Source organism: Solea solea, chromosome 8, assembly GCF_958295425.1.
Source record: "Solea solea chromosome 8, fSolSol10.1, whole genome shotgun sequence".
In the NCBI taxonomy this organism is placed as follows: domain Eukaryota; kingdom Metazoa; phylum Chordata; class Actinopteri; order Pleuronectiformes; family Soleidae; genus Solea; species Solea solea.
This window is the reverse complement of record NC_081141.1, coordinates 12,204,872-12,311,064: the sequence shown is the minus strand read 5'-3', so window position 1 is coordinate 12,311,064 and position 106,193 is coordinate 12,204,872. Positions and strand designations below refer to the sequence as shown.

General features: G+C 40.3%; 3 protein-coding genes across 3 annotated transcripts; 1 reads left to right on the top strand and 2 right to left on the bottom strand.

Moving 5' to 3' along the window:
• The first annotated feature begins 27,523 nt into the window (after window positions 1-27,523).
• si:dkey-1k23.3 (heat shock protein beta-1) lies at window positions 27,524-30,158 on the top strand. The gene is made up of 4 exons (XM_058636394.1): window positions 27,524-28,022; window positions 28,311-28,374; window positions 28,569-28,689; window positions 29,456-30,158. The coding sequence occupies exons 1-4, from the start codon at window positions 27,656-27,658 to the stop codon at window positions 29,993-29,995; spliced, it is 1,092 nt and encodes a 363-aa protein (XP_058492377.1). The 5' UTR covers window positions 27,524-27,655; the 3' UTR covers window positions 29,996-30,158.
• A 678-nt stretch (window positions 30,159-30,836) lies between these two features.
• Window positions 30,837-42,185, bottom strand: hspb8 (heat shock protein b8). The gene is made up of 3 exons (XM_058637023.1): window positions 41,512-42,185; window positions 38,403-38,466; window positions 30,837-32,209 (listed from the first exon to the last, which is right to left on the bottom strand). Exons 1-3 carry the CDS (start codon window positions 41,972-41,974, stop codon window positions 32,035-32,037), a joined length of 702 nt encoding a protein of 233 aa, XP_058493006.1. The 5' UTR covers window positions 41,975-42,185; the 3' UTR covers window positions 30,837-32,034.
• Window positions 42,186-43,928: 1,743 nt separating this feature from the next.
• On the bottom strand, window positions 43,929-99,240 carry srrm4 (serine/arginine repetitive matrix 4). Its single transcript, XM_058636792.1, has 13 exons — window positions 98,457-99,240; window positions 62,873-63,007; window positions 56,324-56,407; window positions 56,160-56,240; window positions 56,040-56,066; window positions 55,834-55,884; window positions 52,831-52,914; window positions 51,944-52,112; window positions 48,985-49,292; window positions 48,709-48,897; window positions 47,812-47,907; window positions 47,528-47,683; window positions 43,929-46,415 (listed from the first exon to the last, which is right to left on the bottom strand). Exons 1-13 carry the CDS (start codon window positions 98,648-98,650, stop codon window positions 46,130-46,132), a joined length of 1,860 nt encoding a protein of 619 aa, XP_058492775.1. The 5' UTR covers window positions 98,651-99,240; the 3' UTR covers window positions 43,929-46,129.
• Window positions 99,241-106,193: the final 6,953 nt, after the last annotated feature.

Genomic DNA, 106,193 nt, shown 5'->3' with positions numbered 1-106,193 from the left:
AAGTTGACATCATTTAGATACCGTCTGTGCTGTGGCTTGCACAATATCTCTCCAGCAGCACTTATAGAATTTGAGAAGCTCTTGCTTGTAAATTGTAGAGCAAATATTTACTTTTTCCTGTGGGCGGCTTGGTTGTTGTGCCTCTGCTCTGATGTGGTGAGATGTGCCGACGTGACGGGGGCAACTACACTTCCCCATGCTCGTGTGAGACCTGAGGCTAGAGAAACAGTCGGTACGTTCTCATGCGCAGTTAGTTTGTTGTCTCAGCATACAAGAATTAGAGGAAATTAAATGTACTGTGTCAACCTGCGCTACACGAGGTGACAATATGCCCCCTTTCAGCTTGTTAGGCAGTTTCCTGTTTAGCTGTCATATTTACTTCATCATATTCCGTGGTAGTTAATGGTGCCTCACAGCAAGAAGGTTGAGAAGAGTTTGGATGTCACTGTGTTATTTATGTGAGTGTATGTTGGTCCTGTGATTGGCTCTTACTCGCTGTCACAGTTTCTTGACTCAGCAACAACGCGGATAGTATCTGCTAATGACAACAGCATGGCCACAACCTGACTCCACTGTTCCATTAGCAGACCTTGCCTTGCACTAGAAGCTTTTTAAATGACCCGCGCTGTTGACTCAGTGTCCTCCTAATTGTTGCTCACGTCTTTCATCATTCACAGCGGTGCCTTACAACATGGAATCAGCATGAACTTGTTGACGAAGAAGCAGAAAAAAAGAAGAATCAAACAGTGACGCTGTAGCGACCTGGTGTTACTGAATGTGAGGGATAGCAACTCTCGGCCTGCATACAGGAAACTTGAAGCTGTGTGGCGCAGGAACAGCAGCAGCTGGGATTGCACATGCAGGCTTTGGTTAAGGGAGTGCTGGATTTGCTAAGCATTCTTTTGGCAGAGCACCCATTTTCAATATTGTATGATCACATGCACGAGAAACCACCAGTGTTTCTATTTGTACCCTCTTTTTTAGGCTCAAATCGTACCCATAAATAAATCCACTGCCTTGCAGCTATTGTATTTACGTCCACTTGATTTGGTCCAGACTGAGGAATGAGCTCGTGCTTGTCTCTGCTGCCCTGCACCCCACCATTACACACCCTGTGGTGGTGGTGCAATTGAGTTGAGCTGCAGTTCCCAGACTGTGTGGCATTCTTGCAATGTGTGCTTGCTCCGGGTTCCTGATCCCACCCTCCTCTTCCAGGCAAGAGTCTACCCACTTGCATTCTGTGCTGCTCCACCACCAGTGAACACAAACCCACACACCGGCCACAGTAAACCTGCCCCATCACAAATGGGAAAAGTACATCTTATCATAAATGGATAAGCAAAAGACTAAACGTCCTTCACTAAAACACCTTTGTACATGTGTGCCAACACGTGTGCCCCCAATTGAAAGTTTGAATAGTCACGAGAATTTCAGGCAAAGTTGTTTTCAGTCCCACAAATGCTGATATAATAAAACTTAAATGTACTTTTTTATTCATAACCTTATTAAGGGTTGAATCAAGGTTAACACACATGTTTAGGTATTGTATTGGTTGGCCATAATAAGAATGTCTGCAAACTTTGCTTTGAATCCCCAATTCCTGACACAACTTCCCCCGAAACACACTCATATACCAGTAATTCTGGAAACAGCCTTCCCTTGTCCTGCAGTAGTAGAAAGACGTTTAGCCAAAGAGTTGAGGAGAAGTAATGGGTGATTAAATAAAGGCAGTAAAAGAAAGTGTGTTTCGATCTTGGGGGTTAAATTATGGAACAGACGGTCTAAAAGATGAATTAAAACAAAGTAAAAACACAAGTCAGTTCAAAATACACATTTTAAATGAATGTAAGGATGAAGAGCATCACTTTAATCCGGCACGGTTATGGAAATGACAGTGTTTAAAGCCAGAAATATTGTTGTGTTGTATTGAGTACATTAAGAACATTGCATAAACTGTGTATTGAGCAAATATTTGGAGAGAGAGGGTAGGAACATCTATGTTTACACTTCTGCCTACTCCTTTTCAAACATGTGACGAGAAGGAAATGTAAATATTTGAATAGAAAAAAATTGTGAATGCTGAACATGTTTGAAATAAAGTGTGTAAACTAAAAACTAATGCAGTAATGCAAACATCATGGATGCCAACTGACAGCAACCACTAACTGTCTTGTTAAGAAACAGAGAGAAAATGTCCAATTCTGACCCTTTAAATCAGGGAGCCATTTTCTCTGTCCTCAAGGGTTATTCATCATTTGGTTCCCTGTCATTACACCTTCAGTTATCTGCTTGAGTCAAGGAAGGATGGATTGCCCCTCATTTCTGAACGGCAGGGGTGTTTTTAGAGGGCGTGGCGTCTGGCTAGGGGAATTGTGTGAAATGTGTTGTCGTTTTACAAAAATCCCATGTGTCCCTGCTAATTACAGTGTGAAAGAAGCTTGATAAAAAAAAACAACCCTAGTTTGCATGTATTCAATGCAGCGAATCCCTGATTAAATGTGTATCACCTTCCATTAATGTGGTGATGTGCTTTGTGTACTTAAATGGCCCCACACAGCTCAGGCAGACAGAGCTGAGGCTCTAAACTCTGACCTGAACTCTGCAGCCCCCAGTTCACCGCTCACGCCTTACACACCGTGCACAGTCAGTGGACAGCACAAATAAAAAAGGCTTGAAAAATGTTCAGATCCACATGTGTATGCATGCAAACACAAATCTGTCCTCACTTCTGCCCCAATAAACCCTCCCATCCAGTGAAGTCCACATTCCAGACAGGATAATGTCTTCACCAGGCTGCATACCACAGTCGCTGTGCTTGTCGTTATTGTTGCTGTTTGGAGCCTCTGTCTCTCGGGGTCTGTGGATCACATGATGGGGGGAGTGGTGGGGTCGGGTCATGTGACCCGGAGTTATAGGTACGGACTATGGAGACCTGGAGGGGAGAGGGAAAAACTAAACAAGGAAAAGAAGAAGTGCGTGCTCATGTTCGGCACATTGTTGTGTACAGAAACTCATATAACAAGTTGTATCAGTCAGGAGGTGGCGTTTAAGTCTATTTGCCTTAAACAAAGTGTTTCCTTCATCTTTTTTTTATTTTTTTATAAGGAAACACTTTCATCCCAATCAATTTAAAGTCAAACCATAAACCACAGAATGTGCATAAGATCAACTTTAACTGATGAAAACAGTGACACAATGTTGGTTTATGAACTGTCTACAGGACAAAGATGATTATGGACATTAAACTGGAACATTGGACAGTTATTACAGGTACGACCCGTTTAAAGAAGCTAAAACAGGGATGGGTCCAATGGAAAAGTGTCAAGCCTAATAAAACGAGATTGGCTGGTTGGTGACGTAGGGCCCATATTTGTTGTATTAGTATTTTGAAAGAGTTCTAATGACATGTTTTGTTTGTCTTCTGTTGTATAATGCAGCAATACAAATACATCGGATATGTGCTTACATGAATTTGTCCCAAAATGTTCATCCAAGTCAAGTTTTAGGTTAAACACTTGATCAACGTTGATGCCGACTGCTGGGCTTAAACACATACTTTCTGAAAGCACTAGTCAATAAGAGAAAACAGTCATCTGGCACCTGTAATTAGTGACTGAATGGAGGTGAACATGTAATCACCCCTTTAACAGCGGAGATAAACATCCGGCTGTAGAGCACATCACTGAAACACTCACGACAACGTTACTGCAACCTCCACTAACACGGCACAACGAATTCCTGACATAGTCTTTGACATCACTGACGGTAAAGCTATGAATAGGCCAGCAGAGGAATGAAGAAGAAGAAAGACTAAAATAGAAACACAAACTGAAAGGTTCTCATCACAAAGGGTGTGAAAAAAACAAAATACAGGTTGAGCTTCCTCTGCTGCTTACACTTCTCTGCTCTTTTAACACATTCAATCAATCAATTGATTGATCAATCAGTCAATCAATTGTTCTGGTGGTGATAGCTGTTATACCTCTGTCCTCTGAATGATTGGCTGCTGTTGATCAGTGACATAAATGTTGCAGAATTGGATCATTTATGTATTAGCTGATACTGGGTGATACACAGAACTGCTCATCAGGTTCAGACTGCAGAATTAACTTAACCCTTAGAACACAGAGCATTTTGGCTGCTTTTTTCCATGACTATGTTAAAACACACAGTATATGCAGAGGGTATAACAATATGAGCTATAGCGTCCCTTTTCTAAATGTTTGAAATTGGATTGAATTTGTGAAATTTGGAAATACGTCACAGTTCAAAGTTCACTTGGCTCGTTTTATGAACAAAAAGAAAAAACTATTTTGTGACTTCGGCACAATTGCCGCTACTTTATATCACTTTATATCACTATTAAAAGTGAATCATAACTTTGACTCAACAACACATAAGAAGACGAAAAAACCCCACATTTTTTAAAGCCTGAATATAATATTAATAATAATAATAATAATAATAATAATAATAATAATAATAATAATAATAATAATAATAATAATAATAATAATAATGCATTTTATTTAAAGGCGCCTTTCAGGACTCTCAAGGTCACCTTACAAAAAATAATAATAATTAAAGAAAGACAACAATAAAACATTTTCAAAAAAACATTGTGACCTATAAACAGCTTTTTCAGCTTCCAACTTGAAATTGAATCAAGAAATAAGTCATAGCACATAATCAAATATTTTTTAAATATTTCCTGCCAAGGCAAAAACTCTTGTGTTTTGCTAAAACAAAAGTGAAACATGGAGACAGTGGCACTGTCTTTGGTGTCAGAGCTGAAGATGCTGACATTTTCATTGGGAGTGACCAGGATGGACAGGATTGGAAATGTGCACATTCGAGGGACAGCTCAGGTTGAATCAATTTGGAAATAGACTAAGAAGAGGCAAGGTTTAGATGGTCTGCTCACGTGCAGAGGATGATGAAGATGGAGCTGCTGGGCAGGAGGCAAAGAGGAAGACCACAGAGAAGGTTCATGGATGTTGTGAAGGAGGACATGAGGACAGTTGGTGTAACAGAAGAGGACACAAGACACAAGACCCATGTGACTGAAAGTTGTTCTTGTATATTAACAAGCAGCTATTTATCAACATGAAATAGTAGCACAAACCCAGGTTTTGTCAGTTAATTAGGGTTCAACTCCAGTTTTAAAAAGAGCTTTTCTTGATGTGTTCCACTAAAGTGACTAAGAAATAATTACACTCTATGGTCAATATAGCATTGCTAAGATGATGCTTTCTATACTTCCACAATGTGAAAGGTCTCATTACACTGTTTTCAAATACATGATCTCATAGCTCCCTCTTATGGTCAGATGTTGTTACTACACCTACAAAAACGACTGAGTATAGTTGCTCTCCATACATATCCCACTGATGTCACACATGACACAGTTAATCTTCAAGACGCTTGCAGAGAGTATAAAGCCACTATTAAAATGTTAAATACCGGCCTAAATGATTCAACTTCTCCACAAGCTGTGACAAAACTAATCACAGTGTGACAAATCAGCACAATTAGGCACTTAAAATGTATAGTGAATTCTCATGAGTATAAATGAGCACAGCCAGAAATGTAAAAGCCAATAACTTTTGCAAATTGACAGGCTTTAGATTTTATAAACAGAGGTCTTATTTTAATTATCCCAAATAAATTGATTGGGCTAACTATGTGAGCCATTTCAATGCAAAGATAATACCAAATTGTTCACAGTTTTCCCCTTTTTCATCAAGAAGTTTGAAGAATGACTTGTCTTATTCCCTTCAACTCAAAAGAAAAATAAACTTCAACTCATTTAAGATGCAAAACACTATTGTATGTGCAGAGCAGCTCAACTCCAGTAGCCGGATTTGAGACTTAACTTTGGGGATTAGCTGGAAGAGTTAATTGCTTTAAACCAATGACGCTGAATTAATCCTTTGATTTTTGGACTCATTTTTATGATTAGAGGGAGAGAGGAGGGAGGGAGGACAAAGGAATGGGAGAAAGAGAGCTGCAGAGTCTTTCATGAAGGCAGGGGTGCTGGTGAAGATCAGATGACTAATTATACTCCGCTCTTTGGCCTGAAGCAGTGCACTCTGGGAGGCGGTGCAGGGTGCAGGACTGGTGAGCCTTGGCACAAAAGCACTGACCTCCGAGCTGAGTACAGTGAATCAAACAGATCCAATTCATATTTGAGTTTCCATTCCTGACTCATCAGTGTGTACATGTGTGCTGTGTGTGCTGGCGTCAGGTAGAAAAGGCAATTGAGGCGCCATCATGTCTTATTGTCTTCACATAAAGCTGTCTCTGTCTCCATCCATAGAATAAAGTGACTCTTTAAGGCTTTGTGATCGTCAGTGCACCTCAAAGTGTTGTTGCTGTGGCAACAGAAATGACTTTCCAGTTTCCTCGCAGTCAGTCAGTGTTTTTGCAAAGAGAGATTGTTTTGCCTCGTTCTTCTTTCTCCTCTAGGCCCAGTTTGTGTTTCAGTTGGTTTCAGCCGAGATAAATGCAGCCGTTACAAGAAAACAAGACTGTGAAGTATATTTTATTTGACTGTTTTGTATTGCATGCGAGTAACATGTTGCCACAACACTGCTCTTTTGACAATGGTTTGAATGTAACGGACATTTGTTGATATTTAAAAGTAACGCACTACAGCTTTAATTCAATTTGGCAGTCAGCGTGCCATGCGATGACATGCACGCTATTGAAATAAATGTGTATCATTAACAAGGCATTTACATAAAGATACAGGTAACTCAACACTTGCACCATACATTGTAAAAAAAATCAATACAGTTCTTGTTGTTTGGCACAACAATCTCGACTACAGTGACTTTACAAGAGCTAATGGCTCAAAATAAGTTCTAAAACTAGAAAAAAAAAAAATAACCAAACCAAACCAAACTACACCAATCTACATGTAGTCTTCAAAAGTATATATTTATTATAATGTCGACAACAAAGCGAGACAAACTGTGACGATGTCACATAATGACACAACTTAAAAATACATTCAAATTATAAATTGGAACTAAATGTAGGCCTTTAAAGAAAATAAGCATGAATAAGGTCCAGCACTTAGATAGGATGATAAAGCCCGGTTCACAGTCAGGATTGCACTACACTGTAAACAGGTACAGCAGGTACAGCATGAGACCAGTGGAGTGTCTCTCTATATTGATATGATATTTTCTTTAACAGCTGATCTTTGGATAAACACATATCTACATTTACAGCCCAATGATCTGCATAGGATTTTAATCAAATGAAGGACAGTGTGGACATGGAATACAATGCACTATGTTATTATATTTCAGGTTTGAAGAAATAGACAGTACTTGTTGTTGTTTATTGTTTATCATTTATAGAAATTATTCCTTTAAAGATGCCAGTGAGGAAACATCTACTTTTCCTCCGTCATATGTTGTGTCTTAATCATAGACCAAATAAAAAAATAATAATTTACACCCCCACTGGCTGATTGCTATTCTCTGCAGTGTTTTGTTGTTGTTTTTTTGGAATAACACAGTTCCTTAGTGTGGTAAACTTTGTTGATTTTCTGTGAAAGCAAGGACTTTATGGGGTCAATACAAACCGCGTGCAATCGGTTTTGACATCATAATGACAAATAGGAACTAAAGGCAGTAGCTGAAAAAAACAAACAACCCGAAAACACACAAGATAAGAATACGAATGAGTAAATAAGATCAGAGAATGACTTTGTTGAAACAAAGTGCTCCCATTTTTGTTCTCAGTGTCTCTTCTTTAGCGTCTTTATCTCGGCTCGAGCTCCGGTCAGGATCTCTGCAAATGGAAAGTAATGGCCTCTGATGTGAAACACCGCTCGCTCCGGTGACCTTCTGGGACTCACCTCTAGCCCAGGCTGGCCTTGGAGGCAGTGGCAGCTCGAGAGTGGCTCCCGCCATTATCAGAATCATAATTCATCTTATCGTTCACACCGCGCCGTGTTTCAGATTGATGCTGTCTGCCTGGTGGAAGGCCCGGCAGTGGCTCAACCTTGTGATAATGTTTCATTTCATCCTCTCCTTGTCTTCCTGTACAGTAATACCTCCGCTAGATCATGTGGACCATAAAACTTAAGACGTTCTGGAAAATTGGATTTAAAGCTGAGTGAAGGCCCTGGAGGCTGTAGCATAATGACATTTGGTAGAGAACAAAATCTTTTTTGTAGCTCTTTTCCTACCTTTTCCTTCCTTTCTTCACTTTTTTTTTTATTATTTTGCTATCAATTATTTAAAGCGTGCTATGGTGTGCAGTAATATTTCCGTTCTGCACTTTACAAGAAGCCACCATGAATGAATACCCGCAGTTGCCTTTAAACTTTATGAATTCATTTATTCTACCGATCCAGGTTTCCTGTGACACTCCAACCTGCAGCATTAAAATCACAATAATCCCTCTCACTTTCTATTACCATAGAAAGTGATATAAAAGGGAACGCGACAAAGGGAGAGAGAGAGATCATGAAAATCAGCAGATCAATATCAATGCAAGAGAAATATATTCAGAGATGTGAAGTGCATTGGGTGCATTATAAAAGCAGTGAGTACATCACTGCTGCTTCTGCACTCTTCCTCCTGTTCCTCCCTCTTGACTCCCTGTGGAGGGTCAATAACACGGGAGGCTGGATTGTGAGAGTGGGAGCCAAGATGGGAGAATGCAATCTCATCGCTAAGCCTGGATTCCCCTCTGGAACTTTGGACTTTATCTTTCCTCCAGCTCTGTCAGCTGCCGCCTGCAGCTCCCGATCACCTTCCGCCCTGCGTCACCGGCACTCTCCTCGCACAGATACGACGTCTCTTCAGGTGGCTCGCCGACGATTGGACGCAAGTTCACTGCAGAGCATGCAGAGGTCAGCGCCGTAATGAGCCAATCGTTGATGGATGTGTTGTAGCCTCTGGGCTGAGGCCCTCAGGCGGCGGAATCACACTTTAATGAGACATTACACTTCATGGATTATGTTTGGCGCATTTTGAGAGTATATGTTAATCATACCCTGCCATATTTCTTACTCTGGAATCAAAGGGTCAACAGTTCAAAAGCCTATACAACATAAACTACACTGAAAACTATTTTTTGAGATAAGATTGTGAGAGAACATTTTAACCTTCAGCCAACCTTGAGTTTAATCACTATACTAGTACTATACTGTAGGCGACTTTCTTTCAAGGTTCCCTCCCTAGATAACAAGGCACCAGACATCTGGAGCGGATACACTATCTCAAGGCTTACTAACTTTATGAATCAGATATATTACTGTGAAGATGTCAGGCACTGTCTCACTTCTCCTCGGATATGAGATGCTTTAATAAAATCTTCCAACTGAACTCATCACCGGAGGTTCCATCATTGGTCATAAGCCTTTGTTGTCGTTGTACAGAAACCCAAACAACAAAATGCTACAGCTGAACGTGCATTTGAATAAAAAAAAACATTTAGATAACATGATAAGTAAATAAAATAAATACATGTATGGTGCACATACAACACATTATTGTCTGAACAGTCCAAGGAAAGAAATCGTTTTTCAGTCTGTTGGTTCTGCTTTTCCGTTCTTCCAGAGCGGAGCAGGCTGAGCAGGTGGTGTCCGGGATAGACACCCTGAGTTGTCATCCAGGGAGGGCAAAGCACCGACTTCATCACCCTCTGCTGCTGTTTCTTGTCAGAAAAAAAACACACACACACACACAGCGACGGAGTTCTCAGGTCTTGACTTTCAGTGAAATCCTCTGATTAAAACACTAAGTCAGGTTGATGTTGGGCCTAACTCTTCCACATAGCCAGAACAAAAATGCAAAACATGCCATCGCTCTTGAGCACTCTCTTTGGAGTCAAGCAGTGTCGCCCATCATCTCCCCACTTTCATGCTCCAGGGCTTTATGTCCATATCCATTCCCGTGATCTTTCCCAACACATCAAATGCAATATGAACCCTGCATCCTGTGTCTGCCTCACTCTCACCTGCGCACAAATGTTGCCTCCCGTGGACGTGCTCCAAGGTCTTTTCATTAGCGATGAGGCCATTTGTCTGCCAGGTGGATCGTTCCCTGGATTAGGTCCTGACAATTGTAAGGTAAGAGCTTTCAAATGGGGGGTTGTTATTTCCCTCCGGTCTTACCAGAGAATCAGGACTGTGTCGTGTTAGTGGCAGTGACACAGCGCCACAGGACGGGTATGATGAGTTATAGTTTATCGCCAACAAATAAAGGCTTTAGAGTGGAAGTGTGTGGAATAGTCCACAGACGAATGCTATACTGTAGGTGAAATGGAGCTTGAATCGTCGCTTATATGAAGTAGTTGTCATTGGTTTATAAATTATTAATAAATTGCTTACAAAGGCACTCTAAGTATATTTATTTAGTAACATTTTATAAATGTTATTGTACAACAGTAGTACAGAACCCTAACAAGTGCTGCTTCAAGTAAAATTGTACAGATGTGATAGAAGCATAATCCATTTTTTGTTGATTTATTGATTATATTTTTGAATCTTGCCATGTTTATCCACTAGTTTTGTTTGTTTGTTTGTTAAGTTTTTGGTCGTATTTGTTGCTCAAAGAGTAAAGAATGGATTTTGATGACATTTTCTTGGATATGCTGTCAGTTATCACCCAAAGAGTAGATCTTATTATGAGTCTGTAGCATCTTTTATTTAAGTCTTAACTGTTTATTCTTTACTTCATTTTATTTGATATTTTATGATGTTTTATTATGTCTATCTAGTTTGTTCTGTTTGTAAGAAAGTTTTTATCTTTGTCTTAAGACTGCAAAACAAAGAACAAGTCATTTGAGGTGATTTCTGAAGAGTTAGCCTTTAGCAGAAAATATAAAATATGTGCTATCATTTTTTTCTGAACATAAAAAACTGGGTAAAATCCAATCTGCTGATTGGACGTCAATTACAAAATGGACTACATATGTACAGATCGTCCACAGACCAGTTAAAAGTTAAAAAAAATAAAACACCACTCAATTATTTCACATTAAGGATTCAAATAATAGTTTGGGCATATTGAACACAATTACTTTGACTATAAAGTAACTATTAACTATAGTTTCTTCATCATCCACTCAGAGTTATCATTATTTAATGGTTTATTTTCCCACGGTAAATATATCTTCAGCAGACGACACTACAGGCATTTCCTAATCAAACATGTTTCGCTTTGTGTGACTTCAGAGAAACTTCTGCCTCTAACAAGACAGATTTGTTGAAGAAAACTTTTTTTCTTTTTTCCTGACATCACATCAAAGAGAGACTGCTGTATGAAAGAAACACAAAAGGAAAGTACTGACAGTATCTGTGCTGCGTGAAATATGTATCAATCTGCCTGTTTGTTTGATGAAACACGTCTGTTTGACACGAATAAAGCAACAACAATGACAGAAAAAGGCTGGATGACACTTCAAATCAACAACAGATGAGATGGAACTGGCAACTGACAAGGTTTCTACAGAACAGGTGAGTGTAGTTAACAAGTGACAGGTGTGATCAGGCAGTGAGATAGACAGGAAACAAGACTGACTGCCAGTGAATGCCAAAATAAAACAGGAAATGATAATGGACTAAAATAAAATTACATAAGAAAAACAAAAATCTGAATGAAATCTAAATGGATGCACTATAATAGGTTTCATGTAGATGTTCTTATCTAATTTTCTAAGAAGAGACAACACTCATCTGCAGCTTCTACAATAAACATTCCACCTTGATACACAATAGAGCATCAGGATGTTATTTTTTGTTGATTTTTTTTTCTTCACATTTTTATATGATCCAGCTTCTCTATATGTTATGTTAAAATGTATATATTTTTATTTTAGAATTTCACATTTTTCTTCTTTCAAAACAACACATTAAAAATCCTGCACACCGTATAACTTGCACTGACACATTTATTGCAATGTTTCAGTACTTATGTTGTTTTCATTTAATTCTGTTATTTGTTTTATTTGATCTGTTTTTGTTTTTTGGGTTTTATGTCTTTTAATGTATTGCAGTTGTTTTAGATGCATCTTATTGCCTCTTGTGAGTTATTACGCCTTTTATTTCCTGTGTCTTTTGTTTATTCTTCTGTACAGCACTTTGGTTCAGTGTTGTTTTAAAGTGCTTTACAAATAAAGTTGGATTGGATACTTAGACCTTCATCAGGCAAATGTGTTTATATATGTATGTATACACATGTATACACACACACACACACACACACATATATATATATGTATGTATGTGTATATATATATGTATGTATATATATATATATATACATATATATATATGAGACATACAAATTCTCCACTTCAATAAACAAAAAAGTAACAAAGTTATTATACATAATCCTATTTTCTATCCCATCGCCTATATTTCTGTATAATATATATATATATATATATATATATATATATATACATACATACATACATATATATATATATATTATATATATATATGTATGTATGTATATATATATATATATATACATATATACATATATATATATGAGACATACAAATTCTCCACTTCAATAAACAAAAAAGTAACAAAGTTATTATACATAATCCTATTTTCTATCCCATCGCCTATATTTCTGTATTTCAGATACAATAAAAAGGAAATATAAAATATTTCTTTTTTCTCTAATTCAGTATATATTTTTGTATTTTTGCATGGAGCAATGTTAATAAAACCACATTTCACCCTGGGATCAATGAAAAGTTTTTGAAGAATGCAACTTTTAGGACAGAAATGTAGCAGCAGCAGGACTTCAAGACTATTATTGTTTTTATTGGACAAATACAGTGATGACAGGGCCTGGGAGATAAATAGGGAACACAAAACAAAAAAGTACAATAATTTGAACTTTATCTTTGCAATATTACAAAAAGTAAGTAGAGCACATAAAGAAAACTATCTTGCAGGAAACTGCAATTATGTTTGGATTGATGACTAGCAGCGTTAAAGCAATATAGAACCAGAAAGTGTGGAGAATACACACACACACACACACAACACCATTTATCAAGAGACACTGCAGATGATGTGAATCTGGGCTGATATGAGTCACCGTTCCTGACCTTTTGTCTAAGTCAAACTGGGAAGTCATGGGTCTGCTCTTATCTGCTTCTCCCTCCGTCACCATCTGTTGCCTCTCCTCTTCCTCCAGCTCCCACTGTTCCTCTTTCTGAAGGAGGTGGAAGTAGCTTAGTCAACACTTCATTTCTGATGCCAGATATCTGCAAAGCAGTGCTGAGAGTCGCAGATAGACGGTGCTGCTGTGCTTTAATAACGATATATGGTCACTTTCCAATAAGCCAAATGACAAAAGTATCGACATGTCTCTAAAATAAAGCCTCACAGTGACACATAAAACTCTAAGTCATCCATATCATAGGACAGCAAAGCAGCAGGAGGGAACAAATGACACCTACCAAGAGCATTATGGGAGAAACACATGCCACATGAGGCCAAATTATAATGACTTCATCGTTGCCATTTTGTTTACGACCATAACCTTTTCCCCACTTCCATGCTTTTTTGTTTTCCTCATAGTGAACACGCATTTAAAAGATGCACAACAAAAGCAACGGTTGAGGTGAATTTGCAAGAGACTGGCTGACGGCAACAGATCTCCGTCCTGTGACGGGAGGAGGCTGAGGAAAGCAGGTCACACTAGCTGCTGTGACGCTACAGGCAATTTCAATAGTGGGTGAGTGAAAAACAGAGCCTGACCACATGAGCGGCAGAGTGGACTGCTCTTTGTGGGCGTCTGGCTCCTGATTAGACAAAGTGTTGTGGGTTATTTGATTTACTGACCGTGAAATATGTCAGAATTTTAAAAAGTATTTCAACTATTTTAACCGAAGTATTTGGTTTTGTAATAGCTGTAGTTGTTTTGGTGCTGAACTGGATGTGAGCTTATTTTTCTCTCTTCTCATTTCAACATAACTTCCACTGACTATGATGTCATTTATGCAGATCTTTCACTTTACATCAGTATATCCATATACTACTTATCCTTTGAGTATTTGTGGGGGGAGATGGAGCTAATCCCAGATGACCTTGAGCTATACATCCTGAAGGTTCTCCAGACAGTTACTGGGTCAATGACAACCATTCACACTCATGTTGATATCTATGGTCAATTTAGAGTCAGAGACCAAGTCAATGTGCATCATATTTCAAGGAAGTAATGTGCACATGGCAGTGCTACTTCACAAATCAACAGCATGTGGCAGTAATGAGTCAAGGAATGAGGTTGTGTGCCAGAGGAAACCAAATAGACAGATAACTAGGAAAAATGAACGTGATCAGCACTGATTTTCAAGTCCTTTTACTCAAATTCTGAATTTGATTCAACACTCTTTCCTTTGATTAAATCAGATAATAATACAGTGCAATCATGCAGGTTAAATGCAGCTTTATAAATACTTTTTGTGGAGTTAAAAACATTCAGCAGGTTTGATAAACCTCGTCCCACTATCCTTAGATTTCCTTAGAGTGATTTTTGAAATGTAAAAGGTGGAAAAAAGGTTTGGCTTTCGCGATTGTAAACATTAACTGAAAACCGACAAGGGTCAGAGTCAAGGTGACCTCTCGACCTTCTCTTCACAGCTAAATAAGACTGTGCCAGGGTTGAGACCAGACAAGCAAAAGGCACAAATGCCTGCATATGTTCCGACCCTCTGCTGCTCCAGTTCTTATTTGTTATCTAGCGAGCAGCTGGCTGGTAATGTTTTGCCCACAAGTGGAGCCAAGCACCTCAGCCTTGGAGAGGGCAACGAGCACTTGTGTTCCAGCATGCTAATTTGGCTCTGTCTGGCGATACACAGACTGGACAGAGTTAAGCTCAGAGGCATGTCTGTTATTTGCGTGCCGCCACACAGGTGCGATTACTTATTCATCTTTAGATGTGATATCAAAGGCCAAAAAGCGGCTGTTTTAATTTATGAGTGTTTCTATCAGCATTGCTAATAAGTTCTAGCTAGAAATGTGACACATATTTCCTTTCTCAAGTAGCAGCTGGCTGTGTGAGAGGTGGATCAGTGATCTTGATTCCGACATGACTGATTCCAATTGCTCTTTGTGTCAAAGTGCTCCTTTCACACGAATCCAGCGAATGTTTTAAAACGAAATATATGTCTTTAAAAGTGAAGTGGAGGACATGTTGCCGTTCCTGTTTAATGTGCCTGCAGCACAAATATTGGTGTGCAACAGACAAAAGCTGCAGAATGAGACAGGCTGCAGCATTTGCTGTGACAATAATGTAAAGACACAATGAAAGTTTTGTGTTTGAAAGACAAGAAGCTCTGAAGTGAAACTCCATTGTGCCTTTTCACGTCACCACCACAGTATTCTTCCAGTCAATAACACATTATTTTTCTTTGTGAGAGTGAAATTACAGGTTGGGCTTAGAACGCTCATTAAACATGACAATGAAGGAGCATTTGATATAAGAAAAAAAAAAGATATTTCTGCACAGAGGAACAGTGGTGGAGCAGAGGAACACTTTCTAACAGGAGGTGTTGGTTGGCAGCTTGTTGCCAGGCAGCAATCATGCTCGGAATGTCACCATTAATGTCTTATAACATGTCTTCTTTGAATAATAACAAATTGTTTCTATTATAATGTGATCATAAATGCTTATTTAGTCCTCAATCGGAAATCAGAATCAGAAATACTTTATTGATCCCTGGGGGGGCAATTGCTGAAACAGCCCAGTTTCAATAAAAGGCAACAGCACGGTGAATTTTACAAGTATATGATGTTCAAGCCACTGCGGTGTGACATAAACAAGTTCAAAGACATTATCATAGACGATAATTAAGATGATAGAGAGGTGATAATTAAATCTAAATCTATAAATCTAGAGGAATCACATAACTTTGTACATATCATTTAGCTTCAAGGCCAGAGATAGTGGTGTTTGCTTGTTGCCGTGAACAAATGGCAGAGCGAGACGACACAAGCTGCTGGAGTCATAAATGACAAGAGTTACAATCGGCAGGGGTAAGGACCAAAAGTCTCTCATTAGGCTCTGCAGCATCTACTAAGACGAAACAGGGAGGAAACAGCAGGACATATGAAACCCAAATAGACTCTTGAGGTGGTTGAAACCAGGTCGTTCCACTGAGCATCACAGTTTGACTCCGGAATTACAGGATTTGACATCATGCAACATATATTACATAATTATTTTTATTATTATTATTTTAACACAGCAAAATTAAGAATTGCAGTAAGTACTTTGCATTTTGTATAGAATCATGCACATAAAACATATCTCACATATCTACACAGGTTTCTTTGCTGCTCTTATTGTACCCAGTTGTTTGTTGTTTTGGTGTGTCATGGTTATCTGTGCAGGTTACTGAAGTGGAAGCAGACCTTTTATCCACTGCTATCCTCCAAGTATGTTGTAACCACAAGCTTATGTAAGCAAAACTAAAATGACCAGCATTATGAATACACAATATACACATTTTTTTGGTTGGATCACATTCCCATTTCAACATCCATTATGACAATTGGTATGGAAACAAAACTCATGTCAAATGTTTTTTTTACTCCACCAACAAAAGCTAAAAAACACAAGAGTTTCGCTCAGACCAAAGAAGATGTACGAGTCTACATGTGAACTGACAGAGAATGGGTTGCCATTTGGTCTAAAAGTCACCACGGCCCCAACTCATTTCTCCTGTATCCACTTGCAGGCTACAAACAGCCACAATCTTTTCTGGGGGTCAGTTTCTCCCGTGAAAATGGCAACCTTTCGCAATAACACCTGTATGAATAATTCAGCACTCTGGGCTCTATCAGAGGCTGTCAGAAATGTCAGTGACTACGAAGTACCCTTGGCTGCCCCCAAAGGAAGTTGTCTCCACACCCTGTGGTGGGGTTACAGGGTGGTGCGCACACACACACACACACACACACACACACTCAACACACCTACACATATGCACACTCACTGGACCCAAATGCCACAGCTTATTCAGTGCCAGGACTGCACTGCCTGCAGGACGCAGAGGCAATGAAAGCTGACCAAACCTGCAGTGAGTAAACTGTGACAGTTCCCCTTTTCGGTGAATAACAATGTATATAGCTGTAGATATTTATGCATATTTTTATATTCTCTATTTTTATTCTTCCCCTTGCACAAAATGGAATAGTTTTACTTGTACAGTCAAGCATAAAATAAATGAATCTTCTTGAATCTTGAATCTTTTCTATGAGCAAAAAGTGACTTTTCCCATTTCATCTGTTTCAGGGGAAACGATGGCTTAACCTCACATATCCATTTCAAAACTCTACACAATGAAAGGAGATACGTTTTCCCCATGTTTGCTAAACACCAGCAGACAGATGTTTCCTCAAGGAAACAATATCTCCTTTTCTTCAAAGAACTGGCAGACTCTATAAGGAAGTGCAGGAAACCACAAAAAGAAACACAGTTATTAGCTTTGTCTAACTGAGGCAAGGAAAATAGGAAAAACAGTTTCTAATATGATATGCTTATGGAAATCTCTCTACATAATCAACTGCACTGAGTAACAAGCCTCTTTAAGCAAAATAAACAGATGTTTTGTACAGTGTTATTTATAACAGGGTGTGAGGAGCGGGCGTACACATGTGGGCGTCATGATTAACACCTTACTTTCTCCTGCGGAATCTGGAAGATTGCTGTAAGTGGACGAGTCACATGCTGTGTGATCGGGACTTGTCTTTAAATAGACATGACAGGACGATGCATCAGGTGGTTATTTAGAGGATTAAATGATCTTCGGATATTTTCTCACTGTCATTTGGATTTTAAGACCCTGAGAAACACTGTAGGACCCCCTAGATGGCACTAAATTCCACACAGTGGAGATTTAAATAATAAAACCCAATGATTATTTAATTGCATGTGTATGAATAATTAAAAATATAAAATCTGCTTCCAGAAATGTCCAAAAATGTATTTGGATCACAGTGTTCCCATGTCATAGCCACTGTGCATCGTTTCACCTCTACAATAGTGAGTTGCATGTCATTAGCTGCTCTTCTTAACTCCACTTTGGGGATATTTGAAGTTATTGCTCATAAATTAAACCTGAACATGGTTGGAACTTTCATCATTTTCAGTTTATTGGCTAAAACAATTTCATTTGTTGTTTCCAGTCTGGCTGTGCTTATCATTTTGTATCAAACCCTCAAATGATTCACATCAAGCTTCAGAGACCAGACTTTACTAGTTTGCATTTTGAGAGCCCAACTGCAAGCTGGAGTGCAAACACGGCTAACACTGGTTGAGAGGCCACTGTGGACAGGTCGCCATCCCAGTCCAAGTTCAACATTGCGCTCACATTCATGCCAACAAATCACCAATTAAAGCTGTAGTAGTTGTAATTGCTAGTTGCTGGAATAGCAACCCTCTTTATGGAGAGGATGTTTGTGTGTGAGTAGCTGTGAGGTACAACAACTAATAGGAGCGTTGTCTCTCTCTTTGACCTAATCCCATCATCCCAGTTGTAACCTAATCCCAGTCTGAATGTCTCTGGACTATAAAGCCAGATTACCAAGAGAGAAATCCACAGAAATGCTGCAGTTGAACAACAATTCAAGATGAAAACCTTCATGCTGTGTGGCACCAGAGCTAACCGTGGCCTAGAACTCAAGTCTTTAAGCTGAAACATCCAGAGGACAAGAGAAGGTCTTAGTGAAATGTCACAACCGTAATATTTCACGAGGAGACGTCTCGGAGCAGTCCTGCCCCTGCTCCACCCCACCGTCTCTCTTCATTCTCTTCCACACCCTCCCTCCCCTCATCATTCCCTTATGTCAACACGCTTCTGCTGATGGATGAGCTCATTTGCTGCAAATCTCTTTCAAGTCAAACGGGACCCTGCTGTTGCCTTTGTGCTACATCGTTAGACACAGCGAGGAGGGACCTCACAATATGGATACTGTAGGCGCTCACGCCGATGCACACAAGGAAGCGCATGTTGCATTCACACATGAAATGGAAGAAGTGATTGTTTCAGAAATGGCCTCTGAGCCTCTGTATTTCCTGCAACAAACACCCAGGAGTGACACACAAACACCAAAACAATGCTGTTAGCAGTGCATTTGTCTTGAGAGTGCCATAGAGAGCTGAACCAAAACCATTGCAAATGCAATAACATGGAGCAGGAAACTGCAGAGATGAGATTGCCTTGTTTCCCCTGCTTGGTGAGTTAGTGTATAGGCCTGTTGTTGTTCACTGTAGTCATAGAGACAATAGATTGGCACAAGCAAATCAAAACCCATCCAGCAAACAAACGTTAGCAGGCAATAGCATCGTTTAGATCGAAGTGGAAGTGCCACTGCTGTGTGGTTTGTTTCTGACTCTTGCCCTGCTGTAATAATATGGTCTTCAAAATATATTTTTCTTGATAAGCCACTCGACTCTGATGTGTCAGGTTTGATACAGACTACATCTTTGTTTGCCGGCCAGCTGGCCAGCCTCAGGGACCTGAGTCTGCCTCACAATAAATATGATGAATACAGTGTCCCCAAGAACAAACCAGCCATTTGACACTTCATCCCCCTTGATGCATTGCTAATATCCCGGAGATCCATGGCGGGCTGCTTGGGGCCTTGTGTTGTGCTGCGGCGTCGCCCTCCTCAGCTCAGGTGACTAATCATCTTACAAATGGCAATAGGGCAGACTTTAGGAGAATCACACATAACACCTTACTGATGAGGACAATTTGAATAACACTGACGAAATTGATTAAAACAGTATCAGGGATGCATTACCCATCCTTAGTCTAGAGTCTGGGCTAGAAAATATTTATTTGCAGCACAGTAGTGTTGTGCTAAAAGCAAAGGAGGATCAGTGCCCACGGAAGAGAGATAAAGTGAGTGGTCTTGGGCACTAAAGTGACTAATGAATGTGAGATTAGCCATGAAATGAGAGGGATTTTATGTAAGCACAGGAACACACAGGTTTGTGCAGCTATCTTTGTTAGGACACTGCACTGAGTTTCCTTCATTTGCACAGATTAACCAAAAGCCTGATCTTTACCGTCAACTATAACCAGTTAATACTTAACCAGGTATTTAGGTATTAGGTTAAGACTTTGGACCTATAGGACAGCTGACAAAGTCAATGTTTATGGTCCTAAATAGCAGTTCCAGGGAGGAAAAAGCAGGGGAGACTGTGCAGCCTTTTTGATCCTCAGCTGCCAGATGAGGCAGAGAATGACCTCCAGGGAAGTGTCTCTTTGGTGGCCATGATTCTTCCAGCAGTCCCACAGCTCTACCTCAAACATCTTGCTCCACACATAAAGTTTGCCAGATTTCACTGTGCCAAACTGTGGAGGATCTAGTGAAGTAATTTAATTAAATCATGCGTCTGTACAGAGATGACTAAAGTTGCACAAGCTCATAATCACTCAACTCTCAGATTGTGGCTGGAGAGTAATCCAAAATATTGTGGAAAAATCAAATGCCAAAGCTTAGTTAGTATCATTAACGCACTTAAAATGTATACACTGAGATCATTTTGCATGATCAATAACAATTTTCCCTGATTTCGTTCATTAATCCATTTTCATGCTCCAGCTCTTCACACCAGCATTGACAAAGCAAAGAGCCCAAGATAGCTCACCCCACCAAGCACAAGGGAAACGTGAGATAACAGAATCAAATAATGAAATACAGGTTGCTATAGTTTGACTGATATCTGGTGATATCAGCTTTACGAGATAAGCCGCAGCTTTCCCCATCATTTTTTTCAAACTTTGTTTTTCTGATATTAACCTTGATCAATATGTCATTCAACATTTATTTGTAGAACACTTCCCATTAAAACACAACGTATGTCGAGTTCTTTCGACACAGATGTAGACCAACTCGGTTTGTTCGCAGCTTAACATAAACTTCGATTTGTAGATTGACACAAATTGATATAAACTTAGCAGCTCTTCCCTCTTGCGTGCAGCACGTCAGTCTCTGCTGGAGCCACCGAGCTACTGAATATAAAGGGAGAGCATGATTGCAAAGCAGCCTCAGCTGTGCCAATTAGCTCACCTGTGACTGCTGTCATGAGCCATCTTCACACCTGCACTCCCTCATGCTGCTGAGCACCAGCCACGCCCACCTCCACAGGGTTTTATAAAATAAAACAATACAGCCAACCCATAAATCATGCAAGGAATCGTCAACCACTGTTATTTAAGGTGGAGAATTAGGCAGAGGTGGAAAGTAATGAATTACATTTACTCGCGTTACTGTAATTGAGTAGGTTTTTTTTGTGTACTTACTTAAGTATGTTTTTTTGGAAGTACTGTAATTCACTACATTTTAAATCACATTCGTTACTGAGTAAAACAATGTTGGCCTGAATTAAAAAAAAAAAACAAAAGGGGTAAAATATAAAGTAGTAATTATTATTCAAGCAAAATCTCAGATGATCAACTGCAACCTGCTGCAAATGTGGAGCATTTTCGTGAAGTTACATTTTGATTTGGGGCATCACAAATAAATAAATACTTAATATTTTTGGCACATCAGCTCCACATTATCTTTAGCATCAGGGCTTTGAAAAGATTGTGAAAGAAACTGAGTCTGTTTGGAAGAAAGAATCACACAGACTCAGAGGAAATCATCTCTTTTGTGGAGGAGGAAATGGCTGATAGTGGTCGACTGCAAGGATAACGCTGGTTACATCTGTGTGCTGCTGCTATTTAATAAGAATACATTAGATAATGATAAAAAAGAAACTTCACTCTCGTATTATGACTTTTTCTTGTAATATTCTGACTTTTTTTAATACTATAACTTTATTCTCATTATATTACGACTTCATTCTCAAAAGATTAATACTTTTCTCTTAAGTTTGTCTTATGCTTTTAGACACGAGACTGGAGGACTCAAATGCACGACTCAAAGTCAAGGTAAAGTTTAACAAAAAGTTTACTTAATAAGAATATAAACGAAAAACGCTCACAAGGAGAATCAAAAACATTAACAAAAAGCGCTCATCAGGAGGATCACACAAATCTTAACACGAGTAAACTAAACCAGGGGAAAGGAACAACTTGCTATGAACGAACTTGACGACGTAACTCATGGACCAAACAATACGAACTGGCGACATGACAGGGGAAGACAGGGACTATTTATACAGGAGGTAAGTGGTAACAGGTGAAAGAAATCAGGGGCAGGGCGGGAAATCACACAAGGGGAGGAAGTCTGGGTCTGAAATCAGAGGGAAAGTGAATACAAAATAAAAATAAAAAAAATAAAACAGAAAGTGCATAAGAAAACAAGACATGAGTGACTAAACTTAACAAACTTGACGTGATATTACAGTACCCCCCTCTAGGGCCGACTCCTGATGGCCCAGGAATCTCCGGGTGGTGGAGATAAAAGTCTTCAATCAGGTTTTTGTCCATGATGAAGTAGAAGGAATCCATGAGCGCTTCTCCGGACCGTAATCCTCCCAGTCCACCAAAAACTGAGTACCGCGGCCACGGCGGCGGGCAGCCAGAAGCTTCCTGACAGTATACACAGGACCGCCATCGACAAGCCAGGGGGTGGAGGGGGAGCACCAGAGTGCTGTCCTTGACTGGCTTGATCTTGCTGACATGGAATGTGGAGTGGACCTTTAGTGACCTGGGAAGGTGTAGACGACACAGAAACCAGGTTAATGACTTTTGATATGGGAAAAGGACCTACGAACCTCGGAGCCAACTTCCTGGAATGGACGTGAAGGGGCAAGTCCTTGGTGGCAAGCCACACCCTCTGGCCAGGCCTGTAGGGAGGAGCCGGTCGTCTGTGTCGGTCTGTCGGAGGAGTACCCGCCGAGCACTGTCCCAAATCCGGCGACAGACGAATCATGGCGTGAGCCGAAGGGAGCGTGACCTGTTTCTCATTGGCTGGGAACAGGGGAGGCTGAAAACCACTGGCACACTGGAAGGGTGAGAGGCCCGTGGCAGCCGAGGGAAGAGTATTGTGGGTGTATTCCACCCAGGTGAGATGGTCGCACCAGGTGACCTGGTTCTGGGAAATGAGATATTGGAGGCAGGTCTCAAGCTCCTGGTTGAGGCGTTCAGTCTGACCATTGGACTGTGGGTAATAGCCGGAGGACAGGCTGACGGTCGTGTCGAGAAGCTGGCAAAACTCCTTCCAGAAGGGTGAGATAAACTGTGGTCTTCAGTCAGAAACAATGTCGCTAGGGAAGCCATGATTCAACATGACCTTTGCTGTCTCCTTAGCAGAGGGTAACTTGGCAAGGGTAATGAAATGTGTAATTTTCGAGAACTGGTCCATCACCGTCAGGATGGTTGTGTTCCCCTTTGAAGGGGGTAATCCAGTCACAAAGTCCATAGAGATGAGGGACCATTTCCATTGAGGAACAGGCAGCGGTTGAAGCAGACCCATTTGGGCCCGAGTCAAGGTCTTATTCTGGGCACATATTGGACAGGCCGCCACGTACTCAGAGACAGCCTCTTCCATGTTTGGCCACCAGAACTGCTGCTTGATGACGTACATAGTACGTTTGTCACCAGGATGTCATGTGATTCTTGAAGTGTGAGCCCAGTGGATGACCTTGGAGCGCAATGACAGAGGGACAAACAAAAGGTTAGGAGGACACCCACTCAGAGTCGGAGTCTCAACATTGGCCCGCTTCACTTCTGATTCTATCTGCCATGACACCGCTCCAACCACACGGTTTCGTGGACTGAAAAACAGCTGGAGCATTACAAAGTCCAAACGGCATGACTAGGTACTCATAATGTCCATTTGGTGTGTTGAAACCTGTCTTCCATTCATTGCCTACTCTGATCCTGATGAGGTAATAGCATTTCTGAAGTCTAACTTTGTGAAGACTGTGGCTGTTTGGAGCAGTTCAAAAGCAGAGGATATTAAGGGGAGTGGGTAATGGTTCTTTACAGTAATGTCATTCAGAGAACTATAGTCAATGTAAGGTCTGAGAGAGCCGTCTTTCTTACCCACAAAAAAGAAATCTGTACCAGCTGGAGAGGATGACGGACGTATTACCCGGCCTTCAGGGTGGAGGTGACATACTCATCCATAGCTGCCTTCTCCGGTCCCGCAATGGAATACAGATGCCCCTTAGGGATGGGCACACCAGGTAACAAGTCAATAGCACAGTCAAAAGGTCGATGAGGAGGAAGTGACGTGGCTTTTGTTTTGTTAAAGACTTCCTTTATGTCATGGCAACATGAGGGTACCTTAGATAAGTCTGTATCGTCATATTCGTTGCCCAAGCTTACTTCAGTCTCTGGAGTCTCAGAAGTGCCAGGTCCCGTCCCATTGTGATCTTTACATGAGTGATCACACTCGTCTCCCCACCCCATTATTTTGCCTGAATTCTAATCAATGTTTGGGTTGTGCTTCTTTAGCCAGGGGAACCCTAAGATCAGTGGATGTTGTGCAGAGTCAAACAAATGAAATTGCATAATTTCAGTGTGGCCGTCATTAAATGTTATCCGGATAGGTTCAGTACAATGAGTCACGCAGAACAATAAACGACCATCCAAAACAGTCGCTTTAACAGTTTTAACTTGGTTCCGTCGTGCAAAATTCCAGTCCATGAGACTTTCATCTGCCCCAGAGTCAATTAACACCCCCTGAGTAACATTATGGTCATTTAATGAGAGTTTTACCTGAGTCAGAGGTCGAGGAGCAAAATCAGATGTAATCCCACTCACCAGCGAACTCCTCTTGGCTGGTGAGCTTGATCCTTTACCGGACATGTGGCGAGTCGGTGGCCCCATTGTCCACAATAGAAACAACAGCCCTCCTGCAGCCGGTGCTGTCTCTCCTCCAGAGTGATTTAGGTTCCCCCAGCTGCATTGGCTCCTCCCGAGGGGTGGCGCTGTAGTCCCGGAACTCGCCAACGTGAAGCTCGAAGGAGTCCTTGGAGGCTGGATCCCCGGCGAGTGCCCCTGGTGACTGGGAGGAGGAGCTGCAGTTCGCCGCTGCTCTCTCTCTCCCTCTCCCGTAGTCTGTTGTCCATTCGTCCAGATCCTGGGGAAGCCCGAATGGTGATAAATGATCCTTAATGGGTTCTGAGAGTCCATTCATAAACGCGTCTATTAAGGCTGGTGTGTTCCACCCACTATCTGAAACTCTATGGCGGCTCTGCCGGTTAAGTGGGACACCACAAACGCCACTTTAGCTTGGTCTGACACAAAGGCTGTCGGTTTATCTGAAATGCAGGTCGCACTGGACTAAAAAAGTTCTGCAGTCGCCCGAGTCTCCGGAAAACTTCTCCGGGGGGGCCAAAGCTAGAGACGTTATAGCTGCACGTCTCTCTGTTGATGCCACCGCAGCACTCTCAGTCGGTGGTGTATTCAACGTGGCAAGTTGTCCTGCCAGGTGGTTGATCCGAGTGGTGACGGTGGCTTGAAACTCCTCCTGGCACTCTGTGAGGTCCTTGACAACACAACTGATTGTGCCCAGTTGTGCCTCGTGCTGGTAAAGCTTAGTACCCTGAGCAGATAGGGCGGTTTGTAGTTTCGTCGAATTGGTTGAGTCCATTTTAAGGCCAGTTCGTTCTGTTATGCCTTTAGACACAAGTCTGGAGGACTCAAATGCACGACTCAAAGTCAAGGTAAAGTTTAACATTAACAAAAAGCACTCATCAGGAGGATCACACAAATCTTAACACGAGTAAACTAAACCAGGGGATAAAAAACAACTTGCTATGAACGAACTTGACAATGTAACTCATGGACCAAACAATACGAACTGGCGACATGACAGGGGAAGACAGGCACTATTTATACAGGAGGTAAGTGGTAACAGGTGAAAACAATCGTGCATAGAAGTGCATAAGAAAACAAGACATGAGTGACTAAACTTAACAAACTTGACGTGATATTACAGTTTGGCCCTAATACTCCATCGTAGTTATTAAAGAAGGACCAGATAAATAAAAAAACTCTGAAACTATCTTTTGTATGTATTTTTTAATTTATAAATGAAATAACAACTAATTCAAAAAGTAAACTTTTTATTACCGTCTTTTCTAAAAGACTGTTGGTTATTAAAATGAAAACTCGGGTTAAATTGTGAAATACTCAAGAGAAAGGATGCAATGAAGTGAATCAAACCAGATATAAAAAGTAGAGAATTAAAAGGAAAATAAAAGTGGAGAAAATAAAAATTGATACACGATGCAGTAAAGCAACAGTAAATAAACAGAATCAATGGAATCCAATTAAACACCAGACCGAAAAGGTCTTCCGAGAATATTAAAACTCTCTGCTCTCAGGCTTTCAGAGACGTGAACCCCGGTAATAAAAATGTTAAATGAGATGTAGAAGGTTCATAAGACAGAGAAAAGGTACAACCAAGACTATTACAAAACTTTAGAAGCCTATTAAAAGAATCTCAAATTCAATTCTCAAGCAGGTAGCTGGAGCAGAGCCTGGCAAAGTGTGCTCTCTTTCTTTTCACTGTCAACACATGAGCAAATAAGTTCTGAAGAATTTTTGATGGAGATTAATTTTTATTTTTGAGCAGAAAGTGATTACAGCAATCCAATGTAATAAATATGTGTGGCAATGTATTCTGATTGTGTCTGTGTTGGTTTTGATAGAAATAAATGAAGAAATGCTCTTCAGATATGAAACGTGATAAATAATTAAAGGTCCATTTATTAGCATAAATTGAAAATACTAAATTTATCACATACATTATGTTTGTGAACGTTTGGCCATATAACACTTTATGCAAGACCCATGCTTTATGGAGGTCGCCATCTTGCGCCTCCAACAGCAGCCAGAAAGAACATATCAGCATTTCAGCATTTTATATGTTAAAGCAGAAGGACACTATAAAAATGAATGCATATGCACGTTGGTTGAAACTGAGGCAACTCGAGGATCAGCAGTAGCAGAGAATCCCAAGTTAACCTCTCACAGGGCTGCATATCCTACAGACAGACTAAGTCTGTGGGTGAGGCATCACACAAAGTGTCAGAAACATCTGTTCAATCTGTTCATCTGTGCTCCAGTGGACAATCCGCCAAGATCTAAGGGCACTTTGCTCTAAAAATATAACACTGACTGCGAGGGAAGCTTGTAACTCAGTACAATGTCTTCGATAGCAACAAAGAGTGTATTTCTGCCCCTGCGGCCAGTGGCAGAAGTATTTAACGTTCCATATAAACTATTGCCACACTGTGGCCTCTGAGGGGTGACACACAGGGGGAGGAAACAATATCACCAGCTCATGACATGACTGAGAGGCCTAGTCACCACTGAGAGAATAGAGTTTGCCGGGATGTGAGAAGAGCAGCCTTTGGGCAACAGATGCAGCAGTTCAAACACAAACTGTAATCTCAGTCAACTGCTTGCTATTTACCATCGTGCCCTTAAAAGTTATAAATACAACAAATTAGTCTGCTGACCTCCCAGGACACACCCTTCTCGTGGGCTCGAGATGACTGCTTAATATGTGCTATAACAGACAGGAGCAATATATAAAGCCCCTCGGACATTCCTCTGCCTCGCCACACTTGGGTTGGTGAGTCTATCTTTTATCATTCCCTTGCTCACTAACTCAACTTTAAGTCCAAACGGCAGCTATTTTTCATCTTTTCCCAAGTTTCTGTTATTTTTCTGGAACATGAGTCAACAGGCAAAAACAGAGCCGTCACACGGGGGGTACAGCAGGTGTGGCCCCGGGTACCCGTTGAGAAAATGGTGGCTGTCCAGTCGGCTTTTCAATCAGGATGTTGGCCTGCCGCCTTTCCTGGAGCCTGGAGTTCCTTGGTGGAGGAATATAGACTGGTTCCAGAGGAGTTTGGCAACCTCGGCTTGGCCAGGGTACATACCTGCTCCACTGTATGTGCCCTACATCTCTGGGTCGACGCATCAGACCAGTCAGACGATTAGTAAGGAGCCGTGCAAGTGGAGGGTCATCCTGGACGTGGCTCACTTCTCCCCCTCTGAGATTTCTCTCAGTGTCAAAGATGGATTCCTGGTGGTTGGAGGTACAGAACATTGTACAGCTCTGTTAATGAAAAGTTCACTTTATTAACTAGTTAGTTGAACACACAAGATAGTTTGTACTATTAACAAATTGCTTATATATATAGCTCACAGAGTCTCTCACAGTTCACAGAATAAAACTCTAAAAACTTCACACTTATGGAAAGGAGACGCAATGTAAGAATAGCTCTGAGGCAGAAATTAATTTATGTGCTGATAGTTTCCCTGTGTTGTGCTTGATTCGTCTTGAGTCCTCACTTTCTTCTTCATAAATGGTAATTTCTCCCCAGGGAAGCATGAGGAGAGACAAGATGAGCACGGGTTTATTGCCAGATCTTTCACACGGAAGTACAGGTAAACATTGTTATTAACCTGCACTACTACAGTATATCTATTTACAGCAGCACCAGAGGTCTGTTTTCAGCAGTGCCCTGTGTCTCTGTGCTCACTGCGCTGAAAAATTACACATTGCCTACATTATTTTCAGTATTTGCAGCACTGGCACACTGTTTATAGTGGAACTCTTAATGTGATTCTGTCACTTCAAGGCTCCCTGATGAAATCGATGGCACCAAGATCACGTCCACACTTTCTGTTGATGGTATCCTGACCATGGAAGCTCCGGTTCCAGAGGCATCGGTTCCTGCTGCCACTATCATTCCCATTAAGGTGATTACTAATGGGAAGTTTGACCTTTCGAGAAATGCTTATTTACATTTAAAATAGAAGATCGATTCCTCCGTAATTTGTGCCCAGTAAATACGAGTCAACAAACAGCAGCTGTTCTTTTAGTTTATAGCATAAAAAGTGTAAACTGGGGGAAAACAGCGACAGATTTCAACAAAAATCTGTCTCACAGTTCAGCGTGCAAATTAACATATTATATCTCAATTTGTGATCTTTACTTTAAATTGGTTCAAAACTGCAATGTATTGTTGCATTGCAGCAGAATATGCAAAGCAGGCAATCGCCTGAAGCCTCAAGTTGAAAACAGCTGATTGATGATTCATACATAGCAATGACAATTTGCAAGAACCTAAATTTAATGATCTGCTAAGATGGAAATTTTGCAAAGACACCATAGTCACCAGGTTACTTTTGCCTGGGCCCCAAAAGTTTTTTTAAGAATACTTGCAATACTTGCAACTTGTAAAAAGTCTCATGTAGAGGCTATTTTTAGGGTTAAATTAAATATTATATGAGGTATAATGTGGGTAATACAGGTTAGCTATTTCCTCCTGCTCTTTCAGCTAAAAAAGTAAAAGGTGAAAAAAAAGTCATTTCTCTACACTGCATTTTTTTTAATGACAAGCTCTGAGCAATGACCCCTGAATGCACCTAGTTCCATATCTTGTTCTTATGACAGAAACTGACATTCAGATTCAGAAAGCCGAGCTTGCTCACCTTAATTGTGGCCACTCATTTCATTCTGCAGTTGGAGATGGAGGCAACGGGAGAACAGGAGGAGAAACGGGAGGAAGAAGAGACCCCTGAAAAAGACTCAGATAGTAGCAGAGGAGCAGAAGCCACAGATTGTGTATGTGCAGAGGATCATGAGGTGGAGTCTCCACTAGAGGCCCACAGTGATCAGGTCCAACCTGACAGTGCTACAGATGATCTCCAGCAACACGAGGAGAGGGGGGAGCAGGAGCAGCAGGAGGAGGAAATCCACGCAAAGATAGCCGGAGAAGCCCACCCTTCAGTGTCTGCAGAGATCCTTCAAGATTCCTCTAAGCAGCACGAAGACCTGGAAAACCAAGAAAACCCAGATACAGACGTGTCCAAACAGCCAGAACACAAAGAACCAGCCACAAATGGAGAGATCCAGGTGATGGATCCAGATCATGGATCAGCTGAGGCTGCTAAGGAGATCAACTTGCCTGAGGAGCAGGAGCTGGGCAAAGGTCCACTGAGTGAAGTCACGAGCCAGGAGCTGGAGACTCCAGACATAAAACAAGAAGAACACACTGAGTAGACAGAAACACAGTATCGCTCAAACGCTGCACACAATGCATACAGAAAAAACAGCCTGCACAGCTTTCCTTGCATCATGGTCTACAGATGCATTTTAATCAATAAGCAGCCAAATAACTATTCCTGCCTTTGGAGCTCCAATAAAGCAAAAAGCATGTAACAAATATTGTGTTGGTGTTATTATATTTTTCTCGATATTGCCCTAAATTGCAGGATAAATACATGAAAATGTGCAACTGAACATCATAGTCAGTGTTTCAGAGTTCAAAGTGATTAATTGCCATGCTGTTTTAGCTGAGAGGATTTGACATTAGTCGGATATCATAAGTTTGCACAGCTGTGCATTCATCACCTCACCTCTACAGAAACACGCCAAAGGAAAGTCTGGTGTGATTCCAATTATGCTGTTTCCATGGCAGCACAAGTCCACATTTATCAGCTATTACAGATATGATGTAAGCTGGAACAACACTTAAACTACTGAGGCCTTTTGTTGATTACGGTGGTTCAAGTTTGACATTTATTTTTTCCCCCAAATTTATATCAATCTTCCATTTTGAAAGAGACGATTACATCATTTTCGAATTCACAGCATGTCATGGAACTGTCAGTTTTTGCAACCGCATCCAAAGGCTCTGGCACTGCTGCCCGAGTGTTCGGTCCATTTTGCAGAACACAGCAGCGCCGCTCTCGCCCAGCATTAAGCTTGTGCCTAATCCACTGCCCAAATCCTTTTGTTATCCATCAATAAAAGCGCAGCCTCCCTGGATCCCTGGAACTGGGCCCATGAGTGGCACGACTATCAATACAAGACACATGTTAAGACACGCAGAGAGATTCACTAGTCTTATTTTTTTTTGTTTATTGCAACAGCCAATACAAAGACATCAACAGAATGTAAAGAATACAGGAAGCAAACGTCTTTGATTAACAAGTCAGGCCGTCCTCTCCAACATCCATGTGACATAATTTTGAATTCTCAATTTAAAAAAAAATTATAAATACATTCAAACCATATTGCAAACCCTTGAAGAGTTCAGTTTAATATGTATAATTAATCAAAAGTACAGTGTATGTACAAGACATTTTGCTAGAACACATTATGAATGCACATAGTTCACCCTCTACCCTCTAAGTGTGTTATCAGTTTAGGTGACATTCATTAACTAATATAAAAGCACATCTGATATTTTTGACCTCCAGCACACTGAAAGCATGACATCACTTGAATGCTGATGACACGATCATGTTCACCAAACCAGCTGGGCTGTAACCAAAAATCACACAATACAGATAAAAGATTAAGCCGCAATTATTATCCTAAATGTTTGCTTTCTATTTAAATTTAAGGGAACAGAAAGAACTTTTACTGGCAGCCGAGTTTACAGCAAAAATCACTTTTCATCAGTCGTTTTTTTTTTCATTAATCAGAGTAAACAAACCATGATGATGATGGCACTTTTCTACGTTCTATTCTATTCTATTCTATTCTATTCTATCCTGGTCACACGTATGTGCCCGTGGTTCCATACTTAACTTAACTAAAATGAGGGCTCACATTGATCTTGACCCAAACCTAATTCTACATGCTGTTCCATTTGTATAAATTGTCTTAACTGGAGCGTTCACAATCAATGTAAATAAGTCACATGGTCACAAATCCTGGACTGCAAGTGGACTCACAAACGTGGAAATTAGGTTTTGGCATTTACAGTTTTTTTTTGTATTATTTTTATGCAAAAAAACTCAGTCCAAGAAAATAGAATACAATAATTATTATTAGCTGCAGCCATAGAGAGAAGTGAAGGAGAATCAATATAGAGAGAAAACTGTTATTACCATCAATTGGAAGATGAGGAACTTCACTGTTGAAATGACATAAAATTCATGCCTGGCACATCTTGAAAACCTCCTAGAATATTTTACACATTTTATAATCCAGGTTTGTAACAACATGAAGCTGAAAGCCACAAATTTCACATCAAACTTGAACTTGACTGAGCAGGGTGATATGTCACGTTAGTCAAAGGGTTTCGGGGTTTAGGCCAAGGCTGCCTCTTGGGGCCTGGAGACTTCCACCTCCTGTGTTTCGTCAGCCTGAGAGCCCTCGTTACTGAAGAGGTGATACGGGGGCGTCTGTCGAGCTTCGATGATGAGGACACCCTCGGGGGACAAAGAGGCGAAGACTGCCAGAGGGTCCACATCTAATGGGATCCTGGTCAAACAGAGAAGACGGTGTGTGAGGGATAGTTTGCATGTATTTTACGCAAACACATACAGTATATGTTTGGTACCAGAAATGTGTTTATTGGTAAAATGGCTGTATGTAGACAGACTGTTTAAAGAACATGAGTGGGAGGAAGGAAATGAAGAAAAGCAAGAAAACAGCCCAGAGGAAATGGTTAAAATTCCTTCTTGGAGGACCTGTGACATTTATCTATAATAACTGTGTAAAAACAGTTAAATGCTGGGATTTTTTTTATTGATGCTCTGTCAATACACACAAACTGCCTGCAGTCAGATTATGTTTGCACCATATGTCTAGGAGAGGGAAAAACAAGGCTTAGTGCAGGAGTTAGACTGTTATTAAAAACATTCACCCTGTCATTATTTGCTGGCAAAAAAAGACACTATCTCACACACCAGAGCTGAACTGAAAGCCATCAGGATTAAAAAAAAAGGTTCTTTAATAAAGAGGAGGGACAGAAAACGAACAGTGGATCAAGGGGAGAGATTTATAAAATAAAAACCTGATTTCAACTAACGTGGGTCTGTCTGCAAAGTTTCACACTCTCACACAAATTTCCATCTGTTTATACTTTCCTAATGTGCTGCTCACAGAACAGATTTATTAACAAACAATTTATCACTGTGATGTTTTTTTTTTTTTAATTATTAAATAAAATATTACAATTATCCACAGGAAAGTCAGACAGTTGTTTCCCAAAAGTTAAAGGAAAATATTAAATGTAGATGGAAAGATTAGACACTCTCAGTTTAATCGACTGGCCGTAGTCTGACTAACACAGGCAATCGGACAACTTGCAGAGTCCAGGTATACATTCGGAGGAGGAGGACAGTTTTGGCCGTTGAACGCCTGACTCCGCCTCTGTAGGTGGCGCTGTATCTCTCAATAAGCTAGTGTGTATGTACTTCTAACTTGCTGTAAATGTTAATCATGAACGCAAAGGCCGATTCCAGTCCGACTAAGTGTATAAATGCAGGAGTAATCGGACTATGAATCGAATTATCCAAGTATGTTAGTCTGATTAAGACTTTTAGTTTTTGATAATCAAGTTAATTGTAGATATTGAACTTCAGATATTAAAAATATGATGCACACACACATTCTTTTCTTTTTATGTTTGTGAAGACAACCTAATGCCCCCAATAATCTTAATCTTAATCTTACCTAAACCTATATTTCTAACCATAAAAAAAGCAGCACTGCCAGAAAACATACTCGAGTCTCATCTCAAGGTTGTTAAAATCTTAACATTTTTGTATGAAGCCTCTCTGTCCTGAGCTCTCTCTACCAGAGCAGCACGGGCACTGTCGGCTGACGTGACAGATGAGCCAAGGCAATCCCATCTCTGAAATGCTCCACAACCTTTCCCTTCTGAAGTGACCTCTTTCTCTCTCTGGCTACTCTGTGATTGGTCGACTCCTCCTGTGACAGGCCAGATTTTTCCAAAACAGTGCCCCGAGGAGGTGCAGAAGTCTAATTTTCTCTCAGACCAATTTACTTGATTTGTGTTTAAAGGTGATTATGGAAATATTGGTCGATTATGACAAAAATATGTTGACTATCCAAGCTACCTATATGTGTATATGTATATATATATATATATATATATATACATACACACATACACATATATATATATATATATATATATACACATACATATATACATATATATGTATATATATATACTGTATATATACACACACACACAAGGGCCTGCAAGAAAGAGAACCCAGCATACTCTGTCTTTATCCGACACTGTGGCCAAATATGGGTATTGTGGGTTTTCTCTTCTGTGTGAGCAGCCAAGTGTCTCTGCGAGTTAATATAAACATTAGGCTGCCTGTTCACAGCAGAAGACTGTGGGGCGACTCTATATTTAATTAGAGAGTACTCTCCACAGGCTTCCCACTCCACTGAGAAATACAGCAAACAGGGCTGAAGACTTCACAGCACATATACTGTACAGTATGAAGGGGTCAAGACAGGTCTATTCTTGTGGTCATATGAAGTCAAAAGTCTCAGGTTTAAACCTCTCGACCTGTTCCAAAATCACAAAGTAAAGAGGGAAGATCTCTCCACAAAAATGCAAGGAAAAACATTACGGGAGAAAACGTGGATTCAATCAAATGAGATCCCCTAATCCTCAAATGGTTATTGATGCTATTGTAGCTGGAAAATAGGCCATAACATTTACTTTTAAATCCAACTGTAGGATTGTAGTTAATCACATTTGACATCAAAAGATTAATGTTATTATAGTAAAAAGGCCTAAAGAGTTATGTTACAGGTCAATGTTCAGTTGGGAGCAACGGTGAGTGGTCTGGGAGCTGCAGTTACACATTTACACGTTTTAGCATCTATCAGGGAGACAATTCCTGCAAAGCAAAGTCGCCCCTCCTGACAAAGTCAAATCACTCAGCCGCCCTATTACATGGGAGCAGAATCCTTATCTGTGCAGCTTGGGGAGTTTGTTTAACTATCGCAAGCTCACATTTTATCTCACACATCAATTTTGTATGGCTGCCAAAACACGGCCCAATATGTTTTTGCCTTGCAGAAATGGTGAGGCAGAGAACGACCTGGTGTTTGTACTGTGTGTGTGTGTGTGTCTGTGTATGCTCATAGAGAGTACACAATGTTATTACATCGTTTTAAAATGAATTATCTCTCCAAGAATCATGATATTTTTTATTTGATGAGCCGAAAGCGAACCACACGGCAGAGTAGCATTGGCAGCAAAATGACCCGGTTTCAGGACCTGGTCTGAACAAGGGCTTTTCTGCATGGAGTTTGCTCTCCCCATGTGTCCTTGGGTTTTCTCTGGATACTCCAGAGAAGAGATACTTTTAGCAGAAATGGCTAAAAGTATAGCAGCTGCCAATTTATCCACAACATTACTAGAAGCTGTGTTTATTAGTGTTAGTGTACTTGCATTGCAACGTGTTTATCATTTAGTAGATGAACGATAGATGCTCCTTCCTACATCACACACAAACACGTTAGCATCACACATCTCTTGAGAGTAGAAACAGAGGCAGAGCATCAGCTTCCTGAATATTAAACCACTGCAGATGTGTCACATGACCTGAGGTCAGAGCATATAGTTAATAAATTACACATTTCTCACTGATTTGGATCAGAGTTCAAGAGAAAAAAAAAAACACTCCTTCAACATGTCATCAGTTTATTATGATCCATGGTGATCTTGAATTCATGTTTGTGTTATTAACAATTTTCTCTTCACATACTTTCCCTTAATCTGCTGTTTTCTCGGCTCCCTGTTATACTGTTTCAGAGTCACTTGTAATTTTAGACTTCTACATGTGACTTTGGACTTCTACAGCGTTTGGACGGTTTACGCCAACTACAATTATTATTCACAATTTATGTTTAACTCATGAATTATAAATTACTGTGAATGTAAAAGGGATAAATTAGCTTAGGTTCTGCTTCAATCAGCTATAACATTAAAATGCAGCATATGCTCTTCAATACATCAGTGATAATAATCCAATGATATAATGACACAGTGATAGCGAACCATTCTGCACACCAAGTGCCTTTACATATATTATTAAAGAAAATATCACTGATAGTAATTTTATTTTCTGAATTTGAATTGCTTGTTCTATAACACATCAGGAAATAGTAAAAAAAATAACATTACTTTTTTTTTTTTTTTTAATCGCTTTAACTGCTTTATCCTTCACATGAGGGTCACGGGGAGCTGGAGCTAATCCCAGATGGCACAGGGCAAAGGCGGGATACACCGTGGACAGCTCACCAGTCCATCACAGGACACACATATAGAGACAAACAACCATTCACACCGACGTGTATTCAGTTTTTGGACAGTAGGAGGAACCTGGAGAACGCCTGCACAAACACGGGGCCAACATGCAAGCTCCATGCAGACAGGCCCATGTTTGGACATGGGTCCACGGCCTTTTTGCTGCAAGGCAACAGTGTTTGCCACTACTCCAACCCTACTGTGGCCCGACTTCAAAAATGTATTTTGCCAATTGTTCTTTGCCTGTGCACTAATCATTTTACACCTTATCATTCCAACAGTTTAAAAGGAACTGTACACAGGAATTATAACTAAACATGTCGAACTTGAGGGAATTGTTTTAAAACTTGTCATTTTATACAAAAAAACGCCCAGAATCTATTCAATGCAAAGCAATGCTTTATCTGCTCTCTCTTTCATTTTTGATTTGCGTATTGGGGGCAATTATTTATTTATTTATTTATTTATTTATATATCACACCTCCCTCCACCGCCACCCTATCCTGTCACCATGGTTGCAGGTTTTGCTTTGCTTGGGAGCACAAGTCTGATCTGGGGGGGGGGGGGTCCAATTAAAAGGATTGTGATGTGTCCAGTAGGGGCCTAGAGTGCAACTGCTTCTTCAATTACCCAGAAGGAAATTAGCAGAACTGGAGTGACGCACCAGCGAGACGGTGATTCGCACCAACGATTAAAGCTGCTGTTTGAAGTCCTCCTACTAATACTGTCCAATTAAAACAGGGGGAGGCAGAGAGCCAGACAGGTCGTGGAAACGTCTTCAGCCCATTGGGCTCGGCTTTATTATAACAGGAGAACTGCTTAATACTTATTCGTGTTGTGTGCACTTTAATATTAAGAGATGTCTTTTTTGTCAGTGGCAACTGTTTACAACTAATGGGCTTCGATTGTAGGATTGTTTGTCGACTCGGAGCAGGTATGAGACTGAAGCACAAAACTCTTCACAGTAAAAGACGTGGATACAAGAGACACATACATGTACTTGCTTCAAATACATTTGTATTTATATTCTATTTATCCACAGTAATAATAATAATAATAATAATAATAGAAAGAAGTAGGTGGAGTCAGTATCTATGGATGAAAAAGGAAAAGAAATAAAAACCTATAAATATTGAAGTAGAGAGGATGGTTGGTTCAGGGGCTAAAACTTTATCACTTCACTGTGTCAGGACAGACTTTATGAAGTCCTGTGTTTCTGCTTATTTGAATATTTTTAATCTCGCATCGTCGTCATTTTTCATGATTCTGAAAAAGCTGTCCTTATCCACAATTCAGTCACTTAGTTCAATTTCATCACTGATGTGAAAGCTCACATTGACAGGATATAGACGTGAAAAATATGTTTAACGTGCAAAAGAATCACATGAGGAAAAAAAAACGCTATTAGTGACAAGTATAATGTTTTGGCATTTTAGAAACTGTGATGAAAGAACTCCTCTAGAGTATTGTTGCCTTCATGAACTGTTTGGTGAAATATACACTATTACTAATAACAGTTTTCTTGACTCCTTGGATGGAAACAAGAATATTGTTAATTAATATTTTATAATAGTGATGCATAATTATCCATGTAATGTAATGCTGTCACCATAACGAATCTCAGCGAGCAGCTATTAGCTCTAAAAAAAATTTTCTTTACAATCTCAGATCCCATTGGCTGAAGATTGGCAGCCGATCTGTGGTGCTTTCAGTGTATACAGCGGGTTTATGGGCCAAACACACTGTTTACACTCCAACTAACAGTCAGAGGCAGGGATTGAGTTGGAGTCAAAGACATTACCTAGGGGCAGATTGTTTCACAATAAGCACATTTGTACTCGGCTAACAGTTCAGAACCGTGGCGGCAGCGTTGTTTAAAATATCTGCTTGACAAATGCAAACATAAGACCCGAGGACTCATTTTTCATTTCAAAGTTATAATCTGACTTTGAAATTATCACCGGCAGACTTTAAGGTTTCTCCACACAAAAAACACACAAACACTTTTTGTGGGTGTTCAAGGACTTGGTGACATTAAAGCTAATCTCTAAAAACAGGTACCTGCATATGAATGCAGATAAACTAAAATGCTGGGAAATGTTTCTTACCCAATAAAAAGGGTCAGCGGATGTTGCACCATGTACAGAATCTAAAGCTTTTGGACTTTGCAAATAAAATTGATCGAACCAAAGTCTCCTTAAACATGATCGGTCAAAGTCCCTAACCTCCACATTCTACATATTCACATACATAATCTGTCTATAGAAATACACAGTTGTCATGAATAAATGACATGATATGATTAATTGGCATAAGCAGGGAAAACATAGCGTGTGCTTCTAATAATTCACTTGAAATTGTACTCACTGTATCTTCTTTGTGAAATTCTTTGTCACTATCCCTCCTTCTTCCTGCTTCTCTTCATGTTTCCCTGTTTAAAAAAAAACAAAAAACACATGAGCAAAGAATCAAGTGAGGCCAAGTTCAATAGTTGTGTAATAGTTTGTAACGTAAATCATCAATGTATGGCCTTATCAACAGGACACTGATTATGTGGTCCACCCTTGAATCTATACCTAACAGATTTAGGAGGGATGTGACGTAGGGCTGAACAATTAATTGACATTTTATCAAAATCGCACGACGGCCTACTGCAGTTGCAGGAGGCGCAATAAAAACACGAAAACATCTTTGTTTCTCACAGATCTGCACAAATAATCCTTTTAGATTTAGAAGTTATTCAAATGAAACTGAGAATAATGACGTAAAAATGACCATTCCCTCTGACAGCACAAATCGTATCGCAATCACAGTTCCCATCAAAAATAATCGCACTTACACATTTATTGAGAATCGTTCAGCCCTAATGTGACGGGAAAAGGGTCTTGATGCAACACATGTCCCTGTTGCTCAGTTCCAGCAGTGACTTTACAGTGACTCCTCCAGGGTGGGTTGCAACAGACACGCTGAAATGATTAACACTCATTTATTCCCTCAAGTTGCTTATGACACACACTGGTCTGAAGTTGGGGAGAACAGGCTCGGCCTGGAATGCCCCCACCTCCCTTCCACCTCCCCTCTCCTCTCCTCCATGCTCTGTTTATGATTGCTCTATCTCTCAGGCCTGCCAGCAGCTGCTCTGAGGCTGCTAAATGTCAACGCCACTGCGAGCGCCGTGGCCAGCTCCACCCCTTGACCTCAGGGGCGGCTCGGCTATGCGCTACCTTATACCCCCACAGTGACATCTCTTCCAGTCGAAAGTGCTGGACTGTGCCAGAGTTTGAGGCTCCAGAGGGAAGTGAGCTACGATCGCCGGTGAAGTCATGGGACTATTGCGAAAACCTCATCTCGACTTCAGACGTCAAACTGGGCCCTTGATTACATCCCTCAGTTATTTGATGAATAACAGAGGTTTGGTTGGAGAGTGGTCCAACATGGCTGTCCTTCTTCTCAGATCCCTTACAGCTTAGATGCCAAATACCAGATGCTGTGCGTAATATTGTATGTTCTGGGAGGAGACGTGGCAGATGGTGCCTTATGGTTGTGGATGAGTTTTCATCAAGGAAAGACTTGTATGTTTCACAAATGAAGATGGGCGAGACAGCTTTGTTTGATGTGACATGGGGGAATCGTGCACTGTCTCCTCCCTTCCAATCAGTGCTGTATACCTCTGCATGGTCAGATTTTTTGAATTACTTACTCCTGAGTCAAAACATTCAACTTGAATTTGACGACTTGTGGTTTTGTAATACTGACCATACAATTCACAACTTCCCAGCATTCCTGACCAAGTAGTTTTGACAATAAAATGGTGAAAAATGTTGATCCATATTTGCAAAATCTCAAAATAACAACTCCCTGAATACCCTCAGCCCGGGTCATTTTAAGAATGTGAACAAATGATTTCAGCTTGTTGGTCCATCAGTCTTGTGTAACTGTTTCTACTCTGGATAATAAGAACTATAAATACCCCCACACCAATTGCCTGTTTATGTTCATCTGATCAACTGAGTTATAGCTCTGAGTGTTAACTGAACATTTTGTCTTGATGGGGCCTTCTACAGATATTATAAACACTAAAACAAACAGAGATCCTTAAAGAAGTTATTTGTATTTTAGCATTCAAGGGCCCACAGAAAATGTGTTTGCGAGTTAATCCGTTTAAAAACACTATATGGTGCGGCAGCTCTCCCACAGAGCTGCCGCACCATGCTCAGTGTTGATTTCACAATCTTCCGGTACAATTTCTAACAAGAGATGAACATGCTTAACCTCAGTGAAAGCTGATTTGTTAAAAGACCAGTTGGACAATCATTGTCCCACCTTTGGAACAAGGAGTTGGGTCATTGTGGCAGACACGCAGGCCCAACATGGCGCTGACTGAATGACACAACTGGCATACCAGCATTGTGTTTATAAAAAACTCAGCATATGAGGGGGGGGGCCTGCCGTCCTCTGTGTCCTCCACAACACCGGGTATCCCTGGAATTCATGTTCACCTTTTAAATCACCGAGGAATGTGAACTGAGGAAGCAATTCTTATAAGTTACTCCCATAATAAGTGACTGAGCTGGAACGTGATCCTGGCTCGGGTTTAAGAAGAGCAGGGTCCACTAGGTCAAAGCGATGCCCTATTTCTAGAACATTCTCTGTGGTGTTTAAGGGCAGTGAGTGACTTCTCTTAATGTAAACAGAGACTGTTGTCACGGGCCTTGCCTCAAATCTAAATCCAGCTCCTGAGTGGCCGAGGGAATGAATCTCCAGGAATTTGAAACAGGTGTCTAAGCTTGAGGATCTGCCTGCCAACGTCCGACCCAGACCATTTTACGGCCACAGGGGCCTTCATTCACTGGTTCCAGGCTGTTGCCTGAGTGAAAAAGATTTCATTATTATGTAGAACCTGACTTAGTTGTACGATAATAATCCTGAAACCTTTTCTCAGCTGCTAAAGACATATTGCCCAAGTGGACTATTTGATGAACGGTCAATAAAAAAAATATTCTGGGAGTCTAAATGCCTTTTACTTTAAACTGACTTATAATACAATGTAAACATTGGCAATTATTTAATTACATGGCTGAAATAAAATGACATTACTTAAACAAAATACCTACTATATACTATAGATGTAGGCCTTATGTGCTCTTTCACCTTGATTTAGAGATTTAAAAATGGGTGATATTCAAAGATCATGATCATTAATTGCCTTTTTTGTAAGGTTTTAATATGTAACTCCTCACATTCTCAAAATATTAATACTATTTAAGGACATGACCTGACCTTGGTGTCTCTGGTTTAAATGCACTTTGGAGAGCAGGTGTTGTTTTGAATGTGATCTATAAATAAAACGGAATCATTTCTCATATGATTGTGAACTGATGTCCTGCATTCATCCATCATCAGAGTTCACTTTTCCTTCTTAGCTCCCTGGTGAATAAATAATAAAGTCACTTTTCCGACGCATCGAACAACTCACCTGACACTTCTACAAACCCGTCTCGTGTTTTCACGTTTAATTCCTCTGGTTTGAAACTGTGGACGTTCACGCAAACTTTCCACGGTTCTCCCCCGGCGCTGCTGCAGCTGCTGCTGCTGCTGCTGGTGGCGATGGTGGTGGGGGAGCTCCGGGAAGAAGGCTCCCCGTACCTGCTGGTGTACAGCGCGGGGCCTCCCGTGGAATGGCGCGGGGGGAAACCTGTGCGTAAAGTGCTGCTGAAAGGCGACGGACTGAGGCGCGAGCTGAGCCGACCCGGTCGAGCCCAGCCCGGCCACTCCATCCCCAGTTCATCAGGGAAAGGTGGCATCCCAAACTCATCGTCCATAAACCGAGACGCGAGCTGATCCCGGAACGGAGACTGCTCCCTGAACGGTGACTCACAAAACGGATCTCTGGGAAACCTCTGTCGGTTTCCCATGGTGTAAAAGTCTCCCTCTGCCATGTCCAGGAAAGTTCAGCTTTCTTGTACCAAGTTAACCAAAGTTTTCCTTTCTCTTAAAGTCAGTAATTCCCTACGCCTGTGCCGCAAAACTTAGAATCTCTTTTGGATGACGCGCATCACCGTTACGCAATCAATCACTTGTTGATCCGACAGCGAGATCCAAAGAGAAGTTTCGTGAACCTTGAAGTAAACTAATGCGTTTCCTTTTTGCGCTGGGGTTTTTATACTGGGACCTTCCCAGATGGCGCGTGTGTGTGTGTGCTGGGAAAGTGCTGGGAGGATCCGGCAAGCGCGCACACTGTAAAATATTACCAAAGTAAAATTGAAGATTCAAACCTTTATTCTATATAACATATTGTGAAAGAATAACATGCTTTGAGTCCGAATATATCATTTGTATATTCAGGTCAACAATTTTTTTTTTAAAAAGCTTCAAAAAAAGGGATGACGTGTCTTTGTTGTGGATTTGTTTTGCAGTGTAGACGCCACAGCTGACCAGAGACCAGCCTCCCCTTTGACCATACTAAGGCACCGACTCCGTGTCACTCATGCTCAGCTGGAGCTCCCTGCACCTGGTGACTCACTGGCTTTTTAATAGAAAATAACGCAGCGCTTCGTGTGAGACTCCCTGATGTCACAGTGAGTGCGGATAAAACAAAGCAGCTACGGTGGAAGATATGCTCTCTGTTTACTGCAGGGAAAGCAGAAAAGAGACTTCACAGGCGTTTCACTCAGAACATGATTTTATTTCACTTATTCCCGAACACGCAGTGTTGTGGAAGGGGGATCAGCGGTTTATGGCGTTTCAATGTGACATATTATTACAGTGAACTTGACACTGACACAAGATAAAATGTGACAGCTTCAAAAAACAAACAAACAAAAATGCTTTCATATGGAAAAACAAGAGAATTGAAACACTAAAGCACTGGACCACTATTGCTGTATGACATTTTTAATTTAAATGAAGAGAGAGGTGTATACACAAAGACAGATTCCACTGACTGATGCCTATAATGACTACAATTACCTGGACACCAATAATCCGAATATTGATCTCATTCTGAATAAAACGGCAAATGGTTCCAATGATATGTAAATGAGTTGGTAGTGGAATATTTCATTCATATTCCCGTTTACATGACATCCACTGTTGTGAAAACTCCAGTAGAGTGTTAAAATCTGATTGGATACATAATGCAACCAAGATAAAAAAAATAAAAATAAAAAAAAATACTCCACACGTCTTAATCAGATAAGAATGTCCTGTCTGGGTTTAATCTGTATTTGACTTAAAGCTGCAGTATGCATGATTTGTAGTTCAGATAGACCAGGCACTGATCCCATTTCAACTGTGTCTATCAGTGCTGGATTACTGACCACTCTCTGCAAAGAAACATAACAAATCTGAAGCATCTAAAGGAGAAATGGACCATTACTACAACCTGGCAGAGAGTTTCCTTGAGTCGTCTGTCGTGTATGAGACGTGTGCGTTTGTCTGTGCCCTTCTCATGAGAGGAGCGCGGAACAATGAGCAATGATTCCACAACAAACCTGCGATTGAAACTCAACAATCAACCTTTTTTTTTCATGCCTACCACAGCCTTAATGTGGATGTAAGTCATAATCAGACTATGCTCCGTATAAACAGAAATATGGGTGAAATATCATGTAAACATCATCTATTTTTTTTTCATTCAGCATGTTGTTAATAGTCTGATTCATTGTGTTTACATACATTCATAATCGTGTTCACCTGTTCCGATTATGATTTATTTCCACATTTCACTTGGTCCAATTGCTTTGAAAACTCTGACAGGACATTATAATCTGAATAAAAGGTTATACATATCAACATGACTGAATCAGAATACTCAACACGTTTTAAGTAGATTTTTCCCTGACTATGACCATATTCAGATTAAGTTCATCTTAAACAACTGATTACACAGCATTTTCTTTTTATTCTGGCTATTGTATTCATGAGGTTAAAATCAGAACATTGCTGTCCAAGTGAACATAGTCATTGTCTCAGTTTTCAACTTCACTGGTCAACGTATCATATCCATAAAAAAAAACAGTTTAACATTCAACATTTTCCAGATCACATTCTGTAAATCAAATCATCACACCTTGTGTATAATTCTTATAATGCAGCTGCATATTTACACCATAGTAATTACATATTTAAAAGTTATTTTTGCACAAAGACTCACATGTGGTAGGGGTGTAGGGACATTGGTCCGGGTGCCCATCTGGACAGATTAACAACATGACTGCACAAATCATCTGCCGGCACCAACACCTGTTGACATGAGTCACCATCAGTCTATAGTTTGTGGAGGATTTTTGTGCCGACATCCTCCTTCCTCCTCCACAATCATATTTCCTCCCTTTGTTCTATTTTCTTGACATTCAGAAAATAAGATGAGAGTATTGAGTGCATAGAGAGCAGTCAGGCCTGGAGCAGTAACACAGAAACGATGATGGATTTTGGATGATTGAGAAATACGACTTTCTTAATCATATGCAAAAGCACTTTCAAACTTTTTTTACGGATTCAAACCCTGGAGTCAAAGCAGTTTTAGAATTAACGTAAAAAAAATAGGTCTGACATTTTGGGCAAAAATGCTTATTTGCTCTGGTGGACAGTCAACAGAGGAGCACAACAATCACAGCAAAAGCTAGAAATTAAAATAATGGGACCTGACCCTCTTTGCAAAGACACTCTTGCTATTTTCTCATTCCAGTGGCCACACTGTTTCAGTAGGAAATGTCATTGTGCTCGTGGGAGCATCGATTGACATAAATTATCAACCTTCATATATATTATAATATATATATACAGTATATATACATATATATACACATATACATATATATGTATATATATATATATATACATATATATTATAATATATAATATTTGTTTGACGTGAAAGTGGTTTTTTATCATCATATTTAACTGTTGGCAAGGCAGCAAAAGAAAACATTTCCAAAAATGTCAAACTTTGGTTCAAGAAAAACCCGGAAAAAAAACAATGGTACGATCTAAAAGTCAATGGTAAGAGCCAAAGAGAATAATTTACAACAAGTGAAAAATAAATTACAGCAGTGTCATAACTATACTCTGACAGCGTTGCATAGAAAGATTGACCACTACTGAGAGGGGACAACAAAAACAATAAATATTAAATAAGTAATAAATAAAATATCAAAACTTGACCTTCCTCTGTCAAGGTCAAACAGGTGTAGTTTGGTTGCAGTGTCTCAGCGACAGAATCCACACTGTTAGCATTTCAAGGCTCATGTTCAACAACCAAATACGATGCAGCCTTTACTTTAAGTAAATACACACAATCCCAATCCAATAACTACTGCCCTGGATGTTCGTTTATGTTTGGAATGAAAATAAATCATGTATGTTATATTTACGTCTATGTTGCCAAATGCTGTCAAGAAAAATGAAAACCTCCTCTGACTCCATTAAAAAAAGTTAAAACTTCCCTCTCCATTTATTACTGACTCAATCGTTTCCACATGAATTGGATATTTAAGCTGACAGACACTGTTCTCGCTGTCAGGCTACCTTTCATTACATTTTTAGAAATAAACATTTCCCTTATATCTCATAACAACAACTGGAGTGTTCTTGAAACCTGAACATATGTTAATTATTCACAAATACTGGAGTGTCTGCATTTACAGTGACATCTTTTTCTGAAAGCCATTTAAAGTCCTCGATGCCTATTAAACCACGTCATGTACCATTTTAATGGACATTTAGTTTATGTTCTTTAGTTTATATTCAAAATATAAAGTTGATGCTTTATAATTAATTTAATGGGATCAAAGATGTGACTCGTGATCATCATCAGTCGCAGGCCATTTTGAGTGCTAATGCAAGAGGAGGAGGCAGTACAAGAACCAAACAAATACAAAAGGACAATTCAGTCTCCAGTGGTCTCTGTGTGGGCAGAGTCAATACAATTGCCTAAATGAATGCAGTGGTTGGATCCCTGCTGGGGCCATTTCCCATCAAGCATCAAAGCAAAGCACAGAGACACACATAGCTGATTGCTTCAACAGCCAATGTCCTTGCTCTCAAGTGGAAAACTGAGCGGCGCTTCAGTCCCTTAATGTTTCCTGGGACACCTAATGCCTGGTTTTGTTGCGTTTGTTCAATGAACCACAACTCCGACTGCGACTCCGAGTGCCAAAGATTGAAATAAAGGATGAACTGCGGCTGTAGCTTCTGTAGGACGAGTAACAGGTGCTACGGCTTCGGATCCGGCTCCGGCTCCTGCTCCTGCTCCGACTCCGGCTCCGGCTAATGCTATGGATCGGGCTGCGACTCCGGCTGCGGGTGAAGAGGCTGCTCCAGGACGACATGCTGGTGGAGGGACTGGGTCGGAAATAAGGGATGGGTCGTTTCCTGGCACTGTGGAGAAAGTACAAGGTGAGTGCTGTAACAACAACAGCAGAGCAGAAAAACTCAAACTGCTATGTCTGAATTGTTTTTCCCGTGTCCGGATGAGGATGTCCACATTTATTATTGCTGCTCTGTGAGCCTTTGAATTGCTCCCAGGGAACAAATGAAGTTTTCAATTGAATTAAGGACACAAACATGGCATTTCCCTGAACTGTTTTTGCCAGCCCTCTTTCTCCAAAGTGTGTGTCCTGAACATTGGAGAAGTTTCTTTACTGATGCCAACACGTCTGACCCAGATAATCTCCTGCTGAGCCAATTTCAAAAGGACATTTCCCAGAGTTTGTGGCTTAAAATGTGTGAGGTCCAGGTCGTACTTTCTACATGTGTGTGTGTACAGATCAGCAAGGTCCACATGATAAGAGTTTTGTCTTCCATCCATTTCCCCGGTGGTCTGTGCAGATGCTATGTGGACAAACACAAATGAACCTCTAGTTTGAGTCCATGCACGGGATCATACGCGCCAACTGTTCTTGCTCCCTGTAGCGCAACACTTTCCAGTCGAGTTGTTGGCGCACTCTCGCTTTGGACAATTAAGTCGACAAAGAAAGTGGTAACCATGGAAATCTGCTTGGCAAACTAACTGGTTGAGATGTTGCTGTTGCTGTAGTGGAATGTATGCATGTGTGGAACCTAGCGTTCCTGACCAGAGTCTTTAGTTTGAGTGGAACCAGTGGCATGTATGTGAATGTGGAAATGTTAAGTGGCTCTCTGTGGACACACAATGTGGAAAGTGCAACCCAGTCCCTTATGTATGTGTGCTAATGCTTCTGGGGTCTTTGCTGCAGACATCTTGTCTGATTTGTTTGTATGACGTCCAGGGTTAACTGCATTAGACAAGATCTGTTCTTGTATTCTTTTGTTTTGGCCATTTTTAGATTGCAGCACCTGTGATTTTAAAGTTATCTCCCCCTCTCTCCCTCACATGAACGAATGATTCCACACTGGAGAGCTGTCCAAATGAATCGGTGGAGAGTGGCAATGAACCAGCAATGAATTCATTCTGCCTCCAGGTATTAAAATATATATTGTAACTATAAATAATCAGGCTCGGGAAGCCGTACCTTGTGATACGACGTGCTTCCAGATGGCTCGGTGAGTCTCTCCTCCGTTTCTTCATTGGAGAGTAGGATTTGCGTCGTTGTCTCTTCCCACTAACCTTACGTGCATACTTCACATCTGTCTCTCTATAGCTCCCTGCCCTCTTTCTGTGTCGTAGTCTGGGAGGCAGAAAATACCGTGTGAAAAAAAAAAAAGAAGAAATCACAAAGAATTTAAATACGCATGTATGTGCTTTTATGCCACTAAGCTGGAGACATTAGCAGCTGGAACAGCTGGCAAAGTTCACCTGTCGGTACTGTGTCTGGAGTGGCTTCCCCTGGAGCTCAGGCTGGCCACGCTGCCTCGCCGCCTGAAGTCAGCCGAACAACTCGGAGAGTATGAACTGGAAACAGAAGAAATGACGATAACGATTCACATGTTTGTGAGCAACGCAGCAGAGGGTTTCCACCGTAAAATGAAAAAATACACAGTTTGTTTAAGACAGGGACAGCGCAGTCTACTTCCTGAGGTCCTTTTACATGTGCAGTCTGTTGCGGTTAACGTGGTAATCTTCACTTTATGAACTTTGCCATGATCTGATTTCAAGGAGTGGAGCATTTGGAGTAAGATGCTTTGACAGGGAGTGAAGTTATTCCAGCCAGCTGTCATCACTTTGTACAACGCTTCTCCTCTGTGTAAGGGAAAGCGACGCATCCTTACAACAGCTGCTCTATGTACACAACTGACTGCTGCATTGGATATTCAATATCAGATTATCCTTGGATTCATCATACAGCAGCTGTAAATAGGTGCACTACATTTTGTGCTTAATGGAATATGGTGCCGCTTAATATGTGACAAATAACCTGAGGTAATCTCTTCTCCAATATTGACAGACATTTTGTTGTTTTTCTGACTCCAATTTTAATTTTTAGGCTAATTTGCAGCGTGTGCAGTTATTTTCAATGTTGGAGTTTTGACCTGTGCACTGAAGAGGACATATAATATTGATTATAGAAAATACAATTGGAGCTCCTCCTTTTCTCTGAACTGAGCTGTGAGTGATCAAATTCCACCATCGCGTGCCAGATATCCCACAGGTCCACAGGTGGTGGAGAAATCGAGTGCTCTCTCAAATGTTATTAAGGAATTACAGTGTTTATCAGTGATGGCAAACATATATATTGTCCATAATTAAAGCCACCTGCAGGATGAAAGTGACAGGCTTCGAGAGTAGCGTGCAGAGTATCTGGAACTCTCCGAGGATCTGCTCCGGCTCCTGCTGCGGAACGGCCGGGTTTTCAGCCGCCGCCGAGATGACGCGCTCATCTTCCGAGAACAGGTCTTTGGAGGCCTCACAGCGTCCACATGACACCCCAAAGTTATTTGCTCTCTGTAAAACAAAACAAAAAGGAAACACTTCATAAAATGAATATTGCAAAAGATAAACAGCCTGAAATTTCCCAGGGAAGCACATTACCTCTTGCCGTTTCCACTGAAAAGGGTTCCAGACAAGCTGTCGTCCTTGTAAGGTTTGCATAAGGAAGTATAGCTGGTCACGGAGTTTCCTGAATCGGAGGCATTGTCTCTGTCAGTGAACTTCAGCTTCTCTGGAGAGGCCAGACCTTTGTTGTCAGTGACACTCGCCTGAGAAACACCAGTTTTGCTCGATGGCGGAGATGACGTGTCATTCCCAGAATCGTAATCATGTGGACCATCTGTCTGGATTGACAAAGGCTGAGACCCTTTTTCATGTAAGAGCTCGCTCCCAGGTTTTGAAAACAAAATCTGCAAAGAGACAAACAGGTTGCAGCTTAAAACTAAGTGTGTGCTTACAACTACAACCTGTTACCTGCTTTGATGCACTGTGCATACTCTAGTACAAAGGCGCTTATTTCCGTGAAAACACAAAGAGTGAGATTTCTTTTCTTTTTTTTTTCTCTCTGGACAGAAAAACTTTGAAAGATAGAGACATCATGCAAATTTAAAGCATGCGATATAAACCTCAAAAGAAAGTCAACTAAAGTCAAAGAAATCAACAAGAAACATATCCAAAAATCTATTTGTCTAAACTATACTATCTGAACAACAGAAAGAGCAGAGAAGAAAGGAAAAACTATACGTGGATAAATCTACCAATCAGGTCTACTTGGAGTGAAGAGGAAAAGTAAACAATAGCCCCATTGAAAAAAGCCTCATTTAAAGAACATTGAACAAACAGCACAAAATGGGTATTATGTTGAAAAGAAAAGGATTGCAGACAAAGAGAGATCCCATCAGTCTAACTAAGAAAGCCCTCAGTATAGGACAGATGACTGTGATCTTTTTTTTTTTTTCCTGTGAAAAGTAAACAATTAGCCGGCACCGACCTACAAGTAAATCCCTAAATCTGCGGATAGCATCCACTTACCAATCAAGATTTCCTCCTTAAGTAGGTAAGGTGTAAGAAAAAGGGAAGAGCGGGCAACATAAGTGCATCATTAGAGTCGTAAATAGCAAAGAAAAAGACAATAACCCTCTCTTCAAACCCAGAGCCAGTTAGACCTGCATTGGCATGTTCCCTTTTCTTTCCTTTTTTTTTTGGGAGCAAGAGGACTTTATATGTGTGAATTCAACTGCACGCTGGATTTGGACAGGTTTGTTTTTTGTTGTTCTACTGCAAACACTTCAGATGGTAAAAGGTACTGACTTTCTAAGGAACAGAGCGGACCAATCGTAAGGAATTATATCTCTTTACTTGTTGAACATAATACACTCTGAGGTTAATCCAGTCTGTCCTTTCAAAGATTCTCTAGCATCTATTCAACGGCCGACACGACAGACCGACCCCTGGGGGGGAATTAAACAAATCTTTGTGCGTCTACTTTCCCCTGTACGTTCGCATCTGCCCATAATCTGTGTGTATTCAGGGGTGAAAGATTTCACTGACACAAACATTCTTCACTGTCTCCTCAAGATATTTGGCCTCTGCCTTGGAATAAATATTTCATCTGTGCTGTGCCAATGATTCCTGTGCACTTTCCTTTCCTTTTGTTACAACCACAAAAGAAATTCAACACTTCACATTTTCAGAAAAGTCAACATATTTTAGAAACTCACACACATTTATGTTGATTATTAAACTGAAGTGGGGTTTTTTTTATGCCCTGTCATACCTACCTTTTTTTGGGGGGGTGGGGGGGTGGGGAAAGAAACGTTAATAAAAAATCATTCTTCATTAAGTTATTTAAATAAATGCAAACACCAGTGAACAATGCTGATACAGTAAAGCTGACCCCTCAGTAACCAGCCGTTAAGTGAAAGTCTTTGGGAAACTGAATGTCAGACATAATTCAAAATATAGATTAATTTATTGAATTTCAATTAAAACCCCTGTGGTGTGTAATTAAAAACATCTGTCTGTGCAATTAGCATAATTTAATGATTGCTGGGGAGAAATTAAATACTTTCTATGCTCCAATAAACATGAGACAATGATTTTAAAGCCATAGCTGTGTTTATGAGGCTCTTTGGGAGAATATTACGTAGGGGAAAAAAAAAGAAAATTTACTAGAAATCAACCTGCATTAAAAGAAACAAATTAAAATTCAAAGTCTGTTGCTTAGAAGTTGTCAGTCACACATTAAACAAGTTCAGCTTCATATCAATTCTGCAATCTGTGTGTCTGAAACATACAATGGATGCAACGACCAGTGCTGAATTTAAAAAGGAAATATGTTGTGTTTTCTTCTGACAGAATAATATAAAATGTAAAATGAACAATCGGACAAGGTGCACCCGAGTATGATTTACCTTTGTAAACACAAAGGTTAAAAAAAAAAAAGAAAAACGATGACACTGTTGTTTTTTTCTCCTCAGGGACAAATGGACAAATAAAATCCAATAATAAATACTCAGTAAATGTAAATGTCATCTTCAGTTTTATCTTATATTGTGCATGCCTTATAAAATTGTTGTTGATCTTGAAGTTATATGAAGTAATTACAAATGTATTATTCTAATTAAAAACATTGGACTCTGCAGCAACGGCTTTAAGAGCGGAAACTAAATGTGTGCTTAGAAACTGATCTCGAAAATAAAGGTTGTTGACGGTGTTATTTCAACACATGGGAAAATACGATTTAAAAACACTGCTGTTATTAAGACAATGTGTTGTTATTATTACGTGGAGTAGTCACCACCAAGCGCTGGGAGCTGTTTGTATATATATACAGTATATATATATATATAAAAAATAAAGAAACAAAAGACAATGAACAAAATTAATGCAAAACAAAGGATTCATTAAATGCACTCAAAATCAGACCATGACAAGTCATTTTGTAAAAAAGAAATCCCTACATGAACTAATGGGTTTAGACGTACTCCTGTCATCAATGTCATTATCAAAGCACCGAGATGATTTTACTTAGGTAGCATCGTCATTGAGGAGTACTTACGGTGCTGGTTGAGAGGATGGAGCGATATTTTGGAGCCGTTTTACACACTGATTTGGTTGCTGCTGGTCTCCTCTTCATGTCCGCGTGACTTAGCACTCCATTGGTTTTCTCTCCTACAGCTGCAGAGTCTCCTAAATCCTGATGTGCCACTGATTTCTGCAGATAGTATCTATAGAAAAAAAAAAAATCTCCACTTAGTTTCCATGACATGTCGCAGCACTTATGCACAATAATGTGAGCGAAATTACATGAGCATCATCTTCTTCTATTGTTTTTTTTTGTTTTTTTTGGCACCATTTAAAAATTCTACCTCTTAACCTGAGTACTTCTGAACCATTTAAAATGCATATAAGAATGATTTATTTAGAGCTTTCGTAACACAAATTACTACATGGTTATTTCTTGATTTGATTGAGCTTATTTATAATTTCTTGTGATTAACAAGTATCACACAAGGATCATCTTGATAAGCTTTTTTGATCGTATTGCTGAAACATTATTTCAGGAGATACAGGACAGTATTTTAAGAATATTTTGAATAGTGGACCTCAAACTGAAGTTAATCTTATGATTTATGATTCCACAATCAATCATCACCACTGAGAGTATACACTTGTCAGCTGTTCAGTGTAATAAAGGAAAGCATATGATCTCACGTCCAGAATTTTGCACTGTATCTTTTTAATTGAGTGCATTGATCTGTGAATTGAATTTGGGGGCCATTCCTTGTGAAGCACTGATAACAGCTGGCCAATGCCTCAGATCAGGAAGTCACCTCTGCCTTATCAGTCATCGCTGTGGCGTGACGAGGAACTCGGCAGACACCTCGGACTGATAAGATAAACGGAGGCAGGAGTGACGTGGGGATGGAGGGATGAGTTTCTTACCTGTCCTCTGTGTAAGAGTAGCAGGAAGAACTGTGCGACTCTGACCTCCGATAGCGACGTCTCCGCCGCGAGTGAGTCCGCGAACTACAGGAGGTGATGAGGAGAGCAGAGGGAGAGGGCATAAGGAGCAATGAGTATTGTGATGCGTCAAGTGATGGATATTTATATGCCAGTGTTTCTTAAGCAGAACCTTCACATCCAGTCTTTTCAGCATTATTCTTAAACTTGCTTGGTCTAATTCTGGCAGTTTGAGCGCTGACTATATTTAAGTTTTAAGGGTCGTACCTTCTGCTGTCTGTGTTTGCAGAGAGACGTGTGCGCTCACAGTACATGACTTTAATATGAAAATGCAAGTGATTTCAGTAGCAGCATCCGCAGCATTCTTAACTATTTGTATGAAACATAATATGTAGTAGGCGGCACAGTTAATGATTTAGTAGACCACTGCATAGATACACTTAGCAGGTACTTGATAAAAAACTACTTAAAGTAGTTAAGTTACTTTTAACTAAATACATATTTGCAGATGAATTTGTTTTTAAATTCTTAACTAATATATTTCTGTTCCTCCACCACTGGTTGCACACTTCTCAGGAGCAGAGCTGTAATAAAGTCAGTGACCCCTCAACATAAACTATTCTGTTAAATGAAAGTTCATTAGTGTTGCTTGAATTGCTAATGTTCAATACCGGGTAAAAATATCAGCCTCTGGAATATTTATTCTACTATAGTAAGCTGTAAACTACAACCTCATGTGTGAGGCGGACACCCACGCTGGATTAAAAATTAGACTTAAAACCTTACTTTTTGAACTGGCTCATGCTGAACCATCTCTGAGTTATGCTGCGATAGGCCTAGACTCCTGGGAGAACTCATGTGGTGCGCTCACACTCACTCTCTCACACTCAGGGTATACATATGATTTCATTACATGACATTAACCGTGGTCGTTTTCTCTGTAGTGTGTGCCTGTCCTTCCTGTCCCCTCTCTCTCCCTCTCTCTGTCCACATGTTGCAGATGACCCCTGTGCTGCAGGTTCCAGATCCTTTATTACATGACATTAACCGTGGTCGTTTTCTCTGTAGTGTGTGCCTGTCCTTCCTGTCCCCTCTCTCTCTCTGTCCACATGTTGCAGATGACCCCTGTGCTGCAGGTTCCAGATCCTTTATTACATGACATTAACCGTGGTCGTTTTCTCCGTAGTGTGTGCCTTTCCTTCCTGTCCCCTCTCTCTCTCTGTCCACATGTTGCAGATGATCCCTGTGCTGCAGGATCCAGATCCTTTATTACATGACATTAACCGTGGTTGTTTTCTCTGTAGTGTGTGCCTGTCCTTCCTGTCCCCTCTCTCTCTCTGTCCACATGTTGCAGATGATCCCTGTGCTGCAGGATCCAGATCCTTTATTACATGACATTAACCGTGGTCGTTTTCTCCGTAGTGTGTGCCTTTCCTTCCTGTCCCCTCTCTCTCTCTGTCCACATGTTGCAGATGATCCCTGTGCTGCAGGATCCAGATCCTTTATTACATGACATTAACCGTGGTCTTTCTCTCCGTAGTGTGTGCCTTTCCTTCCTGTCCACTCTCTCTCTCTCTCTGTCCACATGTTGCAGATGACCCCTGTGCTGCAGGATCCAGATCCTTTATTACATGACATTAACCGTGGTCTTTATCTCCGTAGCGTGTGCCTTTCCTGGGCTGCAGGATCCAGATCCAGTAGTATTATCTTTTTATAGAACAACAATCTATACATGTATAAATTACATTGTACTATAAACATGTCATAACCAAATCAGAACTGTCCTGTCTTAACCTACAACTGCTCCTGGTCTCTACCTCTCCTCCTTCTTTCCCTCCCCCACCTCTCCTCTGTCCCCCAAACGGTTGAGGCGGACGCTGCACATCTTTGAATCTGGTTCTGACAGAGATTTATGTTGTTTTTTCTCTCCACTGATGCCTCGTGCTTTGCTCATTGTGTGAACTGTTGGGTTTCTCTTCTCTTTAATACATTTTGTAAAGGGTTCTGCCTTACTATGTATAGTTCCTTGAGATATTGTATGTTGTGATTTGTTACTTTACAAATAAAATTGACAAAGCAAAAATGTGTTGATGCTGCAGCAATTGTTGTAGAAATGTGGTTATTTAAAGAAATGTAGTCATACGTTCAGACACATTATAGATAATTGATGGGAACCACTTTTTTATCAAGGTAAATCACAACTTGACACACACAACAAAAAAACAACAACTCCATTTTAATCATTGGTGATTTATATAAAGCTAGGAACCTTTCCTGTATAGTCAGGTGTTTCACCCGGAAGAAGAAAACATTCTTTGACTGCTGATGCTGCAAGAAAGTTGAAGGGCTTTATGTTGTAAGTAAATGGACTCAAAGACGCTTTGTGAATAAAATAAATAAACTTGGGGATTACATTCTGTAAGATGCATGTATCAAATAGGCTCTTTTTCAAAGCATTGTGGCTCTGTCCCTCCTCTGTTCTGAAATACGGGAAGTGTGTTCGAGGAGAACAAACGCGCTGAGAGTATCGCAGCAGCAAAGACTCAAAGGATCAAAATAAAGCAGAAATCTATAATCACGTTGAAGTAAACGGCGACTGAACTTGGATCTGTGTTTACAAACATCTGCCAACAACTCCAATGTCGAATCTTATAATGTTGCAAGATCACAGCATGAAATTGGTTTCCCTTTCCCTTTCACCCCTGTTTCTTTCCCTTCTCTGATTCCTACTTCTGGAGCTTTCAAACCATTTTTACTCCCAGCAAGGGTTTTTTCATGCTTCCCCAAAAAGAAGGAGCAAGAAATAAATACAAGCTGCATGTTTTTGAATTTACCCCTCGCGCCCTTTACATTAGAGCAATCCTGTCTTTCTTCCTAAGCAATGGGTTGCCCTGAAAAGGATGAATGGGCTTAACACGGTGAAGGGGGAAAAAGATATAGAGTTTTTGAAAGGACATGATTCTGATGCAACAAACACAGACAGACCTTTTTTTGTGCTTGCGCTCATCCTTCCTCTTATGTCTTAAACTTGAAGAGCTGGATGAGATGAAAGAGAATAGGAACATGAGCGACGAGTGTTAACATTGGACACAGACATCACATGTGTCCAGGAAAGAACTGTTTCCCTTTTAAGTTTATTCTTTTACAGAGCCACAGTGACCAGACACACGTGTGAGAGTACTCATACATACCTGTGCTTTGACTTCTTGGAGGTATATCTGGAAGAGTGGAGAAGAAAAAGTGTTGGGTAACCTAAAAAAATACACGTTACACCAATGTTTCTTATTTTTGTTATGGTAAACAAGAACTACCTATGTCGCTTGCTTTTCTTGGTGCTCTTCTTCTTCTTCTTTTTCTTCTTCCTCAGTGGCGACAGGCTGCGGGAGGGAGACCTGGAGCAGGAGAACAAGAGAGTAGAGTGAGAATTGTTCTGTACACCCCCGTACAAAGATGTAATACGCCTCACTGCAGTCACCTTTTCCTTTTCCTCTTGCGTTCTGACTTTCTCTTCTTCTTTTTCCCCTTGGGCCGAATGTAGAGGTCCTCATCGTAGGAGTGGCTGCGGGTTGAGACAGCACACAGGACACTTTCATATCATTTTTAAATCACATGATTTGAGATTTAAAATCTCAAAAAGGTCACATTTTGTGAATAACAATATCTGCCCTTTTGGATTTTTTTATGTACTGTGAAAATAAATGTGAAAATCATAGTCTTCAAAAAAAAAATTGAAGTGTTAGAGCATTGATCATAACCACAATAACTGGCCAGTAATAATGTTATTTAAGTGCTGTGTTTTTTACTTAACCAAACCACAAAGCCATGAAGAGTACTTACAAAATGTCCTGGTAGAAATAAACCTAATTTAAATCAGGACACAAAATGAATGTTGTGAATGATCATGTTAGAGAGTAAGACGCTCAAGAGTTGCCATGACCAAATCCAAATATGTATTTGTATGTTTTTGCATTCAACATGTGGCTAAAGTACAGCAATATGAATATTTAGATAAACATTTTAAATCCAGTACATTCTGTATATCTTAACGGACAAAATAGGACATCTAAAGCGGGGATTCACACTAGTATTTGGTGCAGACTTCAAATGAAACGTTTTTCATTCACTTTGAATGGCACAGCATCAAACGTCGCTGAACTGCATTGTGGGACCATTGCGAGCGCCCAGGCACTCAAATCATGTTATGCAAGTATTCCAGCACAGGCACTAGTCAATCAAAACAAATGTATGTATTCAGCTAAAAACACGATATCACCCAAAGAGATGTCTCGGAAAAGACCTTTCTTTTTATCGCTGGTGTTTTTTGTTTTTTTTTGCCATCAATGAAACATCTCCTGCTATGAATTTGGCGATGGCAGACACTGCTCTGCTTCGCCTCCAGCACCAAGAGCCAGAAGTGCCCAACGCCAAGCATGTTCCCCTGAGGGTTAAATGTTAACACTGTGTTCATCAACCATTCTGGGTTGATGAACTGGTCTCATGACAGTTAAGATTTTTAATGGTTTTGCTCAGTGTACTGAACAAACCAGACTATACAGAAGACCACAGACACACATTGGCCAAATCAGTAATTTAATGCAACATAAATTACTAAAATGATAAAACATAAATGACATAAATTACTAAAAAATGCCCACAGGTTGAATAAATATCACATCTCCTGCTATACGATGGAAATAAACTTGTTTACTGGGTTTTCGCCATGCTTATAATGCCAAGTGTCAAACTCACGCTATAAAAGACTGGTCTGGTCTGAACTGATTTCCTCCCAAAAATAATTGACAAACAAATAGCCCTAAAAGAAAGGGTGGAATCAAATAATCCACATGACTCATCACTGGCACGGCACAACAGCACAGAAACACACACATCCCCGTTCCCTTTCAGAACCATCACAAGCAAGATTATCTGTGAACCAAATGTCCCACATGAGATGATCCTATCGCAGCAGGCTGAAGAAATCCTATCCAGACTGATAAAAAGCACAAAGTAGATCACATGCCAGTGGGTTTCACAAAAATGTGGCTTTACTCAGAGAGGGAGATGTGTGTTATATCCCATCCACTGCCTGGTTAACTTTGCAGCATTTATGGTACAGAGTCCTTCAGTAATGCATGCGTGGAGCTGACGGCCTTTAAAATTCATGATTTGATTTCCATTTTTTTCAAATCTGTGCTGGGTGGGCTGCTTTATGAGGTGATCCTGATCCACTTTTGTTAGGAACGGGGAATACACTGCTTGGACCCAAATGCACGAGACAGGAGGCACGAAGACTGATTTCAAGAGTCTTTATTCTCCTCTTGAAAAGGCAGGCCAAAACAAAATCACTTATATACAGAAGGAAAAACTAAACTGGACTATTCTAGAAGAGCTGATTTGACACTTGTGCTAAGGCGACAAAAACTTGACTTGGACTCAATGCGACATAAACAACACACTGGCAAAAGACAAAGGAACTGGGGACACTATATAGGGGAGAGGGAATCAAGGGCAGGTGTGAGTGATTACTTAAGGATCACCAGGTGAAGTGCATGAGGGAATTAGGGGAGATGTGTCAAAACAACTGAGGAAACTATGAGACAGGAAGACATGAGATTTACCAAAATAAAAGGGGACGTGAAAATCAATCCCACACCAAAAGTGACATGAACGCAATGACCTAAACCTAAACTATCATGATAACTACACTAAGCAGAACAAAACACTAACAAAGTGTCAACAGACCCTATACCAGGACTTTATGTCTTGATAACTTTAAAACTCAAACACACTTATTGTGTTTTATTGTGAAAAGACAGTATTGTCTGAGCCTGTAAGCCAAAGGTAATCAATTAATGCACTTCAGGAAAGCACTCCCGAGCCAGACTTTGTGGGCTGACTATACTATAGGATTCTTTATGGCAAGTCAATTAATGAGATATTGCTATTGATGTCAGCAACGTCGTGGTTGAGCTAATTTCCTGTCTGTTGCTGCCATTAGCATCCCCTTCTCTATGACACCTCAGTGGGGGCCAATCTCATGAGCAGGTTATTGTAATTGTAATGAGTATTTTGTTAAAACTGTTGTAGACAAATGTATTCATCTTTTTGGAGGTTAGGGTTTGTGGCACGGTGGTAGACACATGACTTTTCTTCTCTTCTCTAAGACAGATCGACATGATAGCTCCATGTCGAGATGCATTACATTTGTGATGCATCTCCATGTCTCCATGTCTTCATGTCTCCATGTGAGAGACACTCTAGAAGCTGTAAATGGCACATGGCAAAGGAACAGAAATGACAGGACAAATAATTATTTATATGAAAATATTAATGGAGGTAAAGACATACTTGTGGTATCCAGAGGCCAAAAACACTAGAGTCAGATATTCTTGCCAATTTCCCTGTTCCCTTCTGACAGCATGGCTTTCTATTTATAGAGAAAAGAAACTTCTAAAGTCTCATATTTTGACCGGCGTGATTGCTGTCCACTTCATTTGCTCTTTGAAAATTACTTATGTGGGAAAGGAGATGAAGTCCCTCTGAAGAGCCACAGGCCACAGATGCACTGAAAGGATCTTTCAAGTACAAGCCGACTGAAATTCATGAGAAGGGTGCGCAAGCATGTAGGGTGTTGCAGCGTGAAGAAGAAATATGCAAAAAGACGCTAATTGCGAATTACTTGAGCTGCCATACAGTGGAAGTTAATAATGAAAGTACACTTCACTGAGGAAACTGGAACGGCTGTCTGGTGTCGGTTAAAGTCAAGTGTCAAAAGGTTGTCATGTCACCCATAAGAATCTGAATTCCTGTTTTGAAGCCATGAGATTGGACTAGTGCCATGTTGAGTTTTCACAAACGGAAATCACCTGCAATCAGGCTATTATTGAGCGATAATATCAGACCCAGACAATCTCCAGCTGCTTTTTCATAGATACAAATTGAAAGGCCTGAAAACAACTTAAGAAACAACAGAGTGCGATGGTGGTTTCAAAAAGAACAGAAATGAAGCATTAAAGATTAGCCAGATTTTCTGAATGACATTTGAAATATACCAAATTCAAAATGTTTGCCTGTGCTCCTCCAAACACCAGACGTACAGTCCGTGATGCTTTTTAAAAGCCACTCTCATACGAATAAAGGCTACTGATTTGCCTTTTATGAGTCAAATTGTAGGAAAAGTACGTCCACGCTGCACAGGCACTAGGTCATGTGCGCAGGTGAGTGTGATGAGAACTGATCCAGACAGTGACAAACTGCACTCCTTGATGTACGCGACCGCAGCGCTCTGGAGACTCCCGTTTCTCTGGATGCAGGAGACTGTCGCGGTATAACAAATGGCTCTGCTCTGTATAGTCGGCAGTTTGGGAGCATTAAGAACTGAAATGCATTAGGGCTGATTAGACAGACCAGGCCCAAGTACCCTCTGCTGGTAATGAGAATGCTTTGTCACTCATTAACACCTCTAAGATTCTGGCCTTGTAAAAAAAAAAAAAAAAGAGCACAAGGCAATCATTTGCATATTTGTTTTCTTGCCAGCAGAAACAGTTTCTTTTGATGAGGTGGCGAGAATGAAAGGGAGGATGAGAGAGCAGTCAATTGCCAGCTTCACTGGGAATGGTGATTGTGTGCAACAATGGAAAAGGGATCGCAGGACATCAGATGAGAAGACACACACAAAGCTGAATACAGCCTATTTTCTTGAGGAGTGTCTTACTTTTCTCCCCCGTTTGCAATCATGCATGAATGCCATAAATGAAGTACATGTGACGTCATCCTGAATGTGTCATTATGCCGAAAATATACCACTTGTTTGGTGTCAGACACTGGCTTGGGTTTGTTTTCGCAGCATTTTAATTAGTACAGTCCGGATCAGATGGAGTTCTTAAAAAGAGAGTGGGCAGTGTTTGCCGGTACTTATTAACTACACCAGACATCTAAAAAAGTCACTCGCAATATATGAAACCTATTTTTATAGCTGAAAGTGTCAGTGACATGTGGTATCAGATTATAATTAATGTCGGCTATGCTGCTGCTGCTGCTGCTGCTACAGTTTGACAATTACAAGAACAAATGTGAAGATTTCTCTCAGGTATCAACTAGCACTTCTTTGTATTTGCAACAAAGAATTAGGAAAATATCCTAACTCAGTATTCTTACTAAATGGAAATAGATTAAAAAAAAAATCTCTTCTTTTTTTTTTCATGCATTTGCTTCATAAAGCAGTGAGCCTTGGTGGCTGTTAGATGCACCCACACAGCCTCAGCAGCTCTGTCAAGGTTTCCTGTGGTTGTTCTGTCTCATGGTTTACCTCCTACCCCTGCTGACCTTGTGGTAAAAAGGTGATGGTGGCATCTATTGCACGTGAACCACCTCCCAGACACAGACCTGCTTTTTGTTGTATTAGTGAATGGTGTTTATTTGTGATGCACTTTATATATTCAGCTGTGGTCCATAATTATCCATCTGATTGTGTGTGGGTTGATCTAAGACAGCAAGGCAAGCTCTGCTTCCTATTTACTTTCCATTAATAAAAGAAAGTGTGTATGTATAAATAACTGCGCCTGAAATGAGCTTCCCCTGTTTGAAAGCCCATCTACTCGCACACTGCTGTCTATCCATCCATCCATCCACTCCACCCCTAAGATCTTAATGTTTGCTTGGCCCCTCAAATGTGGCACAAATGTTCAGTTGGTTTCACACATTAACTGTTTGCATTTGAGTGGCCACAGGTAAGAGTCACAGTGCAGTCACTAACATGATGTTGGCCCCTTGAATGTTCTATTTCTTTTAAATCTAGCCCTCCTGCTACCTTGTGTGGGTCCGTAAAGGCATGTGTAGTTTAATTTACATTTGACAGGACTGCATTTATATAACATATTTCTAAATGATTGTTATCACTCAAATTGAAAACATTCACTCACTCACTCACTCACACTGCAAAGGCTTAATCAGGTTCCTGCTTGACCCAGGTAACCCGTTGTTTGGTTAATTGTCAGTAAAGTAATTAGGTTTTTTTTTTTTTTTTCTAAAACAAACATAATTGCTTTTGTGGACAGGGGAATGAAACAAAGTGTGTTCAATATCAAGTCAATAAACATTAGTAGTACAGTAGTAGAACAGGTACAATCAACTCTTTGTGATTTTCTAGCCACATACAGAATGTTCATCTAAAATGTGACGTGTAGATGATACCAAACTTCTTCTTCTTCTACTTCTTCTTTCGGTTTCTCTCCTTAGGTGACTCCATCATCTTCCAACATCTTATCCTACACCTTGTGTCCTCTTCTGTCACACCAACTGTCCTCATTTCCCCGGCAGCTCCATCTTCAACATCCTTTGTCCAATATAATCACTATCCCTTCTCTGCACTCAACCAAACCATCTCAACCTTGCCTCTTCTTCCTTTATTTCCAAACTGTTCAATCTGAGCTGTCACCAAATAATTTCACTCATATCTAATCCTGTCCATTCTGGTCACTCCCAATGGAACTCTCAGCATCTTCAGCTCTACCATCTCCAGTGTAGTGTTGACCCTCCTTCCTTTTGCTGCTTGTGTGCATGATCCTCTCCAACAACATTTCAATTGTGTTTTACATACTGTATCACTGGCTTTGCCTCTGTTGTGTAACTGCAGAGGCCTTGAAGGTGTCAGATTAATAAAGAATGTTCCGTTCTTCAGAAAATCTCTCTTCACCATTTGAGGAGAAGACAACTGGAAACTAACCATGGTGTATGAAAGAGATTTTCATTCAAGTTGAGAGGATCTGAGCGACACGCTGTGTAGAATCCTCACAACATCTTTGTGTTTCTCCAGCGGACCTGATAAGACTGTTCACATTTGTCACACAAGAATTCACAGATTAAGTCTTTTTGTTTCTCTGAGCAAAGCCTCTAAGAAGTCTTCAGATGTTCTGTTAAATGACTATATCATCAGCATGCGTCACCTCCAAAAACAACACAAAACCATACAAAAACTTGTCTGCGATGCAGCAACTTTTAAGGAAACTGATTTAGACTAACTCACCGTCTGACCCTGCGATGACTGTGGTGTTTGCGTCCTTTTCCTTTCCTGCAGCCATTTCTGTTGACTGCATCCAGCCTGGTGTCGACCGCTTTCCCCTCATCAGTCTTAAGTGGCTGGCAGGCGGTTGTTTCTGTGCTGTGAGGAAAGAAACAATAAACTTTGCTTTAACCTTTGTGATTTCTCATAAGAACTTTTAAGTGCTTCCGTCATATATGTATTTTTATAGCCCCTCCAAATCCCCCTGGCAGCCATTTGCCTGGAAAAATTATAGGTCAGTTCAAATGTAGTCATTAACGTGTTTCAGTCGCTCTGACGTTTTGAAAAATTGTGTTTTTGTATTTCAGTATTGTCAGATACTTTTGCTCCCATTTCCTTTGCAGCTATCCACACGTGTAAAACCCCATAGAATCATATGCTCAGACTCTTCTGTAAACAATATTTCAAGCAGTTTTAAAACTGAGGCATGTTATTCTTTTGCACAAAGGGGGCTGATACGTAAATCAGATGTATACTAATCTCTGCACACAGATAAGAATACTGTCTAATAGTCACAGAGCAGGCTGTGGTTCTTCTTTTACATGAGCAGATTTGCCACAAGATGATAATTTATCATCACACAGCAGCCAATGACCTTCGAGTTTGTTGTTTACTAATTCAACTGCCTTCGCCAAAACCAAAGACCTCCATTCATAATCAAATGCTGCTGCAGAGCGGATGACTACATAGACAGAGCGATTGGATGCAAGCGCACGGCCCTGCTTATTATCCTCTGTTTTAGTCAAGGGAGATTTGAGCATAATTACCCATTCCCCTCTTCTTCGAGTGGCTCCTGTCTGATTGTAATGAGAAGATAATCAGAGCCAACGATTAGGCCATCAACTTCCTCCTCCTCCTCCTCCTCCTCCCTCAGCGACGGGCTAACAGGAGCCGTTGCTTTCTATCTTCCTCACCTTTCATTTTGTTCTGCTTATTTGCATAAGTGCGAGTGCCCCTGGCAGGGAACTAATAATTTAAAATGGCAGACTAGGTACTCCAACATGACTGAGTGTTTGAAAGGTGATGGGGAGATAAAGAAAGCCACCAGAAGGATAATTAGACTGATCAAGGAGGTTGATAGGAAGGGGAGCCTTTGGAAATCATCTGAACTTCTCCCATGTGTTGATGGAGAAGCAAACTAAATCTGACTGCACTGATACCTGAACTAAATTCATTTCATAACCAATAGGATTTCTATTGACTGACCTCGTCTTATGGTTGCTTGAATTAGGAATAAAACAATAGTCAAAAAAGGGAAAATGAATGAATAACAAAGTTGATGAATGAAGTCATTTTTGAGCCAGAACTGTTTGTTTCAAGATGAGCTGGTTTCCCTGTTATACTGTACTAAAAAACTAAAGCCACAGCAACATGATGGACCTTGTTCCGTTTTTCCAGAATAAAAAGGGTCTTTAAACTTCTCTTTCCCTGGCTTCATTCATTTTTTTAATGATTTTGATGATTTTAATTCACATAGTTCTTCTGTAATTGATTTTGAGCCCTCCAATTTCCGACTTAAACCTAAATTTAGCATTGGTTGTTAGTATCAAATACTACTTGTCTCTCTCTTTCTATCTCAAATACATACGTACTTAAAAAAAAACCTAAATGTCCCCATTGTGTGAGTAATAAAGGATTATATTCTCTTAAATGGACTGTTCAAAGGATGAAACTGATAGGAAGGAATTACTATCTATTCTCTACTGCTCATCCGTATCTGCAGGGGGCTGCAGAGAAAATCCCTGCTGGCATTGGGCGAGAAGCAGCACATCCTGTCTCAGGGCCAACAACTTTGTCTGGCAACTAGGGCTGGGCGATATGGCATAAATAAATAAATAAATAAATACATAAACATCACGATCCATTTTCTCATATTGTCTGATTTCTATTTTTATCAGTCTTTTAATACTGTTGTATAGAGCTTCTGTACTGAAAACGGAATAAACTGGAGATTGGCTCCACATTTTACTGAGATACAAAGCAATTAGGATGCATTAGATGATGAATGTAGAAAAATATAAGAACACCCCCACACTCTTTCTTAACCTTCCCTAGTGCAGTGGCACAGGTGACACACACATTTCTGCCGTGTGTGATCGAGTTAATATGCCCGAAGCTGATCATCGCAATCGACACACACTGTCGCGCGGCCCCCAATAACAAATAAAAATGAATGCAATTACTTCAGAGTAATTGATAATGTAGACTCACGTGGAGACAAATTCTCCACAATTTGTTAAAAACAATCAATTACAATCACCACTGATATACTATGGTAATGTCAGTGCAGGTAGCATTCCTCACGTCTAGGGGTCATCCCTAGCTCTCTCTTACTGTCCATGAAGGAATTAGCATAACTACCAAGGTGACGATGAGTAATACTGTCACCAGAGAGAGAGAAGTGACAAGCACTTGCTTCTGTTTTGTCACAAAGGAAGCTTCTCACTCTTCTTCACACAAGGTTTCACTGCTTTGACAAGCACTGCTTGTAGGGGGGTGGTTAACATTTACCAACAGATGCTGCAAACGGCAAGTTTTTCACCTCTGTTCACTAACACATTTTGAATCTGAACACATTGCTTTACCAAGTACATCTGAGAGAAAATTGTTCTCAGTGATTAAATCAACACTCTTTCCTTTTTTTTCCAGTCCAGGAATTTGCTGGCGAATGAGGCGACTGAAACACACACCGTGACAGAGCCTATTCCTCTGCGATATGGAGCTCTTTTGTAAAAACATTGCAAGAATAAAAAACACCTGAATGAGACACGTTGAACAACATAACCTGCCATTACATCCAACTGCTCTGACAACTGATTCATAATCAATAATTCCTTTTGTTCCATGTCACAGCAAACACAGTGTTTGCCTGCTCCCAAAACAAGCAATTTAAGGATTACTTTAGACTATTGTAATAAGCATTGTTCAGCCATTTTAAGTTTGTTGTCCCAGTGATTCATGAGAAAATAATGAGTGGATCAATCACAGTATTTTCAGTCGATAGGGTTGTTCACATGTGCACGGCTGCAGACGTTCGTGTACAGTTTCATTGTCCGCGCTGCATTTATGACGTCAAACTGAGATAAAGTGCTACACTTTCTGCCAGTACTGCTCGCTGTAATCTGCCAGCTGCTTTACAGAACACCAGCTCGCTGTTGGAGGTGCTCAGAGTCACATCAGCTGACGCCGTACAGGTGTGCAGGAGCCATGCAGGCAGCCAATAAACTAAAGCAGCAGAACAGTGGCTGCGGCGGTGGTGGCAATAAAAAATGTGTCAAAATCAACATCACGCCGATGATTAACACAATTTGCAATTACATTGTGCTGGATGTGTTTTCATATGCACTCCACTATTTCAAATCAAGTGTTTACACGCGGAGCGTTTGAGGAAAGGTGCCAAATATTGGGCTTGAGCACACAGAGGTGGCTGAATCCAACCTTTTATTTCTTACTCTTTTATTTACCGAGGCCTCACTGAGCGTCAGATCGTAGTCGATAGGGTGATGAGACACTCAGGGGACATTGTGCATTTCCTGCTCTGGAGATAGCGTCAAGCAGAGTGTAGTGAACCTGGTTAGTTTACATGGTTATTTGATTTCCTTGCTAGATGCGAAGCTCAATATCGCTCTCAAATCTCCGTTGTAAACATCAAGTTTTTACACAGTGACTTCCTAAACCCTTGTCATTATAACGCAACACCATAATATTTTTTAGATAAAAAAAAAAAATGCACAAAAGAACTCTTTTCCCATTCCAGTTTTAACATAAGATGACAAGCTATTAATTGTATCTTTGTATTTACCATAGAGCAGCGTTTCCCAACCCTGGTCCTCAGGGAACACTGCCCTGCATGTCTTAGATGTCGCCCTGCTCCAACACAAGTGATTCAGATGAACAGCTCATTATTAGGCTTCTGCAGAGTTTGATGACGAGCTGACCATCTGAATCAGGTGTGATGGAGCAGGGCAACATCTAAAACATGCAGCGCAGTGCTGCCTGAGGACCAGGGTTGGGAAACACTGCCATAGAGATGTGACAGTATTAGTTTGGACATAAGTTGTAAGCAAGAAAAACACAATTAAATGTCTAAAAGATATATGATTTTGTGTAAGAAAAGTACATTTGTTGTCTCTCTAATCCCTTAGATCATCTTCTGACCCCTCTCCTTTTACTTACTCTCTGTGCCGTCACAAACCCCACATCGATTCCCCAGATTGTAGTTTATATTCTGGTGTACACTGATGTGTGGTGTGTAGCCTTTTACAAATGTAAAGACACAAAAATATGTCTTGAATCATAACTCTTTTAGTAAAGAAATATGTGTATATGTGTCTCCATTTATAAAATATAGTTAAGGGCTCTAGACTCCCTGCCATGTCATCCTCTGAGCTACTCCTGTTGTCCTGCTGAGTGCCAAGAAGACTCCCGCCTAATAGAGCAAGTGAATAACAAACAGTGGTAAATTAGCTGGAGGACATACATGGAGGGGATCAATACAGCTAACCTTACAGCAACAACAGGAAAACAGCACCCTTATTGGATCGTACATCCTAGCAAGGGGATGTTAGTTTTAAAGTCAAGGAAAATCTACTACTCATTGTCTGCTATGGAGCTTTGCAAAACCCAAATGATTTAAAACGCATTTAAGTTGACATGCTGGAAATATAGCTCGACATATGGCTCAAACAAGTCATTTCATTTAATAAATGTTCTAAGATAACAGCTTGTAAACATGTTAAGGCAGATGAAGTTGATAATGTGGACTGATGAGGGATTTGCCTGGTTTTCATTTTCTCTGGAGTGTAAATCACAGTAGAGTGTGCAAAGTGACCTTTTTTTTTTTGGTCCCATTTCTGCAGATGAGAGTTCCCAAACTACTCAAGAGGTTCAGGGAGGATAATAAACGTTTCATTATCCCCGTCAAAGCAACCAGGAACAATTGATTGTTGTTGTTATTATAGGAGTGATGATAGCTGAGATAATTATCAGGGAGAGAGATGATCTACTACCACAATTAAAACCCAAACAGGGTGGTCCCGACGCACACTGCTTTCATTCACAAAGAGCTTGTTTAAGCGAGTTTCGGACTCCAGTCAAGAACACGTTTATCAGCACCCACAGAGCACAAGCAAAGCAATTAAACCCACGCAAAGTAAAACAGTCACATCATTTAAAAGGCGGACCTGTTCTAACTTTCCAATGCAACGTGAGTTTGTTTAGGTAAAGTGTTATTGATTAAATGTTATGATATTATAAAGTAATCCTTCAGACTCACATAAACACAGGGTTGCAATCAAGTAGTCTCGGTAAATTAGTCAAATGAGCCAACGATCCAACCACTTGATGACCATGAATTTTGGGGAAATGTCACCGCATATCTGTGCTAAAGGATTTGGAAGCATGAAAGGGCATTTGGGAATGAAAGAAGTACTTCTTGATGTTCAAATGAACATTGATTGCCTAAAGTAGATTATAATCTTAAATTTGAACTCGCATGACGTTGCTATAAAGTGAACCCACTTTTTGAAGTGAGGTGGGCGTTGTGTGTCTCTTGGAACAAGTGTGCACATGTTAAAGCAGTGTTCCTGAGAGAGTTCAAAGATGAATCCAAATGATTTCAGAGAGCTGAGATCAGCCTTGAATGTATGATGAAAATTGCAGAATAACAGAAGTGACCATCAAAGATTTTACTACTGTTCAGTTAGAAAGCAGCTGGGCTTCAGGCAGTTAGCAGTTTGATTCGTATGCAACCTCGAGTGACACTACAACTAAAACTACTAAGTTTTGTGGTCAATAACAACATTTTAACATACTGTAGAGCTCAATAAAATCAAATTCAGGAATGAGAAACGCAACTATAAGTAAACAACTTCAGTATAATTATTAGCAGGGATGGGATGATACCACTTTTTTATGACCAATACCGACATCACAAACTCGACTATCTACCGATACCGATATTAGTCCGATACAGTCATTTTAAACCATTGATGAACCATAAAGCTGTTAACAACACATTTGTGCTTTTGAGTCAATTCAAAGACATAATTCTCCAACTGTGTAACAAATATTGTTCTCCCAAAAAGGAGAAATAAACAGCCCAAACATGACCAAACATAGTGAAGCATGTGATATATATTATAAGATTTTTGGAATGTATCGGATTTTACAATTTTATCTGTCCAATATCTGATCCGGTGATTTTGACCAGTATTGGACCGGTCTAGTCACTAAAGTCTTTTTTTCTCCTCAAAATGTTTCTCTTTTGTTTGTACAATTCTCTATAATATATCAATGTATTAACAATGCAATAGTACATACTATGCATTAGTGTGTTTAGACATTTTACATTAAGGCTGCTGCCGTCTTTCAAGCTAATTCTTGGTTACCTTGGTTAACTAAACGGTTCTCTCCTACTGTGGCTTTACTGTCAAATCTCTGAGACTGAGAGACCCGTGTCAGTGACCAACCGCTGAAGATTAATGATAGCTGTCAGACTACGGATTACACACATTTTAATTAATTAACGTATAATTGACAGCAAGAGTCAAGTCAAGCAGTTGAATACTTCTTTCCTTCCATCAATGAGATTAATGCTAAGAAAGGTTACTTTGTTGTACACCCACTGCGTAACTAATTATGTGGTTTTTGTGATCACATTTGGAGAACAACTGGCCCTGATTACTCCAATGAGAATGACATTTTTTTTCCCCCCTGCTTTGAATATGAAATTAGCCTAACATCCTCACATCACTATCAGCTAATCAACAAAACTGAGCCCTATACTCTTCCAGCAGTAAAGTGTGCTGTGAGAGAGAATGACTATGAAGACAAGTGAGGTTAGTTTATTCAATTGTGTCCTGATGATAAAATAGGAGGAAAACATAATGGCCTGATTAATTCCTTTATCAGAGTGAGCACAAAGAGTAATTACAACCAAATCCATCGCTTGGTGAACCACACATCAATCAAATTAAAGCAGTTGCCACTCGGCAGAAATCACAACAGAACAAATTAGTCGATTGGCTGAGACCTTCGCCTCAGGTCAGAGAAGTGTTTACCTAAAAACTGTTAACTCCCAGCAAAGGTTACTAGGCTGATTAGAAAGCTCGGAACATGTCCAAAATATTAATAGGATTTCTGTACGAACAATGCAGGACCCGGATAAATGTTTTTGCTTTAAGCGGTGATTGAAGCACATGGTCGGCTAATTTAAAACCAGCGGGGGAACTATGTGAATGTCAGGCTGCCGTCAAAAGTCAATGCATAATAACACAGGAACAACTCCATGACCACCAATCACTTCAGCGGTACACACAAAGATGAATTTACAAGGTCGATCTTCTAAGAGCAACTACTACATGAAACAAAATTGATGGTGTAGTTACACGAGTGCAGGATTTTGCCCTTTATAATGTGTAAAGAGCCTTACTGGCAGGTCTGGCAATTGGTGAACAGAGACGAGGCAAAGACCACAGATTAATATTTTCCGGAAGGTCAGGAATAAATGATCCTGTCTAATAAAAAAGCTAGAGTATATACACAAAAGTGAGATCATTCAAAAGCCAGTCAGGACTCAAACAGAAGTGTTTTGAAAAAATCTCTTTTCTATATTCTTACTCTATACACTTATATTAACACCCATAACCTGACTATTGTCCGTATTCTGAATAAAACCTCTTACACATCATGATGTAAACATGAGTTACTAATAGAGTTGCTCCCTTCATGGTCAGTGTAAAAAAGCATCGTGAGACATAGAGAGCCCCACTCAGACCTGTTAGTAACCTCTATCGTCAGTGATGACACTGAAAACAACTGCTCACACCTGGATGTGTCTCCCATGACTACATAAGACTGAATCATGGTCTTCCTTGCCCTTTACTCAACTGCACAACGACTGTTTGTCGTGATCATTTGCAAGAATAAAAGCGTCTGATTGTGCAGACGAGTCTGCTGTCAGTGTGTTTTTGTATGTTAACACTTTAACACTTCAACACATTTACTAGAATTACGCTACTGGACAAAAAACTTGCGAGCTGTTGCTTTTTCAGAGAGTTGGAAAAATGTGGCCTGTTTTTGGACATTGAGAGAGACTCAAACAAATGTTATTTTAAATATGTTTTATACTGTTCAAATGTCAAATTACACATGTAAAATTTGTGTTTTTGTACAACTACAGTGTTTTTCTTCATTTAAATAATTCACGTAAATAACTGCCAGATTCTGAAAGTTATTCTGGAAAATGAGCAAAAGCACTTACTCACAGGACATTTTCTGGCCCTTTTATGGTTAGAATTAGCCCAAAAGTCCAGATGGACATTTTAAGGCTCAGGTGTTAAAGGGTTAATGCGTGTGTGCAATATGTGAGTGACGGAAAGAGAGAGGGGACAATGAGAGCTGGAACAAATCAAAGCTCCCCACACGCCGAAAAATATTTTCACCAATAAAAAGGAAATCATATGGCAATCAGTGTTGATATTATGAAGATAATTGTAAATAAATGAACATATCAACACTAATTAGCACTGATTTCCCTGGTTAAATAAAGATCCAATCCAATAATGTGACTAAGATTAGAAAACTCCACATATCTGAAGTGATTATTGTGATTCTGAGTACCATAGTGTACTGAAATGAAATAAACATCCTCTATTTTAGGATATTTCTTTTTCAAAGTGCAAAGCCTTTTTATTTGTTGTGTTAGAAAATGTAAATGTTACATCAAAAAAGCTCATCAATAAAATCAAACCTCTCAATCCTCAGAACTGGTCTCTGTAATATCAACTGAAGGATAAACTTCTCTTTTAGAAAACAAATACATTTTCAGCCAGTAAATCAGAGCCTAAAAGGCTTCATTTGATTTGCGTAAACCTGTTGAATTTCACTGGCAGCTCTTTCTATTTGCTGTCTGTCTCTGGAGAGCAAAAAAAAAATTCCAATCAACTCACAATGGCAGAGCTGATAGCACTGTGGTTTTAGGATCCTTTACTGGCTGAGAGAATGAGGAAGGGAAGCGAGGGTGATTTGTGTAAGACAACGTCTTATTGCACGAGCGACATTTCACATACAATTATTACTGCAAGGTAGTATTTTGTGTCAGAGTTTAGGCAGCATCACTTTCCTGTGAACAGGAGACAGAAGATGATTCTGAAAAACAAACATTGGAAATGTAATATGTATTACATGTATATGTATATGTTTTACTACACATTGCACATCAGTGTCTCCAAAGTCTGCAACATCTCCAAAATGCAGTTCACAAGTATTTGAGGCAAACTTCCACCAAGTAGCCGACCACAGTTCAAGAGCAAATGTCTGTAGACTTGTTGTAAATGTGTTTTTATGAAATGGATGTTGCAATGCCATGAGGAATACCCATGATCTTTTATTCGCCCCAACCAGGTTAGTGCCTAGACCGAACTACAGGTATAAATATGAAGAAACCTAAAAGTTTAACAGATTCATAATCTAGCCAATCCCTAAGGGGATCCCATTGGTATCCATGGTGCCTAATAAAATGCCTAATGTCACCTGTCCAGAAACGAAAGCTCACTGGTTTACAGACGATCATGGCGACGGGGTCGGCATTTCCCATATCTGCTACTTTACATGTCACTGTTGTAACGAGCTGCTTTGGTCTGGGAAGCAGAACGTGAAGCATCATTCATCTCAGTGAGGAGCAGCAGTTCAGTTTCAACAGCAGAACAAAGGGATTTCCACCGGGCAAACAGCTTAATGCTCCACAAAGCACACACGAGTCTTGATTAACTGAAAACTGCATTTGAATGTAAACATAGTAGTATTGACTATTACTCATCATCATCATCATCATCATCATGACCTTTGTGGACAAGATCCAAATTGCTACTCTGTGCCGCTCTGGTTTACTGGCAGTGGGTTTTTCGCTCTTTTATGCATCATAAATCTAATGTTTGCATCAATTACTTGCTTCTAAATCGGGTTAAAAGTGATAAGAGGGGTTTTTTTTGTGAGGGGAAAGGGAGGCAAGCGAGCGTAGTATGGTTTAATTAGCAGCTTGTGAGGCACATTTCCTCATTGCTCTTCTTCCTGTGTGAAGGAGATTACTGAAGAGCCTTGTGCAGATGCTAATGTCTGTGGAGTGCAGCAGTAATCATTGTGCACTCCGTCTTTAATTAGCACAACTATGACACCAGAGATGAACAACGTGCCAGAAGGAAGCTGGTGAGGAAGAAGGTGTTTGTTCCGAGGTTGACCAAAGACAAGGACAAAGAGTCTTTCAATGGAACAAAAAGTGTAGGAAAGTTGGATTAGGGAAATGGCCCCACATGCTGTGAATAGGGATTTATTTTTCCCAATGAGGTCTAATTTTCTAACAGCTAATTGACAGATGGATTCAAGACTAGAAATGTCAGCTGCTGCATTATAAATGTGGACTATTGTCCTGTGAGAACTACATTTGTGTGACAAAACTAAATCAATATTACCATACAATTTTAGCTGCACACCTGTCCCAATTAATAGAGAGAAGAGAAAATGAAACTGCCATCTGGCGGAAAACTAATCAGCCAATTAAACACATACTATTTAGCGGCAACTGCACAGAAAACTGTAAACAACTTTTTTTTCCCGTGACAGTGAAGCTAATTTAAAATCTGCTTGCGACAGACCAGCAGCCAGAGCTCAGTGCATCAAGGACCTTCCGAGATGCTTTTCACCATTTCTGCCTCCAATTATCCAACCACCATGTTTCCTTGTAGTATCTGTGGGAATAATTCAAGACATTATCTTGAGGGTCTTTCCACTCACCTGTCCAGGTGAACACACCTTGATTAACAAACAGACCGGGACACTGCAGGTTGCTTCCTCAGTCTTAATGAGCTGCTACAGCTCCACATTCATTTGCGTCGGAAAACACACATCAGGTCTGCAGCCAGCCATGACAGGCCGAATGCAGCTCCGAAACGCCGGAACACCGGACAAGATCTGGATGTGTTGGTAATTAGAGAGCGGGTTCAGAAAGGAGCTACATTACTTTCCCACTTCCCTTCTCTTATTCATTTTCATCGACTGCATTATTTTCTGTGTCACCGTCTTCCGATGCAAAATTGCCGTGTGAATTATTCACAAAGCCTTGCCTTTGACGACGTTGTTCCCTCTGTCAGGAAAATAGAAACTTGCCCAGATTTGACAGTCTTTCAGGTTAATGTAAATGCATGGTGTAGTCTGGTGCTGGGTGGGGTGAGACTAAAAACTAAAAACTGATTTTAAGAAAGATCTGGATTCCTAGATAATGGTGTGTTTTCCTCTGTGTCCTCTCTCGTGCCAGTTCACAGTAATATCATTTTATTATGTATCATAAATAACATCTCAGCTGCACATTATCTAATAGCGGTGGATTCACCGGATTCAATTTATTCCAAGTTAAAGTTACAAATGTCTTGTTTGCCAGTAATAGAGAAAACACAACAAATCAAGAAACTTTCTCTTAACAAATATATATATTTTTCTAACTCAGGTGATGAAAATGATAAACCTTGAATTACCTGACATCTGTTTTTTTTCCCCTCCTCACCAAAGCACATGATAGTTTTCCCACTGTGCACTCAGTTTTCTCATATTGGATTTGGCGCAGAAACAGGAACTACACCCATGATCCTCCCTCCTGTTCTCATCACTGCTCTGCCCTTGTCCCCAATCAGGTGTGGTGTGCAACCAGATGGAGGCACAGCAGCTACCATAACCAGCAGATACACCACCATTTCCATTCTATAAATAAAAATTCAGATGCAGCCTGCAGCCAACTTCCTAACATAACTAACTTCCCACTTTATTCAAATAAAGGGCATCAGGACTCCAGGCTTGTTCGTCTTTGTTCATGTGCTGCCTCCACCTTCTGTCCCTGTCCATTTGAGCCTCATCTAAAAAGATGAGTCTTTGCAAGCAGAGCTCTGCACTCTTTCAACCCCTGCCGTCTGTGGTGATATAAAGTCAGGACCTCCTCCCACGTCTGCCGCTACAACCTGTAGGCTGTTTGGGTGGGCCGTGGGTGTCAAATCTTCAGTGTAATCGCTCCGTTTCCCACTGGATTACATTTTTTTCTGTCTCACCCTGTAGTAATTCTCACTGCGCCCTTTGCATAATCTCCGCTGATGTCTAACACCCCATCATGTCCACTTCTCACCAACAGGGAACAACACTCTTCCACGTCCACGACTGACGGGATTTGTGGAACAAGAATTACCATGCTACCCACTCTACACAACCGTGCATTTACATAAATGTATGTAGGAGTATGTGAAGGCTTCTCTTACCAGCGTTACATGATTTAGGCTCCTAACAGTGCCAAAACTGAGCCTTTTATTAGCTCGCATTCACATTGAAAATAATCCTCTTAAAAATGGAGCAGGGCAAACAGAATGTGGTGACTAGAGAGAGCAATCAGGACGCCCGCTGACTTCCCCTGCCTCTGTTCACCTCTTCCCTTGATTAGCATCAAGGGAAGAGGTGCTGCTGGCAGTCTGGTAGACTCGACATGAGTTTGAGACAAAAAAAAAAAAAAAAACCTAGCCTGTCAGAGATAAGCAGAGCAGCTTTTAAGCTATACTACAGTCAGAAGAGTGGGAGGCTGCGATATAAGTATTTCTGTTTTAATACAAGTCCCTCCTCAACCCGACAGATTATGAAATCAAATACACTCATTGAAAGCTGTAGTGGTGTTGACGTCTGACCTTTTCTTGGGACAGGACGTCTTCTATATCTTCAGAAAACTGACAGCGTTGCCAGCAAAATCAAGCGAACCAAAAAGTTTGCTTGTGCTCTCATTATGGTTAAATATTGGATGAGTTGGGTGAATTTAATGGAGTCATTGCTTTGTTTAAATTAGATTTTAGATTAGAAGAAACTAATTAGTTATTTTTCATCACACTTAAAGGTGACATTAAATGCTTGTATCGCACATATATGTTAGGTATGGAGGTCTACTCTCATATATTAACTTGTTTTCATGGTTAAAAACCTCCTCGTCGCTGCAAACGAGCCGATCGAAATATCTCCTCACTGACGCTCTTGTCAGCCGCGCTGTTTCAGACCAAAACCACACCCCCAGAACGTGGACTGTGTTGTGATTGGCCAGCCAACGAGAGCTTTCCCAGGTACTGGCCAGGTACCTGGAAGTGACGTAATAGATAGGCCAGCTCTCAGATACACAGCTCCCCCTCTGGCACGGTGGATGCTCTGCATCTCAGCAGCTACAATGGGAGTAGTTCTTCTTCTTCTGCGGTTGAATGTACGCAACCGGATGTGCCCGGACTAGTGCCCGCACCAGGAGGAGCTACGGTGGTGAGAGGAGTGGTGAGGTTTACTGATGACATCATCAGCAAACAGAAATGCCTTTCCGCTTCGCAGAGCCCAGGAAAACAATAAAACCCTATGTTCTCAGCAGTGGCTGAACTGTTTGTTCTGAAACTTTAGGGTTTCATAAACGAGGTAATAGCGCAGATACACACACAAAAGCAGCGTTAATTGGAGCTTCCGGGCTATGTCGCCTTTAAAAAAAAAATCCTATGTCACAAATATCGTGACAGATTACTTGAAAAGGGTTTCGAACCTGCTCCTGGCTGGTGGTGACCTTTGTCCATATTTGTACACATAATTATCATTTCCCTATGGGAGAACCTGTGATCAATAAGCGAGTGACCTCCTGCACCTTCTTCAAAGTCAGATAATAAATTGGTTCATATCACCTCCCCTCCCACCTGTGTTATTTGGAGGGCTATCAGAGGGAGTCCATTACCTCTTTATGGAAAGGAGGTTCATCCAATTTGCTGGCAACCTAGTTAAAGGTTTTGTATGGATGTATGGTGAGGGGACTCAAGGGCAAGTGAATTATTCCATTATCTTTAATGTGTGGGAAGGTAAAAGCTGTCAAGGTCCGGACCAAGTAACCTCTGTTTCTCAAGAGGAAGCAATTAGAGTAAATAAAAAGTGACAACTGAGCTCTTTGATGCTTGTGCGTGCATGGTTTAATTAATTTTAGAACAACTTTACATCAATAAGATAGATACAATGGACAATAATATTACACATTTTGTTAGATATCCCAAATCACTGTTGGATTAATCTTATAGAACAAGTATTTGACATTGATTTTTATGCTGTGTCCTTCTGTTTGTCGTACTGACAGTTGTTGGTGAAATTCTTTAAAATAACAACCGTGTCCTGATAGATTTTCATTGTCGGCTGGAGACAAAGAGGATCTTGTAATGCCATGTAAGTGAAAGCATCACAGCCACATGGCTTGAAATGACTGGTGTCATTAGAGTCCCTGAATATTTGGCTTAAACCTTGTTAAAGGATAATCCTCCTCCAAGTCAAAGGTGGTGAGAGAAGGATTTGCCATGCTGCGTATTGTACTGTAATGTGGATATAATGAGTCACAGAAAGTTTAATAATGCACATATTTAATGACTCTTATTAGTTATTTTTAATTTGTAGAATCCAAACCAAATCACTGCTGGGATTTACTAGTAAATACAAATGAGCTACTGCATCAACCAGGCATGGCATCACCTAATGATTTGTGAACTGCAGTAAAATCCCATTGCGGGCTATTGTGAAAACATGGTGGTCCAAATAACTACTGATATAAATATAAATATTACATTAGCTAAATCTATCCAAAGGTATTAAAATGCAGCACCTTCACAACTCACAAACGAGCATTTGATAGCAGTGCAGAAGGATGAGTTGTACACCAGCATGAAGTTTTCACTTCATCTCGTTTTGGTTGTTGAAGGTCCCGGTGTTAAATGCATTTTCTATAGAGATGACAAAAAAATATAAATCTGTGTGTAAATGATCAAAAGTGCTGCCAGAGGAGGCCCAACATTTCAAACGCAATAACTTCTCAAGGTGAAGACAGATTTCATCAATACTACAGGACACACCGAGCATGCTGCATACTGATCTATTCTGAGCACTCTCTGAAAAGCAACACTTCTTAATAACGTAGGTAAACAGGTGTAATATTATACATCTTGCTCTTCATATCGTTTTCAAATGTGTGGGACATATTGGGAAATATGATAGGTTCAAAAAATAATCCCTCAAGGCGTGAATGAAGCATCTGGTGCAAAGCCTGTCATCTGCTTCAAATGTTGTCAGTGTCTTGACAGCCTGCTTTTTGTCACCTTGCTGGCAAACACTTTCATTCTTGGATTGAACTGAAGAGCGGCAGCATGTGAAGTTGAGTCGCTCCCTTTTATCATAGAAATCCTGTACGCCCTTTTTTTTCCAGAGAGGATATAACAGGAAGGGAAGGGCGCCATTAAGAAAGTTGACTGAGGATTGGCCAAGTTTGGAGCAGAGGAAAATAATGACAAATGTAGGAGCGCTGATAACGATTCTCAGGAGGCCACTGCAGTGCAAGGTTGGGTCTTAATTTCTTTCTGCGAGCACCATGTCTTGATAGCCATTAATGCTTAAAGACATAAAAAGAGAAGGTGTCTATAGCCCTCGCAATCCTGTAATTAATACAACCAATCATTTCATATGGACCAAATAGAAGGATTTTAGACAATAATTCCACTGTATTGGGGCCACATTTTAATGACAAGGCCAACCGAGTCTGTTTCTAGCACATAATGTACCGTTCTAATAATAGAAGACAATGTGTTTCAGATGATTTGTTTCTTGTATAAGACTTCCTTTGATGGTATGGTAATAGTGCAAGAAATGAGAGTGGAAAACCTTTGTAATAGTAATGTGACGTTCCGTATCGAGGCTTCGAAGCGTGTGCCGAGTAGGGGAGGGGGCGTTTCCGCGATGCGCGTATCGAGGCTTGCTTCATTTAGGGGAGGAGCCAAAAATGATGATGTCCGAAGCCTCGCTGCCCGGCTGTACCACGTGATTGCTTCGTGAAGTGGTTCAGATTTTGCCGCAAGGTTTTACAGCTATATAGACCCCTCAGGCTCCATTCAAAATGTGGGTTTTTGAAGGAGAGTTGCGGTCAGTTGAGAGTTTGGAGATAGTTTGGAGAGTTTAGGGAGAGAGAGAGTTTTAGGAGAGTGAGGAGAGTAGGACAGGTGATATAGGATGGAGCCAGTGAGGCTCATTATTGTCCAAGTTACACAAGCATAATCTGTGCCCTTTTCCTAGTTCCACAAGCACTTTCACTGTCCTCTGCCTGATTACGCCCATGCCATTTTCAGAAAAACATTGCATAACCTGCCATATTATGATATTACCATTTTGGTAAGATTTACACACACAGAATACATTAAAAAAATGTATTAAACACATATGTACAGAAATGATTTGGTCATACATTTTTTGTAATTCATCGTCATTTCTAACAGACATAACAGACACAAAAATTCAAGGCATCACACATTATGTGGTTCAGATACAGCTGTCTGTGATTATACACTTGGCCAGTAGGTGGTTTCGTGTGCACATGAAGCTTCGAGAAATGAACCCTTTCTCGAACCAATTGGCTCAAGTGGTTCAATGCCTCATGAGGCTTCATCTCACCATCACTACTTTGTAATGTGTCATTCATTCATTCATTATTTTTCTACCGGTTTATCCTACCTACGAGGGTTGCTGGTGCTAATCCCAGCTGACAGGGCGGGAGGCGGGGTCACACACTGGACAGGTTGCCAATCTATCACAGGGCAAACATATAGAGACAAACAACCATTCACTCTCACATTCCCACCTACGGCTAATTAAAAGTGATCAATTAAACCCTGCATGTTTTTTGGACTGTGTCACTGGGTCAGCAGGTTTGGAAGAAGTTTGCATGATCTGTGGTTTGTCTCCAGGTGTTGGCCCTCTGATGGACTGGCAACTAGTCCAGGGTGTACCCTGCTTTTCACCCAATGTCAGCTGGGATTGGTGAGTTTGCACCAGTGGCCCGTGAGTGACCCTTATGTGGAGGATAAAGTAGTAGACAATGGCTAGATGTTTTTGGACTGTGGGAGGAAACTTGAAGAAAACCAATGCACACACGGGGAGAACATAGAACACAGAACTCCATACAGAAAAGCCCTCATTCAGACTGGCTTTTTGTTGCAAGGCAACAGTGCTAGCCACAGCACCACCACAAATGAGTCAGAGCTTTATAAATACTTGAGTGCTATGACATGAAAATTGATTTATTCAGACTGTTTAAAGATGGGATTTTGTTTTATTTTTAGTGTCAGTTTTAGTTTTGAAAAAGACTGCATGGACCGTGACTGATGACGTTTTCTTCTGCCACTTTGATGATGATGATGTGCATACATTGCCAAAAGGTGGCTTACTCACTTACTTTCTTTAATTGGAGAACTTGGGTCTTACATTCACGTGACAGTTAAGAAGCCAGGTTGTGTTCTGACTGCTGAACTGCTGTCTTATCAGTTTTATTGAAATACAGGCAGAAAAATTTCCCTGAAACTTTTACTGCAAAAACCATCTCACGTCCCCAAGCAATATCGATCCTGTGAGAATGGGGGTATGGGTAGCTTTAGGCTAGGATTAGTGCTGATAGCACAGGCATCATCCCGATAATGACCTGAGGGTTAAGACGGTATGTTGCAACTGGCTTTTAAAATGACTTCTCCACTCTGACATACCCCAACCTTGGCTGCTGTCAATCAACTGATGCACCATTCAGACAGAGAGGCGGGAGGACTGCCCTAGCCTCAGAATTTATTAGAAAAGATAGTGTCTATGCAATTATTCATCTTTTCCAATACCATATCAGCCCCCTAATCTCCTGCCCATTTCTTGACAGGATGATGTGTCAGGTGGGGGACTTTGCTGGAGGACGAATAAATATATCAGTCACTCCAATCACTTAGAAGTTTTCTTGAAGTGAAGAAGATGGCCAACAAGCCAATTGTTTCTCTTCCTCCCCAGTTTTGTGTTATGAGCACCACCAGTTTCAAAAAAAGAAATTGCATTCTTCATCAGACTGAAAAATGAAGCAAATGTGCAGAAATTCAAGTGGATTTTGAAAAATACAACTCTGTCTTTGACTTTGACGACGTCTCAGTGCATTAACTTTGCCCTTGGGCCATCATGAAAAATTATGCCACCAGTCAGCCTCTATTAGTTTACGCAAATCATTGCTTGATATGCCAAACGTCCACCACCCCGTCCCCACCATTCCCTTCCCGCTACCTTGGCTGAGTATATCAAACAGGATAAGGGTGTGCTGTATTCAAATTATAGCTGACAGCACAATGCCCATCACATACTGTAATAAGCTCTGAATATCCAGACAATGTAGGTTAATGTGGAAGTTGATTACATGAGGCAGATGTTCCGCAACTCCAGTGTATGAGATTATGGTTCAGATCCGTGAATTCTATGCATTTGGTGCAATGCAAGAACGACTAGAAAAATCGAAAAGTCAAACTTCTAGCACACTCTTAAATAATTTAGTGGTCTTCTATGGAGCTAGGCACTCATTAGATGGGGACAAAAGGCACCCGTGTGTCGCCCCGGTCGGATCAAAGGCATATCATTAATTTTGAGCCTCCCGTTGTCTTCAGATCCGGTGTTTTATTGCCACTAGATTTCCTTAAACTGTCTTCAGAGTGAAAGAGAGTGCTGAGACAAAGCACTTCTATTTCTCCAGCAAGGACACTGCTGAGCCCAAGTTTAAATTGAATGCCCCAAAATAACAGTTTAATTATGTGGCTATCACAGAGGCTTTCATGTTTTCCAAAGTAATCATGCAGAGTACGATAACCAATTCTTTCATTGATGCCAAACAAAAAAGAAAGAAAAAGGAAGCCAGTAAAATTAGTTGAAATTCCAGGGACATTAATTATATTCCTTATAACTAGGTAGAATATCCCCAGATCACCCAGATCCCTCGCAGATAAATGTAATTAGTTGACAAATCCAAATGCACATGCAGAGTCTGTGTGTTATAAGGATCTTCTGAGGGTGGAAGTGACTGGGATGACCATTCTTTACAAATACCCGAGTTTCATACGTGAATCAATGTGATTATTAATCAATAATTAGTCTTTTTTTTTCACAGCACTCCAACACAGCCTGGGAATTTCTACTTGAACCATGCTTGTGATTCATTTCATGAATCAAGAGCTGCCTATAGCTAATGAATTACTGGCACTGGATATATAACAGATTACCTCTCTAAGATGACAAATAGGGCAGACTTTGAAGGCTTAATCAAAATTGGACTGTGGAAGACTTGTTTGGTTAATGACACAAAACTCGACTGATTAATTGATTATTTGTGGATTGTGAAGATAAATAAGGCATGTTATGGTAAATTGAGGGCACTTATAGTCTCACGTTGTTGAGATCAGAGAACACCATACGTATAAAATGACATCAGAGAAAGAGTTAGCAACTGCAGCCATGTTAGCACACTCTACCACAACAGATGCTTCCACTGAAAATGCTAACATGATGTTTAACACAAGGACTGTGTCACGTTGCGTGATGAAATAAGATGATTACATACACATACATACATAAACATATACATGCAAGAGACTACACTTTGGCTTAAACCTGTCATTATGTTAAAAAGTACTTACACTGTCTAATGGTGGGAGAAAAAATGCATGCTTTCATAAGGTATTATTTTGGCCACTACATTTGCTCTTCAGGCAAATCTAATCTACTATTAACTAATTGAGCTAACAAAGAAACTTAATCACTTAATCCTATAACCAGGCATTACTAACTTTTGATGTCATTTGATCACTATTTCGTATCGGATCAGAAGCTTTCTGAGTCCGATATAGTGATTTGTACGGAGCCCCCCTAGGGTCAGGCTGGACTTCCCTCACAATACTTTTGGGTTCTACCACAATAACTTTGCGTTCTACCACAATACTTTTGCGTTCTACCACAATAACTTTGCGTTCTACCACAATAACTTTGCATTCCCTCACAATACTTTTGCATTCTACCACAATAACTTTGCGTTCCCTCACAATACTTTTGCGTTCTACCACAATAACTTTGCGTTCTACCACAATAACTTTGCATTCCCTCACAATACTTTTGCATTCTACCATAATAACTTTGCGTTCCCTCACAATACTTTTGCGTTCTACCACAATAACTGCGTTCTACCACAATAACTTTGCGTTCCCTAACAATCCTTTTGCGTTCTACCACAATAACTGCGTTCTACCACAATAACTTTGCGTTCCCTCACAATACTTTTGCGTTCTGCCACAATAATTTTGCGTTCTACCACAATAAATTTGCATTCCCTCACAATACTTTTGCATTCTACCACAATAACTTTGCGTTCCCTCACAATACTTTTGCGTTCTACCACAATAACTTTGCGTTCTACCACAATAACTTTGCATTCCCTCACAATACTTTTGCATTCTACCATAATAACTTTGCGTTCCCTCACAATACTTTTGCGTTCTACCACAATAACTTTGCGTTCTACCACAATAACTTTGCATTCCCTCACAATACTTTTGCATTCTACCATAATAACTTTGCGTTCCCTCACAATACTTTTGCGTTCTACCACAATAACTGCGTTCTACCACAATAACTTTGCGTTCCCTAACAATCCTTTTGCGTTCTACCACAATAACTTTGCGTTCCCTCACAATACTTTTGCGTTCTACCACAATAACTGCGTTCTACCACAATAACTTTGCATTCCCTCACAATACTTTTGCATTCTACCATAATAACTTTGCGTTCCCTCACAATACTTTTGCGTTCTACCACAATAACTGTCACAATAACTTTGCATTCCCTTGCAATAACTTTTGTGTTTTGTGCTCTCGCTGTGTCTCAGGCAGCCCTGCCCAGGTGTGCATGCCACTTGCTCCCTGCTCCCCATGCCTGAGTGGACCTCCCTCACTCACTTATACTCCAGGCCAGACCAGGCTTTGTATTGCAACTGTGCTCTGTATAGTGTAGCTCCATTTCTTGAACTGACACCCCAACTCCCTCGCCCGACAAACCTTTCAGATGTGAGCCGCTCGAACCAGAAGTGTCCGAGGGTGCTGTAGCATCGCTCTCTTCTTTGCTAGGAATGTGTCCTATTCCCCGCGTCCAGACTTGTACCGCCACCCAATGGTGAAGTCAGATACTACGGGACCCTGGCGCGCAAGTATACCAGGGTCCGTGATATGCGACCAGGGCAGTATACCTCCTTGACTTATGGGTGACTTTACCATGTGGAGGTTCCTTCCCATGAAATACTCCCACCAAGTTCAACGTGACAATTGTGTAGAAAACAGTAGTAGAAAACAAATATTTCATACAACATTACAACTCCTGGCTGTTCAGTTTATCACTGAACTAAACCACTTCTTAGTGCATGGATGAGAAATGGGCCATTGCCAAAACTGTATCTGCAGTCATTTTCCATACGCACAATATCCATAGCAACCCAACTGAACACTGACCACATTAAACATACGTCTAATGACTGAGCAGTTCACGAGGCTGCTACAAAACTTAATTAAGGAAAGAAATGAGCCATTTTCTAGAAACAAGAGCAACAGTCTTGCCAGTGTGCTGACGTAATGTAAAAACAATAACTTCCCTTAATGATTTCTCATAGTCTGCAAATATAAAATTGCATGGTAGACCTATACTTTGCTGAAGCCATTAAAATATGAGAGATCATCCACTTATGAATGACAAACCGGTTTGTTGGCAGTCATTTGGAACCGTTATGAGACTGTGATGTGTTTAGTCTCAAAGAAGTGATTCAAGCTAAAAAGGATCATCACTCCGTTCTCTTCTCCGTGTGTTCTGGCCTGAATGAAGAGGAGATTTGTACTCTACTTCCTCCTCACTACAGGAACAATGACAAACCTGTCAGCTCTGTTTGCTCTAATCAGTTTTCAGTGAGATGCTCCTGCCACTGGGAATATAACTCACACTGGGAAGTAGCACAGTGGGAAGATGAGGTTTTATGCTCTGCACAGCTCTCCGTTCAGCTACATGGTCATTACCTATCACATGGCAGTTGGTTCCTCTGATTAGAGTCAGCTTGTTGCTTGGCATAGCTGATCAATATTTTGTCTAGTGGGTTTGGGTTATCTGACATTTGATTTAAACGAGAGGCTACATCAGTGAGTCAAAATGACTCACTGATGTGAATTTAACGCTTGGATTAAGCCGTTTTCTGCCATGGAAAAATGATTTCTCTCGGTCAGTGTGTTGCTGGTTTATCTTGTGAAAATCTGAGATATTTACATCCCATTTGTGACAGTGTTAAACTGTGAAAGGTGCTTCATTGTCCATGACTCTGTGTGTCCTTTCCTGGGCAGCTACAGATGCACCACTGACAGGCTGTTGTGTGCTATAGGTGTCCTAAAAAAAAAGAGTAGCATTGGACAAACCACAGTCAACCCTTACTGCTGAAGGGAGTAACATGTATGTTATTGCTTCAAATAAAAACATGCATCACTGATGAATCCTAATGCCAGAGGATCCATTGCTATGCTTATAATGCACAGTAATGGACAAGGCAACACAATGGATTAATTATTGAAAACAGAGAATGAGAGTTAAATGTTAGGATTGTTTATTTGGAATCATAAGAGTTTTAGGTGCATAAATTCTTAATGTAGACATTTAAATGTTGTTGGAAATGCTTCCATTCATTGATTAAAGAGCAGATAAAAGATAATGTAATCTTTGAACAAAGCCACTGTTCACTGATGCAACTTCACCAGAAACTTTTGTAAGGACTTGACACAAAGTAAAGCTCTCCTTCCTGCAGTGAGTGAGCCTCGAAGGTGTCATGGCTTTGGCATCACTTGTCATTGTGTGACATTTCGTGTCAATAAGCTACAGCTGAGGTGAGCGCGAGGCAGAGTGAAGGAAGTAATGCCGCGGGCCAATTAATTCCTCGACTCCCATCTCCGATTGCATTTGCAACATCAACACTGCCACAGTTTCCACCCTTAACTCCGCATCAGATATGTAAATGGGCTAATTTCACATGAATGGCAGATCGTCTTCCTGAAATGAGGATGGGCAAGAGGCAAAAATGAAAAATGAAGGAGGAGGTTGAGATGTGGGAAGCACTCAGCCTTGAAATTATTTAATTTGAGTGATGGGGAGTTGACTTTGATTGCATTGCATGAAGCTTGCATTTAAATAATGAACACTATGATGGCTTCAGGGGTCCAGTTACGAATATGTAGCATAGTTAGCAGAATAATGTGGAAAATGCTGATACGCACCAAGCTGACAGTCACTATTAGGAGTTAACTGAGGCTAAAGCTTGTGTGTTTGTTTGTGAGGGTCGAGTAAATACGATTCTCCTGGAAGTTTTTTGTGTTCTTTTTTGTGACTGCAGAGGTAATTTTGTTGTCAATAGAAAACGACTTCAGCCTTTTATGTTGGGCTTTTCAGATTTTCCAATATGCCAACACTGGGCTATGTGTGCATATTTAATAAGGCCTGAAAAGAAGACAGAGAAGGTTTTCAGTCCATTGTCATTATGAGTGATTGCACTACCTCATGGCACTTTCCAGTTGGACGTGGCAATAACTATCTGTCATCTGTCTATCCCCCAAAGCACCAGTGATCTTGTTATGATTATGACTTTTCCAGCCACTACATATTCAAAACCCATCACATTATATTGTTGACACTGAGGTGGTTACATAAAGTCACCGCAAGAGCGTATAGGTATTTTAAGATCTAAGTTTTATTTAGGGAATGGAAAACATTGAGAAGCTATAAGTAACACTGAGAGCAATGTGTTAACATGAACAAATGTGTGAAGTATGTGTTAATAACAAAGTAACACAAGCACAGAAACTGAGAACTGTCCCACTGCCCAGCTGCACCACTGTAACATCACTCATCAGATGATGAACTGAGCCTCGGGATTTTGTAGTTTGGACAGGACCATCTTCTTTTTTGTCATTTTTAAACCAGAACAGATGGAAGAGATCAAGGACCTGTGCCATGCACGACAGCCAAGTCAATCAAACCATGGCCACACCCCGGAGCATACGCCCTGCTTTATCTTCTTTTTGAGACCATAAACTCCACTAGAAAATGTAACTGAACAAATTAAGTCAGACTCATTTCTCATAGGCTTTTTTTCATTGATACCAATGGCAAAGTCACTAAATTGTCTTATGGTGATGTTTTACCATATTTTACTGGAGGATATATGATCTGCATGCTGTGACTTGCGCACACTTCCTGCTGAAAGATTGGCTCATAATGAAGCTTTTTCATCTTTTTCAGGGACACCCCCGGTTTGTGAAGATCTAACCATATTCATATTGATAGAGCCATGCCTCTCATAGCCACTACTTACTGGTAATGAATCGCTCAAAGGAATAGGACATCTCTTATTGTCTGTAAGATCTACCACTGTCCATTTCAGTCAGCAAAGGACAGAGGAGAGTCACCTTCTCTCTCATTATCTATTATGAGTTTATTCAATGCCTACATATAGGCTAATTCAATTCCCTGTAGTAAAGACTCAAAAGAGATTTTTATTCATGGGCTGGAATATGAAATTCAACAAAATGCAATAACCTTGGCTGCTCTGATGTGCTGAAATTGACAATCTGAATATGTCACTCACAGTCTCTGCTTTCTTACTTTCCTTCATTTCCTCCTTGCTGTTGTCATTCTTACACTGCTGTTATATTGTTTCCCAACCTACTTATTGACCATAATAACTATTTTTTCTTATTCCTCTCTCTTTCACCCTGTTTGTCTCACAAAATGCAGACGCCAGTTATATAAATCTGTTTTCTGGATATACTGCTGTCAGTGGTGTCAGCTTTAATCTCCTCAGTGTCAACAAAGTCTGCAATATCGTCTCTGAACAAGGTTTAGGTTAGGGTTAGCTATATATTAATATCAAGACAAAATGGCAGTGTATTCGAGGTTGTGTTACTCACAAACCCAAATAAAGCTTGTGAGAAAGCTCTAATAGTGTAGGAAAGATTACAGCCAGTGGGTCTTGACATTTTCTGTAAAGGAATAAATGAGCTTCAGTCTGAACGATTAAAAAAATCTGTCACTTTATGTCGGAGAAATCTTTCTTTACATCTCAGCGATGCTTTAAGTGTTGAAAGTGATTTCAGCCTCTCTGTCTCCACCTGTTATATTCGTTCTTGCAGAGAGTGAATTTGGCAAAATGACAAGCACATGAACGCACACACAGACACATGCGCTCACCTTCTGTGAAAAAACAGCACAATTTACTATGTTAATGAACCTAAATGCCACAAGTCTTTTTTTAAATGTCATTGCACTTGATTTGTTTTTTGTTTTTTTACACAAAGTAAGTGCAGCCAGGTGCAAAAGCAACACAACGACACTGCTCTAGTACAGTCCGCACCACTGGTCTTCAAGAGCGGTTAACATTTCTCTGATTAAGAAAGTTCAGTTTAAACCAAGGCTTATTTGTTTTCTGTGGTGACATTGAAATTGAATTCAGGCATAAACACTGTCTCTATGTGCGAGAGTATCAACCTGGGTTTTGCTGATGCTGATTAATCGTCTACAGTTTCAATAAAACATTATTTCTATGCATTGTCAATGCTCAGATAAGAATTATTTAACACTCATAAGTAAAACATCCAGATACCACAGCAAAAACCCTTTGCTTTTATATTTGTGAAGGCAACAGACTTGTTTTTAAGTTTTCTTCTTCAAGAAAACACAACATTTGCATTTCCTTACATTGACAAATGACAAGTTTAGAAACTATGTTGCATATTTAAAGCAGAATCACAAAAAAGTCTCATATATCCAGACGGTTTAATTCTACTGTTTAGTTCTTCTGTATAGAGGCAATTTCTTAATCTATGAAAAGCTCTGTTGATATTTTATTCCATTATATTGTGTTTAAAGTCTACAGTGAACTTTCCCCCAAAGGTATATGTTTAATTGCAGCCGTTGAGGAGGAGCATGGTTGGTGAATTTCTCCCATCAGTCTGAATTTTCCAAGGCTTTAAACAGACCCCAACGGGAGGAGATGCACAAGTTCATTTCTCTCTCTCTCTCTGATATTTGATTTACATTTCCCTGAAGGTTATTACGAGTTATCGATCAATCATGCCACAAATCTCTGCCTACCACATTTTCATGTGTAAATTAGTGACAATAATAACTGGAATTTGTTTTCCACTCTTGCGGTGAATATGTAACCATTACTACTATCTTTTAAGGGTATTTTTATTTTATTTTTTATTTGTCCATTTTGTAACCAGGTTTACATATGTGAAGTAAAATACAGTCTGAAAAGTAAAATGTTAAATTAAATGTGTACTTTGCAAATAACAAATCGAAGTCAACATAAACAAACTAGCGAGAGACAGGCCTTCACCTTTCCCCACACTTGACCTTTCATTTTCGAAATTCAAATTCTGAACTACATAAAATGAAACATGTGAACGAGTGCCCCTCAGAACACGAGAGAGTCAAGTGGCATTTTCCACTCAGAGGCGGACCACAGGCTGGAAACTGAGATCGCCGAGTGGAATTTTCACAGCTTTGGAAGGAAAGGGTTAACGCTCAGCTCTTTGCTTTCATCTTTAAAAATGCTGCTGCTGCTGCTGCTGCTGTTCAGCTTTGGAGGAATTATCATGTCAACCCCCAATGGCGTATTGTCAGTCTCCATATGTGCTGTATATGCTTCCTTGCCCATACACAGTATGTCCACACGTTTGTCTCCTATATACCAGCAGTTTGTGCATGTGTATTTGTTCCTATAGTGTGACGATAGAAGAGCCTCAAAAATGTGCTCATTACTCCCTAAACAGTTGTTGTTGTTATGGTTATTACATAAAGATGCACAATGGTCAGGTTAAGTGACATTTATAAAATAAAATAAAATAAAATAGATAAAGAGGCATATTTGGAAAGGCATAAATATGAAATGCTTCTAATTCCGGTTTATGTGCATGGTTTTGTTTCTGCACTGACATCCCATAATCAACTTCTCAAAATGTCTCACTGAACAAATTATACGCTGTCATCGTCGTTATGACGGCGATTGACCCCTTTTAATCTGTCACATTTCCCAAGCTATATTTGAAGCGTTCTTCTGATTCCTACACAATATATGAACAATATGAAACTGCAATTGTAGTGCAGATTTGTACGAGTTAAGCCTCAATGATGCCTTTAAGGATTTCGAGGCATTCAGCCACTGAATACAGTCACGTATAACCCAGTAATGTGTGTAGATATGTCTGCACATGTATGTGGGTATACACAGAAGGATTCAGGGCAGTTCTATCCTCTGATTCGTCACAGAAACGTGGACCGTGCTTGCTAAATAGATCTGTAGAAGCAGTCTGACGGGCTGCAATCTCTGCTGATTGACGACTTACTTTCCACTAATTTAAATGCATCGCTGTTAGAGTGAGACCGTTTCATTTTTTGCAATAAGTAATTACTCAATTTTACAAATACAGAATGATGATTCAAATAAAGAACATCATGACTCCAGAACATTGATCCTGCTTCCATCAACAGTAGCTACCCATGTCTACTGATAATGTTGTTTTTGATAACAAGTACATGGATTGCTGTACTGGAAAGGAACAAATCTTTTCTAATGTTGGTTTTAGTATTATCATTTGATAAGATATGAAAAAAGAGTATTCACTATAAAGATATTTCACAAAGATATTTCTTTAGAGACATTGCCCTTGGGAAAATGTGTACGACGTTACAAAGAATGCAAACTAAACGTTGCATTCAGCTTTATATTAAAACCATTTCTGGCAAAACACAACTTCACTCTTCTTGTGACAGTTTCAGAGGAATTTCAAATGTGTTTGTCATTGAGGGCTCTGCTCTTACAGCGATCACTCATCAAAGATGCGTCTACAAAGGAAGACACCGGTCCTCTTCAGGCCTTTTTGACAGTCAATCAATTTGAAATATGGAGCAGCCTCTGTGAGCGTTAGATGAAGAGCTGCAGGTGACAAGCTGCTCACCTCCATCTTCTGAGTGTAAGAGTAAGAAACTCCTTTCACTGTTCCCTGCTGTTTGCAAACTCTTGGAACACACTTGTTTATGCCTCTTTTTACACCAAAATCAGTTTAAACGCAGGTTAACACTTTAAAAGGTGAATGATTTCTTTCCAGTTGCATTGTAGAGTCATGTTAGATGTCACAAATGTGACATAAACCAACTATTTGAAATACAATGCAGCAGAAATGGGAAACACACCATGGAGACCAGAAGCAACGTCACAACACATATATATCTTTTACCAGCCCCTCTTTTTGATGACTGTGTGTTTACATGCATGTTAAATGTCCAATGTTAGTTGGACTAAGACAATCATTTATTTTTCTTAATGTCATGTAAACACCTTAGTCCAACTAAAATCGAGCTAGTCGGACTAATAATAATAATTATAATAACAATAATAATAAACTGCTTGTGTAATGATCTCTTCATAGCAATTACAAAACCCAAGCTAACTAACGTCGATATCCTGTTTATTTTGACATACTTTATATTTCAATGTGTAAGCAAGAAATACGACGAGAGAAAATGAATCAGAAAGTTAAAGATGTCAGGATATTGCAGGGTCTGGAATAATGAAAAATGAAAAGCGCCCGGGGGTATTGTAAGGATCAGATATATCCAGTCTGTCAAGTTCTGAGATATATTGCTCTATTTCCGTGGATCAAAAGTAAGTAGTTAAAGGAAGCGGAAGCTTTTCCTGCCACCGTCGAGGTGTGAACATAGTCACGTGATGTCCGGAGCTCTATATAGAAGGATATGTGAAAATATTCGATTATTCGTTAAAATGGCATTTGCCTCCTGGATTTTGGGACCTCTGCCATTAAACAACATGAAATGATGTTGTAGTACTTTACTGTGGGTGTCAACAAAGCGACTGAAAACAGGAAAGTCCATTAGGCTTCTTAAATGCCTCCTAATGCACTTGTGACAGTGTTATTAGGTGTTAATGATTTGATTGGTGCAGTAATCAATGTCAAATATAAATCCACTCTACAGTTTAACATCCCCTCTATACTCCAATGCCTGTGACAGACGTAACGCATCCTGCTTGTGAAACACATGTGAACACTGTTAAGCCACAGTCACCAGTTTGGACTCAAACGGACGGACTCTGTGGGAATAATATCAAACGTGAACGTGTTCTGGCGATAAGTCCTGCATGGAGAGTCGGCATCATCTCCTCACTGTCTTGTCAGCATGTTTCAGCAGCTGCACGCTGCGTGCTCCCAGTAACGTGACACAGAGAGCGCGAGTTAACAACACACTGTGAAGCGATACAGAGAGAAAGAAAGGAGAGAGACACTGATGTACGGTGAGGGGGAGAAGTCAAGTGAAGATACTCGGGGGATGAAGGGAGACAGAGGCAGAGACAGAGACTATAGCGGCTAACAAAGCCCTCGTCCGTCTCCAAACAATGTGTGTCATTCTTTCAGAGAGAGGTGTGTTGTCCCAGTGGGAGCTCTGACTGCTTCTCTTTGATGTTTCAGTATTTATGAAATCCCACTTTCACCTGTATGCTTCCTCATACATTTGTATTTGCTTAACACGCAAAGGTGACCACGACAGAAACTGAAACCCAAGAGAGACGATTGATTCTGTTTCCCACTCATCACTCACGTCACTAAAATTGTCCCTGGTGTGTGTTTTTTTTTCCACTACAAAGACATGTAAAGCAAAACACGCACATACCCATGAGTGGCAATGGAGAAGAAGCCAATGACCCTAACCCTAAAGCAGCTGCAAATTAAAAGAGCTTCTAATTGTAGTCGAACAAACATACATACAAGGTTGATTCATTTTATTCTCAGTATTTAGCATCGCAGCTGCTAAAACAGGTGACAGACTCCTTCTCTGTTGTCAGGAGAAGAGTGTGCCTCTCTGGTTTTATTCCTCCAGTGAGTCATGTTCGACAACACAAACACGCCGTAAAGGCAGCAGAGCAGAAGTGCAACATACACCAGAAGAGAGCACCATGGAGAGCACTGACAGTGTCGCCTTATCGTCGTACATTTATACCATCCACTTTCAAACTGAACATTTTTGGTTTGCTGAAGGAACTGTGCACATCATCACGTCATGCAGTAAAACATGCAGATTAGTGCCGACTGCACAACTAGACTGCCAAAATAAAGTAGTAGTTGGAAAAATGACCATGTTCTTTTAGGTGTCTTGTTTACATTGCTGTCAGTCAGAGCTGGAGCTGATAAAAAACCTATTGTCTAATGTCTATTGTCATTTAAACTGGGGCTGAGTTCATTGTAGCCAAAAGCCAGATGGTGGTGAGTGGTAAAGAGGCTCATGTTTCAAGACTATATGCTTGCTGGAGAATTGAATTATTAGTTCACATTTGTGTTGTGGGTTTTTTTGGCTTTTTATTTCATCAAACAATAGTGTAACACTGTTTTATTGTGATTTAATCAAGGGAGTGTGTGTTATACCCGTCCAGGTTGTCGAACTGCTCTAATTGTGGCTCATGCCATTGTCTACAAGAAAAAGAAAAAACATCTGAAGATCTCTGAACAACTCTGTCCAATTTCAGTTTAACCTTAAAATAACAGGCCTTGGATTATGTTGTTTGTGATGTACAGACCTTGACATTGCCTGGGTAACCCCGGCCGAGTCTGCCAGTGATTTGATTTTACTCTGCAGACACGTCTGGCAAAAGCACCATTTTGGCCAACTTTACACTCTTCTAAATAGGGAACCAATCAAAACCTCTGTGTGACGACATGCAACATGGTGGCCACTGAAGGGCAGCTGTCTATCAATTTGGCTTTTGATTTGATTCCATTTTAGCTTAACAGCTCCCTTTAGATCAGGGGTCTCAATCTCAAATGACCTGTGGGCCACTGACGGTCTCGTCTGGTCAGTCGGGGGCCAGTCAAGTAAAAGAAAAAGCAAACTGGTGGATGTTATGAGCTCAAAATTACATATCAATATGATGTATTCCTTTTTTTATATGTACTCTATTGCCTCGTGTGAGCTTTTCCGTCTTTTACTTCTTCATTATTCTGTACAGCACTCTTTGGTCTACTATGTTTGTTTTAAAGTGCTTTACAAATAAAGCTGGATTTGATTGGATAATTTCAAAATATAAGTGCTTGTTTTAATATGCAACAATAAAAATAAACATATTTATGATGCAAAATGAATCTATTAATTTAAAAATAAAAACATATAGAATGACTCGTACAACTTGATATTGTTTGGAGGGCCACCTGAAATTGATTGGAGGGCCACATGTGGCCCCCGGGCCGCCACTTTGAGACCCCGGCTTTAGATGTTATTACTAGATCACGTGCATTTGATGACTCATTTTCCATCACTCTGCATACGTCATCCGGGGGTCGCCATCACTGGGTCTATATTCCATACAGAGGCATTTTGATCTGCATCTCAATCAGTCTGCTATAGTAGTAAAACAAGAAATAATTAGATATAATAAAGGGTAATAAAAAATGCTTTATTATAAATTTGTTTCAAAGACAAGTCAAATTTTCTTTCTATTACCCAAATGTCTTTACAACTATTCACCCAAACATTAAGATATTTGTTTTGCAGTGTGTACGACATAATTCCTTGATTTTATTATTTTTGGTGGAAAATGACCTCCATTATCTTCAAGACAATCCATGAATTAGTTGATTGTTTCCGCTTTACACTCTGCTCCCAAGCTGCAGCCGAACTGTGTTATATCCTATTCTAAAAGTGTTACCTTTAATTTGTCCAGCCTGCTGCCCACACTGGTGCTGTCGGTGTACAAGCTCCTCCGATCCCTTACAGACAACACACAACCACACACGCACAGAGAGAGAGCCAGACAATTTCCCTGCTCCCTCGCCCCTCCTCCCTTGCACTCTGCACTCTCTGGAGCAAGCCATCTGCCATAGTTGGACAAGTGCCCACTAACATGGCAGCAACACACACACACACACACACACACACAGGTTTGCACATCTATTCTCCCTTGTACACTGCACTGATTTTCATTCATTTGGACAGCCTAAACAAAGCATTAACTCTAATCTTAACCGCAATCAGTTAATGCCTATCCGTAACCACAATTTCAATTTTAGCCCTAAATGTAACCTATTCCTCAGAATTTTGTTTTTGCCTAGTTAAGGCCAGGTTTTGGTCCCATGAGGACTGAGCATTCACACACATGAACACACGCACACACATTGTGTTTGCGCAGCAGTCGTAGTAAGGACACTCATAGACATAATGCATTCCCTAGCCCCTTACCCTAACCCTAACCTAAACTCAATTCTAACACTAACCCTAAAACCAAGCCAAAATGTCCTCACTCCCTAATAGGTTTAAGTGTGTTGGTCCTCACAAAGATACCCATAAAAGAACACACACTACTGCAAAAACTGTACAGATACAATAATGCACACAAAACACACTCTATACAGAAGCCAAAGTGAGGCAGGCTGCATTTTTAATAAGGAGCCCCCCCATGAACAAAACAGCTTGCAGGGTTATAGTGGTTTCAAACAAAGCCCAACCCCACTGCACAGAGCCAGTGAACTCCTCCCCTCCTCTGTGTGACTGGCCTGAAGAGGAGGAGACAGGGAGGACAGAGGGGAGAACAACAAACTCTAATTACTCCTCTGTGGCTCTCGGGCCCCTACAGCATTTATTATTTCAGAAACAGAGGAAAGGGAGAAGGAGGAGAATAGAAAGGAAGAAATAAGGATGGCACATATGAAAGAAAAAAAAAGACCTGTACTGATTGAACATGAAGCATCTCCCTGTGGCTCTTCCTGTGTCCTTTCTTCTTTCCCCTCGCTGCTTGTTGGACATAATGCTCTCCTCGCTTTCGCTGCAATTGTTCATCACCCCTCAGTTATCCACAGTGAATAATGATGTTTCTTCTTGCAGAGAAAGAGGCAAAGGACCTAAGGCCATGCATTCTGATGGTCTAAGCGTTCCCCAGTTACACTCTGCTCAAGCAAAATCAACAGCGCAGCAGAGAGGGAGGGAGGGAGGGAGGGAGGATGTCTGCGACTACTCCTGCATCCGTATTCTCCGCAGGGTGTCATGTTTGTTTGTTGTGTTTTAACTCATTATTTACAATCTGTATCACCGCAGAAGTCCCTCTGTATTTTTCCCCTCCTCAGAATACACACAGAAGCAGGGCAGGGGGAAAAATATTGAGGCTACAGGGAAGCTTCTGTCATCTTTCACAAACAGACCCGGGCAAATTAGCAACATTATGTCTGCTCTTTGGGGACGTTTGTTCTCACGGCGTCTGCCATGTTTCCATCATCATCGTCAGTGTCACAGGGACGGACGGTCATAGTGGACAGGCAAAGCCATTTCCTTCCCAGAGAAGCTAAAACTAGAGGCAGCTGGGACTCGCTCCAGAGTTTCCAGCTACTTCAAAAACAATGCTCATTTCATGGCAGACGATCACATTTTATCTGTTGTTATTTTTCACTGATCCATTTGCTTTGATTAAGTTTTTCTTTGCAGGTTTTCCCAAACACATTTGAATGGTTGACTCACAGGACAATCAAGATATCTTTGGTCCAATTTTTTTGTATCATTTATCATATCCAACAGGCTAATAAAAGCCATAATAACCAGACCGTTTGCAGTCCCGCTGAAATAGAAGCCATTAAAGACACATTATCTGGTTCACTGTGTCTTTCTGCTGCCTGTGCCAATGTAGAATGAAATGGACCATTCTAATCCTCATTAACATTGCTAATTTCACATAAGAGAAAGTTGATAGTGGGTGTCAAACCCATTCAAAGGTCACTCAACCACGCTACAACATTTGATATACAAGTGCACGAGTGTGTTAATATTCTACCTGTCGGAAAATATCTGCAGGAACATTTTTGTCACAGCCGCTGATGTGTAGTGTTGGACACAAGTTGTCAGAGATAGCAAATGACAGTTGGGATAAGGAGGCAACATGTGTTCATCATCACTTTTTGGTCCTTTCGTGGCTGCCGTGCAGCTAACCTTTGGTTTGACGACTAAACGTGGGAAAACAAACACGCTCCTTCATCACAGGCACTGGCACAAAGCCACATGTGTCACAATAAGGGGATATTTAGTGAACATTCTGGCTGTGTTTGCCGATATGTCACATACAAAGGTCAAACAAATGTGTAACAAATGTCTATACCAGTGGGTCAGTAGATTTTGATCAAAACAATATCCATCCTATATATTCAAATATATATATATTTGTGAAACCAAATGATCACATGTTTAACAAAACAATGCAATGGTTTTTGATCATCTGAATTTCAAACTGTATTCCTCTTGGGACTGACAACCTGCGGCGTAAGATGCCTCTTGCCCAACGCCAGCGCTCAGCTCCCCCCATGACCTTCAGAGGATAAGCGGTATGTGCAATAGATGGGTGGGTGGACAGGATTTGTTGAGCATTTTGTGGACTTGCTCATATTTTGTTAAGAAAATAGCGATCATTCTTTTGAATGGAAAATAACAGTTTGGTTCTTGACAGTGGCGGCTCACCAAAATGGGAGCAAGGGTGTAAGAGAACACTACTCCAGCACATGACAATTGGTGAATAAAGAGATGGAGAGATTACCTCAAATACAACATGTATAGTTTTCTTTAAGCAAGTACATACATATATATACATATATATATATATATATATATATATATATTACAAATGAACACCCAACAAGTGGCAGCACACATGATTGTGTTCCATTGAGACGGAGAAAACAGAGCGTGCAGTAAAATAGTGATATATAAACTGTGTGTGTTTAACATGTAGTTCAGTCATAACATGATTTATGGGAAGAGAAACGTGGGGTCAAAGATCTTGTGCATGCTCAGGCGGACATCTTTGATGGCCAGCAAACTAGTATTAGGTGTTTTCTGGTTAACTTAATTATATCACAGACCAAAACAATAATAGCTGAAGGCAAGTAGATACCGTCAAGCACCATTTTGTTTTCTGTTTTGTGGTCAATGTTTTTACTGTCCATTAAAACTTAAAAATTGCATTCTTTAGGCTGACAAAACATACATTTGTCAGTGAAAAAATGCACTTTTTGTTTTTTTTTTTTTACTGATGTCTTCCTCTTCTCTGTGCTGTCTTCATCAATTGTTTTCTCGAAGCTTGGGGTGGACTGTGTAACATGCGCAGTGTGGCGAGGACAGTCTGAGTCCAGATAAACATATAAAAGCAAAAGTAATTCAACTCCCAAACACATTACGTGGGTGTGTCATTCAAATTCAATTTCAGTATTTTCAAAGCCAAATTCAGTCAAACTAACACAAGCAAAGACATGTTGATGCACTTTGATATTGTGCTATTACCATATTATGTTTTCTTGATTTTTCCATATGAGTATTATGGATTTTGGTATAGAGATAAGCATGGGTTACCAATGGTGGAGTGACTCAATAAAACAACATTGTTCTCCTCATCACCCCTCACCCTCTTGCTGTTGCTTTGTGTCCGACTTTGACAACCCTCACTAGAGCAGCTTGGATGTCAGATATATTTTCAATCAGGGAGAAAGAAAAAAACGTATTCTTTGAAATTAGAAGCTACAGAACTCACTTGGTCACCCTCCTCTGGGCAGTGATGCTGGCCACAATCACGCTCTCTGGTCTTGGGGTGGCCACCGCCTTGAAAGTGCCCCTCCAAAACTTCTCAAAGAGCTGCTTCTCCTCCAGCTGCTGGAAACCGGCGGTGCTGACCTGCGGTCCCAAGGACGGGGAAGGTCTGAGCTGGAGTGAACAAGGGGGCTGCATTTGTAGTTCTTGGTCTCCAAACCAAATTGGCTTGAGTCCCTCACCGAGTCTCTACTCACTCATGGAAAAACACAGTCCCACGGGTTGTTGCTCAGGAGCTGTCCAAGTACTGAATGAAGCGGTGCAGTGTGCGGTGTCTGTGTAACACAGTCTTCTCCTCTCACAGCAGCAGGTCAGTGTGTCAGCGCGTCTTTCTGCCGTTCACTCTTGAGCGGGAGCGTGGGGAGAGGGACAAAAGCTGACCCTCTCCAACTGGAGGCTGGGTATTGTTCTCTCAGATGGAGGAAGGAGGGGTAGGGGAGATTGTGTTTCTCCCTCTCCGCCTTTCCTCTTCTATCACATCTGCTGCTTTTAGAGATGGGGTCTGGGCTGGGGTGGTTGGGGGTCCGAGTGCTCCTTTCGCTCCTACCGGCGGCTGCACACAGAATCAGGCACCACTCAAAGGGGAGTAGACGAACTAAGCATGTGTCGGTCCTGAGGAGTGCCACCACACCCACACTCAGTGCCACAGAACCGAGCAGGTCCTGAGGCAAGTGTTGTGGCGTGGGCTTTGGAGGGTGTGTGTGTGTGTGTGTGTGTGTGTGTTTGAGTGGGAGTGGAAGTGGAGTGAGGAGCGTAGCAGAGAGCAGCTTGTTTTGTATCTCAGCCTCTGTGACGTCAAAGTTGGGGGCTGGACGTTAGGAGAGGGACACCTTCTGTCATCCTCGCTCGCTCTTATTCTGTGTTCTCTGTGTCTCTGTGTTGTTACACTTGCTTGACTATGGACACCGGCTCACTTAATCTTTCCTTCTTTCTTTCTTTCTTTCTTTCTTTCTTACATTTTTCCTGTCTTGTGAGAGATACACTGATAACTAATGAACTGATTCCAGTTTCTTCATTGTATTTAGATTTTTGTTGCATTTGTGTCTGCATTTGCATATTAACTGTGACTTTTTTAAGCAAATCAAATATTGTAATTAGGAGTAACTTGTAACCCAAGCATACATTTCTTTGCAAAACAACTCATGGCAGTTGGGTAAAAACATGTTTTTGTTTATATCATTATATTGTTTCTGTAGTTCTGCCCTGTGTGTGATGTGAATAATATAAAATAAAAAAATGGTTATGGGTCGAAAAGGGTCCGTACATAACTATTAGTCTGGTTGAAACAGAAAGCAGATTTTCGCTTCTGCAGTTTTAGTTTAAATCAATTATTGGATTCTCTATGTTTAAGAGGTTTTAGGTTCTCTAAAACTGGAGGTTGGTGTGGACATCTCTTTACACCTACACTGAAGGTTTGACTGATGGAAAACTGAGAATTGTACAAACTGCATGTTGTATTATGCACCACAAAATCACAAACATCTTGAAAAAATGACAATGAGCACTGATGAAATCTTCTTAATCAATAGCCACATGAAAGAGTTGTATTTACTGAACATATTGTAGACGGTACAAATACTGTAAGATGTTCTCTGGCGTCCCTGATTATGTGATTCTTGTTAGATCTACATGTAGGCTGCAGTTACTTGTCTTGTGTCTTTCTTGCTCTTGTGCTCTCTTCTCTCACACACACACACACGCACACACACTCCAGGCCAAAGGCCAAGTAAATCAGCATAACAAAAGGCCTTGCTCTGTGAGGACCCGCCGGAGCATGTGGCTGACACAAACCTGCCCTGGGGGGCTTTGGCTTTTCTCTGTCGTCAGATACTTCTCTCCTCTTCTCTCTGCTCTGCTCTGACAGGACACGTAACACAGGGCAACAGCTCAAACAATCCCCCCTCCCTTCTGCGACTTTCCTTTTTCTCTACACACTTCTTCTCGACTATGCCATTTAATTACTGTCCATGTGAAGCAGAGAATTCATTTAGTCAATGAAGTGGTGTTTTCCTGTTCATTGATTACGTCACAAACCAAAGCAACTTGAGTTGGTGGCTATTTGGTACCAACCAAGTAACAAGGTAGGGGTTGTGACGTCACCCACAAGAATCTGAACCCCCCGTTTAGAAGCCTTAAACTTTGGTCCCCTGTACTCCTGGCAATAACATGTATTTTCTGTGATCAGTGTTTCAGTTGGATAGCACCTGACCACTTATAAGTACCGGTGTAAATACACCCTAGGACAGATTGTTATCCGATCTGCCAAATCACTTCGGGAGGTGGTTGGAGACGCATTGTGACCACACAGAAGTGCAAATGCAATAAGTCTTCCTCTGCTTTCATTGTTTGTCCTCTTGTCTCCTGCTTCGAAAAAGCAAAGATGAGTCCATACAATGTGCGGCTAATGTTGTTGTTGTTGTTGTTGTTGATGATATGGCAGTACGGCAGTTCACAACTTACGAATGCAACAAGACATTGGTTGGGTGAGCATTCACAATCCAAAGAGAATCTACAGAAGATCCAGTTAAGAGGCTGGTGCCTGGCTGGAACATTAGACACGTATCTGTTTTACTGTGGATCCAGAGTTTTTCCTCTTGACCACATTAGTGAGCTTGGACATATACCCTTAGAACAAAGAGCATTTTGGCTGCTTCTTTCCATTAATATGTTTAAACATACAGTATATACAGAGGTTATAGGAATGTGCAATATAGAGTAAAACATTTATTTTCTTTTGATGATCTTTTCACCAACTATATAAACACACCTGAGCAAAAAGTACTAAACATTTTTAAAATCGGATTGAATTTGTGAAATGTGGAAATATGTCACAGTTCAAATTTCACTTGGCGTGTTTTTGTTTTGGAAAAAAAAGGTCTATTTAGTGACTTCTGCCCAATTATTGCTACTTTATATCACTACTAAAAATGTGATATAAAAGGTATCACAACTTTGACTCAACAACACATAAAAAAAACAACGCATTTTTTAAAGCCTGAATATGTGACCTTTAAGACCCCCCCCCCCCCCCAGGATATCCATATAAGGAGTTGTGTATTATTCCCACGGTGATTCATGGGTGCACCTGCAGCACAGATCCGTGCCTTGTGAGCACTAAGGGTTAACCAGAGATTATTGATGGCAGGTAAATCTTAATAAGAGCTTCTGAGAACTTGAGTTCACATATGCCCCTCCAAATAATCTGTGGAGAATCTCCAGAGTTCAGTGCATGTCTGAATGCCGCTCTCTAGCCTGACGAGTGTAAACAAGGAGCTGGAAACACAAAAAAATGAATAAAAGTTTCCACATACAAGTCTGACGACATGGTACGATGAACTTCTGCTTCCCTCGATTAAAAATCTGTATGCATAAAGACCATCATCTGGATTAATAATGCATATATTAGCTGATAACATGAAACCTTGATGTATGACAATACCAGCCACTTAATGATAAGTGGCTGCTTCATCAGTGTGCTTTGCATAAAGATGTAGCAGAGGCACTCTCCAATCAAACCACGGGGCAGAGACGAGCCTGCCCAGCCAAACAGAGTATGTTTCATTCATGGTGGAGAATGTCAAAGAGCTCTTCCTGTTGTAAGATGGAGTGGAGGTTTAATTGGAGGCCTGTGTCGGGGCAATGGGGTGGACTTCTTCCAGGCAGAGTATTTAGTTTGATTTTTGTTGAAGTGCTTACGCTTGCAGTGGTTTTATGTGGATTTAAAGCTAAAGGACAAAAACAGTTCTGAAGAAAAAGTAATTAAACCACGGAGAGACAACCATGTCATGAATAAAATGGCACTGAGTCATTTGTGTGATCCGTGGCATCATATGGCTGAATGTAATATATGTAACATGTTCATGGCCAAGACATCACATTAACAGTCTTCAACAGCTTGTTGAAACCTGCTTTTAAAATAAAAAGCAAGAATAAGTGCATGCTTTCAAAGTAAATCATGAAATTATTCTTTTTAAAGAATCATATGGAACATTATTGGCAAGGCGTTGATGGCTGTGCACTCTCAGATCTCAACCTGACAGTAATTGCACTTGTTAAAGCAGTTGCATTCATCTTTATGGATTTCTTAAGTCACAAATCTATACAACAGTAAAGGGAAAAGACAAATGGTTCAGAAACGTAAAGTTCTTGATGATATTAAAAGTCATCCAGGCTCCTGGTGAAAGTCACAATGAAAAAAAAAAAAAAAACTATACTTTATTCTACCCAAAAACCCAGAGACATACTTTCTTGACAAAGCAGATCCCATTTATTTTTTCCATTTTCATTTTCAGCGTGTGCGCCTTAACATATAACTACTGGTATTATCTGTGAGTGGGCTGTCACTACAGAATTCAAGGCGGCTAAGCTCACTTATATAAAAAAAAACTTTTCAAAGCAATGACGTTTGTTCCGCGTGAAGTTTTTAGACTTCAAAGTTCGGCTAATTTGTCATGAAAACTAAAAGAAATGTGTGATGGGGAATTTCTTGCTCCTGAACAAAGATACTTTTATCAAACTATTGTTTTACATTCTTTCTCAATGGTTTGATCACACCAGGTATAACAAAAAACTGCCCCGCTGCATACACAACACTCGGGCTGTGTTTTAGAGTAGATGGGAGAGAACTTTGGGAATGATTACACGGGGACGCATAATTGTTTCTCTTCTGAACCACAACGTTTCCGTATTACATCTCTTCTTCTAGTAAAAATAAATCATTGCCCTACTTTTCATCACTGTTATTTTGTCTTTAGTAAGCAAACAACTGCAGAGAAGAAAACTGTAACTAAGATGTCATTTAGTCACTACGTGTGTAACTAAATGGTCACATGATACACATTTTAGGTGTGTCAGTTATCTGAAAATGGTTCCTTTTGTAGTATGGTTGTAATCTTTGGCCATAAATGTCAGTATTATTCAGCGTAAAGCAATGCATGTATTGGCTTGTTGCTTGCTTGGTTGCTTGATTGCTTGATTGCTTGGACCCAAATGCACGAGACAGGAGGCCCGGTGAATGATTTCAAGAGTCTTTATTTTTCTCTTGAAAAAAGCAGGCACAATCAAAATCCATTCTTCACAGAAAGAAAACCTAAACTAGGGTACACTCTTGACAAAAACAAAATCACTTCTTCACAGAAGGAAAAACTTGACTTGAATTAAAAGGCAAAACAGGCTTGGAGTCTACGTGTTCTCTCGAAAGCATAAACAACACACTGGCAAAAGACAAAGGAACTGGGGACACTATATAGAGGAGAGGGAATCAAGGGCAGGTGTGAGGGATTACTTAAGGATCACCAGGTGAAGTGCATGAGGGGTGAATTAGGGGAGATGTGTCAAAACAACTGAGGAAACTATGACACAGGAAGACATGACATTTACCAAAATAAAAGGGCAAGTGAAAATCAAACCCACACCAAAAGTGACATGAACTTAACGTGACTTTAGACCTAAACTAACATGACAGAACAAAAACACTAACAAAGCTGACGCTTCGTGACAATACGTCATGGTTCAAAGTTCGCTTGGCTCATTTTTATGAACAAAAGAAAAGAAAAAGCCGTCTATTTTGTGACTTCTGCACAATTATTGCTAGTTTATGTCATACTAAACATTTTATATAAAATTGCTGATAACTTGAACTCAACAACACATAAGAAGATGGAAAAAAAGGAGTTGTTTATTATGACATCCGTGCCATGTGAGCATTAAAGGTTAATAAACTGAAAAGACTGAGAGGCTGCGTTTATAAAAGTCTGTATTTCCAGCAACTTCAATATTCCAAATCACAGCAAAAAGTGAGCTTCAAAAAAGGAAGGAAGCCAATTAACTACAAAATACAACTCAACCTAAAGTTCACTAATTACCAACACAAGCCTAACACCCGGGAAAGAGTAGAAAGACCAAGGTCACTGAATCACTTTCTTCTGCACAGCACAGAAGTCAGCTCAAGTGGGTCCACTGACACTATGCGACTGCTGTACCGTGCTTTAATGCTCTGCCTGATGATTTGAGAGAAGGCAACTGTGCAGTCGGCTGAGAACGATGGTGTCACCTAAGGAGCAAGTAGGAAAAAGAAAAAAACAGAAAGAAACCCACATAACACGTAACAGCTGTGACTTTAGCGCAGCTCATGGTACTCTCAACTCTCATATTCTCACCCATGTGAGATTACATCCCTCTGTAACACAGATGCACTGCTTAACCATATAGAGTGGCCCTGTCGTAATACAAACTCGCCTCAGCTCGAGCTGCACCTGCCTTACGTTTCAGGTTCACCTCCTCACAATAGACAAAGCCTGTAATGGTAATATCAGATAACACTTAATTGTCTATTCATATGAGCGTCCGGATCAGACGTTTCATATAATTCATATAATTCAGGCATTGCAATTCACATGACCTCTGACACACACTCAAAATCACTCATAATTATAACAATAATACATTTTATTTATAAATGACCTTATAAAGTGCACACATTTTGTGGCAAGAAAAAAATAAGCAGTAAAAACAAGTCAAATCAAAACAAGCCACATTTAAATATTCAAATGTCTCTTGAAAGGGTGCTTTTTTGAAATGTTCAACAGTCTGCAGTGCTCTAAGATGGTCATTATGAAAAGCACCAGAGAGGCTTTGTATACCCTGCACGTGTGTTTGATGATAAGTCCGACAAATTATTATAAGAAGCTGTAGTGTGATCATGTCTCTAATACACAATTCACAGATGTCATTTCCAACCACGCACCTATTGGACAATACCAACTGTCGGTCACACTTCCTAACACTGGCATGACGTATTGTCTAATTTCCCTTTAAATTAAAAATTAAAAAATTCAATAAAGCCCTTTTGGAAAATACCTGAAACGAGCAATCATAACCAATAACTCCTCAGGAAAATGTTTACTGATTCCAAATCAAGTGAGAATTAGACAAGATGTGCCATTCAGACAGATATCTTTTCCCAATTAGCAGAGTTACTCCCTAACTTATGGCTAACTGCTACCTCCGTCTTACCTCCCAGGCTTCATCACTTTCAACCAAAAACCTACATACATTCATTTCACATGTGGGGGCATGTAATAAAACAGCTACTCAATACAATGGTGTTGTTTATGGAACTGAACACTATCACTGAAGCAAGATTGACTGGAAATGTGGTCGGATGTCTTGCCTTTGCTGGAAATTTCCATGATCACATTATTCAGAATATAAATGGATTTCCATCTGCCTATCAGCGCTGTCACAGAGAGAAGGATGGAGTCATGTAAAGAAAAGCGTTTCAGCAGTCAGTCTCTCGCGGTAACTACCAATCATGCTGTAGCTCGTTACTCTTTTATCTTTCTCTAGTTGTGGCGATAAATTATAGATAATTCCTCATGCTTGACGTGCCTCCACGCTACAGTGAGAGTCTTTATCAGAAACCTGCATGTTGAAGCTTTTTTTTAGTTTAATAAATGAATGTAAAAGTTGCTCATTTTAATCTGAACGTTAACAAAGGTTAGGAAACAAGAGGCTGGAAGGAAATGTTGGATCTTTATTTAGGATGGCGAATAGAAAAAAGTATTCCAATTTGCTTTTTTAATACACAAAACAATTATTGCTACTTGGAAGTTTTAATGAATGTTATATAAAGTAACTGTGAGGTACATATTCAAATTCAAAGAAATAATATAACATATAT

What these genes read in the sequence shown, in the direction of transcription:
- srrm4 (XM_058636792.1), bottom strand. Translation starts at nt 98,650, where the DNA reads ATGCAGCCCCCTTGTTCACTCCAGCTCAGACCTTCCCCGTCCTTGGGA. An exon ending in GCCCAGAGGAGGGTGACCAA is followed by an intron (nt 63,008 to 98,456) that starts GTGAGTTCTGTA and finishes CTTTCCTCACAG; the next exon opens with CACAGAAACAACCGCCTGCC. An exon ending in TTCAGTGGAAACGGCAAGAG is followed by an intron (nt 48,898 to 48,984) that starts GTAATGTGCTTC and finishes TTTGTTTTACAG; the next exon opens with AGAGCAAATAACTTTGGGGT.
- hspb8 (XM_058637023.1), bottom strand. Translation starts at nt 41,974, where the DNA reads ATGGCAGAGGGAGACTTTTACACCATGGGAAACCGACAGAGGTTTCCC. An exon ending in CGGGTTTGTAGAAGTGTCAG is followed by an intron (nt 38,467 to 41,511) that starts GTGAGTTGTTCG and finishes TTTTTTAAACAG; the next exon opens with GGAAACATGAAGAGAAGCAG. An exon ending in AATTTCACAAAGAAGATACA is followed by an intron (nt 32,210 to 38,402) that starts GTGAGTACAATT and finishes CTGTTTGACCAG; the next exon opens with GATCCCATTAGATGTGGACC.
- si:dkey-1k23.3 (XM_058636394.1), top strand. Translation starts at nt 27,656, where the DNA reads ATGAGTCAACAGGCAAAAACAGAGCCGTCACACGGGGGGTACAGCAGG. An exon ending in TGGATTCCTGGTGGTTGGAG is followed by an intron (nt 28,023 to 28,310) that starts GTACAGAACATT and finishes ATTTCTCCCCAG; the next exon opens with GGAAGCATGAGGAGAGACAA. An exon ending in CCACTATCATTCCCATTAAG is followed by an intron (nt 28,690 to 29,455) that starts GTGATTACTAAT and finishes TTCATTCTGCAG; the next exon opens with TTGGAGATGGAGGCAACGGG.